Source organism: Canis lupus, chromosome 5 (assembly GCF_003254725.2).
Source record: "Canis lupus dingo isolate Sandy chromosome 5, ASM325472v2, whole genome shotgun sequence".
Taxonomy (NCBI): Eukaryota; Metazoa; Chordata; class Mammalia; order Carnivora; family Canidae; genus Canis; species Canis lupus.
Genome location: NC_064247.1, coordinates 24745687 through 24889865, shown reverse-complemented (window position 1 = coordinate 24889865; position 144179 = coordinate 24745687). Strand labels below are relative to the sequence as shown.

General features: G+C 39.8%; 2 protein-coding genes, 1 non-coding gene and 2 pseudogenes across 11 annotated transcripts in view; 2 read left to right on the top strand and 3 right to left on the bottom strand.

The window, feature by feature from the left end:
- ALKBH8 (alkB homolog 8, tRNA methyltransferase) overlaps positions 1-25319 on the bottom strand; it is a 59356-nt gene extending 34037 nt beyond the window's left edge. For 2 of the 3 annotated variants that reach the window (XM_049110023.1, XM_049110025.1), the window contains exons 1-7: positions 25187-25319; positions 19708-19843; positions 15883-16120; positions 13654-13785; positions 12890-12985; positions 11125-11229; positions 9688-9758 (exon numbers count right to left, since the gene is read on the bottom strand). In XM_049110023.1, the coding sequence (XP_048965980.1) occupies positions 9688-9758; positions 11125-11229; positions 12890-12985; positions 13654-13785; positions 15883-16120; positions 19708-19843; positions 25187-25218 (810 nt within the window). In that variant the 5' untranslated portion in view covers positions 25219-25319. The other variant, XM_049110024.1, reaches the window with a different exon arrangement.
- Positions 25320-28297: 2978 nt separating this feature from the next.
- LOC112671585 (small nucleolar RNA SNORA61) lies at positions 28298-28429 on the top strand. Its single transcript, XR_003143711.1, has one exon. It is a non-coding gene; the product is annotated as a small nucleolar RNA SNORA61 (small nucleolar RNA).
- Positions 28430-41852: 13423 nt separating this feature from the next.
- On the bottom strand, positions 41853-42311 carry LOC112671465 (40S ribosomal protein S20-like; annotated as a pseudogene).
- Positions 42312-49164: 6853 nt separating this feature from the next.
- Positions 49165-117293, top strand: ELMOD1 (ELMO domain containing 1). Of its 7 annotated transcripts, XM_049110027.1 has the most exons (13): positions 54206-54243; positions 55477-55555; positions 73960-74059; positions 82134-82279; positions 82418-82446; positions 83289-83386; positions 87552-87681; positions 93803-93936; positions 103076-103144; positions 103658-103681; positions 106482-106532; positions 107963-108096; positions 115878-117293. In XM_049110027.1, the coding sequence occupies exons 3-13, from the start codon at positions 74043-74045 to the stop codon at positions 116048-116050; spliced, it is 1005 nt and encodes a 334-aa protein (XP_048965984.1). In that variant the 5' UTR covers positions 54206-54243; positions 55477-55555; positions 73960-74042; the 3' UTR covers positions 116051-117293. The 7 variants fall into 7 exon arrangements, with proteins under 7 accessions (XP_048965983.1, XP_048965984.1, XP_048965986.1 ...); XM_049110026.1 differs by lacking the exons at positions 54206-54243; positions 55477-55555 and adding an exon at positions 49165-49320; XM_049110029.1 differs by lacking the exons at positions 54206-54243; positions 55477-55555 and adding an exon at positions 77519-77651.
- On the bottom strand, positions 56793-61476 carry LOC112671464 (rRNA N6-adenosine-methyltransferase METTL5-like; annotated as a pseudogene).
- Positions 117294-144179: the final 26886 nt, after the last annotated feature.

Here is a 144179-nt window from a genome sequence, read left to right as displayed (position 1 = left end):
TTTCTTATTGAAAACAGCAAACAGGTGAGGCATGTCTAACATGTTTGGACAAGTGAGAAAGAAGAGAAGCAGACAGACTCACGATTACATATGTGTAAGACTGAAGCTACAAACTATTGACAAAGAATCACGGGTAAGTAAAAAATGTCCGTTTATATCCTTTCGTTAGATCACAAATACAGAATCCCAGCATATCGTAAGTAATTAGTTCACTGTGGGAGAGAAGAGGAACTTAGAACATTTTTAGTAAAACAAGTATAATTTTCTGTCTACAAATGACACTCCCAGAAGTATACTTTGCCCAGATGACAAGTAGCTGGACGAGAAGCCTGCTGATGTGCCATATTATTCCAGGAATAATAGGAATAGGAATAACAGGGTCTCTGGGACACCCTGGAGACGAGCAACTGATGTTGTCAATAACCTTTCAATCTCCTCCCATATAAGCCTGCTCAGTTTCCATTCCTTAAAGCAAGTTAAAAATCAAAAACTGAAACCAACCTCTTTCCCTCTATGTCCCTTCCTTAATTCCCATTAGCAAGATATGTTTCCAAACAACAAAAACAGGAACCTTGAAATTTGCTAAATTTCTTGAAAACTGGAATCTCAGGAGAAGGAATCTCACCAAGTCTTGTGAAACTCAAAGGAAAGAAACAATAGCAGCAACAAAACCCAGGGCCTCCCATTTGAAAATCACCAAAGGAAACCAAGCTCTAATTCCTTGTTCTGCACTCAGGAGTGATACAATAAAGGATAGGTCTCAGTATTCTTGTCAAGAGAGAGAAACTGTCACATACTGGAACATAAACATGAGATAGTGCTTTATGGCATAGCAAAGGGGTCCCTCAAGTAGGACATGCAAGAGTGAAATACCATGGTAGCCCCAATGCACTTGCTTCTCACTGCTTCTAAGAGGGGGGATACCTGATGTTTCTGGTGTGAAAACTTCCCCAGCTGGTCAGGTACCATGTATGCATTTAGCAAACATACCTGGGAACCTGTCAGTAGTACTGTACATGTGAAACAAGCAAAATGAGGCTCAAATTTAAAAAGAAAACCTCACAAACAAATCTACTTTTTAGCATATGTCAGCAAATTCCACCTCTCAGTACAACTCTGCCTTACAGAACTAGGTCTCAGCTGCCAAATGAATAGAAGCTGCCATCTCTACCTCTCCACTCCCAAATACACATGATTTGGAACTGTCTTATCTGGCTGAGCTCAGTAGAATGTGAGACAAAAGAGGAGGCATTTTTCTTTTTTAAGTTTAATGGTTTAAATACATTTGCAAAAGGCACAAAAGAGAGCAGAGGAAACATTGCATAACAGAAAAATAAGCCTGAAAGAAAAGATGCTAAATTGCAGATACTTTAGCCACCACTGAATATCTCATATTATGAATGCTTAGCATAAAGGCCTATAATATATGGGTGCCTGGGTGGATGGATCAGTGGGTTAAGAGTCTGACTTCGGTTCAGGTTATGATCTCAGGGTCCTGGGATTGAGACCTACATCAGGCTCCCTGCTCAGTGGGAAGTCTGCTTCTCCCTATCCTTCTCCTTCCACTTCTCTCCCAATTCATGCTCTCTCTCTCAAATAAATAAAATCTTAGGAAAAAAAAAAAAAGCCTATAAGATAGTCATGCTCACATGTTTGCAACGAGACCACCTACTATGAGCTTTCATTTATCACACCGTGGCTTTATTCCTCTATAGGAACTGTGAAGTGAAAATCCATGTCATCCAAAATTGGACTCTAAAACCAAGAGTCAATCACAAGCCATTTCAGTAAAATGAAGTTTTATTTTACATATGAAAAAGCTCCAAAGGTAATGAAACATTTTAGCTTTAAAAAACATTTTTTGAGATTTTTGTCCTATTAATTACTTGTTAGAGTCTGTCTAGTAGATTATACTCAAAAAATATTTTTGAATAAACAAATGAATAAATTCATCATAAGCAATTTATATGAAAAAAACAGAGTAATGTACCTTACATTTTTGAACAGAAGGCTTCCTAAATTCCATTTATTTATTTTCTGAGCTTTCCTCCTGAAGCAAAATAAGTCAACAGACTCATATACACAGATAACCAAAATGAGACAGCTAAAGTAAAAAGAACAATAATAGTCATGAATTTATCTCTAAGGCCTAGATTATTCCTCATTAAAAAAACTCACTTAGGATAGCACTTTCCATAGGTACCACAATGAGCTATCACCTCACATCTCCTAGAATGGCTACTATCAAAAAAAAGAAAAAAAGGGGAGAGGAGGGAAGGGGAGGAGAGGGGAGGGGAGAAAAAAGTGTTGAAAATGTGGAGAAAAGAGAACCCTCCTGCACTTGTTGGTGGGAATGCAAACTGCTGCAGCCACTCTGGAAACAGCATGGAGGTTCCTCAAGAAATTAAAAATATCAGAAAGGGAGACAGAACATGGAAGACTCCTAACTCTGGGAAACGAACCAGGGGTGGTGGAAGGGGAGGAGGGCAGGGGGTGGGGGTGACTGGTTGGCAGGCACTGAGGGGGGCATTTGACGGGATGAGCACTGGGTGTTATTCTGTATGCTGGCAAATTGAAGACCAATAAAAAATAAATTTATTATTAAAAAAATAAAAAACAAACAAAAAAAAGAAATTAAAAATAGAATTAGGGCAGCCCCGGTGGCGCAGCAGTTTAGCGCCGCCTGCAGCCCGGGGTGTGATCCTGGAGACCCGGGATCGAGTCCCACGTCGGGCTTCCTGCATGAAGCCTGCTTCTCCCTCTGCCTGTGTCTCTGCCTCTCAGTCTCTCTGAATAAATAAATTAGAAATCTTTCAAAAAAAAATAGAATTAGCATAGGATCCAGTAATTCCACTTCCGGGTATTTATCCAAAAAAAAATGAAAGCACTAACTCAAGAAGATATCTGCACCCCATGTTCACTGCAACATTATCTACAACAGCAAGACAAGGAGAACACCTAAGCGTCCACCGATATATGAATGAAAAAGTTGTGGTATTTATACACAATAGAATATTATTCAGCCCTTAAAAAGAAGGAAATCTTGCCATTTGCAACAACATGGGTGGACCTGGAGGGCACTGTGCTAAGTGAAATAAGTCAGAGAAAGACATGCCACATGGTCTCACATGTGGAACCTAAGAAATGAAAAAACTCCTAGATACACGGAACAGACCACGGTTGCCAAAGGAGGGAGCAGAAGGTAGGTGAAATGAGTAAACAATCCTCCAGTTATAAAACATAAATCCTGAGGATGCAAGGTACAGCATGACAACTATAATTAATACTGTAGTGTATATTTGAAAGTTGTTGAGAGATCTTAAAAGGTCTCATCATAAGAAAAAAAAGTTGTAATCATGTGTGAGGACACATGTTAACTAGACTTACTATGGTGACCATTTCGCAAAATGTGTATATATCAAGTCATTATGTTATACACCTGAAACTAATACAATGTTATATGTCAATTATATTTCAATTACAAAAAACAAACCAGGAAATACATACACACACACACACACACACACACACGAAAAAGAAAAAAAGAGGGGGACCTGGGTGGTTCAGTGGTTGAGTGTCTCCTTTGGCTCAGGTCATGATCCTCGGGTCCCAGGATAGAGTCCTGCATTGGGCTCCCCACAGGGAGCCTGCTTCTCCCTCTGCCTATGTCTCTGCCTTTCTGTGTCTCTCATGAATAAATAAAATCTTTAAAAAAAAAAGCAAAAGAAAAAAGAAAACACCTCATTGCAGGTGGTGATGATCATAGTACACTAGTGTTGGTAGCAGGAGTGGAGGCAACCGTACCTGCAGTCATTATTATTAAATTCTTCTCAGGCAGCCCAGGTGGCTCAGCGGTTTAGTGCCACCTTCAACCCAGGGCGTGGTCCTGGAGACCCGGGATTGAGTCCCACGTCAGGCTCCTGCATGAGGCCTGCTTCTCCCTCTGCCTTGTGTCTCTGCCTCTCTCTCTCTCTGTGTCTCTCATGAATAAATAAAATATTTAAAAAATAAATAAATTCTTCTCAATTCTGTATAATTACTAAAATTCAATAATTATATGCCAACATATGCCAATGTATGACAGAAAGCACAGAAATTAGGTGATTTCTCTGTGGCCCCAAGAGGGATGAGTTAGAACCCAACTCTCCCAACTTGTCCAATGCCAAATCGAGTCCCAGTGCAAACACCTAAGGATCTGGACACAATGCTCACAGACTCTCACTTTTTCTGTTCCCAGAGCTGCGTTGGAGTATTTAATTGCATGGTGACCACAACTGCCCCTGGTGCCTACATTCTTCCATGTCTATTTATTCTGGGAAAGATTACTAAGAAATCCTACTGCCTTTGGAGTTGATACTATATAGATTTAGTATTTCAACATTTTCTAACTCCCACAATTCAAAATCCTAACTAAATATCATAATTGTGAGCTTTCTAGAAGTACAGAAAATCAACCTTCATCTCAAACATTCTGAATCAGAATGAACCACAGTATTTGCTCTGGAAAAAAAACAGTCTAACAGGGAGAACAGAAATAAACCACGGGGACCTCAAATATGCAAATATCAGATACAGGCTAAGAAACAAAGATTCTTCTCATGTTTACAGATAAAAACGCTACGCTTGATAATTTTGGCAGAGACCTGGAAATGACTTTTTTTTAAGACATTGTAAATCTGAAGAAAAACCAAGCAAATACTCTAATACAGAAAAACACCATGACCCATCAATGAATGGGTTTAAGAGCAAATCAGACATGGCTGAGAAGAGAATTACAGACAGAAGAAAATGTCTGGAGTAAAGCATGGAGAGATAAAATACACTAAACACAGAAGAGAGGGTAAGCAAAACAACTTCTACAGAAAACAGGCAGATGGAAAGAATGGAATAGAGACGAAATCTACAGGGATAATGGCTGAGTTTCCAAAACTGATGGGAAAAAAAAAAAATCTACCGTTTCAAGAAACCCAATAAATCCCCAAAATAAATAAACTCATCAAAATAAATAGAATAATCAGGCACATCAAAATAAAAGAAACCAAAGAAATAAATAAAGGTCATCATCAAAGGTCACAAGAGCGATAGTGGAAGCCAGAAGAAAATAGTCTTTCATGCACAAAGAGAAAGTAACTGCCGGCCTGGAATTCTATACCCAGTGAAAATATCCCTGAAGGATGAAAGTGAAATGAAGACATTTGCAGACAGAAATAACATAGTATGAGCCACAGCAGACCTGGATTAAGGAAATCTAAAGGGTGTTGCATCATGCAAAAGGAAAATGATCCCTGATGGAAGGTGTGACATAAAAGAATAAGGGCAAAGAAAATGCTAAGCATGTCTAAATGAACATTTCTCTCAGGTTAACTGTCAAAGTATCTAAAAAATAAAAATCGTAAATCAAGAAAATTCAAATACACAATAATAGGATATAAATTATAAGGAAGTAATGGAGTCAGCGTTCTGATGTTCCTATACTATTCAGCAAAAAAGTAAAGATACCAAGTAAGCTTAGACTTTGAATGAATCTCAAGTAATTATGTTGAGTGAAAGAAGCCATATAGCAAAGAGTATACTCCGTTAAGATGCCTGTGTAGATGACTCTGGAAAATACTATGTGATCTGTGGTATTGAAGAAGAACAGGAGGAGACAAGGAAACTTCAGGGAATGATGGATACGTTTGTCATCCTGAAAGTGGTGAAGCTTTCATGAGCACCTATTTTAATATGTGTGGCTTACTGCATGACAATTATACCACCAGGAGCTGTTTTTAAAAGTAAGTGTTGTGAGACATAGTTAAAACAGTACTTGGGGAAAAAAAAAAGTACTTGGAAGCAAAATTCACAATCTTAAAAAGGTATGTCAAGAATATTTCCCAGGTTCTAAATTGATGCATTGGTGGACAATTAAACAGAGCAGGAAACTCAGGAAGAGTTTTGTACAGGAGTATAGCAGTGGGTGGTAAACGGTTAAAAACAAAGATGCACTCAGACTTAGTAAAAAGAAAATATCTTTTAGGAATACCTAGGGGTCTTAGTCGGTTGGGCATCCGTCCTGGGCTCAGGTCATGATCTCAGGGTACTGGGATCAAGCCCCACGCTGGGCTCCCAGCTCAGTGGGGAGTCTGCTTCTCCTTCCCCCTCTGGGTGCTCGATCTCTCTCTCTCTCATAAATAAATAAATCTTATTTTAAAAAAAGAAGAAGAAGAAGAAAAGAAAAGAAAGATGAGGTCAGTTTTCTAATGGTCCAGACTGTATTAGTTGTTTCAAGTCCCATCAAGAAACTATCTTCAGTTTTTTTTCCCCAATTTGTGCTGAGGACAAGAAAACAATGAAATATTTGTCTGTTAAAGCAATATACTCCTAAAAAGAGAAGTTACCCTATGAGTCGTCATTCCTGAATACAGGAAGCAATGAGAATCACTCCAGCATCAGAAGATCCCTGGGGCAAACTACACTGCGTTTGGGGGGAAATACCACAGAACCTACGCACCTATTTAGCTGGCAACAGAGAAACCGGGTCACTCAAGACATTTCACAAAAAAATTGTATTCAATATCTTGTATTTCAGAAGATCAAGCTGGACTCAATGACTGCTAAAACCAAGAGCCTGGAGAAAGAACAGGTAATATAATAAAAGACGAGCCCTCTAGCAGGCATTCAATAGTCAGAGTCTTCATTAACCAAATACCCAACTGCCCAGACCAGTCAATTGCAAAAATCACCATGATAAAAAGTATTTACTGATAAACCAACTTCTTATAAAATTCCTACTTCTCCAAATAACTGTGTTTAATACCAACAGCCATCTGTGCCCACTGTGGTAACCTCTGGTTGGTCTTTCTGTGAATTTTGATGTAACTTTTAGGGTGACAGAAGGTAAGCAGACTTGTTATGGTAATCATTTTGTAATGTATATAAATTTCTTTTTTAAACAAGAGGTTTTTTGCTTTGTTTTGTTTTGTTTTTTGTTTTTTGTTTTTTTTTTTTGAGAGAGAGAATGAGAGAGAGTACAAGCAGGGGGAGAAGCAGACTCTCTACTGAGCAGGGAGCCTGATGCAGGACTTGATCCCAGGACCCTAAGACCATAACCTAAGCCAAAGGCAGATGCTTCACCACCCAGGTGCCCCGTGTATATAAATTTCAAAGCACTATGTTACACCTAAAATCAATATATACTGTTTGGAAATTTATGGCAAAAAAAAAAGATTAGGAGTTCTCAGAAATTTTCTAGTAAAAGGAAGCAAGTAAAAAGTTAAGTATTTTAGCTAAGGAGAAACAAACACTTAAAAAAAAAAAAAACTACGATGCCACTGACAAATTATTACAATGGAATGGAAGCTAGACACTATAGTAAATTTCTTACAACAATTAAGGATGTCAAGGATAAGAAAATAAAAAAGGGACAGAAGTCTAGAGCCAGGTTCTAGGTCTGGGGCAAAGACCAGGAGAGACTGCAACCAACTACACTGTGTCAAAAGCAAACAGAAGAGCACAGGAGCAATGGTGGGAAAACACAACAAGAAAAGGTGGAAGCCTTCTTTTTGGAGACCACGGGAAGTCTTATTTTGAGGCCTTCCCTCTGTTACAGAGTGAAACCTTCCAGGAGGGACCAAGAAGCAGCTTATCTCAGGAAGTCTCCACACATAAGAACTGCTCTAAGTTAGACAGTTCATCAACATTTACTCACAATCCTTCAGCCAGGCAAGAGCTAGTATTAATCCCACTTTACATATGAAACAAAGGGCTGCAAATACAGTCAACTTCTTAAATAGCATGAGACATTTACATGGTTAGTAAATTTTTTTTCCCAAAATTACAAAGATCAGCTACCTGTCAAAACCTATCTTTTACAAGAAAATCTATTGTTCTAGTCGTAACTTGTAACATGCATTCTTTTCTGCTATTACAAAGATGGCTTTAACCAAGAACCCCATCATTCAAATTGGCAGCTGAAAATTATGTGCCTTCGAGACACCAAGTGGAGGTGACAAGCGCAGCAGATGATCAGAGAGGGTAAAGGGCTTGTTTTCTCTTCTTTGACTTTTAATGTGGAAGAACATGTAGTTCCCACTCCTCATATTTCTCTAGGTAAGGTGCAAATTTCCACAGGAGTGAAAGTGTAAGAACAACATACCTGGCTTTTCTCCATTCCTTCACTTAAAAAAAAATTTTTTTTTTTTAATTTGAGAAAGAATGCGTGTGAACAAGCAGGGGGAGGCACAGAGGGAGAAAATCTCCAGCAGACTCACCACTGAGCATGGAACTGGATGCGGGACTCAATCTCATGACCCTGAGATCATGACTTGGGCTGAAATCAAGAGTCAAATCCTTAATGTATGGAGCCACCCAGGTGCCCCTCCAATCCTTCACTTCTGATTCCCGGGAGAGAAGGCTTGAGCCAGGGCCAGCCTGGGGCCACGTTTGCTTGGTTGAGCTCTTCCCTCTCTTTCTCAGGTCCAGCTGGTTCACAGAACCTACTACATGCTCCTTCATGTCAAGGAAGAACCTGCCTCTATGAGGAAGGTATCCAGCTGTCTGACTGTGCCAGTGACAAGGAGACTTGTCACTCTAATTCAGAGGTGAAGTATTAACAAGTATACTTAGCTGTGGGTCTAAAGCCATGCTCTCCATGCTTTCTCAGTAGAGAAGCTGACATTCTGACCTCCAGTTATGTCTTCTTTCTCAGCTGGTTATACAGTTAAGAGGAAAAGACAAAGATGTTCTTTACTGACCCTCTAAAGCCATGAGCCAGGATACCGAGGTAAGATAAAAATAAGCCAGACAGAGGAGAGCTCTTTTCTTCTTCCTACCTGTCCTCATTATTTTATAAAGCATTTAATAAAAATCCACACAGGTGGTTGATAAGATGGTCCCGTCTCATCAAACGTCACTAACTCTCTCGTCACAGAATGAAAAGGATCAACAAGCTCAGCATCAGTTAAAGAGCCAAAGTGGGGAACCATATGAATACAAAACAAAAAACAACCCAGTAAACAGTTATTTACCTCCAGGAATAAGATCAGATTTTGAAGCAAACTTTAGTTAGATTAGATGACCTTATATTTTAAAGGTTCTTCTGGACTTAAAATTCTGATCTTTAACTAAAACTTTATCTGTGGTTTGCACTCATCCGTTTCAATCATGCTTTTTATGTTCTTTAACAGTTCAAGTGAAGTGCAGCCATACAAACAAGTCAATGAATAAACATGAGCCTTGCACTCTTCATCTGTAAAAATGAGGATATTACCCTGTACTGCTTATAGTTTTTGAAGGGATTGAATCAGGTAATATATGAGAAAAAGTATCAAAATTCTGAGCACACACATTTTAGTTTCGTGTTCCTTTTTCCGTGGCCTGCAGCTACCACCTCTCGCCACTAGATGGCAACGCTGCACGAGTAAGGAGAGTAGTCTGGCTTGTATTCACCAGGTCCAAGTGAATTAAGTAAGAAAATGTGTAAAAAGCAGGGGTTCTCCTACCATCTGATCAGCTGACAGATAAGCTTCATACACTTGAAAGAAGAGGCTGTGACAATTTTACATTCTATAAGAAATGGAAGTATTATAGCACCTTTACTTCTCATTTTTAAATCTTATTTTAATTAAGAAATGCAGGAAATCCTATGAAAACAGTATTATATAAGGTAAAATAGTTGTTGATGGCTAATGAAAATGCTTGAACATTTACCTCTGACCCCAAACTGAGAGAAACAATCTCATCCTCAAAAGCAGAATGTGTGTCAATATGAGCAGGAATTCCTGGGACAGAAAATAAAATAACATGTCATTTCATTTTTCCTTTCAGTAGATTTCAGATGACTCTAAATACGGCCTCACACTATTAGGGTGAGAACACTGGTAATCAGGAAAGTACTATAACTTTAGTTAAAAGTAAACATTCAAGGAGAATGTGACTACATAAAATCAAACTAATTCTGAACTAGAAATGTCTTCATATTGAAGCGCTGCTAGCACTCAATTCTGAAATCAGGACGTGAGAGTCACTGCTTACCTAGGCCATTTACCTACGCCTAGCCCAAGAGCATGACATGAAAGGTTAAGTACCAAAGTCGTGTTTTCCCTTCAACAGGGATCCCAAGTACATGCACAACAACAGCAATGGCCAGGTGTGAAAACCAAGCATACCAATCATTAAGATGTGGCTTCCTCCATCAACTTCTCATGTAAGTATACTGAGTAACCCCTAAGAAAAAGGAACTCTGCTACATGGTAAGAGTACATAAAGCAAGTAAGACATATCCCTGTCCTCAAGGAGCAGACAGACCGATAGAAAGACTGACAGGTAAATAAGCAATTACAGTACAGTGTGATAAAAGCAGGAAAAAAACCCAAAACTCCACAACGTCTGCCTTAAGATTAATAAATCCTAAGATTGTTTCATTAGGAAATGATTAATAAAATTAATAATTTTTAAGATTTTATTTATTTGTTCATGAGAGACACACACACAGAGAGAGAGAGAGAGAGAGAGAGAGAGAGAGAGGCAGAAACATAGGCAGAGGGAAAAGCAAGCCCCATGCAGGGAACCCAACGTGGGACTCAATCCTGGGTCTCCAGGACCACGCCCTGGGCCGAAGGCGGCACTAAACGGCTGAGCCATCCGAGCCGCCCAATTAATAATATCCTTAAGATAATCTCATTACTACAACTATCGATGAAGATGCTGCTGTAAGTGCAAAAACCTCAAGAGTCTCAAGATTTTTTACTAACGTATTGTCCTAGAACTGTCTTCACATTCTCAGAGGAGAAGGAAGAGCAAGACCATGCAACCAAGCAGCCTCCTGCAGGTATCTGTAAATGATACGAATGGTTCTTCTTACCCATGTCTCCTATGTCTTTAAAACAATCTCCTCCCTCTCTACATGAAATGTTGAGAAGCAGACAAAAAAAATCACAAACAGCAACTGTGCCAGTCTGCTAATCTAAACTTTGAGACATGAGGGGCTAACGTAGATTTGTAAGGGACTAAAGTCAACACCGGTAACAAACAGAAGCAAATCCCTGTGGAGAGTCAGTGTAAGCTAAAAAAAGAATATCTTTGAGTTACAGAATCTACTTAGTTATGAACTATATGACTGGAATGTTAAAGGAAGAAAATACTCACCATGTCCAGGTTCATACTGGTTTACAGTCAACTGATCGGGTTTGTGTTTAATGAAACCTTCTTTCAACCATTTCTCCAGAAAGCTATCACAAATGCCAGGAAGACCTGATGTCAGTATTCATAAAGATAGAACATTAAGATATTTGCTTTGCATGTTTTACTCAAGAATAAAAAAAAGCCACTAGGAGAAAAACCACAGCTTTTAACTTAGCAGTCAAGATCTAAACATAAAAATAAACCCATAAGACAAAACAAAATAAAAACAAAACCTTAAGAATCTTTTATTTTATTGATTTTAATCAAACAAAATATCCAAAAGAACAATTTTGCTCACAATTTTAGCATTTTGTAAAACAGCAATAAAATTATAAAATTTACTATTATATACTGGAAGTTAGCCTGACCACCCTTTCTTATTTAAATTTAATTTAAATTTAACTTACTTATTCTAAATCATTTCCTTTTATTTTCTTTAAGTTTTTTTATTCATTTAAGAAATCTCCACACCCAACATGGGACTCACACTCACAACCCCGAGATCAAGATTTGCTCTCTCTTCCGACTAAGCCAGCCAGGTTCCTCTAAATCATTTCCTCTTAAAAAACACAGTTTTCAGGGGCTCCTGGCTGGCTCAGTCGGAGGAGCATGTGACTCTTGATCTCCAGGTTGTGACACTGAGCCACACATTAGGTATAGAGATTACTTTAAAAATTAAAAAATTTTTAAAAATTAAAATATTTAAAAAACAAGCAAAAAGCAAAAACAAAAACAAAACATGGTTTTCAAAGTAGAACTAATTTATTTTCACTAGAGTCAGAAACATTATTTCATGAATGACAGTAAGCCTTAAATAAGATTAAAAGTCAAAAAGATAAATATAACTCCAACAAAATCCTACTGAAGGTTTAATATCCAGATTATACGGTAAAATCTTACTAATCAGTCAACTCCTTAGGAAAAACTGACAAAGGATATGAAAAGGAATTCCAGAAAGGTAAATAAAAATGGCCAACCTCACTAGCAATTAGGAAATGATATAGTTAAACATTTTATAATATCATATGTTGGTGTGGGTCAGGGGAAGGAGGTACATACACGCTCCATAGGAGTATGTCAATACAGCTGGGTTGGGGGTAATTTTTCAGCATCTATTAACATTTTTAAATGAACAAAACTTCAACATAACAATTCTACTTTCTGCTTACTACATAAGAGGTATATATAAAGACATGCACAGCAGCACTCCTTATATAAAAGCTAAAAGCTAGAAATAACCTAAATGTTGAACAACTGGGAATTAACTGAATAAGCCATTGCTGAACACTGAATACAATGAAAAACTGGGTAAGATCTCCAAAACATTTAATAAAGGAGGAAGAACAGGCTGGAGGGATACATGGAATATGTGAACATACAACATAGCATACAGCATAACACATGTTAACAACTGTATACTTTTACAGGTATCTGCCCTGCAATGCAACGTCATTTGTTACAGCACGGGAATGATGTGTACACACCTGCTAACAGTACTACTGCTGAGCAGTATGGAGGAAGGATGATGTTCAAAAGGGACCCTTAGCTCTATGTATCCAGTTCTTACAACAAAACTCCACCACTGTATGCAATTCAAAGGTTTTAAATTTAATCAGCTATTTCAACATTCTGCCTAAAAATGACCAATGAAACATAGTATGACGTACTTCCAATATATTAAATCTTTCTTTTCTGAGCTAGTGTTTGTCGTTTAGTAACAATTACTTACCCCCAGGTAATGGCATGTCTTTATCTACATTGTTGTTCTCATAGTGGAATTCATAACCAAAATGCTTTACTCTCCTGTGTTTCAAGTATTTTTGAACTATATGAAGAGAAGAAAGTAAACTATTTAAGAGAAAAATATTTGCTTTCCTTTGTCAATTTCAAAGTCAAAATTGTGAGCTGGGATTCCTTGAGTAAAGGTAATTTTTGTTAACTGCTAAATTATTGTCTTTAATAAAATTAACCATTCTACCTCATCTCTGCTGTTCTTTTCAGTCTAAAATGGTAACAAACCCTTATAGAATTTCACCCCATCAATCTGAAAGAGTCAAACATGGGCGCTGCCACTCACAAGACCATTTATGATGTGGAACGAGTCAGAGGAAATCTAATTTGCAAACATCTCCAGGAGGCTCTTCCTGCATTGCCACTGTTGGCAGAGCGGCTGATCGTGCATAGGAAACGTGACTTAGGGGGAGAAGATCAAAGAAGATAATGTATGTGAAAGGGCTTATCAGTGTTAGCTCTACAAATGTCAGCTAATAAATATTAATCAGTTTGGAGCTTAAAATTGATAGCTATATAAATGTCAATTTTATTAATGCTCCTAATAATTATTGGTATGACTTGCCTAATATTAGATCTAGCCTACTTTCACTAATTTTGAGGAAATATTAGAAATTTTAATAAAGCAAAGGAGGAGGAAAAAAGAAGCAGTAACATGGCATTCTGCAGAGACATTAAATATATTTTTAAAATTTTACTTACCATTTTGATTGTCTATATCTTCTGTCCAGTTAATACTTTCCAAAAGCATTTTCTCATCCTCAGATGAAATAATTTCTTCTACTACCATGAGGCCTGGAGGTAAGGCCTGAAGCCCCAACTCTTTCCACTGTGCTGTGGGAAACCAAAACAAAATAGTCACATACAAAACTTAATGTTCCTAAATATACATAATTGTGCCCAGAGGCCATTTATCAGTTCATAAAATCCCCAACACTCATATTCAAAAGTAAGAATGCTAAAGGCACATGACATAGGAAAATACAAAAACAAAGTCCAAGATAAAAATTATGATACATTTTATCCACTCTAATTACCAACGGCAAATAAAACAGTATTTCCTTAAATATTATTTGATCAAGCTACTTTTAAATCTCACTAAGAAACAAGGTTTCTCTTAATATCTACAGTTTGCCTCTCCACTAAAAAGACAGACTCTCTCTAAATACTGAAAACAAAACTTTAAATGCTCATTTTTGCCCTTAGGTTCTTGACCCTAGCTAAGGTTCAGTAACAGAAAAAGGTAAAACAACAAAAAACTTATCCTAAAGAAATAAAATGTCATTGTATGAAAAATTCTTTGGTATGTATTAAAATAATTTAAGTCCCTGTGCCCTTCAAAGAATAAGACAGGTTCAGCTGTGAAAGAAAAAGAGGAAAGAATTTACGACTAAAGGGAATAGTGTAATTCACATTTACCATTAGGGATCTCATCGTTCACGTTACAGATGTAACTTCTAAAGCTTTTCTGCTGAAGAGTTTTCATACTTGAATCATTTAATATAAAAATTCACAAAAATAATAATATAAATGTCTACTAGATTTTACTATTATTTCAGAAATACAAATAGTGAATTACCTAACAAATATTTATCAAGTGTTTATTATATATCAGGCATCATATTACTTATCCAAATTATGTAAGAAAAACTTTGGAGAAAATTCCTTAAAGGCAGGCAATTTATAGTACAATTCATACTTAGTTTTCTAAAAAAATCTGAGAAAAAAAGAATTAAAAATACCCTTTTTTTTGTTATTCAGCGGCTCTCTGGTAGTAGTCAAAACAAGTATCAAAAAATTTGTGACACAGTTCTGTTCTCTATTCATTTCTACTAAGAATTATTTTCAAGCTATAAACATGATAACAATAGTCCTGGAAGTACACCTAGATCTAATGTGGGATTTCAAATAAAGAACACTCCATAAATAAAGCATTTCCTGATTAGAACTTACTCCCAAACCATTCAGTTTTCAAAAGCTGACCATAAACACAATACACAGATACTACAGTTTTTTTAATCTGTAAAGCTTAAGTCAGATTTTAAATTAAATACAGATAGATACTGAGAATTATAACTCCTAAAATATATCTTTAAAAAGTCTTTAGAAAAAATATATAAATAAAAAGTCTTTAGAAGTTTCTTCTGCATCCCATTTTACAAAAACAGAAATTCGGTCAGATGATATTCACCTACCCATCTCGAGGGTATCTGAACAAAACATTAAATTACCTAAATAGGTAAATGAATACAATGAGAGACCAGATGTCTACATCAAAGTTCATCTCAATACATCTTATTTCCATGGGACAGTGGTGAAAAGATACAATAATCTCTGCAGCAGTTCTGTAGATCAGTCTATAAAGCTGTTATTTAATTACCTTAAATGAAATTCAATTAAAAAATCCATTCCTCAATCACACGGTCATGTTGGACAGTGCAGCTATGAATGTAGGAACACTGCCACCATTGCAGGAAGTTCCTTGGACACTGCCACTGTGAAGCTTTAGGGCTCTCTGGTGCCTACAGGTGTTCCACCATCAACGGCACATTTGGCACACAATCATTCGGATCACAATGAATTCTTAAGTGATTAATTGCAAGCTTCTGAGTAGACTCTATAAAATTGGTAATCTGAATCCCCAGCATTGAATTTGAAAAACACAATTAGGTAGCAGGGTTCCAAAATAAGCACCACGGATAATAAATATACCATTAGGGTGGTAGGTTCAGCCCCTTCTAGGCAGGCTATGTTTAATGTAACATGGCCCCTTGCCTGGCACAAACCAGGTGCATACAGAGTGTTTGTCAGACAAAAAGGAGCTGCCTAACGAAGTTCTGTTATTGTTTCATAATAGCCACACCTCCTAACTTAGGTATGAAAAGAAAACACACAAAAGAAACAACTACTTTTTATAAGATGCCTGTGTACCTTTTTCCACAAAATTCAAGTACAGAAGGATCTTTTGTCCTAAATCATCCACTATTTCTTTTCCGTTGAGGGTGACATAGGCTTTCTTGGCTTCTTCTGCAGTTCTGTATCTCACAAATGAGTAAGGCTTATGAGGTGGCATTAGGAGAGCATCCACCAGCCCATACTTCTCTAACACTGGGAGCAGCTGGTTCCTACTCACACCGTTACCCAACCCACCATTGGCGACAACCAGGCTCTTTAAAAAAACAAAAAAAGGAAAAAAATGAGCAATTAATATCAATCCATTTATTTTCAAATAAGATAAAATAAGATTATTTTTAAATAACATTTCCAGGCAGCCTGGGTGGCTCAGCGATTTAGTGCCACCTTCAGCCCAGGGCATGCTCCTGGAGACCCAGGATCCAGTCCCATGTCAGGCTCCCTGCATGGAGCCTGCTTCTCCCTCTGCCTGTGTCTCTGCCTCCCTCTCTCTCTTTGTCTCTCTCTCTCTTTCTGTGTCTCTCATGAATAAATAAATAAAATCTTATAAATAAATAAATAAATAAATAAATAAATAAATAAATAAATAAATAAATATTTCCACAAAGGTGTAATTAAGATGGGTAAAAAGGTTTCCTTCCGGTAGTTATTTGGTTTTCTAATTTCATACATACTATATAAACCATATATTAAATATTGTGGATTAAAAAGTACACCTATCTTATAAATATTGATTTTTAAATTAGCCTTTGCAGTAAAATATTCCTTTCCTAATGGCCGTACATACAAATTAAAAGGTCACATTTATTACTGCTTATAAGTTCAACACAATGAAAGAGAAATAGGAAGGAAACAAGAAATAGGAGTTACCTAATACTTACTTTTTGCCAGACCATACTATATGCTTTCACCTACTTTCCTGCTTACTTCCTGCCATTTGCAATCCTGCACTAAACTTTATTCAAGGGATTTGCTTGGGGGGAAAAGTTTCCTCTTTTTTTCTGCTGCATATGGCCCAGCACCTCTTGTAGAACATTCTACACAGTGTTAACATTTTTAATTTACAATCCACGACTCCTAAAAACTTTGTAGCATAAGAAAAGTAAATCATTATCAGTTTTATTGTTTATATCAGGTATTGACAAACTAGGCTTCACAGGCAAGTCTCTGTCACATACTCTTTGTTTTCATTTTCAACAACTCTTTGAAAATATAAAATTCATTCTTAGTTTACAAGCCAGATTTGACCTGGGGACAGTACTTTGCCAACCCGATTTATACAAAGCTGGAGATCAGAACATAATGTATTTGTTTCATATATACCAAATGCAAATATCTAGAACCTTGTTTTAAAAGAATGTAATAGAATTATTATAAAACTGGATAAGAAAAGTAAAGCTCTGTGCTGTCATGAAAGAGCCAATACTTTCTATGAATGCAAATACACACATACACATGATGAACAAATATACTAATGATATAAAACATGGTATAAAATTCAGTCTAAGATGGCTTGCCTTGAACCTCGCTGAATAGGGTTTATAAATTAAAGTACTAAAATAATTTGATTATATGCAGCCACAGTTACAAAAACATTTCTATATTCCCAAATCTAAGGAATTGCAAAGGTGTTATAAATGTCAAGGGTGACTGCCCCATCTAGAAATTGAGGAGCATGGTGAGGTATGACTTGAGGAATACCAGTGCCCCTCCTCAAAGATGCTGTCTAAATGATCTATGGGCAATTCTAAAGGCAAACCACACAAAAACAAGTGCAGTGGGGGAAGAAAGTGAGGAATTTATTACCTGTTGCATGTGAGTCACACAATATAATTAAAAGCAATAATTGTCTTATTTATAATTCTTTAGGTAAGCAATTTTCTCAATAATATGAAGTAGAGAATTCAGAGGGTTTCTTAAGTTCTCTAGTCCTGACAATCTGAAGACACTGCTCTAGAAAAATCTTACAATGGCTATAAATTTAGACAAAGGCACATATACTTATAACACACACACACACACACACACACACACACACACACACACAAGGGATCCCTGGGTTTGGCGCCTGCCTTTGGCCCAGGGCACGATCCTGGAGACCCGGGATCAAGTCCCACATCGGGCTAACGGGGCATGGAGCCTGCTTCTCCCTCTGCCTATGTTTCTGCCTCTCTCTCTCTCTCTCTCTCTCTGTGTGACTATCATAAATAAAAAAATAAAAAAATAAAAAAACTACATCATGAAAAGACCATTTGTTCTCCCCTGGATAGATAATATGTAATTGGAGGTCCTTCTATAATTTTATTCATTTCTTTTAAAAATATTGTGGAGAAAAAACATCATGCCCAAATGAGAAAACAATTTAGAAGCCATGAAGATGAGATTATAGCTTCTAGAAATCTAAAACAAAAACAGATCTACTAGAAACAGCTTCAAAGGCATAAAGGAAATTTAATCCATTTCTTTCCTTACACTTGTCTTCACAACTCTAGAAGGAAGGAGCAGAGACTATGTCAGTTTAATCTTCTGAATGCCTCACAGCCTCAGTGGCTTTTGGCAGAAATAGTAGAGTCTGTGCAGGCATGTTACTTCTATCTATTATGTGTTCTATCCTCTTTATAGAAATTTGGTTTAATTCTCTGAAGTCATTAGTACTGTGTTTAATCTAGGCATGGGCCTATTACCTGCTAAATTTAAATCTCCCTCAGCAGGGACGCCTGGGTGGCTCTGTCGATTGAACATCTGACTCTTGCTTTCAGCTCAGGTCATGACATTGGGGTTGCAAGATCAAGCCCCATGTTGGGCTCTGAGCTCAGTAAGGAATCTACTTGAGATTCTCTCTCTCCCTTTCCCCCTCCCCCACTCTCCACTCTCTTTCTCTCTAAAATAAACAAATCTTTAAATAAATAAGTAAATAAATCTCCCCTAATAGAGTATTCATTTCTAAAACTATGATGCAGCACAGAAAACAGTGTAACATGATATAAGGGAAGACCATTGGTCTGAAACCCAAGTTTTAATCCTAGCTTCACCTTCTCTAGGACATGTGTTCAGCCATTGGTTAGATGATGGCTGATCTTCCTTCTTACCCTTCAGGACCAGAAGAAATACTTTATATTCACATGGAATTTTAATGACTAGTAAGTACTGTCACACACTTGCTCTAGAATCTAAATGCCTTTATAAACAAAGAAAGCTGAGATCAAAGGAACTGTTCATGTCCAAATAAGCGGAGAAGCTAAGAGTTAAACTAAGTTGTTCTGAACTCACAGTCCCAGACATCTCACAGTCCCTCATAAATATAATTGATATATAATATATTGTAATATTATATATATACATAATTGAATGATTGCATCAGAAAATGAAAAGGCTTTGTAAATAAGGTCTAATAAATTAAAAATGTTTTGTTGCATGTAATTGAAATCACTTATAACAAAAATGAAGTTAGGAACAGAGGGGAAAAGATTGCATTAGGATACAAAAGATTGAACTTCAGTTTTCTAAAGCACATACCACCTGTCTTAGTCCTCTAACCCATCATATAAGAATTCCCTAAGGAATTAAATATACTAATGAACAGAAGTATGCTTTGTAAACTCTACATAGTTATACAGTGTTTCTGTTATTAACATATACCCACAACTTCCTCTAGCTCAACCAACAGGGTCAATGGAAATTCAAATTATGCCCTCAAAATTAAAAGTCAGCAGGTCCTGTCACATGTACACTGAATAAAAATGTAACACATGACTGAACTCTGAGCAATTATCAACAAACAGGACTTATAGCACATTAACATGGCAACAAGATTACATTGAACCAGTAACAGTTTTAGGTTACCTGAGTGGCATAGGATACTGTCTCAATGCCTTCATGTCTCAGCAAAGTGTGCCTGGCTTTAATCTGTTTCCTTAAGAACTTCTTCTCGGTTTTACTGAGTTTGTAATTACTTTGACTGTTGCTGTCCATGGCAATACTGGCGTGGGGGGGGGGGGGGGGCAGGGGAGGGAGGAGATACAAAATGTCAACATTAAGAATCCTAAAGGAATTATAACAATGCTATTCACATATTCTATAGTTTGTAAGTATTTCTTTTTTTTTTTTTTTTAGTTTGTAAGTATTTCTATGTGACCATTTTTTAAAATGCTTACTTTACTTTTCACCAACCAAAAGAAGTGAAAACAAACAGATGCCTGAACCACAAAGGAATATTTAAGAACATTTACCAGCATCTCTGGGGGTTCTACTATAAGCTCTGATGCTTTAGCTCCATTAAATGCACTTATTATCCAGAGGTGATATATCCCCTTACCTGTGAAGTCCTGGGTAAAATGTACCACAGACAAGTTTCACAAACACAAGGTTAGAAAAGAAAAAAGAGAAAGATTCCATTTACATAAAGCTCAAAACCCAAGAGTAAGTCATATATTGTTTTAAAATACACATACAGCAAAATGCCAAGAAAAGTAAATAATAAACATGGAATTCAGGACTGAAGTTATTTCTGGGGGAGGAGAAGAATGTGATATAAAAGGGACATACAAGAGCATCAAAGGTATTTCTTAAGCTATATGGTGATCTAGATGTTTTTTTGTTTTTTAAGCTAGACATATTATTTATATGTATACATAAATATATATATCTGTATCTATAATTTTTTAAATACAGATTTAAGATCCCCATAGAGCTGTGTTTTCCTTCTAAAACATGCCAGTCAGCATGTAGTTACTGAACACTTTCCCAAAAAGGCCTTCACACTCTACATCATGCCTATTTACTGTAGCCACAGAATTCAACATAATTTGTGATGATTTGCGTTTGGTAGTTTAATCTCCCCATCAGGATATACAGTCCAAGAAAGGGAAAAGGAAACAATCATTTAAATTCAGGAGACACATAGAACTCCCATCAAATTCAGCAAAGGCAGGCTAACACCAAAACATATTGTAGAGGAATCTAGACATAGTAGGAGCTCAATAAAAATTTGTTGAAGGGACAAATGAATGATAATGGGCAAATACACCTGTGCCCATTTTTGGTCCCTGCGCTCTGCAGCCTACAACTTTAATACACAGTTTATGCTTTCAACAAGTTTATAAGCTAGTTGAAGAAAACAAACACTAAACAATGAAAGAATAGCATATCTTGATATAATTGTTAACTGTAGAGTCTGTCCATGTGACATGAATTAGAAAAAAAAAAAAGATTGCTGTTAACTGGAAAAATCTGGGAGAACTTCAAAACAGAAGTCGCCTTGAGTTGATCACTGAAGGGCAAGAGGAACACAGAGTCATCTGGAAGGGAGGCATCCAGTGAGGCAATAAAGAGCAGGAGCTAAAAACAGAAATGGATGTGTCTGGCAAAGACAGCGAGAGGTAGGCATAATTTTTTTAGAGCAGAAACTGTTGGCTGATCCACCGATCCCACTCTTCACCCACTTGAAAATCCTCAAAAGTTAGCAAACAAAATAAATTTAGGAAGTTAAATAAAATCATAATCCAAAACAGCTCATAAACAGCCAAAACTCCAATTACTAATTTTTACGTCCAGAGAGAAGATGCTGAGTCGACTGGAAGAATAGCCAATGGCTAGCTCAACTGATACACAGGGTGCGTGTGAGGAGCTGGAGCCAGCACAGCAGGCCGCCAGACAGCTTTCCAGGGGAGCGAGAGGCAGGAGGAGCTACACTCATGTGGCCTGGCAAGGAGAAACTATGGGCTAATCCAGCCTGTGTGGAGATTGTAAGAAGAAAGGATAGAGGGAGACGGGGGAAAGACAAGAGAAAAGTTCTAGTACCTTCAGTAGGACTTGCGGATGACTGAGACATGAGGGAAAGGGGAAACAGAGGGGACAGAGCTTGAGTGACCGAGAGACCAACAATGTCATTCCAAAACTGGAAAGTCAGAAGAGGTCAGGAAGAGGTAGACAGTAACGAGTAAGGGAGGTCATGAGTAGGACATAGGATACAGCAGGTTTGAGGCACTGGTGGGGTACAGTTTCAATGTCTGCCTGGCAGGTAACAATATGAAGTAGCCAAAAGGAGAACTCAGGTTAGAAAGCTTTTGGTGTCATTAGACAGGAAGACAATAGCTGAACAGGTATTTTTGACATTGCACTAATTATATTTGTTCTAATATTTGGCCCCTTCCATTGGACTCTGAGCTCTTTAAGGACAAGGATTAAACCATAATTGTTTAATCCCCAGAGCCCCCATGAGTATTAGGAGACAGTATAACACAGTGTCTAGGGATCCAGGTTCTACACTCAAATCTCAGCTATACCACTTACTAGCTATACAATCCTGTGTGAGTTATTTCTGTGCTTGGGTTTCCTCATCTGTAAAATTGGGCTAATAATGCCTGTTCTTGGCACATAACTAAACCTAAACCGTGCACTAAAAAACATGACCAAACTCTACCATGGCTTCTAGCAGCATAAAGCCTTGTCCCTAGGATGTTCCCAGCTTCCCCATTACAATGTCTGCCTGAGAAAACTGAAACTGCCAGGAAGTTTTACTATTTGTTCTAGCAACACCTGCCAATAGGACCCTGATCTCCCTTTCTTAGGGCACTTACTAAAAGGGGACTACAATTGTGAATAGGTAGCTCTTGCAACTCAGAAGTATCTCTCTCAGAACCCATGTGTGGCTCAGTCAGTTGGGCATCTGACTCTTGATTTTGGCTCAGGTCATGATCTTGGGGTCCAGGGATGGAGGTCCGTGGCAGGCTCCACACTCAGTGGGGAATCTGCTTGAGATTCTCTCTCTCCTCCCTCCCCTGCCTCCACTCACATGCTGTCTCTCTCTAAAATGAATAAATCTTTTAAAAAAGAAAAAAAGTATCTCTCTCATGGACCTGCAAGCCACTCCTTTGAAACGTAATCATCAGGAAGGATAGGGCCTGTTTCTCATAGGATAGAATCCTAACTATTATAACTGCTGGCTAGCAAACACAGGTGGCCTAACTGCATTTGCAATGACCAACCCTTTGTGATTTTTCACTTCTTTGACTCTACAAAGCCCCTACTCTGCCCCCCACCCCATTCTACCTTTAAAACACCCAAATCATTTCTCACAAATTGGAATGGAGCTCAGCTCTTTCCCCTACTGTCAAGAGTTACTAAATAAAATGTTTTCTACACTTTAATGTCTGGCTGGCTGTGTTAAACTCTGACACTATCTCATAAATTTGCCAAAAGTATTAAATATGTCTACTAATCAATTGCTGATAACTTCCAGAAAAGGCCAGATTAGAATGAATTAAGAAGACAAAGTAAAGCTGAGGGCTCTCAAAGGAACTATCTTATTGTCATTGTATTCCAAGATCATCATCTTTGGAATGGCATCTTGCAAACAAGAGATGAATGCACCAAAAATTCTTTTCTTAATATGTCACATGAATAAACACTGCAAAGTGGAAGAAATAAGAAAGACAGGATGCTGAATACATCCTTTTAAAAGTATGACACTAAGAGCCCAGTACCAGCAGATGGAGCCTCATGATCACATTCTGTCCTCTCTTCCTTCTTCCCTTTCAAAGACAAATCCAGATAGCTCTGAAAGCCCATTTGTTCCCCATTCCAGGGACCTAGCAATGTGCTGCCCCAGGAGGTCTGAGTCACCTCAAAAAAAGGAATAGCCTGATACCAGCTGCTGAGGTCTGGAGGTACCCCTTTCTAACAAGGACACATCCCTGGCCAAGAAATTTCCACGACTGCACAAAGGTTTGGATTCTCCTTGGCACGTGTGTAGAAGTGTTACAGGATGTGACAGGAGTGACGTCATTATTTACTAGATAAAGTATTAGCCATACTGAGTCCAGTCTAATAAAAGACAGTCTAAGCACTCTCTGTAGGATAACATGAGGTTAGAGATCACACAGACTCTGCTACTAAGTTTAATCCCAACATACCCTATTGGAGATTGCCCTACGTGGTAATAGTAATGTGTGAACCTGCCCTCCCTGAACAAAAGAATATCCATAATGCAGGAAAGCAGTATAGAAAAATGTTCCTGTGCTTGTAGGTAAATTTTGCTTCATTAACAGCTAAAGTTAGAAAGAACTCAAATTCCTCTCAGATGAGGCCTGTTTATAAATTAAAGCACAGGTATAAAGAGTATACATATAAATCTCTAGAACAAAAAAGAAATTAGTGATATGGGTTGGCTCCAGGAAAGGGAAATGGGTAGGCTAGTACAGGAATGAGAGGGAGATTTCTTCTGTCATAACTTTTGAATTTAGTAGCTATTCAAATTGCACTGCCTACTAAAAAAGGAAATAAAATTTTAAATAATTAGAAAAAATTTACTCCATCACTGGTCGTCTCACCCTATTTTAATTCCTTTAAGAACACCTATTCTGTATTTTCTTATGCCTCATTAATTTATTTTCTCTCGGGATCCCTGGGTGGCGCAGCGGTTTGGCGCCTGCCTTCGGCCCAGGGCGCGATCCTGGAGACCCAGGATCGAATCCCACGTCAGGCTCCCGGTGCATGGAGCCTGCTTCTCCCTCTGCCTGTGTCTCTGCCTCTCTCTCTCTCTCTCTCTCTCTGTGACTATCATAAATAAATAAAAATAAAAAAAAAATTTATTTTCTCTCTTTCTCCTCTAACTTAACCAGAAAATAAACTATGAAACAGAGATTTTTGTCTGTATTATTCACCCTGGAGCATTCAGCACCTAGAACAGGACCTAGCAACAAGCAGCCATCCCACAAACGTTTACTGACCACATTTAACCTACCTTGCCTTCTTATCTCCTAAACCACGTCAGGATTCTGAGTTTGGTGGTCCCCTTCAACGCTCTATTACTTGGTGTGTACCTCTCTCTCTGCCATTTTCAGGTTGTATTATAATCACCTGTTTGGGGGTCGGGCTAGCCCAGAAAACTGTCGTCTGCTTGAGGTCCCAGACCTGAGTGCCTGGCGCACAGCAGGAACCCGGTAAACGTCTGTTACATAAACTTGGCTGAACCCGCACCCTGACACTCCGAGGACCAGAGAGGGCAGCCCCGACAGCGCCGGACGAACCCCGCCCGGGCTGCAATCGCCCGTCCCCCACCCCAAAGGAGACAGAGGAGCGGCATAGACGCCGCGTGAGCATCCGCACCGAACACCAACAGGGCCGTGCCCACGGACCATCCCAGGGGCCCGCTCCCGCCATCCCTGTCCTCGTTCTGTCCTCGGGCACCGGCGGGTGAGGCCGACAGGAGAAGGCGGGGTTGCAGCCATCCCGCCCGCCAGGATGAAGCGCCATATATCTCTGCCGTGGCTCAGGCGGGTCTCTCGCCACGCCGGTACCCCCTCCCCTTCGCCAGCCTCACCATTGTGTCCCGGAAAGCCTGGGCGCCGCCATGTTGGAGGAGCCAGCACTACATTTCCCATGAGTCTGCGGGGCGACGAAAGGCACTCCCACAACCCCCTTCGCCGCCCGGCGGTCCTCGTCTCTGGCGCGGCCTCGAGGCTTCCGCGCGTGAACAGCTCTGCCTTACGGCGAAGATGTGGTCGTCGTATTTACGGCAAGAGCGAGGACCGGGAGCGCGTCTGACTTCTGGTAGCTCCGCACAGGGACGCTATCGAGGCGGTTGTGCGCCTCGGTCGCGCAGTGATGCCCGCCTCCTGAATCTTCTTGGAGGAACAAGAGAGGGGCCTGGGGTCTGAAGGAGACGTCGCGCGGGCGACGGAGAGGAGAGGGAAGGTGCATGAACGTGGCAATGAAGGGGGCAACCACACGGCAACAGGACGATCTGCGGAGGCCGCGGAGGGTCGTAGGGCGGGAACGATGGGTTGCGCCAAGTCGCGGAGGATGCTCGTACTGAGAGAAACCGTTCTGGTCTGCAGGTCTGTGGGGGCGCCTGGAGGAAATGGAGTTCTTGAGCGGAGCGGCTGGTGGAAGGCGGGAGGAGGCAGAGAAGGAAGGAGACGAGCAAACTGGCGCGAGGCCCAAGTACATGGTAACACAGTGAGTAGGACCCAGCAGGGGCCTGAAGACGCGGGAGCGGATGGTGATTAGCCATGCCCTCGCCCTGATGTCCTGTGTGGGACGTGAGTGTACTGTCCCCGTGCCCCGGTGAGCTATGTGAGAGCAGGGAAGAGAAGGGGAGAAAATCACGCCCGCAGAGCAGCGGTGGGGCCCCCGGGCGGACCCTGCCCCTGGAAGAACAGCTCCAACCGGAGTGCTGTGCAGTGGAGGCATGACTTCCACGGAGCCTCCTAGGTTAGGAGGAGGAAAGAACAGAAGTCCAGGGAGAGAGAGTGAGGCTGGGGCTGGATTGCAACAGTGAACAGTTGCCCGCTGGAGACGGTCAGATCAAGCACACTCACCAGCCACAGAAGACAGGATAGGGGAAACCTGCTCCATCTCCCCAGTGTGTCCTTACTTGTGCATCACCGGATGTCTGCAGAAACATGCTCCTCTAGGACCTGCTGCGATGGTGGACATGTTTGGTGTCCAGTAAGGCGGCTGCTGACCATGTGGCTTTCAAGCATTTCAAATGTGGCTAGTACAAGTAAGGAACTGAATTTTGAACTTTTAAAGTTTTTATGTGGTTTTAACTAATTAATTTAAATTTAAATAGATGCATGTGTCTGGGGGCTACCAAACTGGACAACAGTGTAAAATATCCCGTTGGCCAAATTCAGTGATTTCATCTCCCCATCCACCCTGCTTGAAGGTACTGAAGATTTTAAAGCTTTTGAACTTCTTAGCCTCTGTGAAACTACCTTGGTTCTGTGAGTTCTTTCCACACATTGTGATCACTTGTTTTCAGAGGTTTTCACTAGCTTGCCTTTCTCTTTCTACAATCAAACAGAAGCAATTCTTCAGGCTTTGCAGTTGACAGTCTTCTCTTACTCTGTAGTATTTCCCCATCTGCTGCCCCAGGGTTTGAGAGATTTGTGAATCAATCCTTAATCTTTTATCTTCAGCCCTGATTTTGCTTTAGGAGGCAGTTTGGTTTAGGAAAAATAATATGGGCATTGGGGTATGACCTGACACAGAAACCGCAAAACACCATTCACCTTTTGGGATTTATATAATAATTACTGTAAAGTATCTATTAAATGGTTCTTCATTCTTTTTCTATCCTTCTGATTTTGAGTTACAAGCACATATTTCCAACCACCCACAGTCCATCCTTGCCTCCATATCCTTAGAAAAAGTTAGAGAGACATAAAATTTTGCATGAAATTCATTTCATACAGGCCCGTATCTTTTGCTTGGGATATTGCATGGATCGTTTCTCCCAGAGAAGATGACTCCCTGAAGTGATTTTCAGCTACGTTAAGGCCCTGTTTTATTCATTATGTAACTCCAGTGTCTTCCATAATCGTGTAATAATAGAAATCTGATAAATGTTGAGCTGAAAAGAAACTTAATTTGAAGATAGAATTCATCTTCACCAGCTTTACATGGTGATCTATAGTAATTTCTCGAAGGTTTTAAATGCTGAACTAATGACTCTTGCCTTAGTAAAAGTCACCTCAGCTTCTTAGTAGGTGCAGTCCTCTGTGTGACAGGTACAGAGGTTGGCAAGAATTTTCTACAAAGGACCAGATAATTTTTCATCTTTGTAGCCACACATGGTCTCTGGTCACATACTCTTTTTTTGCTCTATTTTTTGTTTGTTTTTAAACAACCCTCTGAGAATCTAAAAACCTTCCTTAGCTCCCCTGGCTTATGCCAGCAGGATTTGGTTCGTGGGCTATAGTTTTCTGACCCCTGAACCCACTTCCTGGGCACTGTAATCCTGAGCACAGTCTCAAGGTAAAGCTAAGATTGGTGCCACTACTGAAGACATTTATTATGAATTACTGTATAAATGAATTTCATCAGATTAGTCAATACTACATTTTAAGCATGGAACACAGAGATCTGTCCCACAGTAGAGTTCCAGAAATTAAGGCTAGGAGTAACATATCAGAATTGCTTTTAGTTGCCAGTGACAGTAAAATAGACAGGCTGCTTTTTAAAGAAATGTTATTCTTCCTCAACTGACAATTCATCCAGACAAAAGCAATCACTAGTATTTGTTCTACTGTTCAAAAATGTCATCAAGAACCCAGATGTTTCCTACTCTCCTGCTCCACCACCCTTTGCATGTAGACTTTTCATTCTCATTCTTGATGTCTCCTATTACAAGGTGGCTGCTGCTGCTCCAGATATCTTATCCCCATACTAGTGTCTCTAGCTGGGAAAAAAGGAGCAGAATCTGTCTTTTCATCAAGGAAATGAAGTTCACAGTGGATTCCTCCTTGTTTCTTTCATCATACATGGGGGTACATACTATGGTAGGCAGAATAATGGACCCCAAAGATATCCACACTCTTATCCTTGGAACCAATGAATATGAAGGAATAATTAAGTTTGCAAACCTCAAAACAGAATATCTAGGGGCTGCATAGAACCACACAATTCCTTAAGAATAGAACATCCAACCCTCTGGTTCCCTTTCCCATCAGATCTATTCGCTGGTCTTGGTGGTTGTAAAAGGAGAAAAAGGAACAATGAAGCCAGCCTCCCAGTGCTTACAGTCTGGCATATAGCTTTTGGGCTGTTTCAAATGAGATCTGAACTTAAAAAAAAAAAACAAAAACAAAAACAAAAACAAAAAAACCAGTATCTACTCTGGCCAGAGCAAGAGAAATAGAGCAGAAGAAATAAAAAAGATTCCAAGTGTTAAGGATTCAACACACTGTTACTTTGTCAGAGAGGTAAGAGTCTGTGTGCAGGGTCTAGAGAGAAGCATCTGTAAGCTGGATGTAGCCCCCAGCTGATAGCCAGCAAGTAAGTGGGGACCTCAGTCCTACAACCACAAGGAACTGCATTCTGCCCACACTCTGTATAATTTTGGAAGCAGATCCTTCCCACAGTATCCTGATCAGGTCCCAGCCAACTGACACTTTAATTCTGTCCTTATAAAACTCAGAGCAAAAAAAACAAGTGAGCCAACCCAAACTTAGGGCCTACAAAACTGTGAGACAGTTATCTGTGCTAATTTGTTAGAGCAGCAATAGAAAACTATTACACATGCTTACTAGTCCAGTCAATCACTAGCTAATGGGAGTGGGATTGCCATGGCAGCTTTAGGCTAGTCATGCTTAATTCCATGGGTCTGAGATGAGGCCTATCCTCCCTGTGATCAAGAAACCTGGATAGAATACACTCTACCTGGAGAAAAGTAAAATTAGGGTTCTATTAGCCAGAAAAACAGGAAAACAGCTGTTGAGTAGACGAGTTAACAGCATACTCCATAAGTGGGTTAAGCACTTGATCCAGCTGGATTTATCTCAAAACCTGAGAAAGAGAGGCACCTGGGTGGCTCGATGGTTGAGCATCTGCCTTTGGCTCAGGGTATGATCCCAGCATCCTGGGATCAAGTCCCACATCAGGCTCCCCACAGGGAGCCTGCTCCCTCTGCCTCTCTCTCTCTTGAATAAATAAAATCTTTAAAACAAAAAACCCCAAGAGAGGGATGCTGGAAGGATGAGCAATATTATAAATGAATAAAGCATTGAAAGGTAGAATTTTAATGGTATTTTGTATTTACTTCAAAATTCCTCAATCAGAAAATATTGAAGATGTTCCCAGTAGTCCCTGATTATATATTTACTGTGGTTCCAAATTGTGATTTCATTTCACTGCAGTTTCAGAATTAATTCCTATATTTAGGAAGTTTCTAATTTCCCTTCCTTCCAACCCAGACTGTTGGTTTTTGGCTACCTTCTGGCTTTTTCCCCACTTGTCCCCAGTGGCAAGTATACTACTTTTTGTACTTCTTTTTCTCCCACTTGTTGTTTAAAAAAAAAACACAACTTTCCTTTCTCAATTTTTCCACTTACTCTTCTGCTATTTATTTTCTCCTTCCTAGGTAAATGACAAGTTTGTATCAAATTACAAGTTTCCTTTCCAAACTTTTGTCTCTGATGCTTCCCGGATTGCTGTCTTTAAACTCTCCCAAGAATGCATTATGTAAAACCATTTGATGTTCACGGTGACATTTCAGGATGGAATGCATTATTCATGCTTTGGTGATAAAAATTCAATGAAAAGTTTGCAGTTTTGTTAATCATATGGTGAAAGAATTCCTGTACAGTAATTAGAGGCAAAAAGAAAAGAGAAAAGAAAGGGGACCAGTCTTCAATTTGTTATATAAAATATAAACCATTGCTTGGATTGGTGGTTTTTTTGGTCAGCTGTAAAACATAAGATTTTACCAGTAAAACATTAATGTTGTTTTGTTTTTTAAGATTTTATTTATTCATTCATGAGAGACACAGAGAGGCAGAGACACAGGCGGAGGGAGGAGAAGCAGGCTCCATGCAAGGAGCCCGATGCAGGACTTGATCCTGGCACTCCGGGATCACACCCTGGGCCAAAGGCAGACGCTCAACCACTGAGCCACCCAAAAACATTAATGTTTTAAGGTCCTCCTTCCCACAAAATGGTTTACTTATTCTTGAACCTGAAGACCTGCTGCTTCACAGAATACTTATTTGCAACATATTTCTCAGGTAGAAGAGAATAAAGAGCAGTTAACTGAGGATACAGGGAAATCTTTGAGGTGGCCAGAGGACTGGGATTTGTGGTTTACAAATGTTACGGTCAAATGAAGCAACTTCTTAAAAAGGTTTCCCTTTACAAGAATTTAAAACATATCCTAAAAACTTATAAACAGTTCATTTTAAAATGTTAACTTTGATGGCTTCATACTATCATTGATCTCTTAAAAACACACCAAAATAAAGAGATAATTGCCTCAAGACAGCAGGCTTCATCATTAACTGCACTGGATGTAAAGCCGTATTTCAGTATCATCTTCATGATCATTTCTAATTTGGGGGATTTCTTTTTAGATCTGGTTAGATGGTCTTAGCTTTACCTTCATGGCTAACAAAGACTGCCTTCATGCCAGAATCAGCAATTCTGCCATTTTCTGTTAGTTGGGCTGATTTATCTTTATTCACCTTCATTATAGGGACAACTTGTCCCTTTAAAAAAAAAAAAAAAAAAAAAAAAAAAAGTTTTTGGATTATGTAAGCACTTACCAAGCACCAAAATCATGCCTTGCTTCAATCAAAGGAGGGAAGGTACCCATGGCAGCTCCTCTGCCTGAGAACTCCCACTCCGCTCTTCTTTTAGAGTATCTAAGTCTAAAACATGTGACAACCCAACACGCAGGCCTGATGAAGCCTCCAGTACACTAACTGTGAGTGAAGTTTAACTTGCTTTGCATGAAACTGTAAATAGAGTTTTGAACATCTTCCAGACACTCGCAGCCTTGCAGCCTGCACATTAGAAGCCACAGCACTGGGGCATGTTTCTCAGAGTGGCCTGTAGACTGGCCACCATCAGCATCACTGCAGTACCTGTTAAAAACGAAGAATTCCAGATCCCAGTAGACATGAGTCAGCTAAAGCAAATGTAAGTTTTAATAGCTTCTCTCAACCCAGTGCATTATAGTGTGCATTTCAAAATCTCTGCAGCCAGGGCCTAGCATTCTGCATGTGTAACAAGCTATCCTGGTGCTTTTACAAATGTTTAACCATCGAAAAATTTTGTATATTCATCAACATAGAGCTCTTTAAAAATCTACCCCAGAATGACAAATGACCAGGTTTCTAATATTTTGGGGATTTATTTTAGGTAAAATGTTTTCATTATATAAGGTATCTGGGACCAAGAAACCAAATGGTACAGCACTCCAATTATTAAATTATTACAGAACCTGTGAAATGAATGTCTCCAAACAATTCTAGGGGCACTTCAGAGGCTCCAGTGGTTAAGCATCTGCCTTCAGCTCAAGTCATGCTCTCTAGGTTCTTGCATCGAGCCCCACGTCAGACTCCCAGCTCAGCGAGGAGTCTGCTTCTCCCGGTCTTTCTGCCTCTCCCCCTGCTTGTGCACTCTCTGTCTCTCTCTCTCAAATGAATAAATAAAACCTTTAAAAAAAATTCTAATTACTGTCAACTGCATATCCCATTTTACAGATGTATCAACTGAGACTTAAAGACAAAATGTAAGCTGGTTAAATAGACATTTTTAAGAGAGTGATCAACTTTCATGTCTGTATCCTCACATGAACAAAAGAGCTCAGTTTTCTGTGTTAAACATATCTGCTATCTTTTGGCAAATACTAGCAATAATATTAAGTTATGTTATTAATCAACCCTAACAACAAAAACAACCCTAGGAGTTTTATAGTGTCAATTTTACAGATGTGGAAAGCAAGGCTCCATGCGATGAAGCAATGAAGAAAATCACACGGTTAGCGACAGAGCAGCATCCGTCCCAGGGTCCCTCCTTCTCCAAGCGTATACATTATGCTCATGGACATCACTCTAGGAAGAAGTCCGTTGATATTCTGAAGTCTGTCCAAATAATATGAGACAAAGAGGTGACAGACATGAAAAGTATTTCACTTACATGGTTGCATCTTTTAAACAAGCACATGCAATAAAGTGTAACTTAATCTTCAATAGAGTGTGTCCAGAATCCCAATTGCAAGTTTAGATGCTCTCTTGTCAACTTTATAAAAAGGCAAGCATTATTAATTGTCTTCTGTTCTTCCAGCTTTCAGTGTCAGAAATAAGATTGGTCACCATAACTTTCTCACCTATTTATGATCATATCATGGCTTCAGAGACCATGTGGTTAAGAGGAAGTCAACTAGACCTAGAATTTACTTTTCAGCATCTCTAGGAAGCCTGTGGACATTGTCAGGATGAGGAATTAATAATTAATTAGCACTGATTATGGAGCTCTTCATGAAATTTAACACATCATAATGGAAACAAATAGCTTTGAAAAATCATTTGAAACAAGAAACTTAGTGAACTTGAATTATTGAGGTGGTAATACAGGTAGACCATATCTCAAGTTTAAAAATGTTTTCCATGCCCACCTAAATAATTGTGATTTAAGAGTCTCTGACATTTCTTAGGTCATCCCTTCTAGGACAAATGCCTCCACAGTTTTAAGTGCTCTTTCAGTCCAATGACCATAAATGTTATTGTGACAGTGGCCTCATATTAACTGGTTCTGATCTAATCCAAGGATATTGGGGTGGGGTGAAGCGGGCAGGCAGACAAGCGTTAGCTGGGAATTCAGGAAACAAAAGGCGTTAGGGATAAAGTGTTAAATAAATGGGCATCTAGGACCTAAAAGAAAGCAAGAAGCACAAAGCCCAAACCTTTACAATGTAGTGGGCCCCGCCAACCAGGAGATGGCAGCAATGGCAACAGGAACTTATAGGAAACAATAAAAATAAATTAGAATCCTGGGCAAATACCCATACTTGGAAATCAGGGCCTACCCTCCAGAGCTCCAGAATCACTAAAGGCTTCTGGCTGATACCGAAGCCTTCAGGAGGTGCCATGTCCCTGAAGTGACCCCAGGCTTCTCCCATTCAGAGTCCCAACAGAAAGGGTTAGGCATATTGAGCAAATGCTAACCAAGCCAGGGTAGCAAAGGGTCTCTCAGAAGGCAGCCCAGTTTCTATCAAGAAAAATCAACTAGAAGTAACAGAGACACCAAAGCATTTCAACAAGATAGCAGAATGATAAATAGGGATTCAGGTCATAAGTCATAGAACAAAGCAGAAAGCAAATGTGACTGGGAACTAAATATAATAATAACCATGGCCAGTGCCAAAGATCTAGGCTGGGCCTGTCCTTCTGCTAGTTCTTGGAATAGTGGTGGGGAGAACTCAGGTCTGAAGTGGGAGGTATTCTGGCGATGCACAGCCATCACATGTTTGGGGGTCGTTCAGTTTCTTGAGACATACTAAAGTGCTGGATGAGAGCAGCTACAATCAAATGGTGCAGATCACAGATACAGCCTTTTCATTAGCTGTTAAATAGAGGAATAAGGAATAAAACCACAGTGTCCTTAGATAAAGAAGGCCAATGAACATTCCTCCCCAGGAGCTTGAAGAGATTGTTGTTGGGGCTGGCATCAGACCTAACCATAAGGAAAGAATTCACTTCTAGTCAGTGTCTGCCCATCTTATAAAGCATGGCTTAGTCTCAAGATGATCTAAAATGGTTATTCTTCTAGCCAAGTCTATAGTAGAGGTGATGGTTGGAGCTTTTGTTTCCTAAAAACACTGACATCAGAGAAATGGGGTCAAACAACCAACTGAAGAAGAGCTGAGAACCTTTGGTGTTCTAAACAAAAACACTTAGATTTCAGCAATCCCTTCTATTTCCTGGGGGAGGATGTGTGTCAGGAATGCTCCTGCCCTTAGCCGTACTTCTCACTTAAAGCAGCATCGTATCAGATTGCCTGTCTGGTCCAGAGCCCAAGATGAAGGAAGAAATCAGCACCCATCCTTCTTTTAAGAAATAGGGCCTGGTGCTCAGCTTCAGGTACACAGCGCAGCTCCTGCCAGATCTAAAACACTCTTCTGAACTCTTTTCTCTTAAACTTAGGGATCCAAGGTCAACTCTCCTGGTTGGTCAGGTTTGGAACAAGTGCTTGGCAGAGATGACCCCCAGGTAAAAAATGGCAAGCAAGCAAAATCAGAGTGTTCCAGAGCCAGAGTACCTTTGTTAGTTTCTTGCACAAACAGGGCAGAGAGCCTCCTAGTCTGATATCACTAAGGAATTTGAGATTCACACTTTGATCACCATGATCCAGGCCTTTGGACCATAAAAAAAACAGAACCCCGCCTTGCCCCAAAAAATACTATGAGGGAGATAGGATGCCATCCATTAAATGAGGTCCTATATGGACCTGGAGACTGAGGCTTCAGCCAATAGTCTGTCACAAAGATGTAGCCACAGTTGACAAAGGTCCAGCCCTTTTTAAAGGGGGTAAATGTAATCCCCACCCCTCCAAACAAGGCAATTCCCATACCAACCATTGGCCACGAAGCTGGAGTCCCAAGTCATACACAAATGCCAGAAGTGGACACACAAGCAGCCCACATGGAAGAGAGCTGTCAGGCCTTTAAGGTGAAGCTGAGCCATCTCCACCCTACACCAGACATGCAGCTGGAACATTCTCAGACTCCCACTGTTGACATGGTCTCCTATAAACAGTTGGGGCTTGAGCTCCTCTCTCTCATGATGCACTTCAATTCAAAGACTTCTAACCTTTGAATTTAAAAGCTGGGTTACCGATTCTCTCTCATACCAGCATTGTTTTTCTCCCCCCAGATTTGTCAGGGTTTTTCCATAAATGTTATCCTGGGGACCATTACAGAACAGGTTGCTTACCTCTTGAGGCCGGTGATCTTCAGCCTGATTTTCATGTGATCAGTAGAGGAGTCCGTGACTAGATTCTAGGACTTAGAAAAAAAAAAAAAAAAGTAGGTCAACACCAAATAGCTAGAGGACTCCATGTGTGTCCACCTGCACTGTGATGAGAATGTCCCATGTGCTTGGTCCTCAAGAGCTTGTCCTCCTTGGTGAGGTAGGAGATGTAAGACCTCCCAATAGCATTCTCCCATAGTAACTGCTGGTCTAGACACCAAGGAGCCATCATGTTATGAGGAGGATGTCAGGGCCTGGAAGGTACAGGTGAAGCTGCTAGTTTATTCATGTTCTTATTTGCAAACTAGGTTGTAAAAAACAACCCTCCATTAAACAACATTGTTAGATTAATTGCAGCTAAAGACCAGGAGAAGCCACCAGCAAGATGAGACGGCACCTCTTCAGGCACTGTTGGCAAGGTCTGCTTAAACCCAAGAGAAGATGTAGAACTACACATCCAGCCACCAGTGTGGCCAGAAGACAGGCCATCCAGAAAGCAGACAGACTCAGTGTCATGCCAAGCAACAAAAGATAGCAGAGTCATCCCAAAACAATGATGAAGAAGAGGTCCAGCAGCAGGCAATTACTGAAACTCCTAGCAAAACATCTTCAGAGAAGTCCACCAGCAGGGAAGAGCCCTCGGTCACCAGAGTTTAAGGACGAAGTCGACTCAGAAGAACTCACAAAAAAGCAAAGCGGGTTTCAGTTTCAGGGAAAGCAAGTTCCCATAACTTGGGCTCAGAAGCAGCAGGCAGGAGGGCATGTGGCTGCCTCAGTCGGTGGAACATGTGACTCGATCTCAGGGTTGTAGGCTTAAGCCCCATATTGGGTCTAGAGATTACTTTAAAAAATCTGTTTTAAAAAGAAGCAATGGACAGGAAACATTTCTGAAGAGCTCATAGACTAAGCTCACAGACACTGAGCAGCTGGGAGGATTCCTGTGGAGGCTTTACCTTCCTCTGGAGGAAACAGCTGGGACAGGTCTGAGCCCCCACGTGGGAGGCCAAGGACTCCAGGTATGTTCAGAAGGTATGTTCATCCCCTGGGGGGACAGTGCAAATCCTTGGGGAGCAGAGATGGCCAGTGCCTGATTTCTGCCCCTGCAGGGGTCGGGTAGGACCCGCCTCCTGGTCTCTCTCAGCTATTCAACTTTTATATGCTGTTAATTCAGTTTCCCCCAGTTAAGCTATAAACTCTTCGAAGGCCTTAGCTTATACTTTTATATCTTACACTGCTGCCCCCAGGATCAAGTACCGCATGTAAATAGTGCTAATATATATTTGAGGATTAATTCTGTTCACTGGTTGAAAGGCAGCAAGGTACATCTGAGAACACACTGCTGGGGGCACAGCGAGGAGTATTTCATTCCAGCAAGTCTCGTCACCTTTCTGCACCTCAACTGCTTCTCTGTGACATGGGGGACCTTTGGACCAAACTATTGATTTTTAAATTATGTTTCACTGAACCTCAGGGGTTTCTTAGGGTTGTGCCAGGTAGTCCCCAAGCACGGTGGGAAGGGGTGAGGGGAGGGACACTGGCCCACACCCACTTTACAGACAGCAGATCTGCTTGTGTCAGTTTTGCATTTGGGAATTCACTGTAGAAGACCATTTATCTGGATTCTGGCTAAAATTTTTCAAAATTACTTGGCTCGAATATTTCACTCTAACATAATAGGATTCTGCAACTTCATTGACATTTACACGGGACAGGTGACTTACCAGGTCACAATCCAGCCCTGGCCAAGGACATTGCTCCCCTTTCCCAGACCCCCCACCCCCCCGCATCTGCAGAGGTGAAACATATGGGGCTGTGTTGGCATCTGCTTCCCTGTTTTGCTCCATTTTGCACTCTGCACCTCACTCATTTCAGACACAGACCCACCTCCCTTTCCGCCAGCTTCTCCTGAGCTTTATCCGTTGCAGGTGGGAAAGGCAGCTGGCACCCCCTCCCTGAACTCCACCTAGATACATCCCTGCTTCCTGCAGCTTTTCCCTCCCATAGGGCTCTTACCTGTGCCTCCATCACTTGGTGCAACACTTGGGTTCCTTCTTCTATTCTGCCTATTTATACCTGAGGGTTCCCAAGAACACAAAGAATTTCTGCAGGTAATGTCTGTAGACTGACAGCCTGAGCGGTGGAAAAGGAAAAATGTTGGAGCAGGAAGAAGGAGAAAAGACAGAGGGGCTGAGGAGAGCACAAGCAGCAGGAGGAGGAGGTGTGCGTGGTCTCCGCAAATGGCCATCTGTGTTCTTCCTCACCCTCCTCTAAAACATACCCCAAGTTGCCACTAGGTGTGGGGCTGCTCTAACATTTAGTAAAAAGATAAAGCTGGGGCAGCCCAGGTGGCTCAGCGGTTTAGCGCCGCCTTTGGTCCAGGGTGTGATCCTGGAGACCCAGGATTGAGTCCCACATCCGGCTCCCTGTATGGAGCCTGCTTCTCCCTCTGCCTGTGTCTCTGCCTCTTCTCTCTGTCTCTGTGTCTCTCATGAATAAATAAATAAAATCTTAAAAAAAAAGATAAAGCTGGATAAATGTGCACCCTATTCCTTATCACCAAATTAGAGTCAATGCCATGACTCTGAGAGACAGTATCCCCTGGTTGCAGTCAGACCGCCTGGACTCTTGCTGGCTCCATGACCTTGGCCTCTCTGTGTCCTGGGTTCTTCGTTTTATTTTTTTATATAAAGATTTTATTTATTTATTCATGAAAGACACAGAGAGAGAGGCAGAGACACAGGCAGAGGGAGAAGCAGCCTGACATGCATGGGTGGGACTTGATCACGGGTCTCCAAGATCACACCCTGGGCTGAAGGCGGCGCTAAACCGCTGAGCCATCTGGGTTCCTCATTTTAAAGTGGGAATAATAAAAAGGACTCCCCTTCATGATTATTACAACAAGGAAGTGACATCATGTGAGTACAGGGTCCTGAACTGAGGCCGTACAGGTGATGGACAATATTCTAAAGAAATGTTTTGCTTTGAGACTCTTCCCCATCCCCGTCTGCTACATCATATTCCTTCATAAATGAATTGGCCCCGTCTCCCGTGGCCTTACCATGCCTACCACAACCTAATAAACATTAATGGTAAATGATGGCAAATGTTGCTTTCTCCCTGGAGTGCCTATTAAGTGTCCTTGCTGTCATGCTAGTTAAGTACTGGTTCCACTTAGGCAAAATAAGGAAATATCCACATTATAGTCCTATTCACAATAGGCCTGTTTAGAAGGTTCAACCTGGGGCAACATATACATTTTATGATTTTATTGCAAGAATATAATAAAATATAAGACAAATGAGCTCCTGTTCATGCTTTTACAGAACTTGGTTTATCTCCTGAGTGTGTGGTTCTTAATCAGCTGTGTGCATGAGGGTCACCCGGGAGAGTTTTCAAACACATGCGTACCTGGGCCCCACACCCCAAGGACTCGTATTCACGAGGCCTACGTGATGTTCTGGCATGTTTATGTGGGAAATATTTACCCAAGCGATTCCAATGCAAAACTAGTGTTCCAAGTATTCCTGGCCCCTCTCCTACCATTCAACAAAACCCAATTTCAACCAGAATGAAAACATCACCCACAGTTTTGATGGCACTCCCCACATAACCAGTCGTACTAGGAATTTCTTAGCAAGTTCTCCAATCATAGAAGATGTCTGTATTTCAATTTTATCACATAACCATGGAATCATATTCCATGAGGACTGAACTACTAGAAACTCTTCTATGGGTTCTTCTGCCATTTTAATGAGACAAGAACAAAAAAAGAGCCTTTGTGGATAATTTTGTAACTCACTTCCTTTACCTGAAGCCAATGTTGAAAGCATGATGGCATCACCGTTGCCACTTTCATTTTTCTCTTGGGTGCTTCTCCTCCTACTTCTTATTTTAGGACACTTGTTTACATTCCTATGTAAGGTACCCCAGGCACACACAACTTCGATTTGGAAACAACAGTGGAACAGGGGACAGGAGAAATACAGTGAATTCTCCTTTATTTAACCTTTTTTTTTTTTAAGCATGTGTTTTACTTTCATAAAAGGATAGATGTTATAAATAAAAAAAGACATATTGGTTCACCTACTTGTAGCTCCCCAGCATTAGAAGTTCTCTGTATTACCATTGGCTGCTTCTCTGCCTTTAAAAAAGTATTGATAATCCAGCCATCTGTAGCAGCCCCTTCTATATACTGGCTCGAGGGAAACACTGGCTAAAGTGATCTAGCAAACAAAACATCCAAACACAAATTTCTTATTTCCTTTATTCCCAAATCCACAGAAATCAATTAAATCAGAGACGTGAGAACCCCGTGTCATTTTAGTTCAGCTCATACATAATGTGCTTAAAACAGTGCCTGGTGGCATGTCATGAGAGCAATGTGGAGGTGTTGGTAATCTTTATTATTCTGTACTGCCTTCAGGTATTATTATCATCCTGGGGCTACAACTAATTTTCAGGACCTAACTATGTGGCCTCCCTCATTGATAGTAGGCACTCAGGAAACACTTGTCAAAGTGAAGGAAGTTAACTGAATTTATAAGTAATGTTTCTGAATTTCAGAGCTGCTTCACAGAGGAAATGCCCTTTCTACAACAACAAAAGAATGATACTCTAAGCCTGGCTGTTCTGTGGAATTTCAAGAGCTGAAAAGTCAGACTTTCAGAGGCACATCACTGCAGACTGCTCTGTATACCATGACTGATATGATTAAATATGAAATGTAAAGCTACAGCCTTTTTCACAAGCTGCATACCCACACTGCGTGAGTCACAGGGTGCAGTCGTGACATGCCACTGCGCTATGGGGAGACATGCTCTTTGATGGGCAAATTTTGTGTATAGGAAATTGCTGGACATGCTGAGAGATACTCAGACATGCCTTCCGGTGGGCTCCTATCAGGAATCTGTCCATATCTCCAGTCCACCACTTACTCTTTTGCATTAAATATATCTGTTTCCAGAACTCTTTTTGCTACTAAATTGCTACTGTCTTTGAGGCTGGTCTTCCCAGTATTTATCTTCATGTCCCCCTTGCCCACCGGAATGTAGCACATAGCACTCACTAAATCCAGCATGAAGACAGGATTAGTTTGCATATTAAATTAGTAAGAGAAATAATCTCCATGCATATGGTAACACAGCTTCTGAACCAAAAGTTGAGATTCATCATCTGAAACACATTCTGAGGAGAAAAAATATTTGAAATCTGGAGAGTCTCAGAAAATTCTGGACAGATGAATGCCTTGTCCATGGTATTCATTCATCTACCCTTCCCTCCTTCCTTCCTTCTCTCCATCTATCCACCCATCCGTCCAGTTAGCCATCCGCTCATCAATCCATCCATCTATCCCTTATTTATTCAAAGTACATTATCAACTCATACTTCCAAATGGGGGGGAGGGGTATATATGTTGCTTTTGATATTAAATAAATACAGTCACAATGATTACCTTTTTTGCTTGTTAGTACAAAATTTTTTGCTAATAAGTCACTAATATGGAATTTAATGAACACATTTTATTTTTTTAAGATTTTATTTATTTACTTGACAGCATGGGTGGGGGTGGGGTATAGAGACAGAGGGAGAGGGAGAAGCAGACTCCTTGCTGAGCAAGGAGCCAGACGTGGGGCTCGATCCCAGGACCCTGAGATCATAACCTGAGCCAAAGGCAGATGCTTAACTGACTGTGCCACCCAGGTCCCCCTAGTGAACACATTTTAAAACCTTCACCAAAACTTGAAACTTAAATTCTTTTCCACCACATAGATAACTATCACGAGAAAAGCCACACTTTATTATATTATTCCCTCTTCCAACAACAAGCTGGTAGATTCTAAAGAAAAAATAAATTTAAAACACCAACATCTGGGACACCTGGATGGCTCAGTGGTTAAGTGCATCTGCCTTCAGTTCAGGGCGTGTTCCTGGAGTTCCAGGATCAAGTCCCACATCTGGCTCCCTGCATGGAGCCTGCGTCTCCCTCTGCCTATTTCTCTGTGTCTCTCATGAATAAATAAATACAAGTCTTTAAAAAAAATTTTTAAAAATAAAAAAAACAACGTCTATAACAAACTTGATCTTCACTGTTGTCTCACTGGAGGATGAATGAACTGCATCGATTTTCAGAAGAATCAGGATTATTCAGTTATGAAATAAAAATGAAAATTTCAGCTCCACAGACAAAAAAGTCTAGGTTTGATGTTGATTGTGAGGTAAATAGTATATTCAAGGTTAAGGCAAATGGTACAGTACATATGTAGGTAAACATGAATAGTTTATTAAAAATAGTTTGCAATAGAGCAACCCCATAAATTCACAATATGTGTTGGAATGAGAAACTTGCAATAATGTTATATTTTGTAATAGCTAATTGTTAATAGTGTTTCAGTTGTATCCTTTCAATAGTGTAACATGATCAAGCCATCTGTTTTAAATATAATTTTGCCAGAGATTTTTAGTCTGTTTTTAAATTATTCTAGGCTATACATCCAGCAGAATTCTTCTTTTTTTAAGAGAGAAAAAGAGAGAGTGCAGTGGGGGGAGGGGCAGAGGGAGAGAAACCTAATCAGACTCCTCACTGAGCATGGCACCCACACCAGGCTTGATCTCACAACCCTGAGATCACAACCCAAGCTGAAACCAGGAGTCTGTTGCTTAACCCACTGAACCACCCAGGGGTCCCTAGAATTCTTTTCTTTTCTTTTTTCTTTTTTAACAGATAATCAATTTATTAAAAACGTTGATTTAAGCATCTGCGATGGTGACTTCAACCTCGACTCCAGGCTCAATACTGATGGAGGTAATCTGTTTAACAATCTCAGAAGGACTGTGCAAATCAATGAGTCACTTGTGGATCCTCATCTGAAAACGATCCCGAGTCTTAGAACCTTCACCATAAGGAGTCTTTCTTGTAGCGATTCTCAGAGTCTTGGTAGGCATTTGCACTGGTCCTTTCACTTTGAGATTCTTTTCCTTTGCACCTCTGATCAAGTCAGCACACACCTTTTCCAAAGATTTTACATTGCAGCTGGTTAGAGTAATTCTAATTCGGTGAATCGCCACCTCTGGTTCCACGGGTGTCTTCCCAGTGTCTTTAAATGTGATGGCTGCAGTGCGGCTTCCTGACTGACTTGTTCCTCTGAGAACAGTGGTGAGTCCGGAGCAGGAGCAGGGCATCCTGTGCTCCACTCTGGCTGTGACCGCGTCTTGCTCAAAGAGCTAGAATTCTTTTAAATAAACTAGGTCCCAATTCAAAAATTTTCACTGTATCTACAGAGTGCTCCCCAAAGTCAGCAAAATGCTGTCCACTGATGGTCTTACCATCTAAAGAACATAACATGACCACATTCTTTTAATGAAAACTATATATGAAATTATTGGGAAAAGTACAAATTTAAGATCTTCCATATGCCTCACTCACTTTATTCCCCACCCCCAATGGAAAACTATTTTCTTGGGATGCCTGGGTGGCTCAGTGGTTAGGTGACTGCCTTTGGCTCAGGGTGTGATCCCCAGATCTGGGATGGAGTCCCACATCGGTTTCCCTGCGTGAAGCCTGCTTCTCCCTCTGCCTATGTCTCTGCTTCTCTCTCTCGCTGTCTCTCATGAATGAGTAAATAAAATCTTTTTCAGAAAAGGAAAAAAAAAACTTTCTTTCTAGTAATGAGAACTTTCCTTTTTTCTAGAAATGGAGACTTCTGTCCCCAGTAAATGAGAAACAAGGAGCCACTTCTTTGCCATTCTGGCCACAGCCTTCTTGACTATGTCTTACTAGTCAATGCCAGAAGCAACAGGGAGGTGGACACAGCTGCGTATGTACTGAGACCCCTGCACATTGATTCCTTCAAGTCTGACCACCTGAGCCATGAGTTGTATCTCTCATCTTTGAAGATCCATAAGCAATAGAGCCAATTTCACTATTCCACCTTAAACCATGTTGAGCATGGTTCCAATCTTCGGATCAGCAATGAACAATTTAAAATTTTAATATGCCTGAGCCTTCCTCACACCACTACTGAGACCCAAGAAGTTGGCTGGGTTTTGACCAACAAGGGAAATGATGTCTTATAGAGCCATGCCTAGCCCAGCACCATCCACAAAGCCAATGATATTCCCACTTACTTTTATGTATTTTAGGTCATGTCATTTTGAATGGATGCATTTTTTAATTTGTTGTCCATAGAAAATCTGTGTTTTTGTAGGTGTCTTGAATTGTCCTGGAAGTTTATCATGGCATTCAAACAGATAACTTGTCTTTTCAGAGTTTCACCAAAGGGTTTCCATGCAACTTAAATAGCATAAATTTTCAGGAAGAAATTACACAGGTTCTTAATTTGTATCACAGCTTGGTTTTCATAGACCATAGAAGCCTAAATTTTCTCCAATCCACTAAATTTGACTGTCCTCAAAAACAAACAATCAAACAAAAAAACACACTTAATTTTCTTCTTAAAGATATCCTTATATAGAAGCTGCTGCCTATTACTGTCAATGCCCCAGCCAGAGGCTGAGCATCAGTGAAGGCCATTGCGGGCTCGGCCCACTACAATTCAAGTAGGAGCATCATATGCAGTGTCAGCCACAATAGTCCAACTTTTACCTTGCTGTCTGACATCAGTTTCTTGCTCTTGGATTCCTACAGGATCAGCCATCCTTTCAGAGATTAACTAAACTCCCTTGGCCTTGGCTGACAAAAGAGTGGGGGCCTGAGCACCAGGACTCACAGATATATTTAGCCTGCATTGTTATGGCCCAATGACATCTTAAATAAAAACTAGGCCCAGAGGAATCTGACAGGCTGATTGAACGGGGAGGAGAAAGAGGTTCAGTAGAGATTTAATCCTAAATTAGCAAAAACCTGAGAAAAGGTCCATACTTTGTGTATGTGTGCATGTGCACATGCGCACAGGTGTTTATGCCTCTATATAGGAGTTGCTCAAGATCACAAACTATTTTATCCATCTTTGTCTCCCCAGTATCTAGCATAATATGTTATATACATAGGTGTTCAATAAATTATTAGTATATAAACTGTATTTTGGCCAGTGTGTAGGCCCTGGTAAAGCCCTCTCTGTGCCGTATCTTGTGCTGTATCTGCGGCAGCAAGTCTCACAGCCTTAGTGTATTTGGCTTCAAGCATTCTCTAGCATGATGACTAACTCTCACACAATCCTGGGCACAATTTTATCAATATAAAGATTAGGCATATTGGGTCCAACTGCCATGTCAGTTTTGTAGCCAGAACTCCATAGGCTTATAAAATCCATTCTATTTGAAAACAGAATGCCTTTCTATTAACTTCTAAACTTTACACAACAATTAAGCAAAATGAGACAAGACCTAGTACTTTGAAGCCCAGAGCTTGCCTTTCCAGTCTCATTATGAAGCCAATATATATACAATACGTACATCTCCTACTACCAGTTCTTCAGGTCACAATATTAAGACCACAGCTAGATTAAAAATAAGAATATAGGCCATGACTTTCACCCCACCCAGAAAATGATCCAGGTGGGAAACTCCTACTTGTCCATTGCTCAATTGAACCTTGCTAAAAATAGAAACCTCTGGGTGGGGAGGTTTTTATTCAAATAAATACCTAAGGATGATAGTCTATGAAATATCTTCCAAGCAAGGCAGAAAACTCCCCTGCCTGGGAAAGACCCAGGCTCTGTGTCACCTGTAATGAGCTAATGTGAAATCCCACAGAGGACAGAGCACAGCATCTCCTCCTCCTCAGCTCCACTGCTGTAACTGGGGCAGGCTTTCATGGCACAAGTTCCTCCGCCATGGACCCTCCTCACTCATTACATCTAAATGCTACATCAGATGATCTCCATTCCTTCAGCTGCCACCTCGATTGATCCTATGGTCATCTGTTAAATATGATTTTTATCCAAAAATAATGCAGCTAGAGTCATGCCTCACATGTATTGAGTACTGTGGGCTAGCCACGAAGCTAAGCACTTTACAAATCATCAACTTAATCCCGCCAGCCAGCAACACTATGAGGTAGATGTTCTTACTGTCATCCTCACTTTGGACAGAAGAATGAAAAGAGCGAAGCCTAGATTCCAGAATGTCCAGGCTGGTGCTTTATCATTATGTAACACTGCTGTAGCAACTGTCACACATCACTTCCTTCATTCCAACAATTAATTGCTTCCAAACTATCTGGGCAAGGATCTCCACTGGTTTAGAAGTCCATAAGGACTTCCTGGATTAACCCAAAGATACAACAGTCTCCAACAAGGTTATTACCTGAAATTCTATATGCCTCTCTGCATGTCATCCTACTACACTATTAGTCATGGCATTCCTGTGTTGATTAGCTGATGAGAAATGCTTCATTGGCCTGTGACAAAACTGCATATCAGAGTACTTTTCCTTGAACAGTGCCTAGCTGGTACTCTACGAGAATATAAAAGATATCTGATGATGGAGATATTTAGAAAAGCTTTTTCAGTTAGCAGAGCATGAGGTACACATCTTGGTGTACTTACAAGCTTGGCAGTTGTAACTCTAACTATGATGAAGCACAAAAGAAATGCCCGGAGTTGGGAAAGAGCCGATGAGTCTCCTGTAAAGAACCCCTGAGAGCGTCACACCAGACAGTCATTTTTAGACATCTTAACAGGGCATTGGTGTCAAATCAGGCTTCCTAACAAACTCTGGGTATGTTTATTAGAAGATGGGAGGTGGTTGAGAGAGAAGAGAAAGAGACAAAAGTTGGTGACAACCAGGAAAGAGTGAATAAAGATAGAAGAAAATAGTCTACTGGTATAGACTAGCATCCAAGAATAGAGATATCTACTCTGCTGAGACTGAGAGGAAGAGGCAAGGGGGGATCTGGAGGGTATATTCACCATAATGAGCTAATTCCTAGGGTAATGACCCTTGATGGTCTCTCTTCTCTGGGGCAGTGGGGAGAGCCAGAGGTACATCGTTCAAAACGTGGTGGGTGGGGGAGATGGCAAAGAGAAGTTTTAAAGATAATTGCCGTGGATCAGAGGAAACAAGACTGCTACTGATTTATTACAGATAATAGGTTGTGACTTTCATCATAACACACCAGTTATTTAATAAATTAAGGTTTTCTTTAGAGAGCTCTGGGGACCCTGAAGTGTAAAGATCTGTATATTTGTTGCAGGAGGAAATCAGTAAATAGAAAAAGGTGAAATTGAGCCAAATAATAGGGTTAGTAGAAAGAGTAATTAGAAAAGAACTGTTGTCTGAGGAAACTGAGAACTTGTATACATTCATTCATTCATTTCACAATATTGTGTTGAGGACTTGTTGGTTAATGGTCATCTGCTAAGTGTTGTCATATAAGGATGAATAAGGTCCTGCCCTGGAGTTAAACAATGAACAGTGGCAAGGCTGTCACTAATTGCTATGTAGTACATGTATACACATATGCTTTGGAAAAGTTGGTTCTAAGTGATGCCAAGTCTGTGTCACATTCAGACAATAAGAAAATCAAAGAAAAAAGCTGGAGTCATTCTGATGGTAGATAGATCCAAACAGTCAAATGACATACAACGGAGAATAAGTGTTGACATAGTAAAGGCCAAAGGTCAGGAGAGAGGGTGGAGGGATTGGGTGTGGTCATGGCATGATCCTGGAAGAGAGGTCTGGGACTCAGGAGATCTGGGAATCCAAGTTGAATCCAGTCATTTGAAATGCCGTTCCTTGAAGTTAGAGAAAGGATATAATTTGGTGTGGGGGCTAATCTCCTTGGCTTTCTCCCATCCCCTTCCATTCATTTTATGGGATTGCGGGTACCTACCTACAATGGTTTGGGATTAGGACTATTTTAGCTGAGGGAGTAAAATTATTGCTTCAGCAACAACCAGGCAGGGATCCATGTCCATATAGTCCGGTCAGCCTATATGGCCAATATTAATATTTTTATTGATGTTTTGGGAAGGATGAATCTAGACTGTATACATTAATCTGATGAGTAACACAAAGACAAAAATATACATGACCTGTGGCTTGGGTGATTATCTTTTAGGTGTTTATTGCCTATCTTCCTCAAACTAGACTATAAGTTACATAAGGGCAGGGACCCTTTCTATCTTGTTTGTTACTATCATCCTGGCACCTGGAATGATGCCGTAACAGTTGCTCAGGGGTTGTTTTAGATGGTTTTGACAATACCAGTAGACGGTGACACAGGCAGACAGCAGTGTGGCAAAGGAGTATTAACTCTGCCATGGGGTATGCAGAAGTCTTCAGAAAGAAGGTGGCATTTGAGCTTGAAGAGTGGGTAGGACTTTGTGAAGTGGAATGGAAAGGGAAGACTATTGCAGAAAGAGTGGGATACCATAAATAAAGGCAAAGTGGCATGAAGAAAATGATGTGTTCAGAAGATAATGAAAAGTCTACTTTCTTTGAGAGAGAGAAAGAGATAGAATGAACAGGGGTGGGGGAGAGGGAGAGGTAGAGTCTTAAGCAGACACCATACCCAGTGCAGAGCCCTCCCTACATGGGGCTTGATCTCGACCCTGAGTTCATGACCTGAGCCAAAATCATGAGTCAGACCCTTAACTGACTAAGGCACTCGGAAAAGTTGAGTTTTTGATCATTTGATACTTATCAAGAGTGGACAGTATTATGCAGAGCAAACTTCCTTCCATAGAGGCATACCTTACTTTATGCAGTACTAGTGAAACAAGGACCACAGGGGAATGCAAGTTAACATGTTTAGAAGACTATGGCATGAAATTCTTATCTGGATGATCCCAACCCTGGTGAATCGCGCCTATATATGGCCTTGGTCTAGCTTTTTCCTAGAGGTTTATTCAAGGAAGTAGGAAGAAACCAGAACATGGAAAGAAAAGATAACAATAATGTTTTGTTGTTGTTGTTGTTGTTGTTGTTGTTGTTTTACAAAGAGTTAGAAGGATCTGAGTTTCAGGTTATTTAATGTGAAGGGGTGACACCACAAATGTTCACCAGCTCACCCAACCTGTCATGAGAACAGATCAGTGGATGTGGAACCTTGGGAGACTTCAGTGAACACCTACTATGTAGCAAGAGCTCTGCCTATTTCCTCAATCCTCCTAGCAGCCCAGGGAAGCTGGGATCACCACCCTCCAGGCTTACAGAGGCGCGGAATGAGTAGGGACTCCGGGTGGCAGATGAAAATGAAATCGAGGCTCATCGTCTTCCCCTACCTATGCTGCCTCTAACGTTCAGAAGCTCTTTGCCTAAATAGACAGAAAATGTTCTTCCTGAGACGTGAAGCACCGCACCACAGAAAGGCACAGGTTTTGGAGAGCCGCTCCCTGGAGTAGTGCTCCCTAAATAGCCCCAGCCCACAGTGTGTGTCACGCATCCATTACAATTAACCCCGGGGTGAAGATATGGTTTCCGAAGCCCTGGTTGAAATGCAGATATGTGACCCGAGAGGACTTACAGCATCTCTCAATGACACCTAATTAAGGAGCTGGCTCTGGGGGAACTTGACCCGACTGATCCGGGAGTTGGGAAAAGGCGGGCGCTACTCGCGCACCCCGGAGGGCTGGTGTCCGGGCACAGGAAAGCAGGTGGATCGCGGGAGGCACTCGGTGAGGCCGCAAAGGCCGGGGCTGGGCTAAAAGCAAACTTTGACTTCTGGACAGTTCTCTGGGGAGCGAGCGAGGTGCACACCTTGCCCACCCCCGCCCCCTTGCAGGATTCTCCGGGACCCGCGCCGACAGGTGCCCCGCGCACCGCGCGCCCCCCGCGCCCCCCGCGCCTCAGCCCAGGCGCCACCTCCCCTGGGCGACCGCGGCTGAGCCCCGGCTCCGGGGCCCCGCAGCCGCCCCCCCCCCCCCCACCGCCCCGCGCCCGCGCCCCTGGCTGGGCACTGGGCATGCTCAGTCGCCTACCGCGTCGCGCTCCCAGGGAAGCCTCCGCACGCTCTCCGCGGGCTGCTCGCGCTCGCCTCCCCGCCGCCGGCCGCCCGGGTGCCTCCCGGCCCGCTCCGCTCCCCGCGACCCAGATTCCTGGCCCGCCCCCGCCCCGCCCGCGCCCGCGCCCGCAGCCAGTGCGGCAGCCGCGGCCACCCTGTGCAGCCGCGGCGCGGGGGACGGACGGACCGCATCCAGCGCAGCCGCCGAGCGCGCAGCCCCAGCGCCCGCGGAGGGCGGGGATGGACACCCGGCCGCCGCGCGCGGGGACCCGCTGAGCTGCCCGCAGCCGCCGGGGTCGGGTGAGTGCTGCGCCTCGGGGCAGAGGGGCGAGGGACGCATGCCCTTGGAAAGGGGGGAGGTGGTGACAAGGACCGTGCGAGCCGCGCTGCGTCTGGGGCGCAGCCGAGAGGTCGGGGTCGTGGCCAGAGAGGGCTGGAACGAGAGCGCGCCCGGCCTCGGTGCAGGGGCTGCGGGGGCAGCCGGCCCGGAACCCTCCCCCGCCGCCGCCCCCCCAGACCTGACACCCGCGGGGCCGCGCGGGAGGCCGTTTGCGGCTCGGCCCAGACGCAGGTCACCTAGCGACCGATCAGGGGCTCCCGACGAGGCCTCCCAGGCAGAGAGCACGGGAGGCTACACCAGCGGCAGCCTGGGCCCGGCGGGGGGCCACCCGGGTCCCGCCCCCGCCCCCGCCCCCGCCGCGGCCTTGGAAGCTTGCACCCCGGGGGTGGTGCGGGCGGCGGCCAGGGGGTCCGCGGCGCCCCCGTCGCCGCGGGGCCGTCTGAGGGGCTCCTGGAACTGCTGGGAAACTCCTCACTTGCGAGAACATGTCTTTCCGTCTCAGGTGGAAGCGGACGGGCCGGGAGCTGCTGGGAGCGGAGCGGGGGTGGGGGGTGTGGGGTGGGGGGTAGGGTGCTGCCGCCGCGGGCGCGGGCGCGGGCTGCTCCCGCTCGGCGTGCTTCTGCCCTGCCTCTAAGCCGCGAGTCCGGTAACACGCCTGATGAATATTTCAGGACCGGCCTCGCAGGCTCGCTTGCTTCAGATCAAGTTTAACGCGTGCCTGCCTGTTGGCCCCGCTGCCCAGCGCAGGCAGGTAGAAGCCCCGTGCCTGAAGCTTCCAAATTTCAGCTTCTTTTCGCACCAACTAGGAAAATGACGCCACTAACCCCCAGTGAGCTCTGGAACGGTACCATGAATTGAGCGTGTCGTTTGGAGAGCCCGGTTTTGGGCAGGCATCCAGGCATTGTTCTGCATCTCTGCAGTGTGCGTGTGCGGTGCCGGTAGCTCGACAGCCGTCCTTAACTGGAGCTGCCAATATGGTGGAGAGCAGGTGCTGTGCTTGTGTTGGGATAAACGTCTTAGTTCATTACCATCGTGTGACAGACACCCGGCAGCTACCAGTTAACGGCGGACTTAGTCCTGTCCCTCCAAGTTGAATCTGAGATCAGGCCAGTTGAAATTCTGAGGAAGGTACCCTCCGGTATCCCTCTCCTTAGGGGGGTCCTTAAAGCCTTCGTGGGAAAAAGAAGGGAATGTCTGAAATAATGAGCCATCGTTGTCACGAACACTGAGAGGAGAACACGTTAAGGTGAGAAACTTTGAGGACGGGAACAAGCTCGTCCCTTTCACTCCCCCTGCACCATCGCCATCGGCAGACCTGCGCGCACAGCACTTAGCATTCAAAAATGGTACTCCTTTCCAGAAGAAACCTGCTTTTTCTTTCCTTAGTGAGCCAAGTATGTCTTTTAACAGCCCGTGAGGAATTCTTCTGTTGCCCAAGGTTTCAAGCCTCCAAGATTTACAGGATACTCAAAAGAGGCAACTCTTAACGGCTTTCCAGTCCATTCACACAGAAGCTCGAGCGCTTGGGTTTACAGATGTTCCCATTTAGGGAAGGCTTCTCCAACAAAGACCCACTGCGGTTACATCACAGGCTCCACCTCCGCCTGCCAGGCTGCTTCTCCCCAGCCTGTGAATGAGGACAGGGTGTCTCACTGTGCTCCACTAATGAAAAGAAATCCCAAAATGAAAATCTGACTTATTTTCAATATTGTGTTTTGCTGGCTCAGTCGAAAATACGAAATTTTTAAAAATTATTATTAACACATGGAGATAGGACTTGACTCAGGCATAGTAATAACTATGAATATCAGCTTTGTAGAAGATTTTGAGTAATGCTACAGTGTTCTTTCTGCTAAAATTATTAGTAGATACTGAAAGAACCTCTATAAATTAGCAAAATAGATGGAACTTATATATAGTAAATTATATATACAGCGTTTCCTAAAGCGTGTTACTGAGATGTTCAGAAAGAAACCCAGCTGCATTAAAAGACATAAAATCTTGCCCGACTGAGAAGTTTGCAGAGCTGGGACACAAATCTCCAAGTGCTCTAAAGAAGCATTCTTTAGAATTGTTAAGGAGTCATTGGTAGAATTGTCAGACTTAGCAAGTAAAAATACAGCCTGCCCAGTTAAAATGGAATTTCAGATAAACAGTGAATAATTGTTTTTAGTATAAGCATGCCCCATGCACTACTTGTGGCATACTTATAGTTAAAAAAAAAAAACAAAACAGTATTTGTTGTTCCTTTGAAAATCAGTTTTGATGGAGCAACTTGTATTTTATCTGGCAATTCTAGTCACTCGCTTTTGGGTCATTTATGGGTTGAAAATAAAGTGGAGCAGGAATCATATGCTGTTCTGCAGACAATCTGGGACAAGCCCAGTTCTGGTTCAAGCTATTGAAAATAACTCATGCTTAAAGTTAGTAGTTTCATTTCAACACATATTTGTTGAGTACCTCTGCTTGCTAGGCTCAGTGAGAGGTGCCAACGCTGTGATGAGTAAGGACTGTGTGTGTGAGGGTGAATCTACAGCATGAGACGTGAGGCTTGCTACACCAAGTGTGTGCAGGAGCCTGGGAGTGACACTGAATTCTGCTGGGCAGCTCCAGACAGGATGACCAGCACTTGTGACGGGTCTGGCCTTGAGTAAGAGAGTGAGATCTCATCCTTACTCTGGGTGGGAAAAACTCTGGGTTTATACCCAGTGAAGGGGAGCCAGAAGTGGAAGGGTTTTACTTGATGGCCTCAGTTAGAGGACAGAGTGGCTTGCTGAAGAGGAAGTGAGAAGGAGATTAAAAAAAAAAAAAAAGACTTTAAATCATTGCTGATGAGAGGGAACTGAGATAGGACAAGTGCAGGGACCGACAAATGGTGCTTAAGTGAATGCATCTCACTGCATTTAAAAAAGCAATTGATCTGCCCTTTGATTAATACCCAAAGTGGTCCTTCACTATTCTACTGCCATCCTGGTTTCCTCAGGTAAAAAGTCATCAGGTAATACTGGAGTATAGTATTTATATAGTATTTTGTATGAAAGTAGATATTTAAGAGTAATATTTGAAATGTCAATCAATATTCGGTTGCTTTTGGCACAAATTCCTGACATGGAATTAGCAGATGTTTTGGTTTTAGCAAATTTACCTCAAGTAGGAGAAGATACTAACCTGCAGTCATTTTCTGATATAGTCCAGCCATCTTTAAGGAAGCAGATTCTGATGGTGGAAAGAATGTAGATTTTCCAGAAATAGCACTATATGAAAATGACCATATGCTTGTAGTACCACAGAGTCCTTACTCAGAATATTCCAAAAGCAATTAATTCCAAAAAATAGCACACCACTTACATTCGTGTCTTTGAAATCCCAGTGGGTACTTTCACTATTAATCAGCACAGGAAGTTTCCAGAGGTGTTGAAGACCAAACCAGTACAGTTCATGTAGAGAACTGTCACTCATCGCTGGAAGATTCCAATTTGCCAATCTCAAGCAAATGACACTAGAGTGCCATTCTAGATTGTACTTCTGTCAACAAATCCAGATCTCTTAGGGACCATTTTCAGAAGAGGTTCATATGTTTGAGTATCCAGATGGTTAAGTTTCCACTTCATATTTTATAATAAGTCTTAAAAATAATAAAAATTACTCTATCCTAAAGTGTATAATGAAGTAATTAGGGTGTTTCTTATCAAAGGATTATCCTTCAAAATAGAGCAAAAAGAAAAGTTCCATTTCAGGTATTTGTACTGCTCCTCTTTGTGCTCTCTGCCAAGCATGCCTTGCCTTATGATTCTGATAGTAGATGAGAAGGAAAGTGATCTAGGACATACTGAACTTACTAGAATTTCCAGGCAGTTAGACCATAGGTTTTATTTTCAGCAAGATTTCACATGGATATGGCCTATTAAAGAAAGGCTTACTGCAGTGGTCTCTAATGACAGCTTATGTGCACTATCACCCTGAGAGAGTTTTAACTGAAATTGTGTGCTCACTTCACATTCTAAGTCCTCAGTAAATACTCTGAATTCAAAGAATCTGAAGACAGCGTGTTCTTGCATCCCAGAAGCTTTTAACCTTGTAGCGCACTTAATGCTGACCATGAGCAAGTCTTATTTTACATCAGTTTCTGTGCTGTAAAATGGGAGATAGGCACATTTAAAAAAAGAAAATCGCGCCAACTCCAATCCTCTGTGTCTATAAAATAAATGTTAGCTGTTACAACTGTTCTGAGGGATAAATAACTGCATTTTAGATGATTTGTATATTGTCTGTGTACCCTCTGCCATTTTAGACACCAGTGAAATAATTCACAATTTGTTCTGTTTCATTTTTTTGCTTTTTTGGTACAAAGCATGATGATTGTGGTAAATGCTTAAAAAGAGCTCATTAAACCTCTTTAAAAAATCAGTCTCAAGCTAATAACTGCAGAATTCAAAGGTCTTTACATAGTTTTTAAATGTAGTTTCCATTTTAATTATTGGCATTAGGACTTGGTTAATTAGAATGCTTGGTATAAGAGCTTATTTCAGCTGCTATAATTCTCCCTCCTGTTTCTCTTGTGTAAATAGATGGCAAAAAGCTGCCATGTGTTTTGAAGGTTTGTGTGTGTGTGTGTGTGTGTGTGTGTGTGTTGAAGGTTTCATTCATGATGAAACTAATTATTTATCCCACAGCTGCTTTTTGGCTTAGCAAATATCGATGACATCATAAACTCTGCGCCCCTCCTTTTTTTTTTACATCACCGGTTGGCATTGTAAATATTTTAAGTGTGAATTGATCTCTGCAATGAATTTACAAGTACATTTCTTCCTTTTTCCTTTAGAATAAGAATATTCCACCCTTCAGAATTTAAAAGCCAGATTTTCTGAAGATTCTACATTCCAGTAGGATACTTTAATTTTAATTTTCTTTGGTCTTAGAATCCATTTAAGTTAGCAAAAAACGTAAAACGGTTGTTTTTATCCAAGAAGTTAAATCATACATTCTCTTAGAATGGTAAGCATTTATCAAAGTTGTTTTAATTAAAATGTGTATTATGCACATCATTGATTTTTAAAGCCTGTATTAAAATGCCTAATGTAGGACTTTAACTTTCATATTGACTCATGTACTATGTGTATGTAGCCCAAAAGTAAACCCAGTCAAAGAAAATCAAGACTTACAAAAGGTTTGGGTTATAGTTTTTGCTTCACTGAAGAGTTCTGTGTTGTATCAGAAATTTCTCCTACTACTCTTTTAAATTGTAGATAACCTAGAGTATTTAAAATAGAGCCAGACCATCAAATTTTTAAATCCTCACAATCCTTCTGAAGACATCTGTAAATGAGGATCTTGAGTAATCTTTGTGGGTGAGATACAGAAATGCGGTCTAGGATGTGTCAAATAGCTGGGTAGATCATCTCTACCGGAAGAATGTTCATAGGTATGGAAGTCACCATAGAAGGTGGTTCATGTTGGCCTGCTTCAGAGCTCTTGACTTGACCTGACATTTCTATAATTTTATCAACAATGCGGGTATTCTTAGACTGGTATGTATATTAGGTTTGCTGATGATGCAAAGCTCACTAGTGAATTTGAATGACAATCACTATTAAACTTGTTATCCCTAAGCCCAGAGCAAGGGCTGAAACTAAGAACTGTATTTAAAAAGAATAGATGTTGGCTTCATTTAGGTTCTAAAATCAGTTGCCCAAGGACATGGAATGGAAGTCCTAGTCTAACAACAGTTCAGGTTGTAAAAAATAGTTTCAGTTCACTTGAGTATTAACCAACAAGACAAAAGAAATTAGTGCTATCTTTGGTGAGATTCATAGATGAATAGAGCCCATATCAGAAACAAACAATATAACACACTATACTCCAAAGAATGCATTGTCAGGGATGTCAAAGGGGGACTGCCTTTGTTGAGTTGGACGCTGGCTCACATGACCTTAAAAGCACCTCCTAAATCTAATTATGCAGTTTAAATTGAGCTCCCAGGCACTTCTACATGAATCTGCCAATGTCTAACTCAGCCTAATTCAGTAATATTTATGTAACAATGTAACTATTATATATCCTTTTGTTGATTTATAATGAATATCCTTATTCTTTTCTACTTAATGATTATTCCCTAGATAATTAATCATCATCACTTAAAGTATATGCATCTATTCTGTGACCACCACTGGGTTAAATTTAAAAGGACATTTCCAGGTATTCTTTCATTATCTAAGATCATAATTGAAATTCTTAGTTCAAAATGATATGTATTTTGAATAGCCATAAAATAGGCATGTGTCCAGGCTTTAAAATATAATTGCACAATATACCTAAATCAACTTAGACAAAGATGGAAGGCAAAATGTGTTCACTCAGTGTCCTCTGTGTATGCCACTATTCTTGATTGTGTTTTGGCTTTCAAAAATATTTCTTTATAGAGTGGACCCTGGTTGTTACTTTTGAACACTGCTTTCTGAACCCCTGTCCCATGTTGGGAGCTCTCCCACATTGTGAGGCAGAGCCCACTCCCCACCATAGGAGCTAACGTGCTAGATACATCATCCTTGCATCCTGGGCCCATGACCCAGACTCTGCTCCGGTAGCAGGTGTTACAGATAGCAACACCCTTGACCAGTCCTGGGGGATCAGTGGGGCCTGTTCTAGAGTCCAGACCTGGTGGCAGCAATAGAAGTGACTTTACTGCACTGGCTCCATGTCATCATTTGAAGGGCTATTTTTGGCTACCTAACCTCTAAACCTAGTTCTGTGGCCCTGCTGGAGAGTCTGTGGGTTACCTTCAGAACAAATTCCTTCTCTGCTAAAATAGGCAGAGCTAGTTTCTGTTCCTTGTGATAAGAAATCCTGGCTGTGAAAGAGTGCAAGTTCATGCTTATGCTGACGTTATCAGTCACTAGGACATACTGAACATGGTACACTCTGAAGAGCACAAAAGGAAATGTTTATTCATTTTATGAGTATTTCTGGAACAAGGCACCTTGCTTGGCATTGGACAGGAGAAGCATACAAACATGGTATTTTCAAACTAGTGGTGTGGGGACCAATAGGAGGAGATAGGGATACTACTGTCAGATAATATGGAGGCAGATATTTTGTGGGTTTCCTGATTCTGAAGATTGATTTAGCCTGGGGATAAAAGACTGGGATAAGAAAGGATGCTCTCTGGGAAAATACTGTTTCATCAATTCATCAAGGCCATTTTTTTTTCCATCTTAACATGAAATTAGGAAACATTGTTAGAGTGTGTCATACTTGTTTTTAAAGATTTTATTTATTTATTTATGAGAGACACACACACACAGAGAAAGGCAGAGACACAGGCAGAGGGAGAAGCAGGCTCCATGCAGGGAGCCCGACGTGGGACTCGATCCCGGGACTCCAGGATCATACCTTGGGCTGAAGGCGGCACTAAACCGCTGAGCCACCTGGGCTGCCCCAGTGTGTCATAGTTTAATTGCCACTTTTTTCTTCTAAACCCATCTACCATATATCACCAAATATGTCTTTGATATACACTATTACATGTTTTAACCCCTAAGAAACAAGATCTGTAAATATTTTTTTGAGAGATAGAAAACAGGAGAGGGGGAAGGGCAGAGGAAAAGGGAGAGAATCTCAAGCAGACTCCCCATTGAGTGCAGAGATTGTTGTGGGGCTGGATCTCACGACCATGAGAACATGACCTGAGCCCAAATCAAGAGTCAGATGCTTAACTGACTGAGCCACCCAGGTGCACCTCAGTAAATTTTTTAAATGGCAACACCTAACACCATATGGAGGCTCTAGAGGATTTAAAATCCCTAAGAGAACTAATTCAGTCATGGAACTGGTGTGGGTTAGATACCAAATTCCTATTCATCTTTGTTGTACTCTTCCAAAGCTGTTAAAGAGTAATAAATTTACCTCTAACTTCTATTATGAACAAAGTCAGGTGCTAATCGTCATTGTTTGGCTGTAAAAAATTCCTCTTTTGGTCATAGTGATTCTCAATTTTGTAGAAGACACCTTTTTAAAAAAATTTTTATTTGGAAAATGTCAAATATATACAAAAGTAGACAGAATAGTATAATGGATCCCAATATTCAAAAATCATCAACTTATGACCAGCACTGTTTGATTTTTAACCTTTTGTCTATTTACCCCATTTTATTTCGAAGCATATTCTAGACACATACCATATATAAATATTTGTTTTTGTATCTATAAAATGACTTTTCAAAAACACATAAGGGCAGTATCATTATTACATTCTTGAAAAAATGTATAATTTGTGGCACTTTTTAAAATAAATTTTGTATTCATTAATTAGGTTTTAAGATGCTTTTGTCTTTGGAGTTTTTTTAAAAGGAAAACCAAATTAGGCCCACTTCCATGTCCACTGATTTCTTTTTAAGAAATTAATATGATGCTGGTAGGTTATATTGCAGCTTTGGAGTAGTATTGATCTTGATTTTCCATTCTGTAGCTTTCTTATGAATGTGTTTTCCATTGAGAATTCATATAAATATGCTGCTGTTCTTGTCATTTCCAAAGAAGTCTTCAGAAAACTCTTATCTATCCCCTTTTTATTTTCATTCCCAAAAGGAAGATTTATAATTACTGACCATATAAAATGACTTGGACATTCTGTTAGATAATAGGCACACCCACACTGAACCATGTCGGCATTTGTTAAAGCAAATTGTGATGTTCCTGTTGAATATTTTCAGTGCATTTTCATCTATGTCACATCCAGCACTACACTTGCAACTTAGGGCCTAGTCAGATACTGTTCTAGAAGTAGGATGGGCTTTTCAAATCTATCCACTTACTGCAGGCAGCTCTCTTGTTCCTTAAGTCTTAGTTTCTCTTTCCTTTTCTTTCTCTCTTCCTTTTTACTTTTATTCTGTTTTTCTTCTTTTTTTTAAGATTTTATTTTTTTCATGAGAGACACAGAGAGAGAAGCAGAGACACAGGCAGAGAGAGAAGCAGGATCCCTGTGGGGAGCCTGATGCAGGACTTGATCTGAGGACCCCAGGATCACGACCTGAGCCAAAGGCAGATGCTCAACCTCTGAGCCACCCAGATACCTCTCTTTGTTTTTCTTTCCTTTTCTTTTCTTTTGTCTTTTCTTTTTTTCTCTTTTCTTTTCTTTTCCTTTCTTTCTTTTCTTGTTTTCTTTCTTTCTTTCTTTCTTTCTTTCTTTCTTTCTTTCTTTCTTTCTTTCTTTCTTTCTTTCTATGTGTTGACAGAGTCTAGGGCACTGGAAGAGGAAGCACCACCCTGGGTATGTCATCTTCTTTAAGTTTTTGTTTTTTTCAAAGTAATACCCATCATTCAAAGCATCATAGAGTTGTCTGTCAGGTAATCTGTCAGTTAATTTTTTTTTTCATGAAAACCTCCTTTCTTAAGCCCCCATTCACCATCATCTTGAGAATTCTTTTCACCTTTCTCAAATATGGGATCTTCCAATTCCTGAGTCCTGTGTCTTCTCATTCTCTACCTTCATTCTGGTGGAATGCTTCTTTCAGAAACTCTTAAGAAGGCATGCTTGGGAGGTACATGGAAGGCTTGAGTGTCCAAAATTGTCTTCATTCTTACCTCATACTTAATATTTGGGCTGGGTATAGAAATTTAAATTGGAAATACTTTTTTCCCATAATTTTTATTCTTGCTTTCATGTTCCTACTGTCAAACTGGATGCTCTGATTCTTACCCCTTTGTGTATGAATCGTCTGTTCTTGGAATTTCTTGTATTATTTCTTCAATAATTTTTCACATACTTTTTTCTTTTTTGTAAATTTCTTCTCAGCAGATATCCTCAAATCTGGAACATTTCTTCAACTTCCTTTCTGTCATTTAAAGAAAATTTCTAAGAACATTTTCTTATTCTCTTAATGTAGATTTTTATTATTTCCTATGTCTCTTTCATGAGTATAATATTTTTTCTAATACTTGTGAAAATTATGGTGTATTGATTGTTTTTTTTCTCTTTGCATTGCTTCTGTTTCTTCCAGATTCCCTGTTTTCACCTTTCTTTGTCTCAATAATTCAATCAAGTTAGAAACTTTCCTTAATTCTCTGATAATCCCTGACATCTATTTGTATTTAAGACTGAGACACTAAAACACTGATTGGAAGCTTTCTGTGAATCTGTGGGGTTCGTTGGCCATTTGGCTTCACAGCAGCCGGGGTAGGGGCTGGTGCTTCACTGGGAGATCCACATGTATGTTGGTTAATTTCCTGAGGGATAAATCCCCAGGAGCCTGAGGAGTAGCATTATGACTGCCTCTGTTCTGAGAGTTGAGTGGAAGAAGCCTGGATAAATCTCACATTTATCATGTACATTTTCACCTAAGCTTCTTGGATTCAGTATGAACTAAAAGTTCAGAGCCTCTCTAGTTCAACCTCTTCAAGAATAAGTCTTACCTCTTCTGATAAAATGGAGAGCAGTTATACTTGTTTTCAAAGAATGGGGAAGGAGATCTAACTTTTCCTTATGAAAAATGTCAAACAACCCTTCTGAGTTGACTTCATTGTACAGTACCAGTTTTAGAGGAACTGGGCATTGCTAACTCCTGAATATGACCAAGATTCTGTATTCTAAATTTTATTGCCTATGGGTCAGTTCCCTCACTGCAGGCTTCATTAATTAGGCTAAGTAAATTACCATTTGTCCATCCTCCTTTCAAGTCTGGAAATCTGCTGATATCTCATGTATGCCCTTGTTGCCCTCAGCCTTATGGATTTATGCTTTTTTTATTTCTTTACTCTCATGTTGGCGGGATTTCGTGTGTTTTATTTGTCATGTTTATTTTTTTATTTGCCATATTTAAATAGAAGTCCATAACACAAGTTTTAAGGGCACACTTAAAAGGAATTAAAGTTGTAAAATACTGTTAAGTACATCAGCAATAATTATAGTGAAATAATTACTATGTAGTAAGGATCTCATATTGCCTATGTAAACTTCCACAATTGCCATACTTGTTTTGCTTACTCCTCTTGTCTCCTAACCCATAGTAAATTTTAATACTCTTTTAACCCATTCATACAACCTTCTTAGCAAGAAGTATTCCACCTAACATACACTACTGTAAATAATATGTACTGCCCCCTAAAAAGAGAGAGAGAGAGAGAGAGAATATCATATAATCACTGATCAGAATCTTGTCACACATCCTTGGAGAGTCCATAGTACTGACATATTGGTTAGGAAACCTTACCTAAGAGGATAGTCTGGTTAGGTCAGACATAGCTGAAATGTATGTTCATTTGAGGCAACTCAGAGCTTCTATACTGACTTCAGAAAATCCCTAGACTCCATGTATGGGATCTACCCAATTTCCCACTCTTGGATGGCAAAGTCTGTGTCCTGTTTATTTTGTGCCTAGAAAGAACTGAATGTAATAAGTGAATATGTTTATTGACTAGAAATAAGAGTTGAGGTCTTTTCCTACCAATTGGCTGTCTGGCCTTGGCCAAGTCATTTGTTGGATCTGACTGAGGCCCCAAAAGAGAAGGTCACTTAGAAGAGGTGAAGGGGAAGAAAAGGCCCAAGGGTAGAACACTGTGGAACACGTACACTTAAAATGGAGGCAGAAGAATGTGAAATAGATAGAACCAGGAGAACAGGGATCATGAAAGCCAAAAACAGGTGTTCATGAAGCAGCATCACATGAAATTGTATCAACTAAGATAAGGACAAAAAAATGGAGCTTGGACTAGACAGTCCTGTCTTCAGCCAAGTATTTCCATACTCACTAACTCACTCTTTGTGTAGATGAGGCGTGTTTATCACTCCTGAGATGTTTATGGTCAGGGCATAAGATGGTAGCATAAGGAAGTTGGGTTGAGTCCCACGTATGTATGAGAACTTGTATATGTGTGAATGTGTGTGCTGTGTGTAGACTGGAGGCATTGTTATTACCGGGAAGGGAACCAGAGCCCAGAGACTATGTAGTAAGGGATTGGGAGGATCTCCAGTGAGTTAAGAAGGGCATGAGTTGCTCATATGTAATCAACCTGTGACATACCATGGAGTTACTCAGCCTGGTGTAACCTGAATAGAACTGTTTGAGTTGGGGAGTAGGAATCAGTAGTGTGATCTGCTGCAGGCCATTAGTGCTCTTTGTCATCAACCAATGGATTCTTCTGTTGAAACATCAGGGCCTGGAATATGTAAGTGACTGAAATATATATTATTATATATATATTTATATATATATATTTATTACTATATTACTCACTATATTTCATTGATTCTAAGATTTTTTTTCCACACACTACTGAAATCAGGCGCATCACAGTTTAATTAGCAGCATCTTATTCTTCCTTAAGGACACACGACATGATGATGCATTTTCCCTTGATGGCCATGATGAAATACCATTGGACAGGATCAAATAATATTTATTCAGCAAACAAAAATTTATCAAGTCATGCATATCAAGTCATAACTCTAAAGTGAGTTTAAAACTGTTTTTAATTTGTTTTACAGTATGAATTGTTGCAGAAGCCCAACCTAAAACACCTACTTGTCATAAGTGAGTGCTACGGGTGACGCATCTGTGTGATCAGGGTCGGCAACTGCCTTAGGGGCAGGATATTCTGTTTGCCTCCAGGCCTCTGGAAATGCTCCAATTTGCTTGGATTTCCCTGTCAAATGTTTCTAGCAGATGCCCTAACTATATTTTCATTATAAGAAAGAGAAAATTTGGAATGCTTGAATGACTCAACCGTTTATTTTTATTATTATTATTTTAAAAGATTTTATTTACTTATGAGCGACAGAGAAAAAGAGAGAGAGAGAGAGGCAGAGACACAGGCAGAGGGAGAAGCAGGCTTCATGCAGGTAGCCGGACCTGGGACTCAATCCCGGGTCTCCAGGATCACACCCTGGGCTGCAGGCGGCGCTAAGCCGCTGCACCACCAGGGCTGCCCTGGCTCAGCCATTTAACCGAGTCCCACATCAGGGTCCCTGCATGGAGCCTGCTTCTCCCTCTGCCTATGTCTCTGCTCTCTCTCTTTCTCTGTGTCTCTCATGAATAAATAAATAAATCTTAAAAAAGAAAATTTTACAAAAGGTATCAGTTTAGATTGGCAAAATCATATCTATTTAATTTTTATACAGACATAGGTTTACCATTTTTATTATGGTTTTATTTAGAAATTTAACTTCTAAACTCAAATATGTAAGTGAGAACGTACAAAGTCTACATTGAGTAGTTCTGTGGAAAAATGGATTAATACTTAGATTTTGAAATTTCCTTACTCTTTTAAAGATGAAAGACAAATTTTATCAGTTCTGCTTTCCCTACCTTCACTCCCTCCATGAAAACCTTTAAAGGAGATCATAAATATATTTGCAGGCAAACCTGAATTCTGTGGCTGGCATGGGCCTCCATTGCTATAAATCATAAAAATAAACCCTGGATGAGTATTTTATTCCTGAAGAAGGGAAAAAAACCTTCCTAGTTGTCATTTTAGTGAGTGTCTGCTGAGCATTTTTCAAGCTAATTGCCAAAGGAGGAAAGTTCTGGAATGTGGCCTCAGGGAGAATGTTATACATGAGCGTAATACCTCTAATGTGGTATGCTGGCCAGCATGTGTGAAATGTAAATGCATAATCTGAAAGATTTTCCATTTCTCTAGGATGGTGAATTTGCATCTTGCTTGCTCTTTCCCCTCATCTGCATACATGTAATAAAGTAAAAAACCACATTATATACATGTTTCAAATGCTCAAAAATACCTTAAAATTTTTTCTTTACCTTCTCTTTCTTCCCCTTCCCTGCCCTGCCCTCCCTATTTCACAGGGTAAATGACTGCATTCTATCCTCCGAAGCCTGAGTCTAGGGCTCCCTGACACAGTGCTTCTTAGGACTTCACAAAATAGGAAGCACCATGCAAGCTTAGACATTCCCTAAACTTGCTAATCCAGACCTATTTATTTACCGGATTTGAGTCTGATACTTGGCCCACCAGATTTATTTTTTATACATTTTTATTAGAGTTTGATTTGCCAACAAATAGCATAATGCCCAGTGCTCATCCCATCAAGTGACCTCCTCAATGTCCATCACCCAGTCACCCTGTCCCCCCTCCCACTTCCCCTTCCACTACCCCTTTTTCATATCCCAGAGTTAGGTGGCTCTCATGTTCTGTCACCCTCTCTGATATTTCCCACTCATTTTCTCTCCTTTCCCCTTTAATCCCTTTAACTATTTTTTCTATTCCCCGAATGAATGAAACCATATAATGTTTGTCCTTTTCCAATTGGCTTACTTCACTCAGCATAATACCCTCCAGTTCCATCCACGTTGAAGCAAATGGTGAGTATTCGTCATTTCTAATGGCTGAGTAGTATTCCATTGTATACATACACCACGTCTTCTTTATCCATTCATCTTTCGATGGACACCAAGGCTCCTTCCACAGTTTGGCTATTGTGGACATTGCTGCTATAAACATTGGGGGTGCAGGTGTCTCAGTCTTTCACTGCATCTGTATCTTTGGTGTAAACCCCCGGAAGTGCAATTGCTGGGTCGTAGGGTAGCTCTATTTTTAACTCTTGGAGGAACCTCCACACAGTTTTCCAGAGTGGCTGTACCAGTTCACATTCCCACCAACAGCGCAAGAGGGTTCCCCTTTCTCCGCATCCTCTCCAACATTTGTGGTTTCCTGCCTTGTTAATTTTCCCCATTCTCACTGGTGTGAGGTGGTATCTCATTGTGGTTTTGATTTATATTTCCCTGATGGCAAGGGATGTGGAGCATTTTCTCATGTGCTTGTTGGCCATGTGTATGTCTTCTTTGGTGAAATTTCTGTTCATGTCTTTTGCACATTTCATGATGAGATTGTTTGTTTCTTTCCTGTTGAGTTTAATAAGTTCTTCATAGATCTTGGATACTAGCCCTTTATCTGATATGTCATTTGCAAATGTCTTCTCCCATTCTGTAGGTTGTCTTTTAGTTTTGTTGACTGTTTCTTTTGCTGTGCAGAAGCTTTTTATCTTGATTAAGTCCCAACAGTTCATTTTTGCTTTTGTTTCCCTTGCCTTCATGGATATATCTTGTAAGAAGTTGCTGTGTCCAAGTTCAAAAAGTGTGTTGCCTTGTGTTCTCCTCTAGGATTTTGACTGATTCTTGTCTCACATTTAGATCTTTGATCCATTTTGAGTTTATCTTTGTGTATGGTGTAAGAGAATGGTCTAGTTTCATTCTTCTGCATGTGCCTGTCCAATTTTCCCAGCACCATCTATTAAAGAAACTGTCCTTTTTCCAGTGGATAGTCTTTCCTGCTTTGTTGAATATTAGTTGGCCATAGAGTTGAGGACGCATTTCTGGGTTCTCTATTCTGCTCCACTGATCTATGTGTACGTATAATTGGGGTTCCAGAGAGCGCCAAGAGGAACAGAGGGTCAGAAAGCATATTTGAACAAATCATAGCTGAGAACTTCCCTAATTTGGGGAGAGAAACAGGCATTCAGATCCAGGAGATAGAGAGGTCCCCCCCAAATAAATAAAAACCATTCAACACCTCGATATTTAATAGTGAAACTTGAAAATTCCAAAGATAAAGAGAAATTCCTTAAAGCAGCAACAACAAGAGATACCTAACTTATATGGGGAGAACTACTAGATTAACAGCAGACTTCTCGGGATCCCTGGGTGGCGCGCGTTTTGGCTCCTGCCTTTGGCCCAGGGTGTGATCCTGGAGACCCGGGATCGAATCCCACGTCGGGCTCCCGGTGCATGGAGCCTGCTTCTCTCTCTGCCTATGTCTCTGCCTCTCTCTCTCTGTGTGACTATCATGAATAAATAAAAATTAAAAAACAAAACAAAACAGCAGACTTCTCCACAGAGACCTGGCAGGCCAGAAAGGGCTGGCAGGATATATTCAGGGTCCTAAATGAGAAGAACATGCAGCCAAGAATACCCTATCCAGCAAGGCTCTCATTCAGAATAGAAGGAGAGATAAAGAGCTTCCAGGATAGGCAGAAACTGAAAGAATATGTGACCACCAAACCAGCTCTGCAAGAAATGTTAAGGGGGACTCTGTAAAAGAAAGAGGAAGCCCAAAGAACTAATCCACAAGAACAGGGACTGAATAGGTATTACGATGACACTAAATTCATATCTTTTAATAGTAACTCTTAACATGAATGGGCTAAATGATCCCATCAAAAGACTCAGAGTTTTGGACTGAATAAAAAAGCAAGACCCATCTATTTACTGTCTACAAGAGAGTCATTTTAGGCCTAAGGACACCTCCAGCCTGAAAATGAAAGGGTGGAGAACGATTTACTATTCAAATGGTCCTCAAAAGAAAGCTGGGGTAGCCAGCCTCATATCAGACAAATTAAAGTTTATCCCAAAGACTGTAGTAAGAGATGAAGAGGGACACTATATCATACTTAAAGGGTCTATCCAACAAGAGGACTTAACAATCATGAATATTTATGCCCCTAATGTGGGAGCTGCCAAGTATATCAATCAATTAATAAAGACATACTTAGATAATAATACACTAACAGTAGGAAACTTTAACACAGCACTTTCTGCAAATGACAGAGCTTCTAAGCACAACATCTCCAAAAAAACAAGAGTGTTAAATGATACACTGGACCAGGTGGATTTCACAGATATATACAGAACTTTGCATCTGAACGCAACTGAATACACATTCTTCTCAAGTGCACATGGAACTTTCTCCAGAATAGACCACATACTGGGTCACAAATCAGGTCTCAACCGATACCAAAAGATTGGGATTGGGGAGCCTGGGTGGCTCAGCAGTTTAGCACCACCTTCGGCCCAGGGCATGATCCTGGAGCCCCGGGATCAAATCCCTCGTCGGGCTCCCTGCATGAAGCCTGCTTCTCCCTCTGCCTGTGTCTCTGCCTCTCTCTTTCTCTCTCTCTCTCTGTGTCTCTCATGAATAAATAAATAAAATCTTAAAAAAAAAAAAAAGATTGGGATTGTCCCTTGCATATTTTCAGGACACAATGCTTGAAACTAGAACTCAATCATAAGAAGAAATTTGGAAGAAACTCAAACACGTGGAGGTTAAAGATCATCCTGCTATAGAGAAGAATTAAAAAGATTCCTGGCAACTAGTGAAAATGAAGATACAACCGTTCAAAATCTTTGGGATACAGCAAAAGCAGTGCTAAGAAGGAAATACATTGCAATACAAGCATCCCTCAAAAAATTGGAAAAAAACTCAAATACACAGGCCCACCAGATTTCGAAGACTGACCTCCTCCTTCTGCTTTGCGGATCAGCTCAGCCAGAGTCCGGTCCCTCACATGGCAGGTGGCTTGCTAGCCACTTCTCATCTACAGCTATCTGTGCCCCTGTCTCTGTTCCCACAGAGACATGCGTGTTTGGGAGCAATTTTGAAGTAATCACATCTTAAAATGATCTTGGCTTCAAATATCTGTAAGATTGGGCCTTTATGGGAATAGTTGCCTTGCTCCTCTGTTTTTCCTTCCCCACTAGATATATAGCTAAGGCTGAAGGAAGGGTGGAAAAAGAGGAGCCTGTATCTGTTACTGTAAGCATCACAAATCTCTCCTTGGCTGATTGAGGGATGTCAATACTGTGATTTCACTGGACTCTAGCACGGCACTAGTAACATACTCTAAGAATATTTGGGGGGAAAGTGGAATTTGCCCCACAGGTTAAAAACATTTACTTGGAGTTTAGTACTTCCATCACGAAATTTTCTCAAATACTTTTAGAAAATATTTAAAGTGGCATAGTATAATAAAGACACAGGATAAATGGAATTGAACCAAATTAGCCATAGGCTTTCTTCTGATGCCCAAAGCAGCTTTCGATCAAATGTATTTTTAGGGGAGAAAATTATGAAAGTTTTATTTCTGGACCCTATGGTTCAATGTATCATTGTTTCCTTCTTTCAAGTGAAATGAAAAGAAAAGCTCAAAGTGAGGAAATTAAATCAGTGGCAAATAATTTTGCTACTGCTGACCTTGACTTTATCATGTGCAGGGTGAAGTTGCAGTTGTGACCCCCTCCCTCAAATGCTAAGCAGACTTTTTTTCACTTCTGCTAAAAAATGTTGCCCAAACCTTGTCTTTTTAATCCAGACCCCAGGGGACAGAGAGTGGAATGTGTCTTCCTCCCTGATTATAATAACACATTTTGAGACTGACCTGTTTGATTTTTTCCTCCTCAGTTGTGTCATAGCATGAAGAGAAAACAACCAATTAGAGAAACCTAAAGGAGAATGGAACTTATTTTGCTTTTCAATGACTTTATGAAAACTCATTCTAGTTAGTACATATTTTCTAAGTAGATGTGGAATATTTTACCAGCCATTGGATATATTTCATGTACAGTAAAAAAAAAAGTATTTTATTTGTAAACTAAAAGGTGTAGTGTATTATGAAAACAAAAACAGGTGGGCTGAAAGCAAACCCAGGGAAAATGCTGATTTGAAGACCCTGTCCCACCAATCAATGATTCAAAGAGTAATTTGGGGAAAATGAAATCACCACACAAACAGCTGGAGCTTGAATTTCATTGGATTCTCCCCCAAGGGAGTGCTAGATTTACACTGAGGGGAAGGGAACTTTCACTATGTGTTATTTCAGCATTCTACAACTAAGGATTCATATGTCCTTGGACATGCGGCCTCAGGAGAGGATATAAAGCCCACCTGTTGGGGCTCTGTTGTGTAACTTCCCATAAAATCTTCTTGTTTGGAAACTTTCCCATCTACAGTGCATTTGCTTCAGGACAGGAAAGAGTTTAATTTTTAGTGGAATAGTAACCCTTATTATGCAAGAGTTCCCTTGCTAGGTCACAGAGGAACACTAAGTTTTCAAGTGCAGATAGATGTACATCTGGGCTTTATCATTAGCTCTGCAGTTTAGTTTTAGTTGAATACATTATTTATTTATTTCACTCTTCTGTCAGTCCAGAATTTTACTTCAGTGGTTTCCAGAGGCAGCACAGGAGAGTGATTCATAACAATGCCTCAGGAGCCAGGCTGCAAGGCTTTGAATCTCAGCTCTGCCAGGAATAGCTGTGTGACCATGGAAGGTTGCTGAACCTCTCTGTGCCTCAATTGTCCCAGCTGTAAAATGGAGATAATTATTATTATTCACTTCATAACAGGATGACTGTTAAGTAAGTTAATATAAACAAATATATCACAGAATATTGCCTGGCACATGGTAAGCACTTTTTAAATTAATCACAAAACTTTAGGCTGAGACTAAATTTGTAAATTGAATTTTAGTTTTTAAATGTGTTCCATACAACTTTTTTTAAAGCTAGAATAATCCCAAATTAGGCAAATTATGAGAGTAGAACACTGTTCACTTTGTAGACTTTTATTTACATATAAACATTATGAGTCCACAAGCATTTGGTTGTTAACAGTTACAATTGTTAGTCAGAATTTAAAGGGCTACATACGATTTTTTTTGTCTCATGCAGGGATTATGATTTTATTGAAAGGATTTCTCTTCCCTCTAGTTGAGTGCTTAATTCATTCCCTGGGATGCTCAATAGACAGAAGGGTTTCTGAGAGGCTGGGTCACCCTGAGGGACTCTACAAAGAGCCGTAGGGGGTTTCTCACTCAAAGGAGTCAGGGCAGGTTCCCTGATGCCAGGTGAGAGAATGAGTTCTCAAAGGAGCAGATCACTCCTGCTGTTCCTTTCTTCCCAGCTGGGAAAAAAAAAAAAAAAAAAAGTACAAAGGGGACATAACCCCACACACAGCAGTGAAGTGTCAACAGATCTGTGGAGATGTTTGATGCATCAAACATAGTCATTTGATCCTTTCCTTTGGAACAGGTCTGGGTAGTGGAGAGGAATCACTGCAGATAAACTGAAAGGATCAGGAAACCCACGATTATGATCATATTCTTTATTTTGGTTAAAAAAAATCTACAAGCTTTTCTTTCTCTTCCAGTGGGGAGATTTTTGTCTTACTGGTACAGTTATGGATTAGTGCATTCCTCTAGAAGGGTGCAGAGTTCATCCCAACAGACCCATCCTGAGCGCCCCCCTCAATGTGCCAGGCGTTGTGTCAGGCCCCACGGCTTCCCTGGTGCCCTAAAGGAAAGAAATAGGAAATGCACCACTTCAGAACAGCAGGAGGTAATTCTGGTGTCCACCTGGTTAAAAACCCCTCTGGAGAGGAGGTCACAGGGAAGAGATGGCACACAGCGCAGTTCCTACATGTCCTTGCATGTTGTGAAGCCGGTGGCATTAGAGTTCATGTCTGACTAAAAAAAAAGTGGTGAACTTTATATAAATAATACCTGAATAGTTCTGAGTTAAACAAAAAGCTAATAGGAGTGTTTTTCAAGTAGTGAGACAGACACAAACAAAGCCAAGTGACTTAATTAATCGAGTTAATCAACAGGCTGGTGTATGAAATACTTGAGAATCTATCAGGGCTACCGTTTTGTTTCAATGCTGTGCAGACCAGAGGCAGCCTCAATTCTCCCTGATGTCTGGCCCTGCCCAGCACCTGAAAAATGATGCTTTGGCTACAAAGGAATAGATTAACTCAGCACCACTCTGGGGAAAAGCAACTCAAAAGACATTTTTGTGAAACCATAGTGGCTCAGAGTATCATACTTTGCACACTAACTATTTCATGTTCCTATCTTTACACAGATGGTCTAGTTAACAGTAACTAGGACATCGACAATTGTGCCTCCTTTGAAACAAAACTAGATTTAAAAAAGTTAGTGGGCAGTAATTTTTGTAACAGAAAACATTTAACGAAGTTACCAGATGGAATACCCAGTGAGTCCTGAGCTAATAGCACTTACACAAGCTTTCCACCCAAAGCCACTTCTGGTGTTTCCTGTTTGGGGGACAGAGAATTAGATAACTAGAACTAATTGTTGTTTTTGTTTCCTGTTTGGGGGACAGCTAATTGGAACTAAGTGTGATTTTCCATCTCCTTACTTTTCCCATCCACTTGGTAATGCCTTCTGAATATCTTCCACTTCTGTTCACTTGTCTCCACCATCACTGTCAATGTCCCAGGTCAGGTCACAATGGGACACAATTTATCTAAAGTCTCCTCAGTGATTCTTCACTTGACAAAATGACTTTTTATTTTAGAAGAGTCTTTAATAAGAATGATAAAATATTAATCCTAACAATGAGTACCAACTCATTTAGTGTATATTGTATACCTGTCACTATGCTAAGCACCTTACTTGCTTTGGTCCATTCAATCCTTAGTACAACCCCACAAGGTAGTTATAATTTTTTCCCCATCTAATAGGGAGAAAACTAAACCCTAGAGAGGTTAAACAACTTGTCTGAAGCCACTTGGCGAGTGGAAGATCCCAGATATGAACTGTCTCTAAAGCTCATGCTCTTAAGCACCATGCACACACTGCCATATTTGCTGAATTTTCCCTTAAATAGTAAAGCTCCCCTGCAGTATTAAACTATGTGATAATACCCAGCAGGATGCTAGCACATAGAATTCAGAAATGTGTTTTGTTTGTTTTGTTTGTTTGGAATGGATAGATTCAGGAACACTTATGTAGAGCACAGGAAGCTCAAGTGTTACAATACCACACTTCTCCCACATCATTATGAAAAGACATTTTTTTAGATAAACCAGTTTTCTAAATAACAAACTAACAATTTAGGATTTTATTGTTATTTTGATAAAATCTTTCTGAAATGCATTTTATTTTTTATTGCCTTAGTAGTACAATTCTAATTTATTACCCTAAGGACAAAGAACTATTTATGAGCAACAAATGTTGTATATACTACTGACTTAGTATTTCCTTCTGGATTGTGGTTTTAATTACCATCTATATGCTGGGGAAGCCCAAATCTTTGTCTCTAGCTGAGATTTCTCTCTTGACTTTCAGATCCATGTATATTCACACTACCACTTGACCCTGCAAGTTCAAAACGCTGCAAAGACCCCCAAATACACGTAGACCCTTAGATCTGCATCTCCAGAATTCCATACCTTACGGGAAGGAAGATCCTACTGTCTACCCATAGGGACAGGCATGGTGTTTGACTCCTCCTTTCCTTCACTAGTTTTCCCTAATCAGTAAATTAACCCAAGTCCTCTTGATTTTACTTTCTAAATATCCATCACACTTATCTCTGTCTATTGTCTTCTCCGGTCACTGGTTATCTCTGCCTGGATTGTTGTAACAACGCTCTAAATGGTGCCCTACCTATAGTTCTCTCACAATCTAACTTACTCTCCATACTACAATCAGAGTATATTTTTACTACCAGAAGTCTGATCATGTCACATCTCAGTTTGAAAACTTGTAGTAGTTCCCCACTGCTTGTGGGACAAGGTTCAGATGTCTTTAATATAGTCTCCTTCTGGGCAGCCCAGGTGGCTCAGCGGTTTAGGGCCACCTTCAGCCCAGAGCCTGATCCTGGAGACCTTGGATCGAGTCCCACGTCAGGCTCCCTGCATGGAGCCTGCTTTTCCCTCTGCCTGTGTCTCTGCCTCTCTCTCTCTGTATCTCTCATGAATGAATAAATATAATCTTAAAAAAATAAAGTTTATTTATTTTTTAGTAATCTCTATATCCAATGTGGGGCTTGAACTTATAACCCCCAAGATCAAAAGTCACATGCTCCTCTGACTTAGCCAGCCAGGCGCCCCCAGATTTCATTAGTTTTTAACCTAATGTCCCTTTGCTGTTTCAGGATCCCATCCAGGATAGCACATTACACTTAATATCTGTGTCTCCTTAGGAATCTTGTGGCCCTGACAGTTCCTCAGACTTCCCTTCTTTGTGATGATCTTGAGAATTAGGAGGAGTACTGATTGGGTATTTTATGGAGTATCAATAAGAATTTATCTGATGTTTTTCTCATTATTTTGGAGGAATAGGTAGACCAAAGAGGTAAAGTGCCTTTCATATCACATCGTATCAAGGGTACAGAGTCTCAATATGACTTGTCATTGTGGTGTTAACCTTGATCACTTAGCTGAGGTAGTATTTGCCAACTTCATCTAGTGCAAAGTTACTAATTTCCCCCCCTTTCCATTTTGTGCTCAAGAAGTCACTATGTCCAGCTTACATTTAAGGGATTAGGTGTTAGACTCCCCCTCCTTGAGGGCAGAGTATCCACATAAACCATTTGGAATTCATTTGTACTAAAGACTTACATATTCCCCCTTATTTATTTATTCAGTCATTTATATCAGTATGCAATCATGGATATTTATTTCCTACTTTGGGCAATAATCCAATACTACTTTATTTATTTTGTTACTTGAATAGTTCCAGCTTTGGCCATTGGGAGCTTTTTTGGTTGGCTCCTGTGTGTATTTGATATATCCTTGACTGTTTGTCTTTCAAGCACTCCCTTACTTTCTGGCACAAGACTCTTCAGGCACACCCTGTATATTCCCTGCCCCAGCCCTAGAATCAGCCATTTCTCCAAGGAACCCTAGGTCCCTTTATTGTCAACCATATTCAGAACCACCATCTGGATGCTGGGTAGGTACTAACACTTTAATACAAGACTGGATTCATTTTTTTAAAGCCATAAAAGCACAAAACATCTTCCCACCATCTACGTCTATTATACATTCTTGCCCCTTTGTTTGGCTTCAGATACATGTTAAGAAATAAAACCAGGAAGTCGAAGGCCAGTTTTCCCCAGGGGTCTTTACTCCAGTCCTCACTCCTTCCCTCACCTCCCAGAAGCAACTGCAATCTTCAGTGGAGGTGTAGACACTCTTTTACTCTTTGTCAAACATTCATGGAAGAGTTACAGAAACATATGTAGTAAGAGAAAAACCTGGCTTTTATTTGGGTTGTTCTGGGTGGCAGTGGTGTCTCAGCTCCTTGCCTCTCTCCCACAGCCTGGGGCCCCACTCGTCTCTTCTCTCGGTTGCCTCCAGCCACTCTCTCTTCTCTAGTCTGTACCCTTCCATCTTGTCCCAACTTGCTGCTTTGCAGGCAGCTTCTGGCAACCTCCTTGTAGGGAGGAGGAAGACCAATAGCCTGTAGATGTTGCAAAAGCAAACTGCAAACTGGAAAATAGAAATTTGTCTATTCTAGACAAATAGAAAACTTCATTGTTTTGTTCAAAGTGCCAAAAAAAATGTTGGAAGAGGGAGCTGCGGGTATAACGTTCATTCATTTGGAGTACTTGGCTCTTTATCATCTAATTTTTAGCTTAAAGATATCAGCAGTGGCTTCTAGCTATTTTTGAGTTGTACTTCTGGAAAGCTGAGGCTGCCAGATCTAAGACCACCAAATATCTAGAAATTATGATAGTTCATTTTATGATTTTTCATTTCTTAACAAATACTGTTCTTCAAAATATAGGAATAATACTCAAGACAGAGAAAAACCTTACTATTGACTAGACTGCTTATGAAAGGAATTATTTCTCCAGCAAGGGACTTACAATGAAAGACTAACTACATTTATAAAGTGAAAGCCTTTGGCTATAATCACCATTCACTGAATTGCAATGCTATGTGAGCAGTTTAGTTGATCATATTCTGGTACATGACATGTTATCTGCTTACTAAAGTAAGCAGTGATCTTGGTTTTGGGATTTCTAGTCCCATTAATAGTAAATATATTAAATTTCTTCCCACAGCTTACACGTACTCTGACAAAGGCAAATTTGGAAGCATTTACTTGAGGACAGTGGCTAACACATAGATAATCACAACAGGCGCAATGAAGCACTTCCTAAGGTAAGTATCTATGGTTCTCTGGTTGAGCCCTCTAAAATGGAGATATTTCCTTTCCAGTTAGGAAAATATTTCTATTCATCATTTGTAATCCTATAACCAGGTCTCTTAGGGGTGCATAAGCATTGTATTCTGGCTAAAAATAATTTGGTCACAAGATTCCTCTGCTACTGCTATACATACTGATGCTAAGAGCCCTTACCGGGAGGAGATGACAAGAGATTCTAAGAGACCACAGGCACAAAAGCATGATGCAGGCATAGTCTGGACAGCCTGGATGCCATGCATCTCTAAAGCCTTAAAGTCAAGGTTTGAGGAATTAGTAGTCAAGGAATCAGTACAATTTATGTAGAATCATTTCCCTGAGAAAAAAGTAATTTTAAATATTCCTTAATTAGTTAATTTTTTAAAGATTTTATTTACTTATTCATGAGAGAGGCAGAGACATAGGCAAAGGGAGAAGCAGGCTCCATTCATGGAGCCTGATGTGGGACTCAATCCCAGGACTCCAGGATCATGCCCTGAGCTGAAGGCAGATTTTCAACCGCTGAGCCACCTAGGCATCCCATAAATATTCCTTAAATTTAGATTTTGGTTGGCTGGCCAATCATACAGGTATTTTCAAACATTCTTTTTTGGTAGTAAAAAATATATATGTTCATATGTATATTCTAAGCTTTTGCTCTTCCTGCTGCCTCGATGCCTCTGAAATCTGCATTAATTGTTGATTCCTTTAAGATTGTGCTGTACAGGGCAACTGGGTGGCTCAGTGACTAAGCGTCTGCCTTTGGCTCAGGTCGAGATCCCAGGGTCCTGGGATCAAGTCCTACATCAGGCTCCCCACAGGGAGCCTGCTTCTCTCTGTGTGTGTCTTATGAATAAATAAATAAACTTAAAAAAAAAAAAAAGATTGTGCTGTACAGAGTAACATATACACTGCTGTGTTTTGTGGTGATTTTGTTTTGTTTTGAAAGCTGTTTGCCTGGACCTATAATCATAATTATTTTTAAGAGCATTTGACTGCCATTCACAATCTGTTAATGAAATTCCCAGAGAAATTTTACATCGTATTAAAATATGACAAAATAGAGTTATTCTGGTCCTGAAAGTTAGAAAATAATACCCACCTTCCAGAATATGGAGTTTCTTTTCCTCAAAATGGCCTACCTCTATTATGCATTCTTACTCCTTGCTCTGGCTGTTTTCTCTAAGCAAATAATTAATGGGCTTCTTTTAGGAGATGATTTAATTCCTTTAGTGTCTGCCATTTAAGATTTTCTTTTCCTCACTGATTTTGGTTACAGCACTGTGTCTGGAACACCTAGATCAGTCTGTGCAGGACTCACTGTGTTTTGGTGGAGCTTTTGGTGTTAGAATTACGAAAACCTTTCAGGAGGTCCCTGTTAAACTGTTTATCGGCTTTAGCTTTTGTTTTACTGTACAGAATATTCCTCAGCCTGTTTATCTCAGCTGTGCAAAAGGACAGTATTTGAAAAATCACTAGGATATCTGCCAGCACAGGACTGACTTGACATGGTTTTGGTTGCCATGGTAATTAACCCATCTATTTACTTACACATTCATGAAAAATTGGTATTTATGAATCCCTCCTGAATGTAAACATGGTCTTTTAGTTGAAGTTTCTAGTGTTAGATGAAGATTAGAGGTCAGCAGCTCCTTCTGACAAAGGGGAGCTGGTAGTGGTGAAATCTGTGGCAAGATTCATATTACTGGGTTCCCTCTTCAGAGTCTTATTTTAGAAAAATTTGAGCAGCCTCTAAACCAGCCATTTTAGGAGAAATAGTATTTGCTTCTGTTTTCTATTAAGCTAAACATCTGCAACACTGTGTTTCATAGAGATTAGAACATTTTTGATTAATTTGTATTTGAGATTTCGAACTGGTCTGGTGAAAATCTACTGCTTAACCTCACACAGGCTAGCCCTAAGACCAGAGCCAGCACATCCCAATCAGTTACATGTTCTGATACAAATTCGTCTCTTTTAACTTGAGACATATTTTATAAATATGACTTGACATTGATTCTTTATATGAAACTGAAGCTGGGGTAACAGATTACATATCAAGAAAGAAACTTAAGGATTTTCATTGACCATTGGTTTTGAAATAAAGCAATTGATGGGGAGAAAGTATTTAACACTATCATGAGATAAAGGCTTCCAATTAGCAAAAATATCTGTAAATTGGTTTTTTAAGTCATTCACATTTGATTAATTTCTAGTCCACTCATTGATTTAGTAAGCACTTACTGCTAATAATTCCACATTTTTAATTTTTATTTTCTCTTTATAACAAAGTAGGGATTAATATCCCCTTGTAGAGAGCAGAGCAAGAAGGCTCAGCAAAGTTACATAACTCATCCAGGAGTACACAGATATCTGAATGCAGGCCTGTCTGACTTCAGAGCTGTTCCTCATCATTTCTGCACCGTGTTACCTCCTCACTGTGTGCCTGTCGTGAGGTGTTGTAGGTGATACAAAAGCCAATATGAGGTGATCTCTGCTCCTAACCTACCACTTGCACACGCATACAAAACTCAGATATAAGAAGGAACGTGATCACTGATGGGTCACAGGCATTTTGTGGCAGGAATTTTCAGAGAAGGCCTCATTGAGATGAGGCTGAGAGAAAGGGAGGCTGGACGTTAATATTTTTAGATAAGGACAGAGGGTGTGGGAAGTGGAGAAGTTGCAGGAGACATAGGCTGAGAAAGGACCATTTGCTGATCTGGTCCTTTCATGAAGAAGCAGGTTGGATACCACAAGCAGCAGGTGGTCTAGGTTTGTTGGCCCTACATAGACCCTTTTCAGCGTGAGTAGAAGACAAGTGGCAAAGATAAACTTGAGGCAGTTCTTGGGGACCTTGCAGACCAGACACAACACAGCCCAGAAGCATGGTAACCTTTTCGGCCAGACCTACAGTGGGACTTAGAGAGAAGGGAGAGTCCGATGAAAACTGAGCCTTGCGACTTGTGTCTAGCCTTTGCTTAGAGCCAGAAATTTAGTCCATCCCCTTCACCTTACAAAGGAGAGGACAGAGACCTAGAGAAGCAACATAGCTTGTCCAAAGTCACACAGCTCATAGTGGCAAGTCCAGGCTAGATGTGAAATCAGGCAGCATTTCCATTCAGCACTAACTTGTCCACTGCTTTTAAAGGGCAGAAGGTATATAGAGTCATGCATTTACTAGGTCAAACCCCTACTGACAAGTTAATTTCCAATTGACTGCCGTGCCCCTAATTAGGAACTCCAATAGAACAACTAAGATTTTTAAAGTATCATTTCAGAAAATGCATAAAATGTTGGAAACATTGACCAGTCTGTTGTTCTTTATGGCCATTTAGATGAAAAGTGTTTTGTTTAGGAAACTGGTTTGAACCAAGAACTGCAATTATTTTGTATGCATCATTCCTCACCAGTAGTGTGCTTCTTATTTATTACAGGATTTCTTCAAGCAAGAATTAACTTTCATTAGCAAATTCATTGAAACTGTTCAAAATAAGCCACTTTTCTCTTATTATCCCCAAAGAAGACGTCAGTCACAATTTAAGATGCTGGAGTAGTGTTGCACTGCAGGTACCCACACCCCCCACCCTGCAGGCAGGGGGCTACATGGTTCTAGGGTGATTCTTCCATTTCAGAGGCCCCATCCCTGCTGAGTAGATCCCTTTAACAAAGCACCACAAAATAGGAGCTCACTTTTATTTGGTGTTAGAGATATGATCCATTTTGAATAATTTACATTGGATGGCTATTCTGGTTCAAGCCAGAGAATGAATGTTAAATAATAGAACTGATCATAATTGCCTTGTGGAAAAACACTGCTGTGAACTCCACCATACACCTTACTCTGCAACATATTAATAAATGGCTGTAATAGAAAATGTTGGAAATAAAACATCCATAAGTAAGTAATTCTTATTATTAAATCAGTTTCTGCCAGTGCTTGTGCAAGGCATTTACAATATGTCCTTCTGGAACACTATCAAAATGCTGTGGTTAAAAAAAAAAACAACAGAAACAAACAAAAATTGCTGTCTATGCATGCAATTATTAAAAACAGGAGATATGATCAGTATTTTCTTCTAGTACTCTTGAGAATGTTAGAGTTGTCCCTACAAATTGTAGATCTTTTCAATAGTGAGTTGAGAATCTTCCATCAGAACTAAGAAAATAAGTCTAGTGTGATGAAGAAAAAAAAGCAAAAGATTCCCCTAATTAAAAGTAAGCCCCTTATTTTGGTGATTTAGTCCATGAGGAAAGGCCAAGCAGATTTATAAAACCCCTGAACATAGAATTCAGCTGGTGGACAGGGGATGGCTGTAAGTCTCATTCTAAAAGTAGGAACTTCCTTCCCTTTTCTCCAAAACCAACTACTGATCAACGTAAAAGCATTTAAAAATCCATTTCTTAATTTCTTCCTTTTCAGAAAAGGATAAACATGCCAAGCACATTTTTAACATTCTCCCAAAATATTTAATCATGTTTATTCTCCTCTGGACCTTCAGCAGTTTTTTCATAAACGTTACAATTTAGGGACTTAAATAGGTCCAAAAACTTAAAAAGTAAGCTCCTGGCAACACCTATTGGTGAACCACAGCCATTCTGAGATGCTCATATGAAGGCTTTGTTGATCTGGTCCTTTCATGAGGAAGCAGGTTGGATATTGTTTTGTCATTAAAACAAGGCCTCCAAAGTAAAGGGTAGAACTGATGTTTCCATCTCTGTACATGCCTTAGGTTTCTGATCTAAATGCAAAATAAATTATATCTGTCAAAACATTGTCTGATCTGATGATCTGGCTTGTAAAAAATTCAAGTACCTAGCAAAGCAAGAAAATATAGTGCCTAGCATAGCGAGCTGGCTTTTTAATGAAATATTTAGGGGTGTTTTGGCCCATTAGGAAAAAAGTTAAAATAATAACCTTAATAATTAATATAATCAGTACAACTGGCCCAGAAATTACAAAAGTAAAGAACCAGTGTGTAAACGTCACTCTGCAATTGAATGGGCATTTCTTGTTCACAGTGTGTGATACTACTGTTTATGTGATTGTGTGAGAGGGATGTCGTACCTATACCTCAGAGAGATGAGCCCAGAGAGATGATGCAGCATCTCTAACCCCTCACCATAGATTTCCACTGGGTTTTTCTGTCTTTGATAGTAGGAACATCCTCAAGGGAATTGAAAAAAACAAAAGATAAAAGCAAACAGAACATACTATCTTTTCTCTTCTTTTATGTAAAGCTGTCTTAATGCAAAACACTTCCACAGGCATTTTCTTCTCTTGCGCAAGGAGGCCAGTGTTAGAAATTACAGATGGGCTAGAAGCTACTACTATACACCTGGATGTTCCCTGCTCCTAAGAGGACACTTCTAGGCCTCAAGCCACATCTTTGTATGGATTTGATGGAGAAGTTGCATGGGGGAAACTTTCTAGTTTAATTTAAGCTATAAAACGGTCTGATGGCTTGCACCCTAAGTAGAGTAAATACGTAAATACTCCTTAAACAATAATCAGAACCCTTTGTCTAGGAACATTTGGTACCACAAGAACCTAATTGTCGTGGTGTCCTGACACATGGACTGCAGAGGCTTCATTTGTGGAGTTGGCTCACATGCTAGATAAACTACATGGGCACCATAAGGACACATCATGGAAAGCTTTTATCCTCAACTTAGTAACAGTAATAAAGCCAATCTATAATATCATTGCCACTGCTCAATCTTTTCTTCTGGCATAGCTATCTACTAGGTGGAAAAATGGAAAAGTTTTCCCAAGAGAGAAAGTTGAAGTTTTGCAAAATTTCTCACCCATCTAATTAAAATGTTCCTCTAGAGGCACCTAGGTGGCTCAGTCAGTGAAGCATCTGCCTTCAGCTCAGGTCATACATAACCCTAGCGTCCTGAGATGGAGCCCTGCATCAGGGGAGTCTGCTTCTATCTCCCCTGATGCCCCCCTCGCCCCTTCCCCAACTTGTGCTCTATCTCAAATTTTTAAAAATAAAAAAAAAAGATGTTCCTCTAAATTTATTTTTAGTTTATCTTTGGGCAGGTGGAGGGGAACGGGGGAATGGATAACCTAAATCTTAATAGATCTTAGGATGTATTTGGCTAAAATAGTTAAATTTCAGATTTCTAAAGATAGTGATTCAATTTTATATATTTCAGCAGAATCTGAGTTTACATTGATATTTTATATGTACTTTTATAAGGGCTTTTGGTGATCATTTTATACATTTTAATTGTTATAACCCTCCTTTTTCTTAAATAAAATGTACTTATTATACAAAAAGGAAAATATACTTAGCCAAAAATGAAAATTGAAAGTACTTATTTTTCCTTTACCCAGAAATACCACTGTTAACATTTTTGTTGTATATTCTGCATCTTTTTCTCTGTGTTCATACATCACCATTAATTTATTTTTATTTACTTACTTTTTTTAGAGAGAGAGAGATAGAGGGGTGGGGAGGGGGATCCACCTAAGAAGAAGGATCATAGGTGTGGAGCCTGAGGTGGGGCAAGATCTCAAGATCCTGGGATCATGACCTGAGATGAAATCAAAAGCTAGACATAACCGACTGAGCCACCCAAGTGCTCCACCATTAAATTTTTTCAAAGAAAAAGAAGATCATATGTGTTTCTTTCTAATTTTTCTTTTTGTTAAGCATATTATGACATTTTCTTATGGTTTTTTTGACATTTTCTTATGTTACTAGCTCTTCTAGAACATAATTTTATTGCCTACAAAGAATTCCATTGTATTATCTTAGTATAGCAGTTTGGTTTCCTCCATTCCTTTACATTTATATGATATAGATCCCATGCCCTTGTACAAATTAGCCTATTAGAATTTTTATTTTAACACAGGCTGTCCAAGCTATTAGAGCCAGAGCAATTAAGCAAAGGAACACACAAAGTGTTGGTTCATATACATAGATGGATCACATCACTAGGGTTATTCGTTAACTACTCTCATTAATCTGAATGATCATGTTAAAGTTGGAGGGAATTACTGAACATCAGTGAAAAATAAACATCTTTTAGAAATGACAACAAAAGGAAGTTATATAAATAATTCTGCCTCCTAGGAATGCACAGTAGGAAAAGAAGATGGGTTGAATATAAGTTCCTGGATGGGAAGTCTTTTCTTCTGTAGCTTGAGTCATTTTGAGACTCTAAACTGTACTGTGATGTGGAAGACACTCACATATTAAAAATGAAAGTCAGCATAAAACACAAATCCCCACATGCTAGAGAAGTTGTAAGTACCTGATTGGCAACTATACATTTCATAGTTTGTTGAGGAATTACTAGAGTGAGATAGAGGGTGCTATAAAGAAAACTTTGTTAGAAGGAGCCAAGAACAAACTTGTCAAGAGATGAAGTTTAATTTAAATGAGAGGATGTTGGAGAACTAAAGGTCAACCCACTTATTCAATGAACTGATGAAGAGGCCTTTGACCAGTCCACGAAGTGGTGCAACTGGGGAGCATAGAAGACACGTGCCACACAACCGCGTCCTCTAGTGCCTAAAAGGAAAGCAGAGAGAAGGAGGGAAAGGATGGGAGCAAGGGAAGAATCAAAATAGAGGGCCCCCCCACAAGGCACTAAGGCAGGGCTGGAAATCGAGCAGAGCTAACTGAGAGGCTGTCTACAGAGGCAGAAGAAGGCTCTATGTTCTTCCCCTCAGCTAAGGGAGAGAGAACTCCTAAAACACAAGGAGGTACCTATTCATTTTTAAAATGTTTTTAGTCAAAGGCAGGAAAAGGATTCCTGAGCCTCACCCTCAGTTTTGGGAATATCCACTCTATTAGCATAGGGCATTCTGGAGTTGCCTGCAGTGATAGTGTGTCCTCACAGACTTTGGGCTTCCTTCCTAGTAATGGGTTCTGTAGATACATCAAGTAGAACATGGTATTAGAAAAATGAAATATGCTTGTAAACCCAGAGTCTAATGGTTGATTTTTTTCTGGGCTCTTCCTGCTGGTGGTGGCTGCTTTCTGCTCTCTTCCAGAGTTCTAGTGGAAGGGTGCTGTCTTTTGTCTTTGACAGAATGTTGTTCCAGGTGTGCCTGTATTTTTACTGTAAATTTTTGTGGCGCTGCCTAAAATTTGTAATGAGAAAACTGACTGGAAGATGTGAATTGCAACGGATCTGCTACAATACCAAGCCTGGGGCTTCTAGAACCATGAAAATCGGTAAGCATGAAACAAAGAAGTGAGCAAAATACAAGCTTGGTGGGATTGTGGATGTTGTGTGTTATATTTGTGTATAGTAATTTTAAACCACTTATAAAGGATAATTTTTAATGACGTTTTTAATTGTCATTTTTATAGAAACATCACTGAGGGATTCAAAAAGTAAGGTAAGTAAAATTGTTTTTATGTTTTTAAGCAACTATTCACTTGGATGCCTACCTCCATCATCAAAAAGTAAACACTAAGAAACAAAAATATATCAATGGGTATGCAAATTGAGAAGAGTTGTTTGCCCATCACAAGCCACCCCACTTTTGACATGAGAGTAGCCACAAATGTGAATTTCTAGGCAGATTTATGATACACTTATGACTTTATTGTTGAATTAATCCTTTTTTATATTTTCCAAATCATGGAATAAATATTCTTTGAAAATAAGAACAATGTTAACTCTCTGGCATTTCTTAAATATCCAGATCATTTAACTTTATACTCAAGATTTCCCAAGAAAATCAGAGAAGCCACTATGCTAGCTGTTATAGCATACTGTTAAGCATCCACATAAGAGACAAAATCTGGGTTGGTTCTTTTTTCAAGATTCTTGAACATTATTATTTAATTTGGGCATTTTTATGACTACATCCTCCATGTCCTTCACTCAGTCATAGGCATACTATCTGTTAACAATGGAAACCATGTATATTGGATAAGAAAAATAAAATAATATTTCAACCTAAGTAGCTTGAGAAAGATGAAAATACTAAAAAAAACTTCTGTATTTCTGTTTTATGTTAATTATCTTAATCAGGAAAATTGCACTGTCCCCCTCCATTGTAAAAATGTCTCAGTTACTAGAATTCAAATACAAAATCAATTTTTGCTTTTAGTTTAGTATTAGTTTAGTGTCATTGAGGAGTTCTAAGCAAATACCCAAGACCCCCTTATGAACAGATCCCGCTCAAGTCACTGCCACTTGTGACAAGGGAACTGATTGGCATGTGTCTTCCAGCTGCTGCAGACCTCAGTGACTGCTCACCCTGACGCCATTGAGAAAACCATAGAGGACATCATGGAACTGAAACAAATTAACCCTGACATAAATCCACAGTAAGAGTGTATTTCTGCTGTTGTAAACACAGAACACATGGCATGTGCTTAGTACTTCTATAGTGCTGAGCTGGCTGGCATGCTCTCCCACTCTCCCTGCCACCATCATCTGCAATGTTTCTGACTTTCAGATGAAGAAAAAAGAAAAAAGGTACCTTTTTCATATTTGTAAATAGCAGCAGCTCTCTACTTCTGTTATGATTTACCCTTTGCTTCTGAGCTGCAGTGAATGTAGGAAATCTGATGGATGCCCTGATATCAGAAGAGGAAATAAAGGGCACCCATTTTATGAACAATCATGCCACACAATGCCTGTTTTACATTAACAGTAAATGTTCATGTTGTAAATGTGCCCAAGCTGATTCTGCTCCATCAAAAATATCCCCTCAGTTTATGACAGGCTGATAATCTTGGAGACGGTTCCTACATGCTTGTCAAGAAGACTGGCATGTGTGGGAGGGAAGGATGGTTTTTATACAAAGACTTCAGAACTTTGTAATTTAGTCCTCTCATCTTGGAAATATTAAAATGCACTTGGCAACGTACATGACTTTTAAAATTAGCTTTATATTTCCCATTGGGTACAGGAGTTTTTCAGTAAAATTTTGGGTTAAGGATGTTGGGTAGAATAAATTCTGCAGGCAGATATATTTAGAGACAGTTTAGGTAGGTAACAATCAAACTGTCTTTTAGATGTTCATAGGCAAGAACTTCACGTTATGGCTGAGAAAGGCTTTTAATTGCCAAAGATGGGGAACTGTAGTTAAAGGGACTTTCCGAGTGTGCTTTGTATAGGTCTGCCTCTTGGAGAGATTCTGGGTACTAGCTAATTGGGGTTCAGCACAAAACCCCATTTCCACATGGTCTCCATAGCATTCTTCTGCAGACACTTCAGCTAATTAGCTATCTTTTCCTTATTCAGTCATTAAGGGTGATTTAATTTATAGCAAATGTCTTTTTGAAACCCCTGATATATATTTTATTTCTTTGGGAAGATAATTAGAAGGCAATTCATTTTAAATTAAGTTGAACCAAAAATTTAAGACTGCAGTTGGGCATGAGGGATATATTAGACCCACAATCATATTTGGATATTGGATTTGATTTAATAGTAAATCTTTTCAGTCTTTTCCATGAAAGTCCTATGTTTCATTCAGGATCATTTAGTTGCCATCTATGCTTTTGATTTCCTTTGGGGAAAAAACTCTTAGAGGCAGTAGATTGCATTTTTACATCTCAATATGGATTTCAGTCCTTTTTTCCTAGACTGACATGACAAAATATAATTTTTTTAAATAGTTTTCTGGAAAAAAACAGTAAATAGAGAAGACTGGAGGAAATATGTTATAATTTATCAAGCCATTTCTACTGTTAACCATACATTGTGTTTTTTTTTAATTCCAGTGTAGTTAACATACAATGTTATATTAGTTTCAAGTGTACGGTATAGTGACTCAACGCTTCCCTACATCACCCGGTGCCCATCATGACAGGTGCTCCACCCCCTCCCTTCTGGTGATCTCAGAATCTGGTAGTTCAGAGTCTGTTTCTTGGTTTGTTTCTTTTTTTCTGCTTTGTTTTTGTTTTATTTCTTAGATTCATATGAGCGAAATCATATGGTATCTGTCTTTCTCTGACTTATTTCACTTATTTCACTTAGTATGGTACTCTCTAGATCTATCCATGTTCTTGCAAAAAAACAAGATTTTATTCTTTTTTATGACTAATATTCCATTTTGTGTGTTTGTGTGTGTGTGTGTATATATATATATATACCTTTTGTGTGTTTGTGTGTGTGCGTGTGTGTATATATATATATGTATATATATATACACACACACGCACACACATCTCACATGTTATTTATCCATTCACCTATCTCCATTCACCTGTCAATGGACATTTGGACTACTTCCTTAAGTAACCACATTTTGTTTTACATTTTTTTCAAGCACTGCTAATGCACTTGAGAAATTACTACAGTAAAAATAGGGGGAAATCGAATTGGCTCCTCTTGTTCCCTCCTATATTCTCTTGCTCTTTTCCTCAAAATTAACTCTCTTCTCAGTTCTACATTGATTCTCTGGGTGACCAGTGCCACTCTGCCCTTTTCCTAAATTTAAATCTCTCCTTTGATTTTGTGGTGCTATGGTAACAGATAAATATAAGGGCCATTTAATTGAACATTCAGTTTTATTTAAGTTTAGTATTTGGGTTATCTGACCTTATGCTCAATATGTGGAATAGGTATACAATCCTAAAATGTATAATTCTCTATTGCTCCCAACATTAGACTTAACCTCTAAACATCTCATTTTCTCCTTCAAAAAAAAGATGATTGTAACAAACACCACCACAACAAAAAATGTTCAAATTTAGTGTGAATTGGGAGGAGGATACTGGACAGTTAACTCTGGGTAGAATCCTATGAAATTGCCAATGTTCAACTATCTTTGAGCCACAGAAGTGAATGACTATAAAGAAACTTAACAGTATAAATAAATAATAAATAAATAAATATGAGATATTACCTTTAGATTTTAAAATGCCATCAATGGAGATCCCTGGGTGGCTCAGCAGTATAGTGCCTGCCTTCGGCCCAGGGCATGATCCTGGAGTCCTGGGATCAAGTCCTGCATCAGACTCCCTGCATGGAGCCTGCTTCTCCCTCTGCCTGTGTTTCTGCCTCTGTGTGTGTGTGTGTGTGTGTGTGTGTGAGTGTGTGTGTGTCTCATGAATAAATAAATAAAATCTTTAAAAAATAAAATAAAATGCCATCAAACAAGTACTGGAGAATAATTTACATGACAGTAGTTTATGTGAAAAAAGGATCGTGGTGATTATTTGGTCACTTGTTTTATAGATGTAATGTGACCTATTTTATCTGCTATGTTGTAGAAGAGAAAAGCAACATTGAGGTCACAGAAAGTAGTGATTCTCTGTGTATCACACTTGCCAGACTGTTTTCTGGTGATATGTTTAAGGGGTCTGTTATTCAAACAGTATACATTCAGAGAAGACAGCGAGAGAGTAAAACAAGTGAAACCCTTGTCCCATGAGAGGAAATTGAAGGAACTGAGGATTCCTGGAGATGTGAGGATTCCTGTATATCAGACTAGAAAAAAGAATCACTGTCTTAAGATAAATAGTTTTGGCCAGGGAAAGTTGGAAATGAATTTTCTCAGAGAACAAAATTTGAACCACTTGGTAATAAGGAAAACGAATTTTGTTTCAATATAAGAAAAAGCGTTCAGACAAAGCAGTCAGAAGGGAATGAGAAATTCTGTAAAGTAGTGAGTTCTTTCTCTTGGTATTGCCTCATCTGTCAGGGATGCTCCCGAGCACAGGTGTTTGGGGATTTTTCTGTTATTGTTGTTATTGTTGTTTTGAAATTTTCCTTCCACTATGCTCCTGAGAGCACTCTCTCTCCCCCTTTCTCTCTCTCTCTCTCTCTCTCTCTCTCTCTCTCACACACACACACACACACACACACACACCCCTGAGGTGCTTGTGACAGAGCCACCTAGCAGGGTTAAATCATCCCTCTGAATTCATTATCACCTATATTTTCTACGTCTTATTTAACTCACCTGCGTAAAGAGCTCCCTTGTTTTTTAAGCCATATTGTTGTAACTTTAAGAAAAGGCCAGAACAAGAGGTAAACTTTAGCCAAGTTCTACAACTGTCCATATGGAGCCTCAGTAAGAAACTGTGCTTCCACTCAAATAAGTGATTGGGAGATCAATGCAGGAAATGTTACATTCCTTTATGTTTCTAAATAAACTAAATATGGTTCTGTGTCCACAAAAAGAAAAACTAGACTACAATTAAATACATCTCATGAGTGGGAAATATCAGTGAGGGTGACAGAACATGAGAGACACCTAACTCTGGGAAATGAACAAGGGGTAGTGGAAAGGGAGGTGGGCGGGGGGTTAGGGTGACTGGATGACGGGCACTGAGTGGGGGCTCTTGACAGGATGAGCACTGGGTGATATGCTAGATGTTGGTAAAGTGAACTCCAATAAAAAAATACATCTCATGAGCAATTTCCTCAATATTATATAAATATGGAAAGTCCTATTGTGCACACATCAAGTGAACAAACGCCAAAATATGTTTTGTTTCTCCTCATGTGTGTTTCTTCTGTTTTTGAACACCTTAGGTTGGGAATCTCTCTTCAAGCTTGCCTTTTGCAAATTGTTGGCTACAGAAATCTTATTGCAGATGTGGAAAAACTGCGCAGAGAACCCTATGATTCTGATAACCCCCAACATGAAGAAATGCTTTTGAAGGTTAGACCTTGAAAACATTTCAGTGCTTTCTTAAGTCAGCTAACCTCTGCCAAGCCCCACCAAGTGCTAGACACTGGGTGTGTAGCTGGCTGGGAAAGCCTACTCTTCTTGCTGGTTCAGATGTGAGAGGTAAATTCTTCATTAGAAAATTCATGTGAGAAGTTAAATGTAAAGCCTTTTTAAAAAATAAATAAATAATAAAAAAATCTGAGACAGCATCAGAGGTGTTTTCCTTAAGCACTCATTGTCTGGCTCAGGTTTAGGCTGTTTAACTGTATTGAAAGCCAGTAGGAGAAAAAGCATTTGTCAAAGGGTGACATGGGATTTCCATTTATGACTTTTAATAGACATAAAAGAAGATGAAGTTGGTTTCTGCTTCAGCAAAAGCCCTCTTGGGAAATTACCTAAGATCTTATTGCTGATTATTTATTCATGTAACTTGAAGAGTATCAGAAGAGGAGGTTAAGGTTTATATCTGGTTTACTAAAACCGTTAGAAGAACAATGTGCACTTGTATATACTTCTTCTGGCTGTCAAAGCAAACCCTCAAGGATCTTATATGATCTGATGTGCATTATTAAACACCAATAACTTGACCTCAAAACACTGAATTTGGAGTTTAAGAAATTAAGACTCACCTTTAGAACTATTCATTTGAAATATCTTCTAAATTCGCTTCTGAAAATAGGTGCTTTTTAGGATGGAGTACTTCTTTGTCCTTCGCTAGAATACAAAAGACGCTAACAAAATTGGAAAGAAACATTTAACTGCCTTATTTTATTGAAAAATGTCAATATGAGCTGTAATTTTAAAAACATATTCTGTGTTTTTGTGTGGAGTACGCACTTTTGTGTATGTAAATACACAGATGACTTGTCTGCTAATTAGTGCCATATCTGATGTGAATCCTTAAAGATGAAAGAAGACTCACTCATTCTTAGCAGTTTTTCTTTTCTTTCTGCTCTGCTTAAATTTAGCTAACCTACTGGCTGAGCTTCATTTCCTGTTATTGCCTTTTTTATCCTATTTTCTGATAGAAGTAGTCGAGCTCAATTAAAATTACCTCAAGGTGAGAAATAAGAGGTAAATGAAAGAGAAAAGAGGTGTAAAAATGAACAGAGTGGCCACAGGCAGCTGAAGAATTCATTAGAATGGCCAATGCCTTCAGAATCAGTGACATCTAGGTGTCTGCTGTGCACCATCCTAGCTGATCTGTTGTATGGATGTTGTACATAGTGGGTTTTCAACAAATAGGGATGAATGCATGAATTACTGTAGTTCATTAGATACTAAAAGTCAAGGAGTTTTATGATATAACTTTTATCTGTGATTTGAGTTTGTGTTATTTTTTACTGGTATAGCTATAAGAAATAAGCAAGGTGATGGTTGGTATCTTTACAACTGAACAAACTATAAGCATTACAGTCCAGATTCTGATCCATACAGCTAGTAAGTCATAAAGCCAGGGCAGGGCAGTCCACTGCTGCTTTAGGCACCTTGAGGAAAGGCATCTTTTCTACCCTCAAGTGGCTTGCAATCTAATTGGGGAGATACTATGCAATGACAAAAAAAATCACTAAATCTTATCCATAGAGATCCCTCAAAATGGCTCTTGAATGTTTCCCATACCCACTACCTCATTTAGCATTATCTCTAGCTTGGGGCGTTATAATAGCCTTTTAATTCTGCCACTATTAGCCTCCTCCCTTCTATCTTCTAAAATACTGCCAGAGGGATTATCCAGTCACGTTATTCCCCAGGTTTAAAACTTCAGCTGCCGGGGCAGCCCCCGTGGCGCAGCGGTTTGGCGCCGCCTGCAGCCTGGGGTGTGATCCTGGAGTCCCACATCGGGCTCCCTGCGTGGAGCCTGCTTCTCCCTCTGTCCGTGTCTCTGCCCCTCTCTCTGTGTGTCTATGAATAAATAAATAAAATCTTAAAAAAAATAAAATAAAATAAAACTTCAGCTGCCCTGTGTCTGACAGAAGAAAGCTCATGCACCTTAACTTGGCATTCTGGGCTCTTTCCAATCTATTTCCCCAAGCTGTACCTCCTGTAGCCTCTATGCTCTGTCATTCACCTTGACCCAGAACAGTCCAGGCCATGCCATATGCCCAGGCATTTGCTCATGCAATTCCCTCTATTACCTGGTATCCTCATAGCCAGAGCCAGCTCTTTCTAAAATCCTTATTTATTCAATATTGAAATCTTCACCAATCTCCCAGGAACACTTAAGAGTGGGACCTTCATTCTCTTCATTAGTTTATTCAAATTCCAAGTATGATAATAAAATTAGTAATAATAAAACATTCAGTGAATATTTAGCACACATTAATCATTACAGTAAATGTTTTACAACAGTATTTCACTTAATGGTCACAATAACCTTGTGGTGAAAGATTAGCACTATCCCCATTTTCAAGTGAGGAAAATGAGGCCAGGCAGTTAGATGCTGCTCCAGCTCACCTTGTTAGAAAGAGCTCCATGCTTCTGCACTACACTACCTCCCAAGGGAGAAACCGTGCCTTTTTTCCCACTTGTATTTCAAGAGGCTGGTCCATGGTTTGTGTTTAACTGCCTGACCTGAGGCTGCTTCATCTTTAAAATGGTAATAAGACTCTTGTTACCTACTTCATGAACTGTTTAGAGCAGGAGTCAGCAAACTAAAGCCTGTGGGCCAAATCTGGCCTGCCACCCATTTTTGTAAAGTTTTGTTGGAACATGTCCATTCATTGATGTATGTACTATTTGGCTGCTTTTGTACTACAATGGCAAAATTAAGTAATTGCAGCAGTACCATATGGCCACCAAACCCTAAAATATTTACTATCTGGTCCTTTACAGACAAAGTTTGCCAACTCTTGATTTAGAGGCTTAGATAATACATTGCCATACTGTTTAAGTGCTCTGATTTATAAATGTGGGAGGCCATTATCAGTGTTCATAGTCTTAAAGTATTAAAAAAATCAAGATTTTATGATCATTTGATTTAAATATAGGGTGAGATGAAACTAAATAGCATTGCCTTATGTTCATAGAGTACTTACTGTCCATGTGAGTTATTCAAATGAACATTTCTATTAAACATTTGCTGACCACATTAATAATAAAGTGAAAATTTTAGGTAGAGTCAGGTACTCAATAGAAAAAAAAATAGGGGCACGTGGGTGGCTCAGTCAGTGAGCATCCAACTCTTGATTTTGGCTCGTCATGATCTCAGACTCATGGGATTGAGCCCCACATCAGACTCCGCATTGAGTGTGGAGCCTGCGTAAGATTCTCTCTCTCAACAACCGCAAAAACAACAAAAAAGCTTCTCTCTCTCCTTCTGCCCCACTCTCCCCTATCTAAAAACAAAACAAAACTCAAAATTAAAAGATCCTTTCCTGATGGGAAGAGATAACCCCATGATCGGTGGTCTTGGTGAAAGGCTGCTTCTCCTTGAATGAATGGATAGACAAAGGACCTTGCCCTTGCTCTTCTGAAACAGACATGAGACAAGGAAAGTGTTGAAATAAGCTTGTGATAAAGGCTCAGTGTAAAGAGAAAGAGTGAAACAGAGTGTAGGCCATGATGGATGACAGTCCATCAGGGTACAGCTTCCACATCTGTAGCTTGTCATCTGCCATGGGAATCACCCTTTCTATTACTGGTCTCCTGCCAGTGGCAGTAGCTTTGTAATAACTCCACTCCCAACAGCACGGTTTAGATGGCTGAACTCCAAAGAGGCCTGCCCCCTTGGTTCAGATTTCTGGTCATCTCCCTACATGCAAGAAATGACCTCACCCTTCAGGGCCACCCTGCCTCCTCTCCTTACTTTTTCAGGAAAGAGCTTATTTATCAGAAGAGAATCCAGTAACTCATTCTTACAGGAAATATATACATGGTAGCACTTCATATAAATACTTTAGCATAATCAACTTTCATTATCTGAGAAAGTGACCCTTATTAAAGCAGATAGGATTAAGAATTTAATTAAGAACACTTTTTAGGGATCCCTGGGTAGCTCAGCGGTTTAGCACCTGCCTTTGGCCCAGGGCACGATCCTGGAGTCCCGGGATCGAGTCCCACATCAGACTCCCTGTGTGGAGCCTGCTTTTCCCTCTGCCTGTGTCTCTGCTTCTCTCTCTCTCTCTCTCTCTCTCTCTGTGTGTGTCTCATGAATAAATAAATAAATAAAATGTTTAGAGAAAAATAAATAAGAACACTTTTTAGCCATTGGTCTGGTCTGTCATGATGCATGAAATTATTAAAACGGAATTTCTTTTTTAAGCATTATTCAAACTTTTTACTCCCCTAAAGTATTTTTAAAAGAGGCTCTTCTCTCATTCTTTAGCGCTCCTTTACTGAACTCAAATATTTTCCAACCTGATGAACACAGAACACTGATAAATTCTCATATGGATAATATAAAAAGGGATTTCTTAGACTCATGTTTGCTATTTTGCTTTCAAGCATGATAGATTCACTTTGTTCACTCTGAAATTTTTCTCTCACCCTTTAGCAGTTGTACCACTAACATATTGTATCCTTTGAATTATATCTCTTTTTCGTTAGTGTTTCCTGTCACTATTATGTTCTACACTGTTTCAAATGGGACAATACATTGTAAAGCAAGCCTTTTGTGTATTACTGTTCTCTGTAAGATTTAAAGTCCGTATTACATAGAATAAACAATTTAGAAGTTGAAGTATGTCTCAAACAGTAATAAGAAAATTTTATATTTGTATTTGTCCCTGTCTATAATAAAGACACAATATAAAATATTAATAGTCTAAAAAGTAAATTTGCTTATATGTCCATCTCTTTATTAGAAAGATTAGTTTGAGCATTATATATTTATGCAGCTGTGGGTTTCACTTTCTCAAGTAATAGTATTGCTGAATCTATTTTCAATAGAAAACTTAGAAAAATAGAACCAGTTCCTTAAGCAGTGAAGATCATAGTATCTATGATACCCCACCAGGGCTGCCCAGTATTTAAGTTTATATTTGTCAATTAACATATACTAATATTAAAATTCTTCTAGGTAACTCTTAAAAATGATACTATAAAAGAGGATACTATATTTTGAGGTTTATTTATTCATGAACATCAGTGATCTTCCTTCTTCCGGTTATAGGATGCTTGTTTGCTCTCACTTCTGCTAGAGGTCAGAAAGGAAACTCAAGTCCACTTTTCTTTTTGTTAATAATGGGGTAAACTGGGTGGCGCAGTGGTTTGGTGCCTGCCTTTGGCCCAGGGCGTGATCCTGGAGACCCGGGATCGAATCCCACATCGGGCTCCCGGTGCATGGAGCCTGCTTCTCCCTCTGCCTGTGTCTCTGCCTCTCTCTCTCTCTCCCTCTGTGACTATCATAAATAAATAAAAATTAAAAAAAAATAATACTGGGGTAAAAATAATACATGGCCTAAAATATTTCCCTGTTCGCCATTTATCTTCATTCTCTTAAATATTTTTGAGGAATGGGATCCCTGGGTGGCGCAGCGGTTTGGCGCCTGCCTTTGGCCCAGGTCACGATTCTGGAGACCCGGGATCAAATCCCACGTCGGGCTTCCAGTGCATGGAGCCTGCTTCTCCCTCTGCCTATGTCTCTGCCTCTCTCTCTCTCTCTCTCTCTCTGTGTGTGTGTGACTATCATAAAATAAAAATAAATAAATAAATAAATTTTTGAGGACCTTTTCTGGGAGATTATACAGTTATATTTTTTATTAGAAATTAAAACAGAAAAGTGTAAAGCACTAAAATATACAAGTACACATTCCATAGCCTCCAGAGTAATGACATCATCACAGGTCATGCAGCCTCTGGAAAGTTCTACTATATACTCATGAGAAGATGAGAAAGAAAAGGCAAATAACCTCTTAAGTTTTATTATTATTATTTTTTTTAAGTTTTATTATGAAATAGTTTTTACCTCCCAAATCCTCTGAAAAGGTCTCTGAGTCCCTCCAAGGAGTCTTCAGACCATACAGTGAGAGCTGCTGTCCTAAATTATTGAAATATGATCAAATCTATATTCAGCTTTATAAAGCTCCTCCTAGTAATGTAGTTTACAAAATCTGCCATAGGAAAAAGTGTTTGTGTTTACATCAACAGGCTAACCTTCTATCTTGTCTTCCAGTTATGGAAATTCTTGAAGCCCAATACTCCATTGGAATCTCGAATTTCTAAGCAATGGTGTGAAATTGGTTTCCAAGGTGATGATCCTAAAACTGATTTTCGAGGAATGGGACTTCTGGGCCTATACAATTTGCAGTAAGTAAAACGCAGAAGGGTTAAGTATTAAAAAGTGATGTCCTGGTCATGTGGAAGTGACAAAGTTGAGTTTTACTAGTTCCAAAAGCCACTTCGTAGAAAACTCCAAGAAAACACTGAGGTCCTCTGAGAGATAACTCCGGTTCCTAAAATTTAAAAAGGTACTACCTCTTCCTTTTCTTTGGCAAACTTCATTGCGTTTGGAGGTATTTGGAAAGGCCTCAGTAGGTTCAGGTGACATCAGAGGGTGGCCTGCAGTGTCCCCTTCTCAGTCCTGCTGAGAGGGAAGGGAGGCATCACAGCCTGATGGTGCCATCATAAAGTCCCTCAGCCCTTTATCTGATCACTTCATCCTTCAATAATCTTCACTGGACAAGTTAATTCATTGTACAAAAAGTGACTTTCCAATTCTGTGATTCCTCTCACAATTGTTGGCTGGAATTCTGTAAAGACTTGATTTCCTTCATCAATTATGGTTATTTAGTTTCTCTAAAATACAGAGAGGACAGATGCTCAAATTTTCTATTTAGTTGCCAAATCTCAAGACTGAGGAGTTGGTGCCATAGGTTCCTTGTTAGTGATCAAAAAAAATTTTTTAAGTTTTTTTAACACAATTTTTAATTCCTAGTTTTATATGTTTGTTGTGATTCAAATAACTGCTCATTCTTTTATTTTCATGTTTAAATTAAGTCATATGGAGTCACTATTTTTTAAGCCAAAGGTAGTCCTTTTCAGTTGCTTCTTTGTGCTTTGACACCATCCTGTTAGGATAGTGATGTGTTTTTAAAGGAAACTAAGCCTTACTCATTTTTTTTTGTATATTTTTTATTGGAGTTCAATTTGCCAACATATAGCATAACACCCAGTGCTCATCCTGTCAAGTGCCCCGCTCAGTGTCCATCACGCAGTCACCCCACCCCTCACCCACCTCCCCCTCCACTACCCCTTGTTCATTTCCCAGAGTTAGGAGTTTCTCATAGTTTGTCCCCTTCTCTGATATTTCCTACTCATTTTCTTTCATTTCCCCTATATTCCCTTTCACTATTTTTTCTATTCCCCGAATGAATGAGACCATATTATGTTTGTCCTTCTCTGATTGACTTACTTTACTCAGCATAATACCCTCCAGTTCTATCCACATTGAAGCAAATGGTTGGGTATTTGTCATTTCCAATGGCTGAGTAACATTCCATTGTATAAGTAGACCACAATGTCTTTATCCATTCATCTTTCGATGGATACTGAGGCTCCTTCTACTGTTTGGCTATTGTGGACATTGCTGCTATAAACATCGGGGATGCAGGTGTCCTGCGGTTTCACTGCATCCGTATCTTTGGGGGTAAATACCCAGCAATACAATTGCTGGGTCATAGCGTAGTTCTACATTTAACTCTTTGAGGAAATTCCACACAGTTTTCCAGAGTGGCTGTACCAGTTCACATTCCCACCAACAGTGCAAGAGGGTTCCCCTTTCTCCACATCCTCTCCAACATTTATTGTTTCCCATCTTGTTAATTTTCACCGTTCTCAGTGGTGTGAGGTGGTATCTCATTGTGGTTTTGATTTGTATTTCCCTGATGGCAAGCGATGTGGAGCATTTTCTCATGTGCATGTTGGCCATGTGTATGTCTTCTTTGGTGAAATTTCTGTTCATGTCTTTTGCACATTTCATGATGAGATTGTTTCTTTGCTGTTGAGTTTAGTAAGTTCTTTATAGATCTTGGATACTAGCCCTTTATCATAGGTCATTTGCAAATATCTTCTCCCATCCTGTACGTTGTCTTTTAGTTTTGTTGACTGCTTCTTTTGCTGTGCAGAAGCTTTTTATCTTGATTAAGTCCCAATAGTTCATTTTTGCTTTTGTTTCCCTTGCCTTCATAGATGTATCTGGCAAGAAGTTGCTGTAGCCAAGTTCAAAAAGGGTGTTGCCTGTGTTCTCCTCTAGGATTTTGATGGATTCTTGTCTCACATTTAGATCTTTGATCCATTTTGAGTTTATCTTTGTGTATGGTATGACAGAATGGTCTAGTTTCATTCTTCTGCATGTGGATGTCCAATTTTCCCAGCACCATTTATTGAAGAGACTGTCCTTTTCCAGTGATTAGTCTTTCAGGCATTGTCCAATATTGGTTGACCATAGAGTTGAGGGCCCATTTCTGGGATCTCTATTCTGTTCCATTGATCTATGTGTCTGTTTTTGTGCCAGTACCACACTGTCTTGATGAGCACAGCTTTGTAGTACAACTTGAAATCCGGCATTGTGATGCCCCCAGCTCTGGTTTTCTTTTTCAATATTCCCCTGGCTATTCGGGATCTTTTCTGATTCCACACAAATCTTAAGATGATTTGTTCCAACTCTCTGAAGAAAGTCCATGGTATTTTGATAGGGATTGCATTAAATGTGTAAGTTGCCCTGGGTAGCATAGACATTTTAACAATATTAATTCTTCCAATCCATGAGCATGGAATATTTTTCCATCTCTTTGTGTCTTCCTCAATTTCTTTCAGAATTGTTCTGTAGTTTTTAGGGTATAGATCCTTTACCTCTTTGGTTGAGTTTATTCCTAGGTATCTTATGCTTTTGGGTGCAATTATAAATGGGATTGATTCCTTAATTTCTCCTTCTTCTTTCTTCTTCTTCTTCTTAGTGTAGAGAAATGCCACTGATTTCTGGGCATTGATTTCATATCCGGCCACACTGCCAAATTGCCGTATGAGTTCCAGCAATCTTGGGGTCGAGTCTTTTGGGTTTTCTATGTACAGTATCATGTCATCTGCAAGAGGGAGAGTTTGACTTCTTCTTTGCCAATTTGAATGCCTTTTATTTCTTTTTGTTGTCTGATGCTGAGGCGAGGACTTCCAGAACTGTGTTGAATAGCAGTGGTGAGAGTGGACATCCCTGTCGTGTTCCTGATCTTAGGGGAAAGGCTCCCAGTGTTTCCCCACTGAGAATGATATTTGCTATGGGCTTTTCGTCGATGGCTTTTAAGATGCTGAGGAATGTTCCCTCTATCCCTACATTTTGAAGAGTTTTGATCAGGAATGGATGCTGTCTTCTGTCAAAAGCTTTCTCTGCATCTGTTGAGAGGATCATATGGTTCTTGTTTTTTCTCTTGTTGATATGATCTATCAGGTTGATTGTTTTATGAGTGTTAAACCAGCCTTGCATCCGGGGGATAAATCCCACTTGGTCATAGTGAATAATCTTCTTAATGTACTGTTGGATCCTATTGGCTAGTATCTTGTTGAGAATTTTTACATCTATGTTCATCAGGGATATTGGTCTATATTTCTCCTTTTTGGTGGGGTCTTTGTCTGGTTTTGGAATTAAGGTGATGTTGGCCTCATAGAAGGAGTTTGGAAGTATTCCATCCCTTTCTATTTTTTGGAACAGCTTTAGTAGAATAGGTATTGTTTCTTCTTTAAACGTTTGATAGAATTCCCCTGGGAAGCCATCTGGCCCTGGACTTTTGTACATCGCAATACAAGCATCACTCAAAAAACTGGAAAAACCTCAACAAACCTCAAAAACAAGCTAACCTCACACCTAAAGGAACTGGAGAAAGAACAGCAAATAAAACCTACACCAAGCAGAAGAAGAGAGTTTTATTAACTCTCTTCTTGAGATTCAAGCAGAACTCAATGAAATAGAGACCAGAACTGTAGAAGAGATCAACAAAACCAGGAGTTGATTCTTTGAAAGAATTAATAAGATAGATAAACCATTAGCCAGCCTTATTAAAAAGAAAAAAGACTCAAATTAATAAAATCACAAATGAAAAAGTAGAGATCACAACCAATACCAAGGAAATACAAATGATTTAAAAAACATATCATTAGCACCTATACACCACTAAATTATGCAATGTAGAAGAAATGGACACATTTCTGGAAAACCACAAACTACCAAAACTGAAACAGGAAGAAATAGAAAACCTGAACAGGCCAATAACCAGGGAGGAAATTGAAGCAGTCGTCAAAAGCCTCCCAAGACACTTCCCTCTTAGCACTACTTTTGCTGTATCCCAAAGATTTTGAACACTTGTATCTTCATTTTCACTAGTTGCCAGGAATCTTTTTAATTCTTCTCTAATTTCCTGGTTAACCCTTTCATCTTTTAGCAGGATGCTCTCTAACCTCCAGGTGTTTGAGTTTCTTCCAAATTTCTTCTTGTGATTGAGTTCAAGTTTCAAAGCAATTATGGTCTGAAAATATGCAGGGGACAATCCCAATCTTTTGGTATTAGTTGAGACCTGATTTGTGACCCAGCATGTGGTCTATTCTGGAGAAAGTTCCATGTGTACTTGAGAAGAATGTGTATTCAGTTGCATTCGGATGCAAAGTTCTGTAAATATCTGTGAATTCCATCTGGTCCAGTGTACTATTTAAAGCTCTTGTTTCTTTGGAGATGTTGTGCTTAGAAAATCTGTCATTTGCAGAAAGTGCTGTGTTGAAGCCTCCTATTAGTGTATTTAAGTATGTCTTTACTTTGGTTATTAATTGATATACTTGGTAGCTCCCACATTAGGGGCATAAATATTCATGATTGTTAGGTCCTCTCATTGGATAGATCCTTTAGGTATGATATAGTGTCCCTCTTCATCTCTTCTACAGTCTTTGGGATAAACTTTAATTTATCTAATATGAGGATTGCTACCCCAGCTTTCTTTTGAGGACCATTTGAATGGTAAATGGTTCTCTGACCTTTTATTTTCAGGCTGGCGGTGTCCTTAGACCTAAAATGACTCTCTTGTAGACAGGAAATAGATGGGTCTTGCTTTTTTATCCAGTCCAAAACTCTGCATCTTTTGATGGGATCATTTACCCCATTCACATTCAGAATTACTATTGAAAGATATGAATTTAGTGTCATCGTAATACCTATTCAGTCCCTGTTTTTGTGGACTATTTCTTTGGCTTCCTCTTTCTTTTAGAGGGGCCCCCTTAATATTTCTTGCAGAGCTGATTTGGTGGTCACATATTCTTTCAGTTTCTGCCTATCTTGGAAGCTCTTTATCTCTCCTTCTATTCTAAATGAGAGCCTTGCTGGATAAAGTATTCTTGGCTGCATGTTCTTCTCATTTAGGACCCTGAATATATCCTGCCAGCCCTTTCTGGCCTGCCAGGTCTCTGTGGAGAGGTCTGCTGTTAATCTCCCCATATAAGTTAGGCATCTCTTGTCTGCTTTAAGGATTTTCTCTTTATCTTTGGAATTTTCAAGTTTTACTCTTAAATGTCGAGGTGTTGAATGGTTTTTATTTATTGGGGAGTGGGGAACCTCTCTATCTCCTGGATCTGAATGCCTGTTTCTTTCCCCAAATTAAGGAAGTTCTCAGCTATGATTTGTTCAAATACACTTTCTGGTCTTCTGTCCCTTTCTGCACCCTCTGGAACCCCATATTTACAGATTTTTTTCTTCTGAGGCTGTCATTTATTTCCCTCATCCTTTCTCATGGTCTTTTAATTGTTTTTCTCTTTTTTCCTCAGCTTCCTTCCTTGCCATCAACTTGTCTTCTATATCACTCACTCTGTCTTCTACCTTATTAACCCTCATCGTTAGGACCTCCAGTTTGGATTGCATTTCATTTAATTGATTTTTAATTTTGGCCTGATTAGATCTAAATTCTGCAGTCATGAAGTCTCTTGAATCCTTATGGTTTTTTCCAGAGTCACCAGTAGCTTTATAATTGTGCTTCTGAATTGGCTTTCTGACATCAAATTGTAATCCAAATTCTGTAACTCTATGGCAGAGAGTACTGTTTCTGATTCTTTTGTGGTGAGTTCTTCTTTCTAGTCATTTTGTTCAGTGCAGAATGGCTGTATGAGCAGACTGCATCAAGAATATCAACTACGACCTAAGTAAATTTCATGCTAGATGATTCTAATGAGAGCAGAGACCAGAAATTGAAAACAAAGATCAGAACGAAATAAAACAAAAGGACTACTAAAATGAAAAACAAATTTTAAAACAAAGTAGTAAAAAAAAGGGCAGGAATCTTAAAGAGGAAGAGGGGAAAAAAGATAAGAAAAGAAACAAAAAAAAGATTAAAAAGGACAAGAAAAAAGGGGGGGTACTGGGAGATGGTGGTGGTGATGAAGTTGTAGTGGAGGGAGAATGTAGTCTACCTGAGGGGTTCTAGAGTGTGATCCTCTTGTTTCTGAGCATATTAAGTTCTGTATGCTCAGTCCCAAATTTATATAAACCAGAAATAGTTGTAGAGAGCCCAACATTGACCACCAAAACATGAATGAGATAAAAAAGGGGGGCATAATGGGAATGAGGAATCTCACAGACTGAACCAGCACGGTATACCACTTGGTTCTGGGTGCATGCTGGTCATGTTTTAGAAGGTATTAACTTCCACCATTGTAGAACAAAACGAGGCAGAGAAAAAAAAACACAAAACAGAAAAACATATCTTGTATATCTCCCAAAATTAAGTTGAGCATGTTGAAGGGAATCTAGAAGTGGAAAATATACCTAGGACCTGCCTGTAATTATAGAAATAAGAAAGTCAAAAAGGAAGAATCTTAAAAATGAAGAGGTGGTAAAGTATTGTAGTTAAGGTGGGAAAAAGAGGGGGAAAAATTGGATATTTACAGTCTGATATAAAAACAAGTTGTACTGGAAAAAGGAAAAAAAAACAAAAGGAGGGGTAACCTCTAGTTCTATATACTGTACATCCCTCGACTTCCCCTGGGGCTTTCCAGTGCTGCTCAGCCAAGAACTTGCTCCTCCCCCATCCTTCCAGCGGGTCTTCAGGGGGAGGGGCCTGCTGTGCTGATTCTCAGGTGTGTTCACCTGGGGGAGCTGCCCCGCCGCCTTCCGGGTGCCAGACTCAGTGGGAGCTGTTGACCCAGTGAGGTCTCTGTCCCCTGGCGGCCCGCTCCTCCCAGGCACAGGATGACACAAGGAGGAACAACACCCTGGCAGCGGCCAGGTCTCTAGCTCTGGAGTCAGCTCCCGCAGTAACTACCGCAGCTCCCAGTCCTCACTGGCCTGGATGTTGGGGTGGGGTGGGGGGGAAGGAGCAGTGACCTGCGCAGCTTGGGGGCGCCCGGCGGCAGGAGCGTCCTCACTGTCCTGGGCCCTCCCCGCCTCTGCCTGTCCCGGGGAGAGCACAGGATGCTGGGCTGTGTCCGCTCAGATCCCTGGGACCCCGGGCCTGCGCTGCTGGAATCGCGCTCCCGGGGCGGCGCAGCCCCCTCGGCCTGGAGCCACCGCCTGAGCTCCCGAGGCCCCGGAGCGCTCCAGCCCTTTCCCGAGCTCGGCCCGCAGTGTGTGGCCGCTCTCCCCCGGGCGCACCTCCTCTATGAGTGACTCGGGGCGACTGGAGGCCCCACTGCCCCTCCCGCGGTTCTGCCCGAGTTCCCTGCTAAGCGCCTTTCTGTCTGGGAAGAATCCGGTGCGGATTTTTTAAAGTTCCTGCTTCTCCCGGGCTGGGCTTACCAGCCCGGAGCCTTTCACACACACACACCTGCCCTACCCAGCTCCTCGCCCCCCCCCCCACTTGTTTCTTTTTTATTTTTCCCGCCTTCCTACCTTGTTAGAAACGAAAACCCTTCTGTCTGTGGCATTCCAGCTGTTTTCTCTTTAAATCTCAGGTCAAATTCTTAGGTTTTCAGGATGGTTAAAAGTTATCTAGGTAAGTTGGTGGGGCCAGGTGAGTTGAGGCACCTACTCCTCTGCCATCTTACAATGCCCATTAGTCATTTTTTATGCACCTCATTTTTCTCCCAGATCTGTGCCTTTATTTTAAATTTAAGATGTTTAATAATCACCTATTCTTTTATGAAATGTTGTAAATACCACATTATTACATAACATGAATGAATAAAAAGTAAATTTTGAGGACAAAGGTATTGTCCACTTGTCAGTGGAGAAAGGATGAGCTTTTGAATAGGTAGAGCTAAAAAAAAAAAAAAAAGAATAGGTAGAGCTAAGGAGAAAGAAAATAAAATATCTCTTCTCAATCTCGGTTTTACAAATTGAATGTCAAAAACAAGGCTTTATAACTTCTAGGAGATAATCTTTCAGATATATAAGGAGGGATCCCTTAAAGACAAAGAAAAAAAAACATAAGCTATAGAACAAAAACCAGTAGATTTCACACATTAAAATTAAAAACTTCTGTAAGATAAGTCACCATAAACAAAGTGGAAGGACAAGCCAAGTCTGACACTCACATAAATGATAAATGATCCCTATCCAGGATATTATTCTCTATAGGGTTATCTGTCTTATTTGTTTGAAGATATTTTTAGATATGCTCGACCAAAAAGTATGGATAAGACACAAAAGACATCCAGGTTTTCTAGATGGCCAACAAAAGAAAAGACAAAAAAACAAAACAAAACAAAGCTCTGAATTGAATAAGAAAAAGTAAGAAAAGAGAGTCCATTTCATTAATAATCACGGACATGTGTATTAAAACTGCTGACTGTGGTTTGAAATTTCCTGAGAGAAAATTCAAGAGTTTGTTTTATGCTTCAGATTTATTGGGAAATATATAGATGTCAAATTAAATAACAAATGCTAATGTTTTATTTTGTTACTGTCTTTATGAAATACTTCTTGTAATGTATTTTAGAAGGTAGGTAAATGTGTGTATTTTTAAGAAATTCTTTGCCCTTTTTCCCCAGGGTAGAATTTTGCTTTTTAGCACCGTATTTTGCATTCATCCAGAATTCAAATACCCATGAACATTCTCCAAGAAAAATGCACATCGTGTCTCCCCTCCTCCATTTTCTTCCTCTCTCTGCCCCTTGGCTGTCACAGCTCTTCCCCATGTCCCTTCATCCAGGCCACTTCTAACTTCTGAGTGGCCTCATCCTGCCCCCTCGTCTATCACCCTTCTTACTGCAAATACCCTTAGCTCCCTGGGGAATGGCAAAGTTAAGATTTTTCAAACCCACTTGATAAATTCCTAAATCTGTGTGGGTTTTACAACTATCTTATTATACCATCATCCTATCTGGAAAATTCTATTATGAAAAGCCATCCATTCTCTGGAAGAGCTGAAACAAGTGGGAATCTTCTGCTGTTGTGTATCTCTGAATGCAAAATGGCCTGAAACTGGATTAAAATGAATGCATCCAACAGGTATGGAGCTGTGGCTTTTTTTCCCTCTAACTACAGGTATTTTGCAGAAAGGGATTCTGCAGCGGCTCAGCAGGTCCTCTCTGACTCTCTTCATCCAAAATGCAGGTAATTGCTGAAAATAAAAGATGGATTAGACTTGTGTATTAGGTAGGAGGAAGTTCTCCTCCACAGAGGTGTCAGTGGGATTCTCAGGAACATCAACTCGCCAGAAGTGAAGCTTAAAGCTCTTTCAAATGAACCCTTTGGACAAATACTGATTAGGAGGGTTAAAACTTAGGTACTTACTACCTGAAGGGATTCAAGATGTAAAGTGTCACTGTTCAAGTGAGACAGGTATTTAAAGGGACTGAAAACATTGCAGGTGTTCAGAGGATTAAGGAGGTAGACATGGAAGGAGAAAGCAAAGTCTAAAAAAGATTTCAGAGACAAGGGAGCACGATGGAGCACATGCCCCACGATGGGGAAACAGAGAGGAGATGGGAGTCATGAAGTCAGGGGCCAACTGAGAAATCTGGATTGTTGAGGCTTTTTTATTTTCCTTGATAAAAATCTAGATCCTAAACTGTCTACATTTTCATTTACCTTCCTAATTTTTTTTCTTTAACCGATTACGTGAAGGGATATCACTAAAGAGGAAATAAGGTATTTTTTGTTTGCTTTTGTGTTTTGTTGCTTTTATTTTAAAATAAGTATGGGTAAGAACTTTTACAGAAATATAAATTCATGAAAAAATTTTAAAAAACAAACACTAACTTTTTATCTAATATATTTCATTATATTTGGGTTGTGTGTTAGTGGAGGAAAACCAGATTAGATCAACCTAACAGAAAATTTCAAAGAGCCTTTCTATAGTCATGGCTGTACCTGATCAGAGAAACACATTGAGTACTTCACCTAATGTCTGAACACATCAGTACATGCCCTGACCTCATCTACTCCTCAGAGAGGGACATTTTATTTGGAAGTTTTGTTGCATAGAGCAATTCTGCTCTTCTATTAATATACTTGTAACTTCACTATTATAAGTAATAGTTATTATATATAAGGAGTACTGCCATTTTGCAGTCATGCTTTTGTATCACTTTTTTTCTCTTCAGCATGCCAAGTTTCTTATAGTGTTCATATTTAATAAATAAATCCAAAATTTTATACCATTCTCAAAATTCAGAAACAGATTGACTTTGTCCCTGCCACTTACTATCAGACTTGTTTGAGCTTCATTTGGCTAAGGTTCATTAAATTACACTGTACTTTCCAAAGTTTTATCTATGATCTTTTATAAGATTACACTTTCATTTTCTTTACCTTTTATTTACTTTGAGAAAAACAGTAAAATCACTTAGCTCTTTCTTGATATATCACATGGTTAAAATCAAGCTATTTTAATTTTTAACAATATTTTCTGAATTGCATATTTCTGTAATATAGAGATGTTGAACTCCCTCTAATTAAAATTGTCTGGGGAATCTATGTATAGACTCAGGTGTTCCTGGAAGAGTGTCAGCAAAAACACGTGAATCCTCCATGGTCGCGGGGAAGTGACAATAAGCTTAAAATATTTTTTTTGATGAATCATTATGAGGTGATAAATTTTATCTGTGAGCCATTCTCAAAGAAAGGCTTTATAGTTTTATCTCTTGTGTCAACCATCAGAGGACATATTTGAGAATCTGTGTGTAAATACTTTTACTTAAGAAGAGACTAGCAAGTGTGTGAGGGGCATAGAGATAAAGCTACCCTGCTTTCTTTGTCCCTCAAGCCACCATAAACTTGAGTAGACAGACTTCAAATATTGATCACTTCATATTTATGGTAAATGTCAATAAACACAAAGCAGAATGTTTTTAAAATGATACCATCCTTCACCAATGTCTGAAATAAGTATATATTAACCACTTGTGACAGCAAGGATTGTCAGACCCTGAATATTTCGGGGGTTGAGCAGTAATGTATACTAAGGAAAGTTCTCTCCTGTCTGCTGTTACTGCCCTCGTAAACCTCCAATCTGTTCAGTCCTAAAGTACCTTGAGAGACATAAGTACATTCAAGTTTAAGAGGAGAATTTTGTCTGTTTGATTGTTGTTGTTGCTGTTGCTGTTGTGTATTTCTTAAAGAAATGATTTATTCTATTTGGATCAGGATATCCTGTAAGTAATCAAATGAGTGGAGGTCATTTGGCCCTTTCTTGTATTTCCAATGCAGACAGAGGTTTCATTTAACAAATGCAGAGACACTGTATATTTATAAACTTTTGTTAAGAGAAAATAGGTGCTTATAAATTTGTTTATATAGATTTTCTTAAATGTCACCCTTAATTCAGTTTAGTTCAGATGTGAGTCTTTTAAGTAAAAATCTCCCAATGCCTTTTTGGCTGGGTGGTTGGTTGGTTTGTAGGCAGCTACACTTTAAAAAGAGGTGCATATTTTAACATGAATGAAGAAGTCACTTTGATTAGAGCCAGTCATTTGCAGAGTAGAAAGTACATATCAATTAAAATATCAGTTTTGTACATTTTCCTGGTCTCGTGCTGTGTGTATTACATGGGTCTTTTAACCCTACTTAGATGGAAGCTAAATGTTCATAACTCTAATTTTAAAATGTTATTTAGTTCAAATGCTAACCACATTTTTTTTTACTGTAAAATGAGGATTACATTAGCCACAAAGAGAAGTGGAACATGGTTCCTGTTTACAAAACACTGGCAGTATGGAGTAAGAGAGAATGGGAAGGACCTGCAAATCCACAAAGTAAAAGAACGCAAAGCAGTATTTTCAGGATGCTTCAATGATAGAGCCCTTTCTACAAAGTCTTATTGAGAAGCTCAAATTATAAAATGGATTAAAGTGGAACTCATATAGTTTAGCTGTCTTAGCCTAGACAGAGGAGATGCCATAGCACTTATTGGAACAGAATTTTTAAAACCTATATATCCTTCCTTCCTCTCTCTCTGTCTTCCTTTCACTAGTTCACTACTTTATTCATCAATAAACATTTATTTGGCATCTACTGTGAGCCATACATCACAAATAAGAGTGAATAGGATAGAGGCCATGAAATAAAACCAAAGGAAATGCAGTGGGGAATCATGAAGAGGACAAGGGCACTCCTGGGTAGAAGAGACATACCAGGCAAAGGTTCAAGGAAGAAGTACTGGTTGATAATCAATGATCCCATTAAAAAAGTACATTAGTGTTTCACCTTAAGGACTGTCTCCCACTGCAGCACTAAAGGGAATAGGGAATAAGTAGCAGGTCTTTAAATAATTCCATTTCTGAGCTCCACATAAATTTTACTGTGGATTTTTAGTTGGTAACATTTAAATTGATTAGTGTTTGAGAACTGAGTTACAGACATCTCTGCATGTAGTCAAAAGTTTGAATATAAACATTAAAAGAGTACAAGTACCAATTAGAGATTAAATCTTATTTCTTTATTCATTCAGCAAATTCAGCAAAGCAGAATGGGAGAAGAAAAGGATGGATAAAGCAATTGGGTGAGTGTGGGATTTCATATATAAAGGTTGTAAGAACCAGAACCAGAATAAAAATATCCTAAAACATGACAAAGATGAAGAATGTCCTGATGGAAATATATAATCCAGCTGAACTTTTAAAAGAAGCTGTTTATAAGTTTTTGGATTCATTTGTATGATTCTATGGTACTACTTCGCTTTTGACCACTGACAATATTTACAAAGATATAACTATATGGAAATGATTTTCAGAAATCATCATTTATCATTGTATTCCATAGGTAGGGTGGCTCAGTTGTGTTAAGCACTAGACTCTTGATCTCAGCTCAGGCTTTGTTTGTTTGTTTTTTAAGATTTTATTTATTTATTCATGAGAGACACAGAGTGAGAGGAGAGACACAGGCAGAGGGAGAAACAAACTCCTCTCAGGGAGCCCAATCTGGGACTTGATCCTTGGACCCCGGATCACACCTTGAGCTGAAGGCAGATGCTCAACCGCTGAGCCACCCAAGTGTCTCTCAGCTCAGGTGTTGATCTCAAGGTCATGAGTTCAGGTGCTGTACTGTGTTCCATGCTGGGTGTGGAACCTACTTTTTTTTTTTAAAAAAAAAGAATTTATCTAGTAGTTTTAAGAATTTTTATCAAGTATCAGGTTATTAAATTATAAATTTACTTTAGAGGTTTTATTTTAATGCCCTATTTCATTCAAAAATATTTCTGAATGGAGAACTCCTTTCTTTTATGTGCTAGATTTATATAACCCAGAGACTGAAAGAGCTCGATTCCATTTAACTTTTGATAGCCATATAGAAAAGGAAATAGGAAATATACCGAGTGTTAAGATAATTAAATTTTGCCTCATTTTAAAAGTAATATATGGCTAATTATGGAAAATATAGAAAATACAAGAAAGCAAGCAAAAAAGAAATCACCCCAATCTTATTCCTCTAACATAGAACAGTAATATTTGGTGGCACTTCATTCTTGCCCTCTTTTTGTGCACATTTGTGAACATATAATAAAACCTGGCTTGTTTCATATATAATGTTTCCTACTTAAATAGCCTTTAGGAATATGGTATTTATTGGCTATATTATATGAGATTACTATAATTTATTTCACCATTCATCTTTTTTTTAGAATATCTGCATAGTTTCCATGTCTTTGCCATTATAAATAATGCTATAATGAGTATCCTTGAGTATAAAGCTCTTCATTTCTGATATTTTTCTCTTGTATATTTGAAAACGGAATTACCAAATCAAAGCATATGGATTCTTAATTCTCTTGGTTACATTACTCGCATTTTCAAAGTTGCAAATTCAGGGTAGAGATTGGGTAGAAACAGAATGGCAACCTGCCTCTTTGATAATTTAGCAGTAATTTAAAAATTAGATTATTTTTAAATGCTTGTGTGACACATAGTTGGTTTTGTGGTTTGCACTTTGCAGGTACTCATTTGCAATCGTGGGCATCAATATAACTGATTTGGCATATAATCTACTGGTGAGTGGAGCTCTAAAAACTCACTTCTACAACATCGCCCCAGAAGCTCCAACACTGTCTCATTTCCAGCAAACATTTTGTAAGTGTCCTGTTGCTGAATTATCAATATAGTGTCTATGGAACATTCTACACAAGAAGCAAAGCTGAGAGATCTTTGCTATTTGGCTGCTTTGGGATCTTTGAACTTCCCCTTTGGTTTTGAGTTTGTTGTTTTCTCATTCAAAACTCTACAGTAATATTTTCAAGCATCATGGATTTTTCTCTTTCTCAGCTCTTGCATAATATCCACCATATCAACTTCTGGTCTGGGTATCTCTCTCCTTCTGATCCTGCACGGCATAGCACTTAAGAGTGCAGGTTCAGAAGACAGCCTGTGTTGACTCCCAAATCTATGTTTCCCAACCTCTCTAAGCCTTGGTTATGTCAGGTATAAAAGGAGTATTTCCTCGTAGAGTTGATAAGAAGATAAAGTGAGATAATGGATAAAGAGTTTTTATTAGATAGTTCCATAGTTAGTGCCTAATGAACATTAGAAAGAGGAAATCTTGGTTTAGTGAGTGAAACTGATGGTGGTGGAGCTGGCACTGGCACTGCTTTTCCTGCCACCACAAGTAGTGATTCAGAAGTTAGTATTAATGAACAGTATCCTTGGAGTTGCAGCTATACTGAGGTTTCAGAAGATAAAGACCAAGACTATATGACAGAGCCCAGAGGTGGTACTTTCCATTCTTAGAGACAGAATCCTAAAATCTGAATGTCATGGTGACCTTGCAGGCCACACAGACTGGTTTGGAGAAACATGGAAAGATATTCCAAGTCACTAAGCAAACTGGGCAATTTAAAGGAGAAATGTCATTTAAACCATTTAAACCATGCTGGCATAATTAATGCATGTATCATGTTCCCTTTTGAGACTTCATTAAAGTTAATGTAAAAGAATTTTTCCAAGAAAGCATAAAATCCTTATAATAACAGGAAAAATCAAGAATGAGGCAGGAAAACCTCATTTTGGAAGCTGGAAAACAGATGAAATGATAACTGATTCAGTAATCCTGAGAAAGCAAATACCAAATAGGTAGTGTGGAAAGGTAAGAAGCAATCTGATGTATTTCCACAGAACCTCCCAAAAGGTTCAGGAGTTGGCAGTATTTTGATGTGCTGAAAATAGGGGTGAAGGCAGGATCAAAAACAGCAAGATTGCTTGAAAGTATGTTAAGAAACTCTTAGAGGCCCAAATCCCCTTCCCTAGGACACAGCTTCTGTCCTTCCCTTGCCCCCCGCCCCAGGAGAGTGTGGTAGATTATTCTCCAAAGAGGAGAAAACAAAGGGTCTGTGGTCTGATGAGCAGCAGGTACAGCTGCTGGCAAACCATACTGAAAATGCTAATGAGGACTGAATCATGCAGGTGGCTCTTCCTTCCCCATTCCTCTAACTTTGGCAAGATTGATGGAACTTCTCTGGGTTATCAGAGCAGCCCAACAGAAAGGAGGTTACAAGATGCTGACCCCTGGGTCTCCTCAGTGAAACAACCCAGCTATTATCAATCTACAGTCATGCTCACATTCAAGAAGCCCTACCTATATGCTCAGGACTTCCAATAAGCTTTTAGTCTCTGGCTTTTTATTTTGTAAAAAATATTCAGACAGCCAAGGATTATCAGCTGTCTTAGTGTTCAAAACATGTCCTCAGATTCTTTGACACTCCTCCCATTCACTAAGAGAGGGTTTATTTGTTCCTCTTACCCTTTGAATCTGGGCTGACCAGTTGTTTGGCCAGTAGAGTATAGCAAAATTGACACTATGTGACTTCCAAGACTATGTGAGACAAGGGTTTTACCTGGTTCTCAGAGACTGAGCTGAGAGGCATGAAGGCATGAGCCATCGTGTAACAGTTTTGATCTCTACATGTTGTGAGGAAGTCTAGGACAGATGGAGTGGCCATACCTAGGTGATCTCACAGACAGCTCCAGATGAGGTCCGAACTGGTAGCCAGTGTCCACCACAGACCTCCAAATGATTCATGCCACCAGCTATCAAGTCACCCCACCTTCAGGTCTTCCCAGTTGAGACTCCAGATGTGTGGAACCATCCCTCCCAGGCCCTTTCTGAATTCCTAATCCACTGAATTCATGAGTGTATTAAAAGCCACTAGATTTTGGAATAATTTCATAAGCAGCACTAGATAACAAGAATAGTGATGAAAGCCTCAAGCATGAAAGAGAGTCCAAAACAAGCAGAAATAAAACCACTAGAAGGAAACAGAAACTATGCAGGGGAGGAAAACTTCAAAAATATGTATCACTAGTATCCCCAAGGAATTAAGAAATTTTAATTTTGAAACAAGAACAAGAGGCTACAGAACACACACCCAGAAGACAAAAGAGTGCTCTTAGAAATTAAAAATCAGATAGTGTAAATGAAATCACCAAAAAGGATTTGAAGATAAAACTGGAAACACTCCCAGAAAGTAGAACAAAAAGTGTAAATGAAAAATAGAAAATAAAAGTCAAGATATTAAAGGACCATTTTAGAAGTCTTCTTATATATGAATAATGGAATTTCTGGAAAAAGAATATTGGAAAAAGACCAATAACATTAAAAAGAGGAAATCAAAGAAATAAATCAAGAAAAATTTCCAGTAACTAAAGGATGACTTTTCATATTTAAACTAGTAAGAACCAAAAAATTTAAAAAATTAAAAAAATAAATAAACTGGTAAGAACCAGCATAATAAATTAAAATAGATTCACACCAAGGTCCATATGATTGTAAGATTTTATGATAACAGAAAGAGATGGTTCTAAAAATCTCCATAGTTGCCACATGAAGAATTGGGAATCAAGATGGCACTGGAAAAAAGAATTTAAAAAAAAAGAAGATGACACTGGAATTCTCAACAGCAACATTGAATTCTAGATGACAGTAGAATAATGTCTTCAAAAACTTGAGAATATTTTTTTTTAATCTAAGGGCATATGATTTCAGTTTAGATTTCTAATCCAGGCTAACTTCCCAATTAAGTGTGAGAGTACAATAAAGACATTTTAAAAATGCAAGGTCTTAAACATTTTACCTCCTTGTACCTTTAACAGGAAGCTCCTAAAGTGTATGCTTTCACAAAGAGAGTAATCCTGAAAGGAATAAATGGGGTCCACAGAGCAGGAAATCTATCATATGAACCAAGTGAGAATATTCAAGGATGAAGATGAAGGGAAAGCCCAAGGTGGTATCTGTGCAGCAGGATGAGAATAATAAATCTAGATTTTAGCAGGTTAGAAGGCTCTGGCAGAGTTGAAGAATATGAAATTGATAGAATGTCTACCATGTTTGAACACACTTGAACACACTGTGAAGACAATGGCATAGTTTAGAGTTAACTGGGTGAAAACTAAGTAAATAAAAAGAGGGAAGCTGGTAATACTACACAAAGAAAATTGTTAGAAAATACATGATAATGTGGTTGGAATGGGTGAAAGGGAACTAAATCTTCATCTTATTATAAAGGAAGTCCAAAAAATCAAGCAATGGCAATCATGTTATAAAGAGCTATGGGGGTCAATAATGAAAAGAATCAGCACGAGCTGAAATGTCCATTAAGGGAAGCAGTAATTAAGGCAGAAGGTGCTGCTAGTTTTTTGCCTGTTTTCTGGAACAAGACTTGTTAAACTATATGACTCTAAACTATGTGCATGTGTAACTTAGATAAAAATGAGCAAATTTAAGAATACATATACTTTATGACTTGTTAATAATGGAAAATGAGGAATTACAAGGACAGATTTGGGATTCATGAGCATTGAGGAGAAAATAAAAGCCGCCCAGTGGGGGAGCTCTGGCAGGAGAAAATCAAAATTAGAATCGTATGAACTGACACTTAGAGACAGGCATTTTGTTGTTTGTGATCACTACTGTATCATCAACATAGAGCCTTGTACAGAGTAAGTACTCAGGAAACATTTGTTGGATGGGTGGGTGGGTAAGTAGATGGAAGGAAGAAAGGAATGGAGGGAAGGAAGGAAAGAAAGAGGGAGGGAGGGAAGCTAAAATATTAGATAATGTCTTTTGTGGAAGAAAGGCAGTCTTGTTTCTCCTGAAAAATTTAGCATTGGCCTGAACTGATAGGCTTTTAAGAGAACCCTAGCCCAGGTGAGTAGCATGCAATAGGGATACTTATTTCCCAAGGCCCTCACCAGATTTTAGAAAGAACAGCAATCCCCTTATGAATTGGGATGTACACATAGGGACTCATGCCTCTCCAGAGGAATCAAAGCATGCCCTGAATTCATTGTTCCTCCATCAGACACGATCAGTTCTGCACGTTTCCTCTGTAATATTCTTGCAATTACCTGTGTCCTTGCTTATGTCTCTGCTGTCTACCAACTGAATGCAGTGAAGCAAAACCAAAATACATTCAAGCAACAACAAATACACTACAGACTTGGCTTGGAAAACTAAATTAGTATTCTAAACAGGTATTTTCATCTAGGTGAAAAAATATAAGAAAATAATGTCTCTATCATTCTGACTTTATAGTATTATTCAGTGAATACTGCACTGCCAAGGCAGTATGCTACAAAAATTGCATTCAATCTAAAGCTCCAATGAAATGAAGTAAGGCTAGGTGCAGTGAGCACAGGAAAGTACAATGACCAGAAGATGAAAAAATAATTATCTTTCTTTTGACCTTCAGATGAAGGGACTATTCAGTAAGAATAAGAACCAGAGGAAGAGAAGCCACTGGGAAAGGTACAGTAGTAGAAAGTCAGATGATTTCAGGTTCTCACTTCCAATTTCCGGCTATATTGTGTAATTGTACACCATTCAAATATGTTGTCTAAGCCCAGTGTTGTCATCTGTTAAATAAAGTTATATCTGCACTACCCACTCCACAAAGCTGTTGTTAAGAATTCGTTAAGAGACTGTAAGCAATAGCCTGACCTCTGTTTCCTACCTCTACTTGCCACACCATTTTGTTAGCTTCCTTACCTAATGAATCATCAGCTGGAATTGTCTACCAGGGTATCTCTCTCCAGGAGACAGAGAAGTAGGGAGCACAGAAACTCTACCTTTTTCTTGTATCTGTTGCATATTTGTTAATTGGCAGATGAGCCAACTGACCAATTGACCAAGTGGATATATGAACACTCTGTAATGTAAAAATGAGTGGAGTTGTATAATTATGTACCCTGAAAGTCAAACCACCATTTCTGCAATTTGATTAAAATCATGTTATTCAATCTCTATTTTCCTGATTGGATAGAGTCTATAAGCTTTACAGCTTCACTTTTGTAGATTTAAGAGGAAGGATCCGGAGAATAGTGTCTGATTGTTAACCACCCAACCTCTAGTCTTATCCTTGCCTATCTTTTAAACTTTTCAAAATGTATTTCTGTAATTGCATGTAGGGTAGAAAAATGGGGAAACCAAATGGGTCTGCATTCTTCTAACACTCTGTACTCTACTAGATCACCATTAGAATGAGTTGCCAGTATACCAGCACACTGTAGAAAGGTGAATATTTTATATTACGATGATAAAAGTGAATTCTTCATTAGAAGGTAATTTTCACAGTACCTTCTTATTACTGTCAATAAGGGTAAAGACCTTATCACTCATGAGATGCTTTTAACTCATCGTGTATGATTTTAATTCATAGTATTAGAAGCCTGACGCTAGATACAAAACAGCTCAGGTGTGTTTATTTGAGCTCAGAGGCCAAGTCAGAAAAATTATGTATTTTATATAGTACAGGAAGAATAAAGTATAAATGGTCATAGATTTCACTTAAAACCATAAAAAATATAATATTTAGAAAAAAGCCAAGGGAACTTAAGAAGAGGGCATCTTTTAGAGCACTGGATCTCATATTTTAGTGCCCTGAGATTCATCTTACTGAACTATAGTTGATCTGGGAGGTCTGCACGTCTAAAGAGTATCCTATACCATCCGCAGGGTACTTTAGGAGTTTTCTCAGTCACTGAAAGGGACAGATGATTGAATTCTTTTGGTTGAATAAGATACTGAGATCAGAGGAAACGACTTCCTCTTGGTATGCACTAAAACAACCAGAATAGAAAACAGACTGTGAGAAATGGTGAGGAAAAATAGGGACGCTTAACCCAGAAAAAAGAGCAGCTCAGGGCATAAAAGACACTTCAATTACTTGAGTTGGAGAAGGACTGAATCTGTTCCAAGAAATACAGGTTAGCGGATTTTGGCCCAATATGAGGAAAAACTCTTTAAAAATAGGTTCTTCATGCATGAGACAGGCTAATGTCAACGTTGTCATCAGAAGAGCTCAAGGCCAGATGCTTCCTCCAGGAATCCAAGCACCAGAGCAAACAGAGATGGATAGGACAGCCCTGGGATGACTGATACCTGTGGTCTAGAACTTCCCTGATATGATCAGGTTCCATAATAAGAGTGGCCATGGCCCAGAGGTATTTGAGTGAGGTTGATGTGTGTCCCCATCGAGAGATACTAAAAACTGTCACATCAGTTAATATGTGTGGAGGGCCCAAAGATAATCCAATTGTAAAAGAAATGCAAAAAAAGTAAAATAAGTTTTCTCTCTCCTTACTACCTTTCTTCCTGTAGCTGTAGAGAGACCATATACATAAAAATGTATAAGCATATTTAACAGAAGAGAAACTAGTGTGTTTGTGGAAGTGGATCAATATCTGGAAGTGTGTTGGGGGTGGGAGAGAAGGTCACTTCTAATTTTGTATTACAGTGAGATATGGTAAAGATTTTTAAAAATCTGTTTATGGACCTATGTTAAAGGTTTTCTTGTAAGTAGCTACCTAATAGAAAAACATTTTTTTTTTTTTTTTTACTATTAGCACTGAGAATACTTGTTCCCAAATTCTCTTCCCATGCCCCCTCTCATTTCTGCTGCTCACTGCTTCCTGTGGAGGTGGAAGAGCTAGGATTCAAACCAGGTTTCTGGCTCCAGAATATATTCTGCTCCCTCTAATGCTAAAACTAAGAAAAGCTTCTATAACATTTGGTTTTTTTAACTAGGAATGCTTTAATGCTTTAAGGAAAGCCTTAAATGCTTTTTTCTAATACATAATGAGACACTTGAGCTTGTAATAGGTTTACTACATACAAATATCTATTACTGTCTTTTTAAAAAGCTATTCACACTTCAATACTGAATCTGGTGGGGAGAGGGTTGCACAGTGGGGGAAACAGAACACAGTGAATAAATTCAAATACTTAACATCTATTCCAAAAATGTTTCCAATCCAGATCATTCAGTGATAACATTTTTGAGACACAAGAGTATTTCAATATTACATCATGCTTCAGAGCAAGATGGTCTTATTAACAATTCATGTAGTTTAATGACCAGTCTGTGTTCAGAGTTGATTTACAATTTTTATTGTCTCATAATAGACTGTCAGAACACATTTGTTTGATTTGTCAGAGTAATTTAAAACTTTACTCAAATCGAATATCAAGAGAAAAAAAGGTGAGTGGAGTAATTTTGAAAAGTCAGACCATTATGTTAATTTAATCAGGGGGAAGGATGAAGTAGTGACTGTTGGCCTTTAGGATTATATTCCAGATGTGATTCATGTTCAAGAGATGGCACAATTGATTTATCTTCCTCCTTAGGAAGAGTGAGAATAATTCCAGGACCAATTGCAAAAATCTTGCAGATTCGTAGCTTCTACTGCACTAGTTTTAAAGAATAATCTTTAACAGTAATACCTGCTGCATCGTGATCTCTTCTTTGAGCTCCATGGTTGCTGTCATTTGGTCCAACACCTCTTTCAGCATTCAGTGATTCTGAATGTGATTAAGGACTTCTTTTTTTTCTCCTGCATTCTTATCACTGTCTTATTTATAACAGGCTATTTGATGCATGAGTTCCATAAGTTTTGGATTGAAGAGGACCCCATGGACATAATGGAATTTAATCGTGTGCGGGAGAAATTCCGCAAGAGGATCATAAAACAGCTGCAGAACCCAGACATGGCATTGTGTCCACACTTTGCTGCCTCAGAAGGTCTAATCAACATGTAGTCACCCATGCTGGTTTTAACGGATACCCCCAGAACACTGCCTCATTGTCGTGTTAGATCCCTGCTTAGGTCCCAGCTCACACACTGAATGCACAATGATTGTATGCATGCCTTTTGGTAAAGTATTTTCATCTCTTGGTCATAATTACCAGACCCTCAGATACCACTATTTCTGGAGTACCTGTCATCCAGTGACTGTTCATATTGTGGCATTATGCAGTGTTACATTTGCCTTGACACCCAGGTATGGAGAGAGTTTTCTATTTTTTTAGATTGTTTTCCTCCCCCTCGTAATTCAGCATTGAAGAATTGTATTTCTCTAGCTGTATTTTGTATGTAAGAGATTTAGCTGAATCTTGTTCTGTGAAAGCCCTTTAATTTATTGATATGTTTCATGACCACTGTTGCTAGCTCTTCGGGCCAGGTTCACGCTTGAATCTCATTCCACTAAAAGTATACTCATTCCATAAAGTATATGACTTTCAAGTAATACAGACAGACAGACACATGATAAGCCAAACCATTCCTGCAAACACAGCTGCGCTTCGTGAAAATATAATGAGGCTGACAAGAAGCAAATTTAGGTAGGTGCTGTCTTTGTTTGAAGTGTGGCAGAATTATATTGTAACTTCCCCCAGTTGCAACTGTGTCATAGTCATATGAATACCCGATTATTTTATTCCCATAATTTTACTGGCTTGGACGCCTAAATATGTTTATGATGCTTGGAGCCTCAGAAAAGAAGTATGCATACTTCAAAAGCTGCAAAAGGATTTTCACTGCCTGCCTCTTGCTGAACTCAGAGTTATGCCCTGGCACTGTTCTGATCCAAGCACCTGTGCTTGGTTTGTTTTCAATGTCAAGAGGTTATATTAAAAAACAATTTTCAAGAAAATGTGTTGCAAGAGAGGGACCTAAAATGTGTCCTTTTGTAATAGTTCTTGAAAATAATGACCTTGCCTTGTATCAGTGAAAAAGTAAATTGCTTGGAAGGGGAAAAAAAAAATCAAATCATTCCAAAACTGCTAAAGATCATTTCAAAAACCATGATTTAGTTTGGAATTATGATTGTAGTCTGTTGAATAGTATTTACCATGGCATTTCATACCCATGGTATTTTATACCTTCTGACTATCAATTTTAGTATTATTAGACATTTGTGTAATCACTTGCTTATTTAAATGAAGTCTGAGTACTGCCTAACTGTCAGTTATATGAATAAATTACATGTCATTCTACTGTAACGTATAGTGAATTTCATTTTAATATTTTTGTGCTTGTATAGCTTCTGAATATGCAAATATGTGAGTGGGTAGCATGTCAAAGACAAGCTGGAGCTGCATGTAAATCACACCATCGCTCAGAGTAACCAGGTGTAGATTAGAGTGTGTCATGTCTGAGAAACTTATTTTATTTAATCTTGAGGCCTGATAGTGCTCTAATGAAAGAATAAGATCCAGCTTCTTCTTTGTAACTTCCCATAAAGCCCGGTTTGTCTACTGCCAGACACCTGATAAAGGCAGCCATAAGCTGCCTTTTGTTTCCTCGTCCATTCTAGCTTTTCTGGGATTGTGCTTTCTGTTTCAGCTGCATACCAGGTGGCAGCATTTTGCATTGCATCTATTACAGCCCTGTGCCCTTCCACAGCATGGAGGAGGGAAGAAGTTGATTAACTCACAATGTGTATCACGAGGAATGACAGGAATATAGATTCCTCTATGGGCGAGAATGTGTGAACCTGCGAACCGGCCTGTCTTGGGAGCCCTGAGCTCCGCCACAGCTGCAGCAGCCATGTGTGCAGACAGCACTCCATAACTCAGCACAGCCCTTGTCAGCCACGTGCGTGATGTCTCTCTCTATCCACCACGGGCCCCATCACTGACATGGTTTGATAGTATGTGGCACTTACACCCACTCACGTCTCTTCTGCTCAGGTAGAGATAGTTGATGGTTACAAAGCTGGGAGTCTTCCCTCCCAGCTCCTTGCATAATTTCTCTCTGTTGTATCTTAATATGGCTGTACAATTTTAGGATGAACAAACTGCCAGCTCCTTCTAATTCTGAGTATTATTAGACTTCTTGTTCACACTTCTTTGTAAAAGATGCGTTCTACTCAGTTACATGAAGTGAAGTGAGAAAAAGAAGAGGAGAAGTTTTCAAAAGCATAAAAAAATGTGTGATGTGTTTTCCCCTTGATCATTCTTAGCTTGCTTATCCTTATTCCACTGAACAAGGGTTGACCATTTAAAATTTAAATTATGTAGCAAGCCTCTTCCAAGTTTTCCAAAACACTACTTGCTATGATAAAAACACATTCCAGTTTGCACTACAGAAAGAAAACTCTTTGAAATACCATTTTTGAAAATTATGACTTCCATTTGACTTGCTTTATCACACTTATTATTATAATACTGAAAAAATATTTTTGCCTGATAACCCATCATCTTTTCTACTTGAAACAAAACTTAAATATATACCTATCTCAAAAGGTAGGATGACCTTATAATATATCTTCCCAAGCTCAAGATACTTTTTTTTTTATTTATTTTTTATTGGTGTTCAATTTACCAACATACAGAATAACCCCCAGTGCCCATTCACCCATTCACTCCCACCCCCCGCCCTCCTCCCCTTCTACCACCCCTAGTTCGTTTCCCAGAGTTAGGAGTCTTTACGTTCTGTCTCCCTTTCTGATATTTCCCACACATTTCTTCTCCCTTCCCTTATATTCCCTTTCACTATTATTTATATTCCCCAAATGAATGAGAACATATAATGTTTGTCCTTCTCCGACTGACTTACTTCACTCAGCATAATACCCTCCAGTTCCATCCACGTTGAAGCAAATGGTGGGTATTTGTCATTTCTAATAGCTGAGTAATATTCCATTGTATACATAAACCACATCTTCTTTATCCATTCATCTTTCGTTGGACACCGAGGCTCCTTCCACAGTTTGGCTATCGTGGCCATTGCTGCTATAAACATCGGGGTGCAGGTGTCCCGGCGTTTCATTGCATTTGTATCAAGATACTTTTGAGAGGAAAGTAGGATACTGTTAATAATTTCTTTAGGACAACAGCGTGAATCTGGGACAGTATAGGGAAACTGAGATGCTAGGTGAGAGAGACCTAACTGAGAGAGACCAAGAGACAGACATAAGTAGACTGTCTACCCACAATGCAGATAAATGCAACCTGATTTCTTCATGTCCTAGCCTCTGGCAGAAGTACATACAGGGACACAGACATTTTGATATGTAGGATACTACCCAACATTTTAAAGACCCATCAGAGGCATGAGCTTCATCTGAGAAGGTCACATGAATAGGTTGGGCTTATAGAACGTCAGCAGTGGGGAAACAAAACCCAGCAATCAAACTCTATGGCCATAAATTATCTTGATCTGTAAGCAGATGGAGCCAGATCCAAACTGAAGAAATATCAGGAGGGGATCAGAGTGGGTGAAGTGTGGGGGTCAGAGATGAGAAACAGAAGAAAAGAGGGACGGGAAAAAAAAAGTGTCATCTAGGACCACAGTTCTATCTAGGAAACTTTGAGCCACAGTGACATACTCTATCAAAGCAATGCCTCTAATTCTCCAGGGAGCTTGAAGTAACTGCTCTAATCTGGAAACAAAATGGCAGAAAAGCAGAATGAAGTGTAACATCAAGTAGTAGAATGAAAGAGATTCTGGTATAGATTCCATTTCAAGAGCTAACATTTAGTGACTACTGATGCTATGTGCCAGGACCATGCTAACCTTTATCTGCATTAGTTCACCTCCTTAACAACATACAAAGTGAAACTCTTTGCTTCTTTTTCTAGATGAACAGGCTTAGAGAATCAAATATATTGCCACAGGTTTCAAGAAAGTGAGATATCACCTCTCATAGGAAAATGTTGGTGAGGAGGCGGAGAAAGGGAACCCGGGTGCGTTGTGGGTGGGAATGCAAGCTGGTGTAGCAGCTCTGGAAAACAGTATGGAGGATCCTCAAAAAATTAAAAATAGAACTACTCTATGATCCAGCAATTCTACTTCTGAGTATTTATTCAAAGGAATTGAAAGCACTAGCTCAAAAAGATATCTGTACCCCCAAGTTCACTAGAGCATTACTTAAAATAGCCAAGACATGAAAACAACTTAAGTGTCCATCAAATGATGAATATATATATGCCATGTTTTATGTTTTATTTATTCATGTATTTTATACACACACACACACACACACACACACACATACACACAGGAATATTATTCAGCCATAGAAAAGAAGAAACTTCTGATATTCATGACTACATGGATGGAACCTGAGAGCATTATGCTGAGTAAAATAAGTCAGACAGAAAAAGGCAAATACTTTATGATCCCACATATATGTGGAATCTAAAAAAACCTGAACTCACAGATACAGCTACATATCATGGTTGCCAGCAGGTGGGGGGAGCTGGGTGAAATGGTTGAAGGGGATCAAGAGGTACAGAAAAGAAGTAAATGGCATAGCTAGATCTTAAACCCAAGGCCTTAAGCCCTGACTTTAATCATCATGGTGTCTCCCTAAGTGGAACTATTTTCTATCGCCCAAGGTAGATTATAAACATGCATATACACTATAAACCCTCTCCCCCAACACACACACACAGTTTATAATATACATGTAAACAGTTCTTGCTCAGGTGTCTTTAGGGTAAATTCTTATGTTGCAGACCACAAATGCTGCCATATTGCCCCTCAGGACTTCCCCCTTTTTTGGTTAGAATTTCTTCCTTGAAACACAAAGAACATTTCTGACAGGACTACGAGCTCTCTCCTGATTTCTGTCTCCCCTAAGAGTCCTGGAAGCCTGCACACCACCTCCAGGCTCCCCTGTGGGAAGCTTCAGTGAGGTTCCTCAGTGGATCTGCAGAGCCCGGGCTGAAATATGCCTACACAGATGCTTAAGAGAGCGGTTAGGACAGGGTTATAAAAATAAAAACCTGGCTCGGTGCCTTCCTGTTATTTTATCTATTATGTACCCAGCACAGTGGTCTGCTTTGCAAAAGAGGCCATAGATGAAAAGTTTATCCTGAGGCACCAGTGTGACTCAGTTGAGTAAGCACCCTACTCTTGGTTTGGCTCAGGTCATGATCTCAGGGTCCCAAGATGGAGCCCCACCTCGGGCTCTGTGCTCAGCATGGAGTCTGCTAGAGGGTTTCCTTCTTCTGCCACTCCTGCTGCCTGTGTGTGCACATGCGCTCTGTGTGTCTCTCAAATAAATAAATAAATAAATAAATAAATAAATAAATAAATAAATAAAATGTTTACAGCGATGAGGTAAGTGTGGCAAAGAGAAGAGAAAGCTGAGATATAGCTTGTAAAACAAGGGCTGAAGCCCCTCCATCATACAAGGTGGATTAAGGGAGGCCCCTTAAAGACTGCCATCTACCATAACAATAGTCCAGATGAGAACTCCACAGCATCGCAAGGCTTGGGTCTTAGAATAGACTTTATTAAGGACGTTTCTAAATCAAGGGTTAGCAAGAGGAAGGAAGATATGAGTGCATCTCACATCCCATAGCACACCAGGGCCTGTATGCTATGCTAGACACCCTGCAGTCTGAGTTCAGGTGAAGAACTCCCATCCCCCTGCTGCCCTCCTTCTTTTAGGGCAAGCCTAAAAGCAACCATGGGAAACGTGGTGATCTGGCAGGATCACTCTGTAGCCAGGCAGTCTGGATTTGGTTGCCAGCTGTCCTGCCCCCTGCAAATTTGAGGTGTGTGGATTAGTTACCCTGGGGAGGAAATCTCTGGTCCTAATAGAAGATAAGCATAGAAGCAACCCCTTCTGAAGGGAAAGAAAAGAGCCTTCAGGCACAGGCAGTTTGGTCAAGCAGCCCAAAGAGAGCTTGTGAATTCTTTTTTGACAAATCTCATCATCACACACATACATTTAACATTTTAATATATTAGGAGATCCCTGGGTGGCACAGCAGTATGGCGCCTGCCTTGGGCCCAGGGCGCGATCCTGGAGACCCGGGATCGAATCCCATGTCGGGTTCCCGGTGCATGGAGCCTGCTTCTCCCTCTGCCTATGTCTCTCTCTCTCTCTCTCTCTCTCTCTCTCTCTCTCTCTCTCTCTGTGACTATCATAAATAAAACAATTTAAAAAAACATTTTAATATATTAGCTCTTCTATGCCAACTGTGTGGCAATTAACCAGGAAGAGGGACATCATTAGCCTCCAGCTGTATGATACTAAAAGTCACATAATCTGCTTTTGGTCAAGCTTTTATTATTTCTGCAAAGTACAGCAGAAAAAAAAAACTGGCACTCAGAAGACCCACACTGCAGTGTACCTGCTGCTAGCCTTCCTTAGGCCAGTGACTTGCCCTCTCTGACTTTGCTTTTATCACCTGTATCTGAAAGATAATGACGGCTCCTCTCCAGAGGATTATTGTTAAGAGTAAAAATCAAATAAGCTATCATTAATTAAAGTGCTTAGGAAACTCCAAAGTACTAGTTAAACACATGTTTAATTATGGTGGGTACTTATCCATTTGTTTTTGGCTATGAGCTCAGCCTAACAGAAAATTAAGCTATAAAATTTGTCCTTGTAGCCAGTGTCTCCCATTAATTCAATTCAGCAAATATTTATTGAGAACTCACTTTGTGCCAGGCATCATGCCAAGACTGGGGATAAAATGGGAAACAAGACAGTGTCCTTGGTCTCACAGACCTCATTGTCTAAATCTAATGCCTCACTTGTCCAATGCGGTCTTTGGGCCACCAACCTGAGCACTGTTAGGGATGAATCATTGCAGCCTCTCTCCAGACCTACTGAACAAGAATCAGGTAACACTCTCCCAGTTGGTTTGTGTGCACTTCACAGTTTGACAAGAACTGCTCTAGAGGGTATTGATCTGGTCACTCTCCACTGAAACCTGACAAGACCTAAGCCTCAACTGTTAATGGTTTAGAAATAAATCAAACATTCCCTTTGTTTTCCCACAACTTACCCTGGAAAGCAAAGAAGGACTACATGTTCTGTTGTCATCTGCTCAGAAGTGCAGACAGGAGTCAACGTGGAGGAGGAGGAGGGCTGTGATGGACTGGATGTCTGTGTCCTCTCAGTACACTGTGTCCCCTTCATATGCTGCAATCCTAAACCCCACTGTAATGGTAGTAGGAGGTGGGGCCTTTGGGGAGTGATTAGGTAATCAGGCTTCCTGGATAGGAGTAGTCCTTGTAAGAAGAGACATGAGAATCTCTTTTCTCTTTCTCTCTCTCTTTCTCCCGTCTCCCTCTCCCTCTCTCTCCTGGGTTACAATGAGAGCATGGCCATTGGCAGACCAAGATGAGTGCCCTCATCAGACACTGGATCTGCTGGCACCTTGACCGTGGACTTCCCAGCTTCCGAGCTATGAGAAATAAATTGTTTAAGCCACCAGCCTCTGGTATTTTTGTTACAGCAGCCCAAACTAAGACATCAGCTTGGACACAGGAGGATGGCCTGCCCTTCTAGCCCAAACGCTTCTTAGAAGCCAAAGCTGGGACTGCACCACATGCACACTCTCACTGAAGGCCATTCTCAGAGTTTTATTCTCACTATATTTATATTGGTATCTATCAAAGGCCAGTCTCTTACATGCTGGGGAAAACAGTCTTCACATATTAGCCAAAGTCTCCCCTCACAGAACAGAAATCACCTAGCTGCAACTTAGTAACTATCCAGAGAAGTCATCTGAAGTCTGAGGCATGTGCTTCTTGGAGCAAACCCAGAAGCTTGGAAACACGAAGAGGATAAGAATCGGATAATGCAGCTCTGCTGCCCAAGTGTTCTGATTTTATTTTAGGAGAAAACAAGGAGCACACTTGTGATGAGCACCAGGTGTTGTATGGACGTGTCAAATCACTATATTGTACACTGAAATTAATACTACCTTGTATATTAACTGAAATTTAAATTAAAATTTTTTAAATAAAAATATATTAAATTTTTTTTTTTTTGCAAAGGGGCGCCTGGGTGGCTCAGTCAGTTAAGCATCCAACTCTTGATTTGGCTCATGTCAGGATCTCAGGGTAAATTCATATGTTGCAGATCTGACAGGACTACGAGATCAAGCCCTGCCTCGGGCTTTGCAGGAGGCGTAGAACCTACTTAAGATTTTCTCTTCCTCTTGCCCTCTGTCCCTCCCCACTCCTCTTTCCCTCCCTAAACAAATAAAAACTTCAAAAACCTTTTTAAAAAGCGAGAGAACCAAACATTTGTAGAATAAGGGAGAACTACTCTTAAATAAACTAAAGAACTCACCTGACTTAAAACAGTCTGAATCATTTCTCATGATCTAGAACAAAACTGGCAAATTGAAACCAATTTAAATGGTTTTAATTTTCCTATAGCCAACTATAAGAAATCTATTTATTTTTTCATTTTTTATTTTTTATTTCTTTAAGAAATCTATTTAAATGTCCCTATGGAACTGCTATGTTTGGGGTTGCATTTATCCTTACAATAAGCCACATAGCTAATTTCCTGGCTGGGTCTTTTCCTTGCTTATACTCATGTTCCTGACTCTATTTAAATATAAAATGAATTAACATGTATGAATGTGCTACACAAATGTGAGGGTTTCTCTTTTTTAAAAATTATTACTATTTGCAGAGGATACATGGATCATCTAAACAGGATTCAACTAAAATGCCATTAACTTACTGTGGGTTTATTTTTTTATGGATTAATACATTAATTTTGTTTACTTTCCTAGCTTCTGAAAACATTTTTAAATCAAATTTCTTAAAATAACTATACATCTTACCACATGCAGTTAAAAGAGATGATATGGGACACCTGGGTGGCTTAGCAGTTGAGCGTCTGCCTTCAGCTCAGGGCGTGATCCCCGGGTGCCAGGATCGAGTCCTAAATCAGGCTCCCTGCATGGAGCCTGCTTCTTCCTCTGCCTGTGTCTCTGCCTCTCTCTCTCTCTCTCTCTCTCTCTCATGAATAAATAAATAAATCTTAAAAAAAAAAAGAAATGATATGGAAAGATCCCATACACCCTTCATCCATTTCCCCCAACTGTAGCACCTTGCATAACTATAGCACAATATCACAACCAGGAAATTAACATTGATACAATCACCCTCAATCCATCAGTGTTATATGTACCAATTTGTGTAAGTTTTGTTCTATGAAGTTTTATCCTGTGTGTACATCTGTGTAATTGACACCGCAATGAATATTTAGAATATTTCAATCACCATAATGATGCAACCTTTTATAAGTACACCCATCCTCCTCCCCAACCCGTCTCTAAGCTCTGACAACCACTACTTTGTTTTCCATCTCTATCATCTAGTCATTTCAATAATGTTTTATAAATGGAATCATACATTATGTAACCTTTTTTGATTAGCTTTTCATTCAGCATAATTCCCTTAGGATTCATTCAAATTTTTTGATATGTCAAAAGTTTATTCCTTTCTATTGCTGAGTAGTATTCCATGGACTAATCATGTCACAGTTTAACCATATATCTGTTGAAGCATATTTGAAATGTTTCTAGTTTTTGGCTATTATAAATAAAAGGTTCTCTGAATACTCGTTTGCATATTTTTATGTGAAAATAATCCCCATCACTTATTTCACCAATCCTCTCACCCACCTCCCCTCTGGTAACCATCAGCTGGTTCTCTATAGTTAAGAGTCTGTTTCTTCTGAATGGGGAATTAGAGAGAAAGACAAACCATGAGAGACTCCTAACTCTGGGAAACAAAGGGTTGCGGAAGGGGAGAGGGGATGGGGTGGCTGGGTGATGGGCACTGAGGAGGGCACTTGATGGGATGAGCACTGGGTGTTATACTATATGGTGGCAAATTGAATTTAAATTTTTTAAAAGAGTAAAAAAAAGAGCCTGTTTCTTGGTTTGTATCTCTCTTTTCCTTTGCTCATTTGTTTTGTTTCTTAAATTCCACATATAAGTGAAATCATATTGGATTTGTCTTTTTCTGACTAACTTATCTCGCTTAGCATTATACTCTCCATCCATGTTGTTGCAAATGGTGAGATTTCATTCCTTTTTATGGCTATTATTGCATTATACACACACACACACACACTATATATATATATATATATTCTTTACCCATTCATCTATCAATAGACACAAGAGATTGCAATGCATATTTAGTTTCTTTTTTTTAAGATTTTATTTATTTATTCACAAGAGACACAGAGAGATAGAGGCAGAGACACAGGCAGAGGGAGAAGCAGGCTCCATGCAGGGAGCCCAATGTGGGACTCGATCCCAGGTCCACAGGATCACACCCTGGTGTGAAGGCGGCGCCAAATCACTGAGCCACCAGGGATGCCTCACATTTAGTTTCTTAAGAAAGACCCAAATTAATTTCCAGAGGAGCTGAATCATTGTACATAAAAGTTGAGCAGGAATTTTCTAGATACAGCAGAGACTGCCAGAAATTCACCAATATCTGACTGACCCATCTCTCATAGTGATTGAAACCCCTAATTGTGGCTACTCAAAAGTAAAGACTTATATTCCCTGTCTTCCCTTGCAGCTAGGTATGATCACTTGACTAATTCTGGCTAATATTATATAAGTAGGAGTTTTGTGGGAAGCTTCTAAGAACATTACACTAAAGAAATGTAAAACGCACCCTCTGCCCCTTTACTTATTTCTCAGTTCATCCTGCTGCTATAAACTAGATGTGACACTTGCCATCTTGAACCATAAATACCAGAGGTGCATTCTAGGGATGTCAGAGTGGTAAGCTGGAAGTAGCCTAAGTCCTTGAGGACCCCAGCAAGCCCACTAGCCCTGGACTGTCTTGTCCAGACTTTTATGTGAAAGTAAAATAAACTATGTGTCTTAGGCTGTTCTTTATCTAAGTCCCTGTTATTTGTAACTGGACTGAATCCTTACTAATATATCAGGTAGCACAAAGCACAGAGACATACATGACCCAACCAGGAAACACCAGGAGCTCAGAACAGTGTGTGCACAGAGTACTCCTTGGTACCTAACTAGAAATGAAGCAGGAACCAAAGACAAAGGCAAGGCCCAGTCATGAAGGGCGTGGTGTAGCAGGTCTGCTCATTTACAGGAACACAGAGCTCTTATTCAAAAGCTTGCCTAAAAGGTCTAGGAATACTCATGCATCCAGATAGGTTTTCCCACAAACCACTGAGGGGAGGCTTGGCCGTGGCAATAGGCTGGAGCCCTCCTTGAGGCTTCTGCCTCCCAAGAATCTGCTGGGCAGCTCAGCCTCCTGGCTTCACTGCTGCTTTGGCAGCTGACACTGCAGCTGTAGGTGCAGACATTATGGCAAATAATTTAGAGCCCCCTGGTCACCAGGTCTCTCCAGTAACACTGCTTGTAGCTATGGTATCATCAAAAATGCTGAAGAAGACAGTACCTTCAGGCTCTGGCCCAAACTCCTCTCCTCCACTGGAGAGGTCTCAGGACCAGATGGGATTTCAGACACATTTCTACCTCTCCACGCTTCTTCTGGGGCTAAAGCACAAAATTCCGTCCCTCACCCTCACAATCCTAATACACACACACACTTTCTCACTCTCCTGCATGAACCACACACACACATGCACAGAGATAAACATGGCAACTCTAGGACTATCACAGAGCTGTGATATGGTCAGATTTACATTTAAGAACTTCTCTTTGCTTGTTGCATGGAAAATGGTTTGGAAGGCAGCAAGCAGGGAAAATAGCAAATTAAACTGTGATGCCCAAGCAAGAAATTCTGAGGGCCTAAACCAAAGCAGAGACTGGGAGGATGCTTTTGAGGATCGCCTCCCTGCAGAGAGGAGGGGAAATATGGGAGTAGCACAGAACAAGTAAAATCAACAGCATGTGGTGACTGGTAGATATAGGGATGAGGATGGGTAGGAGCATATGGAGACTTCTGGGACAGAATAACAAGTTATTAACACTAAAGCCATTAGAAATAGCTACCAATCGCTGGCCACCAACTCCACGCTACACAACTCAGTCTAGTGCTCTATACTCATCGTCTCTTAATTCTCAGACTCACTCTGTGGGATACAGTTTTAATCCACAGTTTACAAATAAGAAAACCAAGGTGAGGAAAACTTGAGTGTCTTGCTCAAAGCTTCCCAGCTAGAAGTCAACAAGGATATGCCTCAAACCCCATTCTCCAGCTCAATGAAGGTCTCTATGACACAACTCTGTGCTATGTTCCCCAGTTCAGCACTCAGATTCTATATTTTTCAGAAAAGGAACTGAACAAAAATATACCAAATTGGCTACCTTTGGGTGGTAGAAGCTGTTTTTATTTTATACACATCTATGTGTTGCAGATTTTCTTTCATGCATTCATAATCTAAAGAAAGTAATAAATGTTTTTATTTAAAAAAATAATACAACATTGAGAAAAAAGAATAGCCTCAGAAATCTAAATGTACACACACACTCTTTGGCAGGAAAGATGAAAGGGTCTTAAATCACAGGCCCAGGTTGCCAAGGAAGTGAAAGCCCAAGCCTGACAAATATTCCCTGTCAGATGGCAGGCCCCTGGGCTGGTGCTGGCCAGGACCCTCCTTTCACAAAGCCATTGCCTTGAGAGATTCTCATTATCTCACTGGCTCTGAGACTACTAGTTTGTTGGGTTTTTCTCTTTTAAAAAAATGTTGTCACTAATAATTTCAGGTACTGAAGCAAAAATTCCAGACAGCACATCCTCTGCCAACACTTCGTAAGTCTCTGAATAATGGCACCATGAATATTTATGTCTTGTTATTATCACGACTACAAGGAATGACAGTTTCAGCACAAGTGACCATATTCGTCTTCATCTCACTGCTTGACCCTGAATAGTCTTTGCTTCTCCCACTCAGCAGCACCATATACCCCCCCTGCGGACCTGCATATGGTCCTGTTACACAGGTGGAACACTCTTCACAGAAACGTTCAGTTTTCCTTTACTGTACAACCAGAGGGCTAGGAAACTGACTCAGAATAGCTTAAGCTAAGGGAATTTTTGGTAGGATATCAGGTAGCCAACACAATAGATAGGAGGCTAAACAACCAGGCCCATAAAAACCCATGGAAGTCTCAGTAGGAATTGCGGGAAAGGAACAGTGTGGTAAACAACTGTGGTGAAAGAGTAACACCCAACCCTAATTCAGCTGAAGCTGGCTCAAATTCTAAGTCCTCACGATGTGTCTTATTGGCCAATCTTAGTTACTTGCATCATTCCAACCCTCTATCCCTAGGGCCAGGACAAGGAGGATCTGAGTCCTTCATCTTCTATTATGGGGAATGGTTTCCAAAGATTTTCTTGTCTCTAAGATTACACAGTGGAGGAGAATTATTTCCCCACAAGAAAACTGGAGTACCATTAGGATTGCTGGGGTCATGCATGTTGGAAGCATAATAATTATCTAGTCTACTACATGTATTAAGAGAGCAAGGAGAGTTGATATTGAATTACCACTCCTTATATCATCAAACAGGTTAGTGTTCCAAGGCGAGAAAGACATTTGATTATTTTCACAGTGTCAAAAAAGAGTCTTCATTACTGTTGGGATATTTGAAACATTTCTGGAAAATGGTAATGCCAAAAGACCATTCTTTTTCATTATATGTTTGGAGATGAATATATATATATCTCCCTCATCCTCAGCATTGACCGGAGAGTTGGCTTGGTTTTTCTCTCCTCTTCCAGCTCTTTGGAGGAGAGCTGATTCTTGGACCAAAGTTAAAGTGAATGAAATCCTCCAGAAATTATATATTTTTTTGCTGTATATAGAGGCGGGGTGGGGGAGGTGGAGAGAGAGAGAGAGATGGAGAATTTTTAGACATGGAAGAAATGTTAGAGATTACAGAATTTCTTCATTTTATAGATGAGAAAACTAAGATCCAATGATGTTCTGGGGTGCCTGGCTGGCTCAGTCAGTGGAGGGTACAACTCTGATCTTGCAGTTGTGGGCTCGAGCCCTGGGTTGGGTATAGAGATACTTAAAAATCAATCAATCAATCTTAAAAAAAAACAACCAACCCCCCCCCCCCCACCGCAAACCCAAGGACATTCTGTGGCTTATCCAGGGTCAAGCAGAAATAAAACTCATATTTCCTGAGGTCAACTCTGCTTTTACTGTTCTAGCACAAAAACAATGAGAAAATTTTTCCAGATTTCTTTATGGTTTACAACATGATTCAGATCCTTTAGTAAACTGAGCTTCTAAATTCCAGGGATTATATTCTTCCCATTTCATGGGAAACTCTGGATTGGTTTCTCTCCTTCAAGTTTCCTGCACCCCAGGGCCATCTCCCTAATCTGGTTGTATGTCCCTCTGCTCCTGCATGTTGCCTGTGTGCACTTGGTCATAGCACAAGGATCATTATTCTCTCATTTCATGAGCTGGCTTCTCCTGTCCCCAGCTCCTTTATCTTTGCCTCAAGATCTAGACATCTGCATCACTTAATAGTATATCAAAAAATGTGTGAACTGAAACTTGTATGTCGATTGGTTTGATTTGCAAATTACCTGTGTTAACAACTTACTTCTTCCTTTCAGTACTCTTGGCCCTGCTCTCCAGGATCTCAGGCTGCTACTCTGCTTAGTGTGGCAACCTACTCAGGCTACAGCCATGTGTCCATCTCTTTCCTGCTGTCTTCCTGACCAACAGAAGTAGCCCATTAGTATACTGGGTTTTGTTGCTTTTTTTAACTTTGATAATCACATTATTGGGCATAAATGTAGCTATACTTGTGAGCAAAGCATGATGTATAAACTTGTTGAATCACTATGTGGTATACCTAAACTAACCTAACATTGTGTGTCAACTATACCCAAATTAAAAAAATTCTAAAAATTGAATTCCAAAAAAATAATAAATTTCAGTTTATTCATTTATGCACTATGTAACAAGCTAGCTGTTTTAATATGTATGGCTTCAGTTTCTTCATTCGTAAAATAAGTATAAAAGAAATAGCCACATCATTGAATTGTTATGAGGATTCGATGAGTTACATTGCCTGAGAAATTAAGTAATAAAGAGAATGAGAATAATGTCTGGCACCTGGTAAATGCTATATGATTGTTTGCTATTGCCATTATGTACTGAGTACTGTCAAACAATTCTTTATGCTTATCACAACATATCAAGTAGGCACAGTCATATTTTCATATACAAGGAAACTGAGGCTCAGAAAGGGTGAAAACTTGCATTGGGTCCCACACTCAGTAACAATGGCAGAGTCAGTTTCATGCTTATATCTGACTAACTTCTACTGCCTGTCTCAACTCAAGTTTATCTCCTCCCAAAAGCCATCATTTTCCATGATGATGAGCTATTGCTTTCATAAGCAGTAGAATTTAATTTTTATAAAATGGTGACCTTGGGGATATAATGGATGGGACTAAAGATTGACATTTATTAGTGAACTTACGTCCATCTCTTTCTCTTCCTAGACATACCCCTACAACCAGTCACATTCCAAGTTCCCTCTGATCTTTTTGTGACTGTGCAAAAGGTGAAATTAATCATTTTCTAAAGCTTAATAGTGCAACTTTCTAGCAGAAGAGTAACTTCCATTTGGGCCATTTAGTATTTAGTTATTCCACTGTGGAAAAATTTGCCATAAACTCTCCAAAACAAGATGGTGCTTCAATTAAGTATCTGGCCTCTGGGATGATTTATACTTTTTTCTAATATAAGTTTTAATTGAAGTATAATACAGTAATGTATAAAACATGGCTTTTAACCTATGTATAACCAGTGTAATCACCACTCATATTAAGAAAGGGAGTATCACCAGCTCTCCAGAGGGCTCCTTCATGCTCCCTTTAATCAATCACCTCCATAAAGGGAACTACTATGGTGCACATTTCTATCAACAATGATTATTAGTTTGCCTGTTTTTGAACTTAATATAAATGGAATTATAGGAAATGGACTCTATCGTATTTGGCCTCTTTAATTCATGGTTATGTACATGAGATTTATGTGTGTTGTTTCATACTCCAATACTTTATTATGTTGCAGTGCCAAATAATAGTCCATTGTTTGAATTTTATAATTTACCTATGCTACAATTCATGAACACTTTGATTGTTTTCTATTTTGGTCTATTAGGAAGAGTACTGTAATAAACATTCCCATGCAAGTCTTTTGTTATATACATACATTCCTGATGTACATTCAGTGAAACTGCTGAATCATAAAACTAACATACTGTTATGCCCAAAATCTCGAATCCGAGAAGCCGCCAAGGAGCCGACACCGATGCAAACACACGAGGGTTTATTTCCAAGCTGGAGTCTGGGTCCAAGTCCCTGCTCCACTGCGGAGCAGGGACTTGGACCCCGAGACTAAGAGACTTAGCAACTTTATAGGGCCAGTGGCCAATGGGATACGCAGAAAGTTGCACAGTCATGTGGTCCGCTGATCCGGATTTCCGATTAGGGTGTGTCCTGGTCATTGACTAGGGCGGGGCAGTGCCCTAAGTAAGAAGCAGGTCAGCTCAAGGCAGGTGCAGCCCAAAATAGAGTCAGTCCTGCTCTGCTTGTCCAGGGGTAGGGGATTTTGTTCAATTTCCTGGGTCCCACATTACCCCCCTTTTCAGAGGATCCTATGCAGGACCCAATCATGGGTCCAAGTTGCTCTCAGAGTGAGCCAGGAGAATGATTATACCAGGATTTTCGCCAACCTTGTTGCTGTTCTCGCTCTTATTTACAGTTAAGGCAGCACATACCCTCCCCCTTTGTTGTACATACAGCTTTCTCAATGTTCCAAAGTGATTCTGTTAACTTCAAAATGGCTACATTAATTTTAAATCATAATAGCAGTATATGAAAATTGCGGTTGCTCTACATCCTCACAAACATTTGGTATTATTACATTGGTTTGTTTTATTTTAAACCATTTTGGCAGGTACACATATCATTTTTGCTTTAATTTAGATTTCCCTGATAATTAATGAAATTAACTATTTTTATATTTGTTTATTGGCCATCTGAATATTTTTTGTGAAATTCCTGTTCCATACTTATACTCATTTAAAAAAAAATAGCTGCCCAATTTCTCTTATTGATTGACATAATATCTTTCTATAGTCCATGAATCTTATATCAGATATACATATTGAAAACTTCTTTCACTCAGTGGTTTATCTTCTTACTCTCCTAAAGGAAACTTTTAAGAAAATGTGTTTTATATTGTAATGAGGTCCAATTTATCAAACTTTTTTGTTTGTTTACATGTGATACTATTTTTTATTGATGTATAGTTAATAAACAATGCTACATGAGTTTCAGACGTATGACATGGCGATTCAACATCTCTATACATTATGCTTTGCTCACTGCAAGTATAGGTACCACCTGTCACCATACAGTGCTGTTAAAATACTATTGATTATATTCCCTATTCTGTGCCTTTCATCCCCACGACTTACTCTTTCCACAAACAGAAGCTTGTATCTCATACTGCTCTTCACCCATTTTGCCCATCCTCCTCCTCCCTTCCCAGTGGCAACCAACAATTTGTTCTCTATTTGCAGAAAGTTCTCCCCAGCTGAACAGAAACACCTTCCAGATCATTCCTCCCTGACTCCCAGTTCCCATTCCCCACACTCCACCCCCTAAATCAGGACTTAAGAATTCCTACATGAATTATCTCTGTGGTTCCAAACAGTTCCCTTTCTACAACTTTCCTCCATCAATATACTCTACTATTCCTTGTGAAACTCACCTTCCAAGTGATATCTATGATCACATCTTCTCTTGCACAAAAACTTCCTTGATCCCTCACAACCTATATTTCTTTAATATAAGAAATAACTTTTAGACAGTATTTCACCCTCAAGGCATTTGGAACAACCATAGACAAGGCTCTTCTTAAAATGATGGAAATTTTATATAGACAAGAAATGCAGAGGCCACTTAAGCTAATTTATAGGCCTACACATTTAGACTCAAACCCTTAAATCTCTATGAAAATGAATTGGTGGGTACAGAGAGGAGAAGTGGTCTTGATCACTAGATAGAGTGAACTAATAATGTTGGAGGTTCTGTTTAAACTTATAGTCTTGAACTATTGCATTAGTCACCTCAAAGGCATCTTACCTTCAATCTCTCCTCCCTCCAAACTTTGTATCATACCACTACCAGAGATATCCTTCTAAAACCCAAATCTCAAGAAGTTAAAAACAGAGCTAACCTACAACCCAGCAATTGCACTACAAGGTATTTACGCCAAAGATACAAATGTAGTGATCCAAAGGGGCACCTGCACTCCAATGTTCATAGCAGCAATGTCCAATTGTAGACATTCCAAACTGTGGAAAAAGCCAAGATGTCCATTGAATGAAGAATGGATGAAGATATGGTCTACGAATGCCTGGGTGGCTCAGCAGTTGAGTGTCTGCCTCTGGCCCAGGGCGTGATCCCTGGATCCAGGATTGAGTCCCACATCAGGCTCCTTGCCGGGAGCCTGCTTCTCCCTCTGCCTGTGTCTCTGCCTCTCCCTCTCTCTGTGTCTCTCATGAATAAATAAATAAAATCTTTAAAAAAAAATAAGAAGATGTGGTATATATATATATATATATATATATATATATATATATTAGAATATTACCCAGCCATCAGAAAGGATGAATACCTACCATTTACATTGATGTGGATGGAACTGGAGGTATTATGCTGAGTAAAAGAAGTCAATCAGAAAAGACAATTATATGGTTTCATTCATATGTGGAATAAAAGAAATAGCACAGAGAATCATAGGAGAAAGGAGGGAAAACTGAATGGGAAGTTACCAGACAGAGAAATAAACCATGACAAATCTTAACTGTAGGAAACAAACTGAGGGCTGCTGGAGGGGAAGTGTATGGGGCCTAGGGTAATTGTGTAATAGGCATTAAGGGGGCATATGATGTGATGAGCACAGTGTATTATATGCAACTGATGAGTTATTGAACACTACATCTGAAACTAATGATTTACTATATGTCAGCTAATTGAATCTAAATTTTAAGAAATGAAAAAAAAATTTTTGTTTAATAAAACCCAAATCCATGTCATGCCTTTGAGAGCTTCCCATTTTTACAAAATATTGTCCATATTTGGTATTCAGATGGTGATAATCTCTGGTATGTGATCTTACTGCAGGAGATTGAGTACTAACATGTTCATAAGTCTTCACCCCTCCCTGTATCCCCACCCTTTGCAGTTTGACTTTGCAGTTCTCCCCATCAAAGGGTGGAGTCAATTTCCCCACCCTTTGAATTTAGGCTGGACTGTGACTAACTTTGGCCAACAGAAAATGGCAAAAATGGCAGAGTACCAATTCCAAGCCAAGATCTCAAGAGGCCCTGCCTACTTCCACTCACCTTGAAACCCTGCCACTGCCAAAGTGAATAAATCCAGGCTAGCCTAATAAATGATTACAGGCCCAATCACCTTGATTCACCAGCCAACCACCACCCATGTGGATAAGGCCATCCTAGGCAAGGAAGCCCCTAGGCTACCCATCAGGTCACCACAGACTTGTAACCAAGCCCATCTGAAGTCAGCCAAGTCTGGCCAGATCAGCAAAACCCCCCAACTGGCCTGTATGCTCATGAACAATAATAAATTCTGATTGCTTAAACTACTACATTTATGGTAATTTATTACACAGCAATAGCTTATGGTGACTTATTACACAGCATGGTTGAGATGCCAACCTACTTTTCAGTTTCTCCTTCCGCCCCTACCTTGTACTGTGATATTCCTTCATGCCAAAGTACTTGAAATTCCCTATCTCACAATTATATCTCACTGCTTTTATTATCCTGCACCCACTGCTAAAAGGCCCCTTTCCCTCTCCTATATTATGAAAATCTCATCATTCAAGATCAAGCTCAAGCATTGTTCTCTTACCATGAGATATTTACTGAGGCTAGGTACTAAGGTTTCGAACCTGAACACTAAACCAGCTCACAGCTGAGGAAAGGCTAATGTCACTTTTTACTTCTTTCCACTCCCTGACTCCCTTCAGTAAACTTAAGGCACCCTTATTCCTTAGTCACAGTACTCACTGCTCACAGTGTGATGCCAACCATAATGACGGTACCTAACTTAAAGAAATCTCACTAATAATAGATGAGATTATGAAGGCAAAACCCTTAGCACGGTGTGTGAAACAGTAAGTGGAAAATAAATGTTAGCTGTTGTTATTTTTAGTTAACACAGACTCTTATCTCTCTACTTGACTGCATGTAAGTTTCTTAGGAGCAGAAACTGAGCCAAATTCATCTTCAAATTCATTCAGCCCAAAGTGTATATGTGCCTGGCACATAAAAACCACCCACCAGATGTTTGTTGACCGCTGTCACCAGATCTGCCAGAAAGGAGCAAAGCCAGTAACTGCGGAGCTGGTCAGCAGCCCTGGGGCTTTCGTGTTATACTGGGGCGCCCTCTGCTGTTTATAGATCTGTTCACACATCTAGGTAGAGGGAATTCAAGTAGCTAGAAGTTTCCAGAATGGCTCATTCCAGGCAAAGGATCTGTCTCCTTAACAAGGTGGTACTGCTTTCCCTCGCCAGTGCTATACGAGGTGTGTGTGTTGGGGGGGTGGGGGTGGTCATCCATTTTACAGCTGCAATCACCCATGTCATTTGTTTTTTGAAAAAGCAAAATGTTTGGGCTCAGGTTTTGGGTTTTTTTTTTTTTTTTAAAGACTTATTCATTTATTGTAGAGAAAATGAAAGAGAGAGAGAGAGAAAAAGCATGCAGGAAGGAGAGAGGGAGAGACATTTCCAAGCAGACTCCTTGCCGAGCATGCAGCTGGACACAGGGCTTGACCTTACAACCATGAGATCCTGACCTGAGCCAAAACCAAGAGACAGATGCTTAACTGACTTCAGCAACAACCAGGCACCCAGGTTCAGGTTTTTGTTTTTTGTTTTTGTTTTTAAGATTTTATTTCTTTATTCATGAGAAACAGAGAGAGAGGCAGAGACATAGGCAGAGAGAGTAGCAGGCTCCCCTTGGGGAACCCGATATGGGACTCAATCCCAAGACCCTGGAATCAACCCTTGAGCCACCCAGGTGCCCCTTGGGCTCAGGTTTTATATCTTGTTTAGAACATAAATAGGCCCTCCGTAAGTAATAATGGAATAATAAAAAGAGGTGGTGGGGTAGATGGAAGAACAGCTCATAGGACTCCATGCCCTGCCATGTCTGAAAATCCTCTGGAGAGAGAGAGAGAGAAAACACATAGGATGCACACTGAGATTTTAGCTAAAAACACCTGGATGTAGAAGCACCTCAACTGAGAGAATAGACAAATTCTGAGGAATGCCCATGTAAAGCACACTTTTAATAAATCATATCATATGTCATGATGAGCCATGTAACTATAAAGAAAATGTTTAAACAGAAGGGATAAAACAGCTATAATTAATCTTGCAGCAAATTATTTAAGATATCATATTTGCCTGAAAAGAGTGTATGATCTATACATCAGCAGATACTGTTTGGACAGTGTGGTGACAAGGGAGATGCATTGGCAGTTATGTACCTCTTTTTACTTAAGAGAAACCATATTCAAAGAAAGCTGCTCTGAGGGCACCTGGGTGGCTCAGTGGTTGTACCTCTGCCTTTGGCCCAGGACGTGATCCTGGGGTCCTGGGATCCAGTCCCACATCAGGCTCTCTGCATGGAGCCTGCTTCTCCCTCTGCCTGTGTCTCTGCTTCTCTCTGTGTGTCTCTCATGAATAAATAAATAAAATCTAAAAAATAAAAAAGCAAGCTGCTCTGAATAACTCAGTGTACAGTGTTCCACAGTTGCTGGCCTCTTCTTAGTCACCTCTGCTTTAAATGGTCAAACTTCCAGATGTGGCAGAGCTATGTGCTTACACAGACACTTTGCACCCATAAGACTCAAAGCTGATAACTATTCTTTTATTTTTTTTACATTTGTTTTTATTTAAGTTCGATATGCCAACACACAGTATAACACCCAGTGCTCATGCCATCAAGTGCCCTCTTCAGGAACTTCTGCTTTTGCCTAAAGTGAATAAACTTCACTCTATATGATTCTTAAAAATCACAAAACTACTGTTAAAATGGTGAGTTTTCTGGGTTTTATTTTTCTACTCAAATCTTCTGATGTAGACTCTGCCAAGTCCTGGAATTGCACAGCATGTATCAGCAGAATAGCTCCAAGAGAAACTTGTATTTTCTAGTCAGAGGACCGGGTAGGGGATTGTGAATTTGAAGGAAATCTCCCACATTTTTCTTTTATTAACCTCCTGCCCCTGCCCCTGCCCCTCAGCAAGTCAGAAAGCTGCAACTCTTGCAACAGAGCAGCAGTGGTGAGTGATGGAGGAACACAGGGCTAGCTGAGGACAAGGCACGAGCCTGGGGCAGCACATTGACAAGTCCTTGAAACAGACAGAGGGAACTTCCTCTATGGACTCAGCTGCCTCGATGTTCATACTTTGCTAAGGACAGAAGGCAATCTTAGCCCAACCCACAGGAGCCTGTAAGTCTACTTTAACATATAAAAATTCCTTCAGAAATTGCCTTTTATCTCTAAACTCCTAAGATACATGTTGGCAATCACCCCCAAGGACATGGCCCACCAAGGATATATATATGAAGGGTCTCATGACTCAGGTTTTATTAGACGGTAATAAGTGACCTTTTCCCAACAATAGCCAGCCCCCTCAAGGTCCTGGAAACCTGGCTTCCAAAATTCCTTAGAGAGTACACTATCCTCAAACCCCTCCCAACTCCTAGGTATATAATCAGCCACCCCTCACAGGCCCGGGGCAGCAGCTCTCCCTGCCCAGGGGTCCTCCCTATGCTTTAACAAAACCACCATTTTGCACCAAAGACATTCAAGAATTCTTTCTTGGTCATCGGCTCCGGCCTCACCTGTATTCCAAAACTTCATCAGTGAGCATGCAGGCACCTATAACCCAGACAAAATCCTTCTTTATTACATAAGAACTGAGAAAAGAACTGTGATCTGAACAGTGTTGAAGGAATCTTTATTAATTGAGTTCTCTTTCTTTTTTTCTACCCTTTGTTCCTGAGCCAGACCCAGCAATGGAAAGTATGCAACTGCATGGAAAAAAAAAAAAAAAAAAAAAAAAACAGTACTCCTGCTTTCTAACTCCAGCTTTCTAAGGACCATGAAAAGGTGCTCTTGAGAGCTAGGGGATATTGGAAAAAATCATAGAGAGAGACAGCTGCAGAAGTGGATGCCCTAAATCTGTGTATGAAGCCACTTCTGAGCTTTTCATGGATCACTCTTACTCTGTTAGTGAAAAGGTTCTATTCAAAGCCCTCTCCCCAGCCAAGCCTACCAACAAAACTCACAGGTGTCTGTACTTGGCCCTCTTTGTTTTTCCAGGTCATGGTGCCCCTCATTCTCAGAAAATAGACCACAACTACAAAATATCTTCCTCTCTAGCTGGACCACAACCCACATTCTGGACAAGCCACGGACAGAGCCCTCCCTCCTTCCAAGTTACCTCTGCTCTACCTGGCTGAGAGTCGACCCCATTCTCACAGACCCTCCCACATCGGTACAGCAGCAACCTTCTCACATCCTTAAAACCCCTTAAAAGGGCCAGCCTAACAGACACTTGGCTTACATCTCTCTCCAGGTCTGGCCTTCTCCTCCCCTGGAGAGTGAATAAACTCCATCCTGCTTATTGCTCTACTCTTTGCACAAATCTTTGCCACCAGCATCTCTGGCCACTCTAATAGGTAGTATAGTGAAAGAATAATACATTGTGATCAGGTAGGAATATACCCCAGGAATGTAAATAGATTAATTAATTACTAGATCAAATGAGGAAAAAAAACTATATGATAATCTCAAAGGAATACCATTTGGTAAAACTAAATCCATACCCTGATTCTTTTAAGTAACAAATTCAAAATAGAAAAGAAACTTTCTTTACCAGGTAAAAGTTATCTACCAGAAATTTACATCAAATATCATATCTAATAGGGAAACTATACAAGTATTCTCAGTAAAGTAAGAAAAAATTAAAGGATAATGCCCTCTATTATCACTGTTAATTGACATATTATTGGAGAACCTAGCCAATGCAATGTGAATACACAGGACATAAAGCCAGAAAAAAGGAATTACAAGGATGCTTCTGTTCACATTTGTGAGCAAGAATATATTGATGTATTACTTTTGATTTTAAAATCAACTGTTTTTTTTTAAGTATGTATGAGTAAGGAACAAGAAAGGGAAAAGGGTAAAGACAGTACTAATCAGTTAAAAGGATGAAAATTAGGTCTGGTGTTTTTTAAAGATTTATTTATTTATTTAAGAGAGGGAGTGCATGTGGGAGCAGGGACAGAGAGAGAGAGAGAAGCAGATCCCCTCCCCTGTCGCTTAGTGTGGAGCCCTTGGGCTCAATCTTACCACCTTGAAATCATGACTTGAGCCAAAAATCAAGAGTCAAACACTTGACTGAGCCACCCAGGTCTTATTTCTTATTCTTGCCTTCTTTCATACAAACTCCTACTCCCAACACACACATGCACTGATCCATGTGTGGGAGTTGGTGGGGCATTAAACTCTCACAAGTTTATCTTCTAAGGAGATGGTGCTCCATTCTAGTCATCAGACTCAACCTACGTGTCTTAATTACAAGTTATAATTTATCTAGAATCGACCATATGTATTATTTCTACTTTTTTACTACCTTCTGAGATACATAACATTATCTCCATTTTTAGATTAGACGCTGTGGCTCCAGGAATTTTTTTTACTTACCATAGGTCAAACAGCCCATAAATGGCTGAGTCAGGATGAATACTTCATCTGTGGCAAAAGCCAGAGCTTTTTTCCACTATGCCCTCTTGCCTCTCTTCTGAGGAAGAAGGTGTGGAAAGAATTTCTCTGGCATCTCTCAGGGAATAGGATACTGTGTCACTAGGAAGATTTTCTAGCCAAGGTCTTGGTGCCTATGATGATTCATATTTAGATCATGTTCCTTGAGAGTAGGGAAAGATATCTGAAAGCAGCTAGTTTTAGCATCTGAGTTGTAAAGAAAGTTCTCAGGGAAACCATCCAATGATATTGTAGGAAATCTCAGAGGTCATAGGAGCTGTTTGTTCTTCCCCATGGCTAAAATTTTAACCCTTGCTGAAAATTTCCTTCTTCCTGCCATAATAATGAAGGCTAAATAATCATAAGAAGAATTCTGAGAGATTCTGCAGGCTTCTGATTCCAGTACCCCTGAGCCCATATTTTTTAGGTAACTGCACTATTATAAAGCTGAATTTTAAGTGGGGTGGCCTGGACATCTAGCCAGGATGATAAATCTGGCTTATTTTTTGACCTACAGAAAATACAAACTTGGCCATGGAGAGCCACACAATCACACACTTTCAGGTGTATACATACAGAATGAGATTGTTCTTTGGACCACAGCCTAAAATATCAGATTTTTCCCTTTTATCCCCAGATCTGAGAGCTATGAAGAGAGATTCCAATAAAGAAATCCAATTATTTGGAGTTTCCAGTTGAAAAATGGTGGCCTAAACATTAAGGCATCTGGCTTCTTACAACTAACAAACCAGGAGTAGTTGCTTAACTTTTCTAAGCTTGGCTCCCCACCATACAATTTCACTGTTGAACCAACTATCTTTGAAATTCTCTCTAGCTGAAACATTCCAGAAATTTTATTGGAGGTCTGGTAGTGAAGAGAAAGTTACTCCCTATGTTTGAAATTAGCCCCAAATTATGGTGGGGGAAATCTCTCTTGCTTCTCTGTTGAAGTTTGTGCCTACATCACATGGTCTAATTTAAGTACTGTCACTGGATGAGGCCCAACGTGAAGCCTTGATTTAAAAGGTTTCTAATTTCTTTCTTCCTTTCCCTCTTTTTTTTTTTTTTAAGAAACTGTTTATTTTCTGTCAACATTACTTCCCATTTTGTTGCCTTAGTGGAAGAGTAGCTTAAGACCACTCACTCTACCAAAGAGTTCCAACAGCTTCAGGGAAACTCCAGCCAAACAAAATTGGAATAAATTTCTCTCCAGAAAATATAAGATATTATAATGAAGTGTCCTAACCAGTTGTAGTTAAAGTAGTACGGTAAGATATAACAACTTATATTTCAGGACCAAGTTCTTCAGTTGTTATGATGAGCGCTGGCTGTTATATGTAAGTGATGGATCACTGAATTCTACTCCTGAAACCAATATTGCTCTGTATGTTAACTAACTACAATTAAAATTAATTTTTTTAAAAAGACTGAGTTCTTTTTTTGCTTGCACCCAGATAGAAAAAGGCCTCTGATAACTTTTTTTAAAAGTCATCATATCTAATATTCAGAAGAATATTTGCCTGTTTTTTTTAAGATTTTATTTATTCATGAAAGACACACAGAGAGAGGCAGACACATAGGCAGAGGGAGAAGCAGACTCCCTGCAAGGAGCCCAATGCAGGATGGGATCCCAGGACCCTGGGATCACAACCTGAGCCAAAGGCAGATGCTCAGCCACTGAGCCACCCACGTGCCCCAGCATTTGTCAGTTTTGAATTGAAAAAAAAAATAGTACTTATCAAAATATATGCCTTGTTTTGGGTATTACTGCACCCTGTTCTCCCATAAGAGATATTCCTTCATTCTCATCTCCATGGATGGTGGTCATGTGGTTTATACAGCTAGGATTGAAGATGGGGCTTGCCTTGCCTTTTCACCATAAATAGGAAAAAATGTGATTTTATTTGGGGGATTGATTTGCAGATTAAATATAGCCTCATCCAGTAGTCATATTAATCATTATGGTATTGGAGTAAGCATATTTGGGACACTGAAAATACCAGGAGAAGGTGGAAGAGAAAAGATGGAACCATGTACAGACATCTTCAAGGAAAATATATTTCACTATACATATCTCTCTCAGGAAGAGAATGCTTTATGGCTCAGAGGCTAATCATCAATAATATTAAATGTCAATGATATGATCTTTCATAAATGATATTCAAAATGAACTGGTACAGAACCATTGTTAAAGTCAGTGACATATGGTATAATGCAAAATGTACCTCATGTTGGCCGTCTCCCCAGTTGCATATAACTGTCTCTCCTTTCCAAAATCAAGGTTTGATGGTATTATCACATGTGACAAAATCAAATCTAACAAGTTTAATTTCCCACTTATTCCATTAGTCTGCAATCCGAATGGGGTCTCACTCCTTCTGACAGGTTGGGTATGGGCGTAGTGACTCACAAACAGCGGTGCAGAACCACCTGATTCCAAGCATTGCTCCTCCACTCACAGAGAAATCTCAAAAGTGATTTTAAGACATTAAGAATGTCTTGTCATTCTGGGTGAAATGGAAAGTTCATTGGAAGATGCAGCAAAAGACAGGGCAGTTTTCATGTTGAATTATCAGATAATCACCGTAAGATCTCTGAACACCTAAGAAGGTTGTATGTGAAGACAAGTCATCGTAGGACTTGGCAGGATGTGGAGGGAGGTAGGAGTGCTGAGTATCACTTTGCATGTCACTGTAGACCTAGCATGTATTGAAAATAGACTTTTTTCTTCCATGGCCTTTTTGAGGAATATAAAGTGGGTAAGTGGTTGGAAGAGAAGCAACTCACAGGTGGATCGAGGTCAGACAGTATTGGCTAGAGCCTGTGAACGCTGCCACCAGACCGGTATCACATCATGCAGACCCTGGATGGAACAGCTGCTGCTGAGAAGTCATTTTCACTTTATCCACCCAGGGAGAAAGTAACAACTTTCTGCATTTTTAAAATCTGAGATCTAATGTGAAGACTGCTTTCTGCAGATGTTCTATCCTTGGGTGCAGTCACATTGTCAGGAAGAAGGCAAGGATCAAGTGGGAACACAATTTGGAAAGATCTATTGATGTCTATGTTTCTAAAGCTCACAAAATTTGAGTGACAGCTCCAACACTTTCTTTGAAAATGTATCAAAATGGAACTCTTGCATACACGCTAACACACCACATAACCTCTGGTTTAGAAATACTAACTTTCATTACCATTAATATTCATATTAGTAAAGTGGAGGTGTAGAGAACATCTGAATCTGTAGATACAATGAACCAAATACTTTTGAGAGCATCTATAGATCTGGCATGGGAAC

What these genes read in the sequence shown, in the direction of transcription:
- ELMOD1 (XM_049110026.1), top strand. An exon ending in AACCCTGACATAAATCCACA is followed by an intron (nt 83,387 to 87,551) that starts GTAAGAGTGTAT and finishes TGAACACCTTAG; the next exon opens with GTTGGGAATCTCTCTTCAAG. An exon ending in TCTCTTCATCCAAAATGCAG is followed by an intron (nt 103,145 to 103,657) that starts GTAATTGCTGAA and finishes GATTACGTGAAG; the next exon opens with GGATATCACTAAAGAGGAAA.